The 117,036-nt window shown below is 51.5% G+C and overlaps 4 protein-coding genes and 2 long non-coding RNA genes across 14 annotated transcripts in view; 2 read left to right on the forward strand and 4 right to left on the reverse strand.

Annotated features, from left to right (window-relative positions):
• The window catches only part of Baiap2l2 (BAR/IMD domain containing adaptor protein 2 like 2), an 11,389-nt gene extending 7,367 nt beyond the window's left edge, over positions 1 to 4,022 (reverse strand). The window contains exons 1-7 of the mRNA XM_090328718.1: positions 3,922 to 4,022; positions 2,945 to 3,020; positions 2,531 to 2,617; positions 2,136 to 2,197; positions 1,290 to 1,361; positions 1,047 to 1,163; positions 772 to 918 (exon numbers count right to left, since the gene is read on the reverse strand). Of these exons, the coding sequence (XP_090184844.1) occupies positions 772 to 918; positions 1,047 to 1,163; positions 1,290 to 1,361; positions 2,136 to 2,197; positions 2,531 to 2,617; positions 2,945 to 3,020; positions 3,922 to 3,972 (612 nt within the window). The 5' untranslated portion in view covers positions 3,973 to 4,022. The remainder of the gene's footprint in view (positions 1 to 771; positions 919 to 1,046; positions 1,164 to 1,289; positions 1,362 to 2,135; positions 2,198 to 2,530; positions 2,618 to 2,944; positions 3,021 to 3,921) is intronic.
• Positions 4,023 to 5,474: 1,452 nt separating this feature from the next.
• Pla2g6 (phospholipase A2 group VI) lies at positions 5,475 to 36,943 on the reverse strand. 6 transcript variants are annotated; one of them, XM_090328688.1, is made up of 17 exons: positions 36,861 to 36,943; positions 26,262 to 26,512; positions 24,797 to 25,012; positions 24,232 to 24,415; positions 22,120 to 22,307; positions 20,639 to 20,735; positions 19,563 to 19,745; positions 17,049 to 17,157; positions 15,819 to 15,977; positions 14,359 to 14,437; positions 12,381 to 12,544; positions 10,707 to 10,857; positions 7,838 to 7,974; positions 7,440 to 7,594; positions 6,569 to 6,736; positions 6,096 to 6,169; positions 5,475 to 6,020 (listed from the first exon to the last, which is right to left on the reverse strand). In XM_090328688.1, exons 2-17 carry the CDS (start codon positions 26,468 to 26,470, stop codon positions 5,876 to 5,878), a joined length of 2,418 nt encoding a protein of 805 aa, XP_090184814.1. In that variant the 5' UTR covers positions 26,471 to 26,512; positions 36,861 to 36,943; the 3' UTR covers positions 5,475 to 5,875. The 6 variants fall into 6 exon arrangements, with proteins under 6 accessions (XP_090184814.1, XP_090184813.1, XP_090184815.1 ...); XM_090328687.1 differs by lacking the exon at positions 36,861 to 36,943 and adding an exon at positions 36,739 to 36,821 and having other exon boundaries at positions 26,262 to 26,508; XM_090328689.1 differs by lacking the exon at positions 36,861 to 36,943 and adding an exon at positions 36,438 to 36,455.
• Positions 36,944 to 37,166: 223 nt separating this feature from the next.
• LOC150067545 (uncharacterized) lies at positions 37,167 to 40,116 on the forward strand. The gene is made up of 3 exons (XR_016534630.1): positions 37,167 to 37,200; positions 38,022 to 38,192; positions 39,957 to 40,116. It is a non-coding gene; the product is annotated as an uncharacterized LOC150067545 (long non-coding RNA).
• On the reverse strand, positions 37,992 to 47,738 carry LOC150067546 (uncharacterized). Its single transcript, XR_016534629.1, has 2 exons — positions 47,627 to 47,738; positions 37,992 to 38,169 (listed from the first exon to the last, which is right to left on the reverse strand). It is a non-coding gene; the product is annotated as an uncharacterized LOC150067546 (long non-coding RNA).
• Positions 47,739 to 47,897: 159 nt separating this feature from the next.
• On the forward strand, positions 47,898 to 59,564 carry Maff (MAF bZIP transcription factor F). 2 transcript variants are annotated; one of them, XR_016534631.1, is made up of 4 exons: positions 47,898 to 48,182; positions 57,593 to 57,657; positions 57,904 to 58,492; positions 59,419 to 59,564. XR_016534631.1 is itself a non-coding variant. In XM_090328697.1 (3 exons), the coding sequence occupies exons 2-3, from the start codon at positions 57,622 to 57,624 to the stop codon at positions 58,336 to 58,338; spliced, it is 471 nt and encodes a 156-aa protein (XP_090184823.1). In that variant the 5' UTR covers positions 47,898 to 48,182; positions 57,593 to 57,621; the 3' UTR covers positions 58,339 to 58,577. The 2 variants fall into 2 exon arrangements, 1 of the variants encoding a protein (XP_090184823.1); XM_090328697.1 differs by lacking the exon at positions 59,419 to 59,564 and having other exon boundaries at positions 57,904 to 58,577.
• Positions 59,565 to 60,822: 1,258 nt separating this feature from the next.
• On the reverse strand, positions 60,823 to 107,848 carry Tmem184b (transmembrane protein 184B). Of its 3 annotated transcripts, XM_090328696.1 has the most exons (10): positions 107,756 to 107,848; positions 82,907 to 83,155; positions 82,222 to 82,387; positions 70,135 to 70,225; positions 69,688 to 69,763; positions 67,060 to 67,151; positions 66,305 to 66,474; positions 65,702 to 65,896; positions 63,806 to 63,826; positions 60,823 to 63,081 (listed from the first exon to the last, which is right to left on the reverse strand). In XM_090328696.1, the coding sequence occupies exons 2-10, from the start codon at positions 83,096 to 83,098 to the stop codon at positions 62,840 to 62,842; spliced, it is 1,245 nt and encodes a 414-aa protein (XP_090184822.1). In that variant the 5' UTR covers positions 83,099 to 83,155; positions 107,756 to 107,848; the 3' UTR covers positions 60,823 to 62,839. The 3 variants fall into 3 exon arrangements, with proteins under 3 accessions (XP_090184822.1, XP_090184819.1, XP_090184820.1); XM_090328693.1 differs by lacking the exons at positions 63,806 to 63,826; positions 107,756 to 107,848 and having other exon boundaries at positions 82,907 to 83,151; XM_090328694.1 differs by lacking the exons at positions 60,823 to 63,081; positions 63,806 to 63,826; positions 107,756 to 107,848 and adding an exon at positions 65,063 to 65,534 and having other exon boundaries at positions 82,907 to 83,151.
• Between the last annotated feature and the right edge of the window lie 9,188 nt (positions 107,849 to 117,036).

The raw sequence follows: 117,036 nt of genomic DNA on the forward strand, positions 1-117,036 counted from the left end.
CTTTCCTTCCTTCCTTCCTTTCCCCCCTCTTTCTTTCCTTCCTTCCCTCTCTCCCTCTCCCCTTTCTTTCTTTCTGTCTTCTTTCTGCCAGTTCTATGGTTTTAAGCTCAGGGCCTGTACACTGTCCTTGGGCTTTCTCAAGGCTAGTACTCTACGACTTGAGCCACTGTCTCTACCACTTGAGCCACAGTGCCACTTCCAGCATGTTCCTTGAATACGGTACTGAGGAGTTGAACCCAGGGTTTTGAGCATGCTAGGTACACTCTACCACTAGACCACACTCCCGGCCCTAGGCTTTCTCTAGACATATAGTAGTCACAAGTCACATAAAGGGTAATATTTACAAGGACGGTATAATAGTTATGAACCCCAAAGCACCAAGCAATACAGCAAGTGAATACAGAAAGCAAAACCAGTAGAAATCCAATGAGAGAATCTGACTGACTCAGCCAATAAAGCAAGAACATCAAGATTTTCAATAAGGTGCTAAAAAAAAACTCCATGGCTAATAACTGAACAATCTTATCCATTGATAAACATGTAAATAGTGAGTATATGTATGTATTCAGGAATTTTAAAAAAATAATTCATTCATGAATGAATGAATACGTGAATTAGTGGATACAGACAAAGCCAAAAGAACGAATGAATACCTGGGAATGCAAATAAGCATAGTGAATCAGATCGATTGTGTGAAGAGGGAAGAGGAAGAGGAATCTGTGCCCGGGCAGGGCCCGGCTCCCTGCTCTCCCTTCCCCTGCCCCAGCTCACCCGGCTGAAGAACTGCAGCAGGGTGTTGGAGAGTACCAGGTGCTTCTCAGCCAGGAAGCGATACCTGCGCTTCTCCTCCAGCTCGGCTGACCGCTGGCTCTCCGACACAAACGCCTGCATCTGGGCGTGCAGCCGGTTCACGCTCTCCTGTGGGGAGAGGTTGGGGCTGGGTATGGCGGGGACTGGAGTGGGAGGGATACTGGCTGGCTGACCTCAACCACCCCAGAGGCCCCCCCCCCATCCCACCTCAGTTGCCTCCCACCTCAGTCCCACACCTTCATCTCCCTCGCATTCTTGTCCCTGTTGCGTTCCAGGCGCCACAGCTCAGACATGCACTTCTCCAGGTTGGCCGCTCGGTGGCGGTACTCGATCTCGTAGTGCTGGCGGCTGTCCTGGGGTAAGGTGGGATACAGAGGCCCACATATCAGAAGGCTCTGGACATGGTTCCAGGGTTCCGAGCATAGGGCAGGGGACCAGGGATAACCTAGGGCTGTGGAGCACCTTGGTTGGCCCCTCACCTTGATGTACTGCATGTCCAGCTTCGTGTTCTTCTCCATGTGCTGCAGCAGGTCTCCATGGAAAGTCTGCACCTGGGCCGAGGGCAGATCAGGGTTGATCAGGTGTTCCCAGCCCCTAGCATCCTTCGCTTGGCCAACCCCCGACAGAGAGCCTCCTGCCTCTGCCTCCCACATGGCTGGGATGAACCTCTATGCCCCTAAAGCTGCTCACCCAGCCTCCTTCCTGCTCTGTCTCCACCCCTTGAGCCCCACATCTGGCTGCTCTCTCCACCCCGACCTGCCTCCTACGTGGATCACGGCTGCAGCCCTGGTCTGGTCCTAATACAGACCCAGGTAGTGACAACTCGGTGAGTCCTGGGCAAACGCTGGCTGGCGTGATCTTTCTGGAAGACTCTTTCACAGCTGACCCCAGTAAGCAGCACATCTTGTTGGGTGTCTCCTCATCCGATCCCCTTTGAGACCCTCCCTGCTGCCATCCCTCTCCAGCCATGCCTTCCTCCCCTAGGATCACTGACCCCTGTAGGCTGGATCAGGGACCCCTGTGGGCCAGCAGAGGCCTGGGCCAGGTCTGGACAGGAAGGAGGGTGGTGGAAGCCCCCATCTTGCCCCCTCTCTCACCTTATTCCCACCCCTCCTCTTCTTCTCCACCTTGCAGCTCAGAGCCCTTCCAGGCTCTGCAGCTACAGAGTGAGGATGTTCTGCCTTTCAGATTGGCAAGGTCAGATCTACTCTGCTTGTTCTAGCCAAGGTGTCTGTGTGTGCGTGTGTGTGTGTGTGTGTGTGTGTTAAAGGTGCTTTCACTCTATCCCCTTCAGGACAGATAGGTAAACTGAGGCTGGCACTCACCACCACTTCCAGGTCTGAGTTCAAATGCCGTTGGGTGTCGGACATTTGCACCAGGATCTCACCTGGAGGAAGAAGCTTCAGTGTGAGGAGCCACGCCCGAACTCTGCCCGCCAGAAGCCGGGAGGAACAAAGTCCGGGGACTTCCCATGTGTTCCCCGGTGCCCCGGGCGCCAGGCACAGCCCGTGGCTCTTCAGGGAGCGGGGGAGGGGCTGTGGGTGTTGGGCTGCAGCCTGAGTTGGGGTACAGAGCTTCTGAGAGGGGCAGCGTGTATCAGGAGCCCCCTCTGAGCCTTAGAATGTGAACAAATGGAGGGGCAGGGCTGAGAGGGTGAGAGCTTCAGGAGAATTGCCCCCAGCCCCCAGGTCAGGGGCTTGAAGTAGAGGGGGTGCCTCACCCAGAATCTGGGAGGTAGAGCTCTGTAGGGCTTGCTCCCCGATTTTCTGGATGGCACTGAAGTACACCTCGGCTGCCTCGGACAGAGCTGCAGGGAGAGAGGAGGCTCAGCCTCTAACCTGAACCTCCCAGCCTCCCCATCCCACAAGGCTCCTCTTTTGGTCTGGAGGGAAGGTGCCAGGGACAGGATGTCCTGCCCTGGTGCTGTGGACAGCTGTGGCATTGGTCAGTCAGGACGGGCACAGGGTGTACTCAGGGACAGACGTGGGGGCAGGGCACGGGTATGAGGTGAGAGCTGAGAGCTGGGGGCTGTGTTGAAGCTGGCGGGAGCAGGGCTGCGGTGGAGCCCAGCGCAGGTGTAGGGTGCAGTTATGGGCTGGAGGGCTGGGGGCTGCTCGCCAAGGGGAGCACTCACCGTGGAAGGCCCGCAGGTAGTTATTACCCAGGTACACCAGGTTCTCCAGGGCGGGGTTGAACTGTTCCATGATGCTCTGCGCCCAGGGGTGGGGAGGCCGGCCATGGCAGGGGCAGAAGGGAAGGAGTGGTGGTGGTACCCAGCCCCAGTGAGACGTGGGAGCCTCCTGAGGGCTCTGCCCCACCCCTAGAGAAACTAGCGTCCTAAGTCTCTGCTGCAGAGGCCTCTGGGACCATCTTGTGGGCCCCCTATCCAGCCAGCAACTGTTCCCACACCTGCTCTGGCCCTGGGTGTGGCACAGGGCTGCCCTGGGCCCAGCTCTGCCCAGGCTGGAGCCACAAGGCTTTCCATGGCCTCCTCAGGGCTGTGGGCAGATCTTACCCATTTCAAAGAAGACACCCCCTCCCCGGCTGGGATCCAGGATGGTCACCTCGGGCCACTCAGGGTCATGGTCAGCTAGAAATGGGTGCTGGTGACAGAACCTTAGACTTAAGACTTGGCACTGGGCCTCGATTCAAATCCCAGTAGCACCTCTTCCTCCCTGGATGACCTTGAGCACAGGGTTCAAGCTCTCAGTTTTCTCATCTACCCCACAGCGTGGCTGCGTTCTGTCTCACAAGGAAGGGTGTCATGAGGCTTGGTGGGAGAGGGCCTTGCCCACAGGAGGTACTTAATAAATGTATCTATGGAGACTTGCAACAGCCCTGCTAGAGGTGAGGCAGGAAATGAGAGGTGGAAGTGAAGGGAGAGGCCCCGGGCCCACATCCTTTCCAGGGGGGCTTCGTAGACGTTATGCTCTGCCGTGCTGGTCTCTAAGCCACAATCACCCTGGCTGCCCCATCCAGGCCTGCCTTGCTCCCAGGAATGTGTGCACCAGAGCCCATAGTTCAGTCTCCCCCACCCCTGACCCCTTCCCGTGGCCCCGGCTTGCTGGCCCTCTGGTCTTGGCCGGGCCCGGCTAAGACTCCCATGCTCACCTTGTAGATGGCCATGGTGGATCTGTAGAACTGGTCCATCTCGGGGGCCATGGGAGGCTAAGGCCAGCACTGAGGAGGCAGCGGCCAGCCAGGGAGCCAGGGGAGCAGGTAGCTGCGAGTGTGTGCAGCAGCCCGGGCCTGGCCTGGAAGGAGGCAGCTGCTTAATTATTCACCAGGAGGGATGTCAACGCGATCTGGGGCGTAACCAGACCCTGCTGGGGAAGGCCCATGACGCAGGCAGCTCGGGTGACTGTCTTTCAATTATTTACCCCTCTCCACAGAGGCTGGTGGGCATTCGTGACCGGGCCACTCTGCCAGGGCACCTCCTCTTCCAGTACCTGGGGGACCCTGTCCTGCTGTACGCCTCTCCAGGACACCTTGTCCCCCAGGCTGCAGGACTTCCATGCTCTTCTGGGGGGGGTTCCCATCAAGAGGTGACCCCACGTGGGACACATGGCAGGCCCCTGCTGGGGTTGGAGCCCTGGGGTAGGGAAGGGCTCACCACAGAGTTCCCACCCTAGTCCACTGAGAGGAGCCATGGACAGGGCAGAGCATGGCCCTGTCCCTCTGCTCCCATGAGGACAGAGCATGGTCCTGTCCCTCCATTCCACGAGGATGGAGCGTGGCCCTGTCCCTCCACTCCACGAGGACAGAACGTGACCCTGTCCCTCCGCTCCCACGAGGGCAGAGCGTGGCCCTGACCCTCCGCTCCCACGAGGGCAGAGCGTGGCCCTGTCCCTCCGCTCCCACGAGGGCAGAGCGTGGCCCTGTCCCTCCGCTCCCACGAGGGCAGAGCGTGGCCCTGTCCCTCCGCTCCCACGAGGGCAGAGCGTGGCCCTGTCTCTCTGCTCCCATGAGGGCAGAGCGTGGTCCTGTCCCTCCTGTCCCTCCACTCCACAAGGACAGAGCGTGGCCCTGTCCCTCCGCTCCACGAGGACAAAGCGTGGTCCTGTCCCTCCACTCCACGAGGGGCACATGTGGCCCTCTCCCTCTGTTTTCACGAGGGCAGAGCATGGCCCTGTCCCTCTGCTTCCACGAGGGCAGCTCCACGAGGACCAGAGCGTGGCCCTGTCCCTCTGTCCCTCCACTCCACGAGGGGCACATGTGGACCTGACCCTCCGCTCCCACGAGGGCAGAGCGTGGCCGACCCTCCACTCCCACGAGGACAGCTCCACTAGGACAGAGCGTGGCCCTGTCCCTCTGCTCCCACGAGGACAGAGCATGGCTTCACTCCACGAGGACAGAGCGTGGCCCTGACCCTCCACTCCACAAGGGGCACATGTGGCCCTCTCCCTCCATTCCCATGAGGGCAGAGCGTGGCCCTGACCCTCTGCTCCATGAGGACAGAGCCCCACTTTCCTCTGGACTTGCTTGGGGCGAGTGGGCCTGGCAGCCTCCTCTGGCCATCCTCCAGCTGTCCCAGGTAGACTGTCCCCAGGAATGGGGACTCTGGGGACACCAGGAGACATTGGAAGATGCCAGGGGTAGAGGACAGGGAGCTGGAGTTGTAGGGGTATCCACATCATAAAGCAGGCAGCACAGGGGCACCTGAGTCAGAATAATTTAATTCACAGTTTGGGGGCAGCTCCTCCTGTTCTCACGGAGCCTCTGCAGGGAAGTGAACTCACAGGCGTGACCTCTGGGAGCCGGGCAGCTCTAGGGGAGGGGGTGCCGGGCTGTGCTGAGGGCGAAGTTGAATGGGACACCCTACTCCTGGAGCCTGGGTTTCCATAAGTGAGGGGCAGTGACTCCCCATTTTGCTGCCCTGGCCCCGGGGAAGGGGGTAGACGTGGTGGGTGGTATTCATGGAGGCTCCCACGCTCCAGGCCAGGGCAGGGCTCCCCTAGTCTTGGTCCCTTGGACAGGTCAAGGAAGGGGCCGTGGGGGCCTGAAGTGACAAGGCAGGGGGGCTGGCCTCCGATGGAGCTGCCGGCCTGGCTGTGTGGGCCCAGGCTCAGGGAGCGAGCAGCAGCTGCACCAGCTTCTGGAACTGCTCCCGGTGCTCATAGATGTACACCTCCGTCTCCCACAGGGCATTCACCAGCACGGCGTCGCTGACCTCGTCCAGCATGATGTCCATCCCCAGCTGGGGGTTCAATCTGTGTGCACCAGGGAGCCAGGCTCACCAGGGGTCGGCCTGGGGGTCAAGGGGCCCCACCAGGCCTGAGCCTCACCTGAAGTACTGGATGCCGACCATCTCACACCAGGCGCGGGCCCGGTCCACAGCCCGCCCGTCCGGATCTGTGCACTGGTGAGAAGCAGCCTCCGTGAGCCCTGCCCTGGCCCTGTCCCCGCTGGGCTCCACCCACCATCAAGGAGACTCTGGGCCTCAGGGATACCCCACTGCACACAGCTCACGGGAGTGAGTGGCCTTGGGGGCAGTGCAGAGTGGCCACCTCCATGCTGTGGCTTTAGTCTACCTACACCTGGCTCTGGCAAGAGACACACAGGCAAAGACGGTGTGAAAGAACCCTCCAAGGGCATTGTTGAAGGACAGGCCCAGCCCAGAGACTCCATAGTGGGAACTTTTCCACAGCTGGCCAAGGAGGCTGGAAAAAGCCCCACTGTCACCCATGGGGCAGAGGGGATGGAGGCCTTTGCCAGGACAGGACCTGAGGGACACAGCCTGGGGGAGGCCCCAACTCACACAGTCCACTACCATCTTGCCCAGTTCCTTGGCCCCAAAAACCGTCTTGGCCAGTTCCCAGGGGTTGCTGGGACGGAAGACATCCACACAGGTTACCGGCACCTGCGGGGACCTCCCTGTCCCCAGGGAGACAACGATGGACAGTTTCTTCACCTTGCTTTCCTGGCCCTGTGGTGAGCAAGAAAGGGTCAGAGGGGACCTCCCACAGGGGACACAGGGAGAGGCAGAATGAACCTCACACAGGGACACAGGGAGATCACAGGGAACTTCCCACAGGGATTCAGGTAGAGGTCATGGGGAACACGGGGCCCCCCACAGAGGGGACCCCCTATGGGGGCAGAGTCTGAGAGTTCAAGGCAGGCACTGAGGAAGGGACATGGCCATAGGTGGATGTGGCAGTACATCTGAGTGCGCATTCTTGCAGCACCTGGGCACCACAGGCCTGTAGGACCAGCTGGGAGCGCTCCTGCCAGCACTCAGGGTGAGGACAGCGGGGCTGGGGGAGGTGGCTCTGGCTCTCTAGCCATGTTTAGGGGTTTTTTTTGTCTTCTTTTTTGGTACTAGGGATTGAACCCAGGACTTGCTAGGCAACTGAGCTACATCCCAGTACCACGACGAGAGCTCAGCAAAGCAGCCAGCCCTCCCCAGGTCCTGTGAGCCCTGCACACAGAGCCACCAGCATCCAGGCTTTGTAGAGGGAATAGCCCTGACTACAGTCTGTCCATGAGATGTGTGTCCTGGCTGTCCACTGGCAGAGGGTTTGCACTGGGCCTCAGGCAGCCGTGGCTGGCAGGAGGGCCACTAGCCTTCCCGGTGTAGGGAGTATCTACCCTGTGTGGCCATGCCCAGTCTGTGCCCACGTGGCTCTCACCTTGCGGATCAGGTCCTGGTTGAACTCATGGATCTCGGTCATGGCGTCCAGCGTGGGGTTGTTGGCCAGCAGCCCGCCGTCCAGGAAGCGGCCATTGGGCCGGAAGTAGGTGGGGGCTGCCCCACTGCTCCGCGCCGCCCGCCATACCAGCTGTTCTAGGGGGAGGGGGAGGGGTCCAGCTTGGCACAAGAGCTGGTACAGGCCTGTGCCCTTCAGATCTCAGGGTGACCCTATGTGTGGAGTGCAGGGGCAGGTGCCCCACATTGCAATGGAAGGTGGGGCCCTCCAAGGCCCAGGAGCCCCAGCAGTGCCCGTCCTCAGTGGATCAGGACGGAGCAGAGGGAGGAGTCTGAGGGCACCCATCACTCCAGCATGTCAGCATTAAGCGTGGTGTAAACCTGAGGGGTGTGTCGGAGGCTTGAGGTTAACGTTCTGGCTGAATCGAGGCTCCCGAACAGCCTCTGGAGCCTCGTAGTTCCGGAAGAGGTGGAGCTCCGCGGGCTGCCTGTCCGACAGGGTCCCAGTCAGCATCACTCTGCGGAGAACACGGGCGGAGCTGAGCCGGTCACCTGGCCTCTTCCTCCCCGCCACCTGGCAGAGCTGCCACCACACAGGGAGTTCAAGTTTCTCCAGACAGTCTTTGGCACCAGGAGAGTTGGCCAGGGCGGTGATTTAGCCCAAAGCACCCACATTTCCCACAGGTTTATCCCTACGCTCAATAACGTACTTGGGAGAAATTGTCCTGAGAAGCAGTCACATGTGTTCAAGACAGGCTGTCAAAGCAGGAGTGACAGCTGCCATTTCTTAAGTAAACGGCGGAGTCGGAAGTGCTGGTAATCCCTGTAATGCCTGTAATCCTGGCTCTCCAAAAGCAGAGGCAGGAAGACTGACAAGTTTAGGCAAGCCTGGGCTGTTAGAGTGAGATCCTGTCTCAAAAACAACCCAAACATGGGCCAGGAGTTTGGCCTACTGGTAGAGTACTTGCCTAGCATGCATGAAGACATGGGTTCAATTCCTCAGTACCACCTACATAGAAAAAGCTGGAAGTGGTGCTGTGGCTCAAGTGGTAGAGCAATAGCCTTGAAAAATCCCAGAATAGTGCCCAGGCCCTGAGTTCAAGCTTCAGGACTGGCACAGAAGAAAAAAAAAAAAGAACTAGGAAGAAATCACCCTTTCCTAGCCCCTAGAGACTAGAAGGAAAACTGGAAGACAAACCTCAGAGAAAGTTGACTACATTTGCTCTCATGCAGATGGAGTCAAGATTCACATTGGTAGCCGGGCACCAGTGCCTTACACCTATAATCCTACCTAATCAGGAGGCTGAGATCTGAAGATGGAGGTTCAAAGCCAGCCTGGGCATTAAAGTCCATGAGACTCTTATCTCTAACAAACCACCAGAAAACCAGAAGTGGCACTGTGGCTCAAGTGGTAGAGCACTGACCTTGAGTTGAAGAACTTGGGGACAGTGCCCAGGTCCAGAGTTCAAGCCCCACAACTGACCAAAAAAAAAAAAAAAAATTCACATCATCTGGGAGTAAGGTAAGGTCCTACACATCCAGAGAGAAATTTAGTGGAAGTGGCCTAGCTGTCAGTGTCCAGTCATTGAACAGGTCACAGTGTCTGGAGCAAGGAAACCCATTGGCCTTCACAGAATCTGCATGTATTATTTTTCAACACTAAGGAGCAGCACCTAGTTAAAAATAACAAAAAGTACACATACAATGAAATAAGCCACTATGAGGGAGAACTAGCTCAAACCACAGAAACAGTACAACATACCTACAGAGCCTTTTGCTATCAGAGGCAGCTATCACATGATTAAAAAGCTACACTCATAATGTTTAACGCTATCAAGCTCAACCCTGATAATATCTTAAGGGGATAAGAGTCTATAAATGCTGACACATGCATGGAACAGGAGGATCACAGTCCAACACTAGCCCAGGCAAGAGTCTAAGACGCTATCTGAAAAGCAAACTAAAATAAAAAAGGACTGGGGGCATGGTTCAACTGGTAGAGTACTTTCCTAGCAAGCATGAGGCCCTGTGGTTAAACCTCAGAGCCACCAAAACGGGGTATAGGGGACTATGAAAAATGACCAGCCAGCTGCAATGGCTTACGCCTGTAATCCCAGTCACTCAGGAGGCTGAGAACTGAGAATTGTGGTTCAAAGCCAGCCCGGGCACTAAAGAAAGAACGTGAGACTCTTATCTCCAATTAACCACTAGAAAATGGGAAGTGGTGCTGTGCCTTAAGGGGTAGGGTGGTAGCCTTGAACTGAAGAGCTTAGGGACAGTACCCAGGCCTAGAGTTCAAGCCCCATGACCCTCAAAAAAAAAAAAAAGTGTGAAGCCAACCCACGTGGGAAAGTCTGTGAGACTCATCTCCAGAAAACCAGACGTGGAATTGTGGCTCAAAGTAGTAGAGTGCTAGCCTTCAGTATAAAAGCTCAGGGACAGCCCCCGGCCCTGAGTTCAAGCCTCACAACCACTACCGCCACAAACAATAAAAATGAACTAAAATATCTGAAGAAGAACCAGAGTACTTTTTGAGCTTCAAAATACGTATACATACAATAGACTAAAAAACTTGATGGATGTGTTAAGTGAAAAATTACATAAAACTAAAGATGGAATTCATGAGTTAGAAAATTAGTAAAAAGAGCTGGGTGAGGTGGCTCACGCCTGTAATCCTAGCTACTCAGGAGGCTGACATTTGAGGATCATGGTTCAAAGCCAGCCTGGGCACCAAAGTCTGTAAGAGTCTTATCTCCCATCAACAACCAGAAAACAGGAAGTGGGGCTATGGCTCAAAAGGTAGAGCGATAGCCTTGAGTTGAAAATCTGAGGAACAGCGCCCAAGCCCAGATTTCAAGCCCCAAGACAAACCAAAAAACCCCAATGTTAGAACACATGATATCTGACGTGTCTAGGGAATTAGCAGACACACTGCACAGGCCCAGGAAGGAGGTGTGGAGGGCAATGCCAACTGGCTGGGGGCAGCGTCAGGTCAGTGCTCGGCAGGGTACTGACTGCGGCTACCGCTGTGCTGGGTAGATGACTCTAGGACCTCTTGTCAGTGCGCAAGGCTAAGACCCAAGGATTGACATCTGCTAGAAATCTGGTCCTGCCCATGGGAGAGGATACTCCACAAGTCCTTACCAGTACCCAGCTATCCTCCTCTATGCCTGGGCCCACAGGCTGAGCTCAGGAAGGGGGTCACCCGAGTAGATGCACCTGTGGGGAGGAGCTGGCAGAAGGGGCTTACTTGGGTTTCTTGACGTCTGTCATCTTGGTGTGCTCTCCAAATTCTCGCTTCAGGAACTCCTCCAGGGGCCCCGACTCATAGGGCCTTGAGCCCCGGAACACCTCATCCTTCATGCGGAAGTACACACCACGCATGTAGGCCATGGACTTGCCTGGGAATGGGGAATGAGGAGGGAGAGACCTGAGGACTGCCAGCACTGTCCAGGAAGAGGGTCTGCACAGGCCAGCCATAGGGAGCAGGACCCGGCCCCAGCAAGTAGCAGAGGATATGCCAGCGGGCTAATTGCACTCAAACTTCCAGGACCCTCCTAGTAACTTGCACACATACACCAAGCCCCTCAGCAGCCCCAAGGCTCTGCACCTGATCTGACCTGGTGTTCACAACTTCACAATGTTTCCTTAAAGGGTCCTAGCTGTATACAAAAGCTAGATCCACACTGGCTGTCACAGACAAGATACAGCAACCTGTCCTCTGAGCCTGCAGGTGATGAGACAACTTATCTACCTCCTGAGGTAAGTCCCCAAGCCAGGGCTGCAAAGTAGGCAGTGAAAAGTAGCCAAAGACTTCATAACCCCTTCCAAAGTGCCCAGGAGAGCCATGGCTCACACCTGTAATCCTTGTTTTTTCCTTGCCAGTCCTGGGCCTTGAACTCAGGGCCCGGGCACTGTCCCTGAGTTTTCTCAAGGCTAAACCTCTACCAATGTAGCCACAGCGCCACTTCTAGCTTTTTCTATGTAGGTGGTACTGAGGTTGATCAAGCCCAGGTCTTCTTGCATGCTAGGTAAGCACTCTACCACTAGGCTAAACTCCCAGCCCATGAAATCCTAACTACTTAAAAGGCTGCAATCTGAGGATTGCAGGTCAGCGCCAGCCCAAGAAGAAAAGTTTATGGGACTCTTATTTCTAATTAACCACCAAAAAGCTAGACTGGAGGTGTGGTTTAATTAATAGAGCACTTTGAACAAAAAACTAGTCAAGTTCAAACCCCAACTGGTGCGTGCGCGCGCGTGTGTGCATGTGCACACAGCACCCAGGAGTCTAGACTTGGAGATGGCCCCTGAGGAGGGAGGTTCAAGAAGGTGCTCTGGCCAGCCTCCAGGGTTTGGTCACCAGGCTGGAGGCTTCGAAGCCCCTGGAGAGCATGGATCTACCCTGCTGCCTGCACTGGGCAAGGCTGACCTGAGTGCCCAGCTCCACTTCACAACAGAGATGCCATTTGGGGAGCAAGTGATGCCTCTCTGGGCAACAAACCAAGTGCCCATTACCTCTGGTAGGCTGCATGAAAGGAGATGGGTGGACAGCTACTGTGTGCCCAGTGGGTGTCTAGCGGACTGCTATGGCGTGAGTAAACTATAGGGCTTGGCCAACCTTTCCTGTCCAGGGCTCTGGAGTTGTGACTCGGGGCTCCCTCGATGGAACAGGTGGTGAGCTCTGCAGTGCTGCCTGGAGTGGGGAGGGGACGAGGCCCCAGACACACGGACATCCCCTGCAACCTGGAACCCCAACACTGGAAGTACCCCATGATGGACCAAGGCCTTACCCTACACCCCCACCCCAACTGCATGCAAAGCTCTGCAGAGGCACTTGTCCTCCTCAAGGTCTGACCACACTCTGACCACCACCGCCACACCCCCCTCCCCCCCCCCCCCCCCCCGGGCCAGGGGCTATGCTCACTGTGCAGAATGGCCAGGGCCAGGATGCCACCTGTGCTCGTCCCTGCCACCCAATCAAAGAGGTCTTTGGTGGACATGCCGGAGGCCTTCTCGATGGCGATGAGGAGTTGGATGATGACCAGGCCTTTCACACCCCCTCCGTCCAGGCAGAGCAGGTGGTCTTGGCTGCAGTGAGGACAGCAGGGGGAGCCGAGGAGCACATGGTGGCTCAGTACCCCACCCCCCCAGCTCATGTCCCTCAGCATCTATACTGTGTGGACATCAACAAAGATGGCCAGGCCTGGGTGGGGTCAGCGAGCTAATGGAGAGTAGGTGGAATGAAGGGAAAAGGTAGGAGAGTAGGGCAGGAACTCCCAGAGGGTATTAGCACAGCTTGGGTCCGTTCCAGGCCTGCCCCAAAGCAGATATGGGGCAAAGTCTGTTAGAAGGAAAACAGTGGGGGATGGGGACAGGGCTTTTTATCTGGGAGAGAAGGGCGGGGATGGATGGAAGGCCTGTGCGAAGGAACATAAGCATGACCTGGCTCTGTGCTGTCCTCCTGCCCACCTGTTTGTGGAGCAATGAAGGCCAGAAGTGAGGAGGCTGGCATAAAATCACATGACTGGCTCTAAGTCACATCCTCCAGCCCAGTCCCCGGGGCACCTGCCCTCTCTGATCAGGCTGGAGGGGCCGCCCTCATTGTCCACTCTGTTCTTCTTTCTGGTCCCTTCTCATCTTTCCCTTCAGCTTGACTTGTCTACACGAGGCCTCCCCCAAAGTCAGCAGCCCCTGGGGCACAGCTGCCCCCTCCCCCTGTGGTCAGAGCTATCTTGAACAATAGCCCTTGGCTCTTCTGCTTCTCTCTGCTCTCACCTCTGGACTAGATGCTCCACCAGCCATGGCCTGACTCTGCTCTCACAGCACTGCTGTCCAGGGACACAGGAGAGCAGGTGAAGGAGGCCTGTGTGCCACCTCCAGGGCCTCTAGAGCAGGTGCCCACTCACTCAGCAAGCCTGGGGCAGCTGCACTGCCACCACATGCCTGAGAGCCTGGGCCCACAAGGCAGAGAAACAGGACTCCCATGGAGGTGGGCTCGCAGAAGAGAGGCCACCCTGAGAGGCTTACAGTCCCCCATGGGGAGGCCTCTGGGGTCTCCTGACTCTCACCTTACCCCATCTTCAGGAAGAGCTCATCCTCCCTCAGGTGCATCTAGCTTACTAGAGCTCTGGACAGGAATGTGTATAACATGCGTGCAAACGCATGCTTCTCTGCACTGGAACACATATACAGGAGGCAGGGCAGTAGGGGGAAGGGCCACAGTGCCCTGGAGGGGCTTGTGCATCTCTAGGACAAAAGTAACAGGGTTGCCGTGGAAATGAGAAGGAGGTGCCAAGCTGGGAATATGTCTTAGTGGTAGAGCGCCTGCCAAGCATGCATGCAGCCCTGGGTCCAATTCCTCAGTACCACATAACAGAAAAGGCCGGAAATGGTGCTGTGACTCAAGTGGTAGAGTGCTATCCTTGAGCAAACAAAGCTCAGGGACAATGCCCAAGCCCTGAGTTCAAAACCCAGGACTGGCAACAACATCAACAAAGAAAAAAAAAAAGGAAAAAGAAAAGCAAGCAAACAAGCAAAGGAAAAAAAAAAAAAAGGATGCCCTGAGGTGTTGTCTACACCTTGCGGCAGGAACATCAGAGCCCTGCCACCAGGCTGTCTGCCGCTGGGAGCAGTGGCCGTCTCTGAAGATGCAGGCTGGCAGTGACATGCACCAGGACACAGGCGGCAATGTCCTAAGACTTCTGTGGCTTACTGTGTCGGCCTGAACTGCCCAACAAGAATGATTCTGCCATCACAAGCCCCACAGACTGGGGCTGTTACAGACCACAGAAAAGAGGAAAGCTGCCTTACTAGGCAGGGCAGGACAAGTGGGAAGCCTGCCCAGCCACGGAGGGAGGCTTCCATATCGGCCTGGCTCTGTTCCTGGTCCTGGCTCCACTTACGTCCGCTTCTCATCCCTCATGGAGCTCAAGATGAATGCTGGCTTCCGGGCCCGGGAGATGGGCAAGAGGTCCTGCAGCTCTGCGGGGCACAGGGCAGGGCACGCTGGGGCCAGCAGGTCCTGACCACATCCCACATGTCCCTAGAGCATGAGTGGAGCTGTGCCCCAGCCCCTGTTATCTCTCTGTGGCTCTGCCCTGACACTCTGCCTCCTGCCCCAGAGCCCATAGGCCTGCCGGGAGTGAGCCCAGCCCAGCTCCCCAGCACACAGCCTCCTCCTGAAAATTTCTGCCTCACATGCTCCCTTGCCCAGAGGACTCAGCGCACAAGCACAGCTTGGCGCAGGGCTGGGCTGTTCTCAGCTCCTCAGGGGCATCACAACTACTGCTACCAATGAACTACCAAGCCTCAAACGTGCTTTGTGACCCATGGGAAGGGCTCAGTGAGGAAAATACAGAGGGCCCAACTCCATGAATGAAGGGGACAGCCCCCTATCCTTTGTCATGGTCCCAGGTCTGAAAACCTCCTTGTGGGTTCAGTTCCACCCGCCATCCTCTCCATCCCACCATCATCCTAACAAGCAGTGCAGCCCCCATGCCTGCTCCAGCATGCCCGGCATGTGACTGACAGCCCACCCACCACAGTGCAAGGAGCTAGACGCAGCACAGCAGGCAGGCAGGCAGGCAGGCAGGCAGGAGTAAGGCAGTGTCAGCGAGAGGCTAGCCAGGAGGGGCAGTGCTGAGTGGGGGGAGGGAAGGTGAATGTGCCTGGTGGTACAACTGAGGAAAGGAGGAGAAGGGACCAGGGCTGAGGCTTGTGGGCAGGGCTGGGCTCAGCAGCTTTTCTAGGCCCAGGCATTACCCTTCTGCCGCCACGCCCCAGGCCCACTGTCCAGCCTGGCTTGGGAAACTGCCTGCCTGTAAAATGGAGAGCGAAAGATGGGGCGCTGGGGGAGCTCCTGGGGACACAGTGGGGAAGGCAGCTGCTGGGCTGGCCTTCCAGAGCTTCAGGCCCTGCTGGGTGGCCCTGGTGGAGGGCCGAGATCTGCCTCCACCACTGCTAGCAGGTCTGCCTACCAACGATTGGTTCCTGGCTGCCTTCAGGGTAGAGGCTCCACTCCTCAACAGCCTAGACCAAAGCAGGGTCCTGTCTCCTCTGGGGCTGTCTCCAAGGGCAACAAGGCATACAGGGAAAATGCTGGTTGCTGACAGGACCAGCAGGGGGCACACCAGGGCTGGCCCGGGACAGACTCAAGGTAACACAAGTAATGCCTGGTCTGAGACTGAGTCCGGAGCACCTTCTTGGGGACTCCAGCCAGGGTCCGCCAGGGCGTGGCTGTCCACATTGGCTAACAGCTCTTGACCTTCCTCCCTTCAACGCCTCCCATCTTGGGGCCTAATTCTTTCTCTCCAGTGGGAGTGGCTGGGGCAGAAGTGAGGGGCAGGGGAGGGCAGTCTCCTACCTAGGTTGTTTAGGCTGATCGCTGGGGGCTGGGCTCTCTCCTGGGAGGAGGGAGGTGATGCTGCAGAGCCCTGAGCCGAGGGGACCTCTGAGAGGCCCGGGGCGTGGTATTCGGCCCCCACGGTTTTCAGCAGGCTCAAGAGTGCCTTCCTGGTGACCACTTGTCGTGGTGTGGGAAGGAGAAATGGCAACAAGGAAGTAAGGCCCCTCCCTCCACACAGGAGCCCTGTCCCACTGCCCGGCCACCTGACTGTACAGAGGGCCACGCTGTGGGGTGTGCTGATCAGGGTGTTAGGCTCCATGTGTCTCCTGGCACTGGGGAAAGGGTGTCAGGGTGGACTATAGGGTAGGGCAAGAGGAAGACAGGGTCACCTGCCCCATTATTCTACCCTTCTAATCTAGTCAAGGAAGACAGGGCAGCCATCTTCATGGTGAGCAGTTCTCAAAACCTCAAGTGATATCTCTTTTCAGAGCTTGAAAGGGACAAGCCAGTCTATGCCTTACCTCCCTGAACGCGCCCCATCTAGTCTGAAAGGGACAGGTCAAAACCTACTTGGCAGAAGCAGCAGACTTCCACTTGCCCACCTGTGACCTTTTCCTTTCTGCAGAGACAACTCTGGTCAAGGGCCTGAACGCAATGGGAGCTGACGGCAGGGACAGGGGAGGGTTTAAACTGATAGTGGGTCTGAGTTCTCCAGGGAGAAGGGGCAAGATCACAGGCCAGAGCCCACTTAAGAGTCCTTAAGAGTCCTCCAGAGGGGCTCTGGACAACCTGCCTCCTCTGCTCTACAAGGCTCAATGCTCAGAGGCGTAGTGCATGCATATGTGTGTCTATGCACAGGAAGGCATGCAAAGGCATTCACAGTGCATGCACAAATGTCTGTGAACTTAAGGGCATGCAAAAGTGTGTGCAGGCATGCACTACCCCATCCTGAACATGCGAGGGCCATTCTGCTGCTGCCCATCCTGGCCATGCCTATGGGAGATCTGGGCCCCCAGGGGCTGCATGGGAGAAGACCCAGCTTGACAAGCCCTTGGTGGACCCACCTTGGGGAAGGACACTCCCTCTTGGAGCCCCACATGATCCTGGCCACCCTCAGCAGAGAGCAGTGACAGTCAGCACAGGATTCTGGCGGCTGATGGCTCAGCCGTCTGTCCTCAGAATCTGCCTCTGCTCCTGCCCCTGCCCCTGTCCCTGCCCAACTGTGATCTCTGGTGCCAAAGCACATACGTTTGCTCATCTTGGAGGCTATAAATGCAGGCGTCTCCCCGAAGTCATTTGGGATGTCCACCTCTGCTCCAAACACGATGAGGGCCTTGACCAAGTCTAAGTTGTCATTCTGTTGGGGATGGAGGAGAGGATATCAGGTGACAGCTCAGGGAACACATCAAATAATGGGGGAGGGATCTCATGAGCATGGAGACATCAAGGTCCCTGGCTCCATGACCAAGGAATCTGGCATTCCATAGCCTGCCGTTTCATGACTCATGTCCTGACCAATAAGCTTCAGAGCCCAGGTAGAAAATCAAGGATCACCAAGCTCCTCTAGAAGCTCCTAGATGCTTCCAGGAGCCCTGGGACACTGAGGAGCTGGCTGCTGGCAGCTCTCAGCGAAAGTCCATCCAGTCCAGGAAAACTGAGCACTTGCTGAGCAAGCAAGCAGAGTAAGAATGTGAGGACCTGAATTCAGACCCCCATATCAACAGAAAAAAGAGGAAAAAACCCACTACTACTCTTTGCCCAAGGTTTCAACTAACTGCAAAGATTTTAAGAAACTCGTATATTGTCATGATAGGCTTGATATCTTCAAATTTAAGAAGTTTTGGGCTGGGACTTTGGCCTAGTGGTAAGGTGCTTGCCTAGCATGCATGAAGACCCAGGTTCGATTCCTCGGTACCACATACATAGAAAAAAAGCCAGGAGTGATGCTGTGGCTCAAGTGGTAGAGCTCTAGCCTTGAGAAAGTCCAAGGACAGTGCTCAGGACTGGCCAAAAAAAAAAGGTTTTTGTTGTTTTTTTCCTCAAGGCTAGCACTCTATCACTTAAGTAACAGGCTCCACTTCTGGCTTATTAGTGCTTAATTGCAGATAAGAGTCTCATGTACTGTCCTGCCTAAGCTGGCTCTGAATTTTAGTCCTTAGATCTCAACCGTCTGAGAAGCTAGGATTAGAGAGGCATGAGTCACCAGTACCTGGCTTAAATTTAATATAATAAGGTGCTGACATGAGGAAGAACAAAGTGGCTAGCTGAGCTATCCAGGAGGCTGGGATCTGAGAATTACAGTTCAAAGCCAGCCTAGGAAGATAAAACTGTGAGACTATTGTGTCTAAATAACCAGCCAAAAGCCAGAAGTAGAGTTATGGCTCAAGTGATAGAGTATTAACCTTGAGTAAAAAAGCCCAACAAGAATGTGAGGCTCTGAGGTCAAGCCCTAATACCAGCATACACACACACACACACACACACACACACACACACACACACACACACACACAAAAAAAAAAAACCCTGAACAAGACAAAAAGTTGGCTGGAAGTGTGGTCTAGTGATAAGAGTGCTTACCTAGGCTGAGAGTTTGGCCTAGTGGTTTAAGACCTTGCCTAGCATGCATGAAGACCCGGGTTCGATTCCTCGGTACCACATACATAGGAAAAAAAGCCGGAAGTGGTGCTGAGGCTCAAGTGGTAGAGCTCTAGCCTTGAGAAAATCTAAGGACAGTGCTCAGGCCCTGAGCTCAAGCCCAGGACTGGCAAAAAAAAAAAAGAGTGCTTACCTAGCATGCAAGAAGCCCTGGGTTCAATTCCTCAGTACCACATACACAGAAAAAGCTGGAAGTAGTGCTGTGGCTCAAGTGGTAGAACACTAGCTTTGAGAAAGCTCAAGGACAGTGCCTACCTAGGCCCTGAGTTCAAGCCCAGGATTGGGGGAAAAAAAGTCTCTGGATTATTCAAAAATTTTAGAAATACCCATGGACTGACTGGACCAAAGTTTGAGAACTGACCATTGAAGGGTCCGCTTAAGGCCAGCAATATCCAGCCTTCATTCCAGTGTCAGAATCCTGGGGAGCAATGTCTGCTACAGTTAGGACCTTGGGTGGGAATAACACGCTTCAATCCATCCTAACACATCTTTTAGTCTTGGGGGGTCTTAACATCCTCTCTGATACTTTCTAATCAATGTTTGTCATGTAGCGTTACCCCCAAAACACACACCATACTCATGTGCTCGATATAGTGGGCCCCTGGACTTGATATGTTTAACATATCTGCCAGGGCTCCATTCCATGATAAACCAGCAGATGGCCCAGTGCACCAGGGCACCTGCTGAGTAAGGGGCCTTATAGTTCCCGAAGGAAATGAGATGAGTCAAGGTAGCTGCCCCAGCCTCTACCAGATGGCCTCCCCCAGCCAGGCTCTGGTGTCCCACGCTGGTGAGTGCCACCTGAGATTACCAGGTACCACCATTATTCCCCATCTTCTGGATTGGGGAAAACAAGGCTGCTAGATGATGTGCCTTGACATGTCTGAAGCCCCTCTCTGCTCTCTCACACATTCAAGTGGCAAACGGGCCAGGGGCACAGAGATGAAGACAGTACCAGAGACCTCCCTTTGTGCTGCGGAGGATAGAGAAGACTTCCTAGGGAGGAGGCAGGGTCTGGACTGAGCCTTGGAAGGGAAGAAGGAAAAGGGGAGAGCTGGGGTGAGGCCCACGGCAGCCTGGGAAAGGGAGACAGAGGCGACTCACCGACATGGCCAGGTGCAGTGGGGTGTTGCCGTTCTCGCCTCGGGCACCTGCGTTGGCCCCATAGGTCAGCAGCACCATGACGCAGTCGAAGCGGTTGCGCATCACAGCCACGTGCAGAGCTGTGTTCCCCGAAGCGCTGGTGCTCTCCACCTCACAGCCCCGCTTCAGCAGCATGCGGGCCATCTGGGGACCAGCCAGGCCTGGTCAGCAGGCCGCTCAGGGAACAGTCACGGCCCACGCGCCTGGGCTATCACTTCCTCCTTTAGTGGCCGGAAGCTGTGAGGCCTCTAGAAAGTTCTCACCATGGGAGAGGAGCCTGGGGCAGGGCTCAGTGCTGGAGTGTCCCTGGACCCTGGTTCCCCACACCCTCAGCATCTCAAGAACTAGGGGACAAATAGCTGAAAGACGATGTTCTGAACTTCTAGTCCTTTCTAGAAAGGCAACCCCATCCATCTCTGTGGGGCTCCCTGGGCCCTGTCCCACAAGCACGCCATTCCTTGTGACCCGCCCTGGGGCCATGCTCAGGGATCACATTTCAAGGGCCTTGGCAACTCCATCCCTGCTCCCCAACAGCCTTCCAACCACAGGACTGTGAGAGACACAGCTGAGCCTCTCCTCCCTCTACGGAAGCCTGGGCAGGACTCAGCTTCCTCGACACTTGGCTTCTTCATGAAGTAAGGGGCATCTAGCTCACAGCAGGGAGGTGGTGGCCATGATGAGGAAGCATAAACAAAGGGCCTAGCACTCAGACATGTCCCACAGAGGCATCTAGACTCTTCCTTCCAGATTCGAGCCACAGAACAGCCAAGATAGACCAGTCAAGATACGGAGCACTGGTGCAGAATCTTCTCATGTGCTACCTTGCTGTGTCAAAACACCTCTAACCAGCCAGCAAGGCAGGAGAGCAATGCCAGCCTCTCAACTCCTCTCCTCAGGCTCTTGCGCCCATCAGCCCACTAACAGACCTGCCCTCAGGGCAGCCATCAGAGTCCTCTGAAGAAAGAGCCTCTGCCTGCAGGCACCATGGAGGCAGCTCTGGGCTGGCTCTGACCCTCCTACCCACAGACTCCGCCTACCTCAGCATTCTTGGCCCAGTGGAGGGGGCTGGCTCCATAGCGAGGGTCTTTGCTGTGGATCTGGTTGCTGTCCATGCTGATTATCATTTCAGCACACCTGAGGGAAGGATGGGAGGGGGAGAAGGAAAGGAAGGAGAGGAAGGAAAGAAGCGGGGGAGATGGGCTGGGCCAGAGTTTCTAATCCCAAGTTCTATAACTCCCGACTGTCAGGGAGTTTACCTGCAAACAAAGTTGTAACCAAACCTACTAGTTCTGGAAGAGCATACCAAAGCTAAGGCTATGGGTGTGTGTGTGTGTGGGGGGGGAATATACTGAACTAAAAAGCTGCTGAAGGGGGCTGGGAATGTGCCCTAGTAGGTAGAGTACTTGCCTAGCATGCACAAAGCCCTAGGTTTGATTCCTCAATATCACTTACACAGAAAAAGCCAGAAGTGGTACTGTGGCTCAAATGGTAGAGCATTAGCCTTGAGCCAAAAAAAGCTCAAGGGGGCCGGGAGTTTGGCCTAGTGGTAGAATGTTTGGCTAGCATGCATGAAGACCCAGGTTCCATTCCTCAGTACCACATACATAGAAAAAGCTGGAAGTAGTACTGTGGCTCAAGTGGTAGAGATATGGCCTTGAGAAAGCCCAAGGACAGCATTCAGGCCCTGAGTTCAAGCCCCAGGACTGGCAAAAGAAAAAAGCTGCTGCACAGCAAAAGAAACAATCAACAGAAGAGAAATACAATCTATATATTGGGGACAAACATTTTACAAAGCAAGATAACGATATGATGTCAGATTGCCAATATTGAGCGGCTGGAGCAGGATGCTGACAAGTTGTAGGTAAGCCTGGGCTATAAATAGTAAGACCCTGTTTCAAAAACAAAACCAAGCTGCACACCAGTGTCTCATACCTGTAATCCTAGCTACTCAGGAGGCCAAGATCTAAGGATTGAAGTGTGAAGCTAGCCAGAAGGAGAGAAAAGTCTTTGAGACTCTCATCTCTAATTAGCCACCCCTAAAAACAGCTGGAAGTGGAGCTAGTTCAAATGGTACTGTGCTAGCCTTCAGGAAAAAACAAAACAGGGACAGCATGGAGGCTCTAAGTATAAGTCCCAGGAGCAGTAAAAAAAAAAAAAAAAAAAAAAAAAGCCAGAACATTCATTCAAAGATGGCATACAAATGGACAACACACACAAATCAAGGCATTCACCATGACAACATGACTTGTGATCAGAGCCAGCCACACCTGGGCTTAGGCTCAGTCCTGCAAAGCCCTCCTGGACCAACTACCTAAGCATCCCCTGAACCCTGAGTGCCCTCCGTCTCAGCTCATCTGTCTGATCATCTGTGCCCTTCATCACATGAACACAAACCCAGACAGAAAGCTTTAGCCCGGTCGACTTTGAGATCCCCATCTACCCAGAACTCTTTGTGAGCACAACGGTAGGTGCCAGGCCTGCCCCGGGGCTGGAGGGGGTGGGGCAGGTGGAGGCTCACCCCTTCTGGGAGAACTTCATGGCTGTGTGGATCGGGTAGCCGCCTGGCCCCATCACATTGCAGCGGGCGTTGCACAGCAGCAGCACGCGGACCATCTCCTGCTTCCCCATCTGGCAGGCCAGGTGCAGCGGGGTCAGCCCCTGGTTATTCACCTGGTTCAGGCCGGAGGAGGCATTCTTGCCTAAGAGCTAACAAAGCAACATAAAATGGTATGGTGGGTGGGAGCCCAGCTAAAGAGGGAACCCCTCTCTAGCTCATTAAGCCACTTGCTCTGGGGACCAAAGGGGAAAGCTGGACTCCGTGTGCATGCTGACAAGGAGGCTGACAAAAACAACAAACCAGGTGCCAGCGGCTGATGCCTATAATCCTAGCTACTCAAGAGGCTGAGCTTTGGCTGGGTGTGGTGGCTCACGCCTGTAATCCTAGCTACTCAGGAGGCTGAGTCTGAGGATCAAGGTTCAAAGCCAGCCCAGGCAATACAGAACATGAGATGCTTATGTCCAATTAATCACTAGAAAACATGAAATGGGACTGTGGCTCAAGAGGTAGGGTGGTAGCCCTGAGCTGAAGAGCTCAGGGACAGCACCCAGGCCCAGAGTTCAAGCCCCATGACCCACAAAAAAAAAAAAAAAAAAAAAAAAGGAGGCTAAATTTGGAAGCCAACCTGGGCAGGAAAGTCTGTAAGCCCTTCCTTACATACATACACACAGACACATACATGTGCATACACAATTTACACTTATGTTTTGATGTTTTGGTTAGTTGAAACAGTCACTGAGTAGAAGGTAGGAATCCCTTTTCTAGAATAACCTAATGGGCAGGTAAAGAGAACCTTTGAAAGGACCTGCTCATTCTATACCACAAAGCATATCCTGATAATCTGCATTTCCTTTCAATCTAGTAAATACATGAAGTAGCTTTTGTTTTTCCTTTTTTACTTTCTTTCTATTTTTTTTTTATGGGGGTCATGGGGCTTGAACTCATCCGGGGCACTGTCCCTAAGCTCTACAGCTCAAGGCTATCGCCCTACCCTTGAGCCAAGCCTCACTTCCTGTTTTCTAATGGCTAATTAAAGATAAAAGTCTCAGGTCCTTTTGTGCTGAGGCTGGCTTTGAACCTTGATCCTCAGATTTCAGACTCCTGAGTAGCTAGAATTGAGCCACCATGCCCAGCTTGCCTTTTTTTTTTTGGCCACTCCTGGAGTTTGAACTCAGGGCCTATGCAAGGTCCTTGGACTTCTTCAAAGCTAGTGCCCTACCACTTGAGCCATAGTACTACTTTTGGCTTTTTTCTGTGTCTGTGGTACCTCGGAGTCCAACCCAGGGCTTTGTGCATGCTAGGTAAGCACTCTACCACTAGGCTATGCACCTGACCCTGAAGTAGCTTTTTAATAGCATCATTTCAGCTACTACTACTACTACTACTTCTACTACTACTATTATTATTATTATTAGTTGTTGGTTGTGGGGCTTGAACTTGGGCATGGGCCCTGTCCCTGAGCTCTTCAGCTCAAGGCCATCACTCTACCACTTGAGGCTAAGCGTCGCTTCCAATTTTCTGGTGGTTAATTGGAGATGAGTCTCATGGGCTTTCGTGCTCAGGCTGGCTTTGAACTGTGATCCTCAGATCTTGGCCTCCTGAGTAGCTAGGATTACAAGCGTGAACCACCAGCGCCTGGCTATACTATTATTTTTAATTCCTTGTCCCAGAAATAAAAAATTAACAGGAACATTCTTGGCATCAGGGCCCACAGAAGCCAGTGGGCGTTGGTTTGATTTGGTGAGTTCCTGTCAGCTAGGTAGGAGTCCCACAGTGCTGAGAGCCCCACATCTACCCAGGCAGGAGCTAGCTGCTGTCCATGAAGCTCAGCCTAGGGCCTGGTGAGGGTGGTGCTGGCTCACTGGTGCCCAGGGGAGCTGAACTATGCTGATGGTTTTTGAGCTGCCCGAGGTTAGTCTGCTGAGCTGAAGAACACTGGCTGTCGGAGCAGAAGCCAATGACATGGCCCCAAATAGGGGTCAAGAGGGAAAAGCGGGGAAGTACAACCTCCAGGGAGGAACCTAGGCTTCCATGATCAATGGGGGACAAGGAAAGGAGCCCTGTACTGCTCACCTGGAGCACCTGGGAGTTGTCACCCTGCACGGCGTAATGGAAGGCTGTCTCCCCCTTGTTGTCTGTGACGTCCATCTGGGCATGGCAGTACTGCACCAGCTCCACCAGGATCTCCCCATTCCCCTTGCGGCAGGCCAGATGCAGGGGGGTGCAGCCCTCCTCATTCTCTGTGCTGTTGGCACAGCTGTGGCACAGGGGCAGGGTGATCAGGGTGGACAGGCAGGAAACCCAAGTGCATGCTGGGAGATTCCCACCTCATGGCATGGCTGCGTCATGGCTCATTTGGACCAGAGCTCAGCCCCACACCACACAGGGACACAGAAATCTCACCCACTCAGCCTCTCTAGGCTCCAATAGCCTTCTCCACTGTGCCCACCATGATGACTCTGGCAAGGGACACGCCTGCTGGAGCAAGATCACTGGGCGTCCGGGAGAAATGCACACACACATGCACATACATGGTCCAGGTGGCCAGGCTGCATGTGTGCACACACATGTGGCCCAGCTGGTCAGGCTGCACATGGGTACCACACGCACACAGAGCGCAGATGGCTGGTCTGCCTACCTGATGATGCGGCTGTGATGGAAACACTCTCGGATGCCCAGCTCCACTGCCAGGTGGGCGGCTGACCAGCTGGGGTGGTTGCGGATGAGGTCGGTCAGGTGCTGCAGGACCTCCACCTGCAGGACTTGCGAGGAGCTCTCATAGAAGGGAGGCAGCTGGGATGAGTACTGCTGGAAGTTCACCTGAGCATCAGCCTCTGACTCCAGCTGGAAGAGCCTGGACAGAAGAGGACACCAAGCTTAACCCCATGGGCTCTCAGCCCACAGTCCAGCATAGTCACGAGCCTTGGATTCCCCCAGAACAGGACACAGCAGTGTCCCAGGCTGCAGCCTGCCTCTCCTCCTTCAATACACAGCCTATGTGGAGTTTACCTTGAGTTCTCTGTGTTTGAAAAGTTTCTCTTTCTCTTTTCCTCCCTTTCCCTGCCTCCGCCCTCCTTCACTTCATCTCCTTTTCTCCCTCTCTCTCTTTCCCTGATCTCATGTTATCTAACCAAATCCCTGCCATTTCCCTTTCCTAATTGGACTGTTACACTGGGAGCTGCAGCTTCAAGTCTTCAGCCTTTTATACATGGTCAGAATCAAACAAGGTCAAGTTGGTGCTAGTGGTCACTCGTATAATCCTAGCAACTCAGGAGACCTGGTTCTGAGGGTCAGGGTTCAAAGCTAGCCTTGGCAGAAAAGTCTATAAGACTTTTTATATTCAATTAATCACCAAAAAGCCAGAAATGGAGGTGTAATTCAAGTGGTAGAGGATTACCCTTGAGTAGAAAAAGCTCAGGAACAGCACCCAGGTCCTGAGTTCAAGCCCCAGGACTAGTACATGCACATGCGCTCATACACACATACACACAGAGACCATTCTGTAGGGTCAGCGAGGCCTGAGCCTCCAGAAACACTAATAGTGCCCAGGACATGGCCAGTGTGTGGGTGGCAGGGAGGAAGAGGGTAAGATATAGACCCACCTCAATGCCCACCTACCCAGATCCCTCAGCCTTCACTGGATGGCTTGGCTACACAACCTCTCCCCTTCTCCAAACAGCCCTGCAGCTGGCCCAGGCCCTCAGCCCTGGCCTAGCCTCCTGCCATGTCCTGCTGGCATGCCTGGACAGGGACAGCTCTGCAACCCTGTGAGGACAGTCACAGGTCACCCTGCAGGGCCCTGCCAGTCTCCCCCAACCTTCCATCTGCCTGGGTCAACATCCAAGTAGGAAACACCGCAGGCTGTGCACCCCAAGTCCTCCCACCACTATCCTCACCTCTAGTGAGCTACTGGGGAGCCAAAGAACAGAGATATGCATATGTGTGTCCATATGTATACATGTGTCTGTGCCTCTGTGTGTCTATGCATTTCCATGTGTGTATGATGTGTCTGCGTGTATGTCTATGTATTTACATATATATGTCCATGTGTATGGTGTACGTGTCTCTATGTGTGCTGTGTGTGATGGCTGACCACCACCCACCGGAAGCCACTCTGTGAGTTCTTGGGGCTGATCAGGATGCAGTCCCAAGTGCGATTGGGCACATTCTGGAACAGGATCAGCTGCCCTTCCTCCCGGAGGCGCTCACTCAGGGTGTAATCGACGATGGCCACCTCCTTCACGCGGTATGGGTTGGAGAACAAGTTGGTGACGCTGCTGAGGGTATTCACCAGGCGGCCGAAGAACTGCATCCTCTGTGGGGCAGGGGGTGGGGGCCCCACTGCCACACCTGTCTGCAAGAGAGTGGGGTCTTGGGTGAGCTGGGCGGGTCTCCTATGCCCACCTCCTCGGGGCAGCCAGGTCCTGTGGGTACCTCTACAATATCCTTCGTTCTGGGCCTTCAGGGAGCTGAAAAAGGAGGGAAGGAGGGAAAGAAGGAGGAAGGCAGGAAGGGGGGGAAGGAGGAAGGGCAGGCAAGGACCTTTAGTGTGAGGTGAGAAGTCTGAGGAAAAGTTCCCCAGTGCTGAGAGCCTGGGCTTGCCTGTGCCCTGTCACAGTGTCCCTGTCAGAGCAGACACAGGTCTTATGGGTGCACCAGAGACAGCAGTAATAAACACACACCATGGTGCTAAGGCCCTGGCAGGTGGACAGCTTCTAGCCACACCAAACAGTGACACGAGTCACTCCAGTTCCACCAGACACTAATGACACCCTCTAGGGAAAAGGGACAGCAAGCAACTGTTTCCCACTGACTCTGAGAATCGTGGCATGTGACCATTGTGGGGGGCAGGATGTTAAGGCCTCTGGGGTGGGGGACAGTCCACACTAACTGAGCGCAGCTGTGCTCAGTTTCTGCTCTGTGTGTGTGTGTGTGTGTGTGTGTGTGTGTGTGTGTGTGTGCGCGCGCGCGCAAGCGTGCGCACAGGCACACACAAGCTCCTGGCAAGCTCCTGCCCCTGAGCTACATCCCAGCCCCCAAACTATCTTATTAGCTCCTGACTCCTAAAGGCACAGCCACAAATTCTGGGGCCAAACAGATGCTACAATGCCACCTGCTGAAGGGGCAGCAGAGCTGAGGGCGCCGATGTCTTTAATGGACACCACTTTACCACTTCTAGAGGTTTGGCCTTGGAGGGAAGGGAGATTAAAAACAGAAACAAAAACAAAACCTAGGAGACTACAGTGAGAACTCTGCTCAGGGGAGGAGTGTGAAAGTGTGGTGTGAACAGATCTCACAAATACAGATTTGCCAGGATACAAACTACATGGATTCAGTAGCCTGTGCTCGCCTGCCTGCCTGCCTGCCTGCCTGCCGTGTGTATCTGCATGGCAAGCGCACTCAGCCGCGCTGCACGGCTGCACTACCTCCCAGGAGATACTCACAACAACACTGCACCATCCTCCAGAGACACTTAACAACACTGCATGCCCTGCCTACCTTCCCAGTCATTGCTTAGCAGCACTGGGTACACTACCCTTCCAGGAGTTACTTAGTAGGTGGCTCGCTATCATGGTACTTGTACAGCGTTCAAGCAGCCGCTGTATAACCTAATCACAGCCTCAAAACAGTGTTAACTAGAGGAGTAACACTGACAGTGTGAATGGGAAAAGAGGAGGCCTAAGTGCTGAATGCAGTGTGTGCTTGCAGGTGTCCACTGAGAAGAAACTACTCAGATTATGTGGAAACACATCCCCCCACCCCATAAAGTGCCGAGCTCAGCATTTTATGTGAATTTTACATGAATTCTCACAGAACTGCAGGAGGCAAGGTGTGCTGGGAGCACAATGCAGACCTGAGGCCAGACCAAATTCAAATCCTCGCTCACCATTTACTAGCTATGTGACCTCAGGCAAGTGACTTAACCTACTTGTGTCTCAGTTCCTAACCTGTAACACTGCGACCAAAATAGCGCCTCAAAGTAGCACCCAGCCAGTGGCAGATGGTCAGGAAACACCAGCCAGCTTTACCACCATTTCCTGTCAAGGAAATGGGGGCTTAGAGAACCTCGACAGCACAGCTCTGAAGCTTTGGGAAATCCTTCCTTTTCTGATTGGCTAGAGATGAGGTGCATGGTGTGACAGGACGAGGCGCTCAGGGCTCTGGGGACAAGGAAGGGATGGAAGGTGCTCAGGAGCACAGGGTTAGGGAGGAGACTCAAAGGCAGGCTCCAGTGGCCTCACTGGACCCAGAGGCGATCCTCCAGTGAAGGGGTCACCCTTTGCATCGAGGCGCTCGCATGACACCGTGATGTAGGAAGCCCCAGGCACAGGCCCACTGCAGACCCAGACAGCAGCTATGGTGTTAGGAGGGGAAGCAAAGGCACAAACACCTTCCGGCCACATCCAGCAACTCACAGCACAGCCAAGCAGGAAGGTGGCCAGCCAGGAGAGCAGGCACAGGCCTTCTCCTCCTCTCCTGTCATCCCTCTCCATCCTGCCAGCCCAGGGAACATCTTAAAGTGGCCCTTTCCTTCCAAGGGCCTCTCCTCTGACCTTCACATGACCTTCACCTGTTCTCACAGCCATCTGTACTGCTCCTGGCCTGGGAACACAACCAGTTCCCAGGAAGCCATGTGCCACCCCCTCCCCCAAGACCTTCCACAGTGACAGTGGTGACAGCAATTCCTCATCTACGCCACATCCCTCCAGATAACAATGACACTTCCCTAGATGAAGCTGGGGGTTTGGAACCCCTCAGAGCCCAGTCTGCTTTTTTTTTTTTTTTTTGCCAGTCCTGGGCTTGATCTCAGGGCCTGAGCACTGTCCTTGGACTTTCTCAAGGCTAGAGCTCTACCACTTGAGCCTCAGCACCACTTCCGGCTTTTTTCTATGTATGTGATACCGAGGAATCGAACCCGGGTCTTCATGCATGCTAGGCAAGCACTTTAACCACTAGGCCAAACTCCCGGCCCCCCAGTCTGCTTTTCTGTTTGGAGGAAGATCTGGTGTCTGTAGGGGCTCAGGCTCTCCTGGGGGGCTGAGGGCAGGAAGAACGCTAGCATTCCCACTTCCCCACTTGACAGACTGAGGCCAGAGGGGCCTCAACATGAGGTTCCAAAGGGCAAATTAAAGTGGGGCACATTCCCAGCTACTTGGAAGGAGACTCGGAGGGCTGAAGGTTAAGATCAACCCTGGAAAAAGTGAGACCCCATTTCAATCAACAAGCCAGGCGTAGTGGTACAGGCCTGTGGTTCCATCCATGAGGGAGCCATGGTTAGGAGGAACACAGCTCAGGATGCTACTGGGTAAGACACGATCCAAAAAGGGACCAAGCAAAAAGGGCTGGAGGCACGGTTCCAATTGGTAAGAGTGCCTCCCTAGCAAGCACAAGGCTCTGGAATCAAACCCCAGTATTGAAAATTAAATGTTGACATCTACCAACAAAGAAAAATAAACAAAAGCCCCTTGTAAGTGAGAGGGAGACTTGGATAGGAGCAAACCTGAGCCATGTTCCCTAGAAGGGGCTGCTGGCATCGTGGCCCTCCCAGGAGGACAGGGAGGATATGGGGACACAGGAGAATGTCCGCTGGGAGCAGGGATGCAGAGCAGAGAGCACTGAGGGGAGAGGTACTGGCAGAGGCAGAGCCTGTGCCAGCAGAGAGCCCGCTTGCCTGTGTGGGCAGGAAGCAGAGAAGGGCATCTGTCTCGTATGCAGTCTTGAGGGTTCTGGTGGGCAGGGAGGGGCTGACCCTCTCCAGAGGTCCCTCCTCCACCAGGAAGGGAGCTGTGCCCTGTCCTCCCAGGCCTGTGGGACCAGAGTGGACTCCCCACTCCTGGAGCCTCTGCTCACATCCTCCAGGCCCACTATCCCCCCATTTCTGTACCAGGCTGGGCAGGCCAGGCCCTCTCCCAGTCTACCAGTGGCCCTCAGCCCCTGGGAAGCCACAGGGTACCAGTGCTATGGGCATTGGGCCATGGGCCAAACACAGAAAAGGGTGCTTCAACACAGCAGCTGCCCCCCTCTCATCCTCCCGCTCATTTGAGGGGCAACCTCCTCCCTAGGCCCTCCAGTGGTCTTAGCTCCCATGCTAACTGCCCATCCACCCTCCTGGGGTGACCCTTGCCCCCGCTGGGCATAAGACCTCAGAGCTGCTGGCAAACCACTCTCCAGTTGCCTCCACGAGTTCATTTCATGGACATCAGACACTCAGCCCCTCTGAGCTCACCCCTTACCCAGCAGAGGAAAGCCTCAGGCCTGGCTTCCTCCTTGGCAGCCAGTGGCAGAGAGACAGGCAGCCACCAGGGGCACGTGCCAGGGGTGAGGCCAGAGCAGACCTCACTGTTGGCCACGTGGAGCTCCAGAGCCATGCATGGACACACAGTGGTGCCCACAATGGCAAGTGAGTCTCAGGCGCCCCACGGCTCCGCTTATGACGGGACAGCAGCAATTGTCCCTAGCAGTGCAACACTGATACCCAGATAGCCAACACTTCCTGCCGCTCCCTCACAACTGTGGGCTAAGGAGACAGCACCACACTGTGCTGGGAACACAGCGTGTCCCCACTTCCTTCCTGGAGCCCTGGTGCAGTCACATGCTGGCCGCTCCCCCTCACATGGCCACGGCCACTGCTGGAGGACAGCATGGGACCCCACCTCTGTCATCTGATATTGGTCTCCCACTCACAGCCACAGCACAGTGGGCCAGGCACAATCCTTGCATTTCCCAGCATAGGAGGGCAACGAGGCCCGGAGCCTGGAAGTGGGGTGTCTTGCCTGCCATGTCAATCACACAAGCAAAGTCCTTACACATAGCATGTGCTCAGTAAGTGTGAGGGAAGGAAGGGGATCAAGTCACATGCCGTGCCTGCCTCTCACTCCAGCTTCCCCAGCCTCTGCACCCCCCTGCAAGTCGTCCTCCATGTGCTTCTCTAGGCCACTCCAGTTAACCTACACATAGCACCCACTGCCTCCTCCATGTCTCCTCTAGGCCACTCCAGTCACCCTACATACAGTACCCCGCTACCTCCACCCTACGCTGGCCACCTGGGGCATTGCTGGAGCCCTGTGTCCTCCCACACCTTCCCCGCACCATGGGAGACTGAAGCCTAAGCAGACTGGGTAAATGCCAGGATCTAAGCCGAGGCAGCTGGGAGCTGGAGCAGTGTTCTGTGCTCAGACTGGACTTTCAATCGTGGGATACCCAAATCCAGGACCTCTTCCACAACCACACCATGGTTCACAGGAACTTGTGCAAGACAACCTTGTACCTGAGCACTGGAGGACAAAATGCCCAGGAGGGCTCCTGAGGACTCAGCCAAGCTGCAAAAGGCCGCCAGAGGGCTCCTGCACTACTGGCATGGAACCCAGTGGCCTGTTGTATGACTCAGTCCGCAAATATTTACCAAGCACCAACCTTGGCAGGCACTGCTCTTCTAACTACCAAGGACAAAACCCCTGCCATCTAGAGCTTAGGCTGAAGACAAGACTGTAAGTAACACAAAAAAAGAAGGCAGAACATATCCATAGGCTGTAGATGTCAAGTAAAGAGGAGGCATGGGAAGTATGGAGACTGAAGTGTATGGAGACTGAAGTTTTCGGGTGCCCAGGGAAGCCCTCACCAAGAACCATCAGGAAGGGAGAGTGAAGCCTATTGTTTACCTAGTTGAAGAGCTTTCTAAGCACAGGGAAGAGCAAGTACAAAGAACCTAGGGCTAGACTAAGCCAGTGAATCCAGAAACAGCATGGAAGCCAGTGAGATCAGACCTTGTGCAGTGAGAAAAGCCACTGCAGGGCTTGGAACAAAGGAGCGACATTTGAACAGACAGCCCTGGCTGGTGTGGTAAGGAAAACAGGCAGCAAGAATAAACTCACAGCTGAGTGAAGCAGCTCATGCCTGAAATCCCAGCTACTCAGGAGGAGGACGGTAGTCCAAGGCCAGTCCAAATAAAAGGTATGAGGCCCTATCTGAAGAATGAACTTTAAAGCACAAAGGGCCAGGAATATGATTCATGTAGTACTTGCCTAACAAGCACAAGTTCCTGAGTTAAAACCCCAAAATTTCCAGGTTCAAGGGTTCAAGTTTGCAATCCTTGCTACTTCAGAGGCAAAAACAGGGCAATCATGGTTTGTCATCCTGGGAAAAGTCCATGGGACTCCATTTCAACCAGCTGCTGGGCACAATATAAAAAGGAGCTGGAAGGGCTGGGAGTTTGGCCTAGTGGTGGAGTGCTTGCCTAGCATGCATGAAGACCCGGGTTCGATTCCTCGGTATCACATACATAGAAGAAAGCCAGAAGTGGTGCTGAGGCTCAAGTGGTAGAGCTCTAGCCTTGAGAAAGTCCAAGGACAGTGCCCAAGCCCTGAGCTCAAGGCCAGGACTGGCAAAAAAAAAAAAAAAAAAGGAGCTGGAAATGTGACTCAAGTGGCAGAACACTGGTTTAGGCCCTGAATTCAAATCCTGGTACCAACAAATATAGTAACAACCTTGCAGTTTTGGTCTGAGCAAAGAATAAAAGAATGAAAAAAAGAATACTGTCATTTCTGAAAATGGGAACAAGAGTGGGATGGTCAGATTATCCAAAAAGAACTGTACTCTTGTCAGGCACAGTGGCTCACACCTATAATCTTAGCTACTCAGAAGACTGAGGATCATGGTTCAAGGCCAGCCTGGCACCACAGAACCTGAGACTCTTATCTCCAATTAACCTCTAGAAAATGGGAAGTAGGCCTGGAATTTGGCCAAGTGGTAGAGTGCTTGCCTAGCATGCACAAAGACCTGGATTTGATTCCTTGGTTCCACATACATAGAAAAAAGCCAGAAGTGGTGCTGAGGCTCAAGTGGTAGAGCTCTAGCCTTGAGAAGGTCCAAGGACAGTGCTCAGGCCCTGAGCTCAAGCACAGGACTGGCAAAAAGAAAGAAAGAGGGGCTAGGAGTTTGGCCTAGTGGTTAAAGTGCTTGCCTAGCATGCATGAAGACCGGGGTTCGATTCCTCGGTACCACATACATAGAAAAAAGCCGGAAGTGGTGCTGAGGCTCAAGTGGTAGAGCTCTAGCCTTGAGAAAGTCCAAGGACAGTGCTCAGGCCCTGAGCTCAAGCCCAGGACTGGCAAAAAAAAAAAAAAAATCGAATCATTAGCCAGGCACGGTGGCTTACGCCTGTAATCCTAGCTACTCAAGAGGCTGAGATCTGAGGATCAAGGTTCAAAGCCAGTCTGGGCACAAAAGAACCTAAGACTCTTATTTGTAATTAACCTCTAGAAAATAGGAAGTGGGGCTTGGCTCAAGGGTAGGGCAGTAGCCTTGAGCTGAAGAGCTCAGGGACAGCACTCAGGCCAAGTTCAAGCCCTATGACCCACACTAGTGCACAGCCTTAGCTCAGTGGCAGAATGTTTGCCTAGCAAGCATAGGGCCCTGGGTTTGATCTCTATGATCAAATCCCTGGGACTGCAAATAACTAAAAGACCATCTAAGAACTGAATGAGATCACCAGCAAATGTGGCTGGACCAAAGACAGCAGCATTTAAGGTGCAACCCTGTAAAATCCACTACGAAAGTTACAGACAGACCCTGCCCTCCCAGGGAGACACCCTCTATAAAAACAGACCCAGAGCAGGTGCATGGCTCATGCATGTGCACATGTGCGCATGCACACAGAGTACACAGGTACCTCCTTTCTGTACTGCACTGTGATGTCATTCTGCTAAATGAAAAGAAAACCCCTTTCCAAGAAACTGTCATCTCACAAGATAGTAACCCAGAGTGGAGAGAAACAAACTCCTGAACATGGAGAAACCTAAGTGTGGCAGGATTGTCACACAAGCTCCAGTGCCTATCCCACTGTACAGCACAGATGATATAAATGGCTCATAAGCGAAAGACAAACATTAAGCCAAGGTCTGTTAGCTCATGCCTGTAATCCTAGCTATTCAAGATGCTGAGATCTAAGATTGAGGTTCAAAGCCAGCCTGGGCAGGAAAGTCTATAAGACTCTTTTTTTTTTTTTTTTTTTTTTTTTTTGCCAGTCCTGGGCTTGAGCACAGGGCCTGAGCACTGTCCTTGGACTTTCTCAAGGCTAGAGCTCTACCACTTGAGCCTCAGCACCACTTCCGGCTTTTTTCTAGGTATGTGGTACTGAGGAATCGAACCCGGGTCTTCATACATGCTAGGCAAGCACTTTAACCACTAGGCCAAACTCCCGGCCCCTCTATAAGACTCTTATCTCCAATTAACTACCAGAAAACTAGAAGTGGTAGAGCACTAGCCTGGCACAAAAGAGCTCAGGGACACGGCCTAGACCCTGGGTTCAGCTCCATGACTACCACCACCACCCACAACAACAAAAGTCAAAAAGGAGAAAATGTCTCCAGATGAAAGGAATATCCCACACTGCTATGAGATCAACTGAGCACAGCAGGTATGGAGAAAATCAAGTCCTAATTGTGAGCTCAGAAAAAAATATGGCTTAGAAAAGAATATGGCTTAGTGGTAGAATGCTTGCTTAGCATGCATAAAACCCTGGGTTCAATTCCTCAGTACCACATACACAGAAAAATCCAGAAATGGAACTGTGGTTCAGGTGGTAGAGTCCTAGCCTTGAGCACAGAGACGCTGAGGATAGAACCCAGGCCCTTATTTCAGGCTGCAGAATTGGGGGGGGGGGGTGGACAACAACCTGAAAATCCTCAGTCAAGTTTCAAACCTTTAAACTCAAAACCCTCTACACCATTTGCCTCCAACCACATCAGGTGAACCTCAGGTAATTACTTCACTTGTCCTCTCTTCCTCCTGTTAAAGGGGACAGCACTGGCGATGTCAAGGGTAACCAAGAACTAGAGCCAACTAATATTTGGTCAATGAAAAATGAATGAGCAGCATAAACAACTGATTCAAAACAGCCTGACAGGCACTGGTGGCTCACACCTGCGCCCTTAGCTACTTGGGAAGCTGAGATCAGGATGATCTCTGATATGGGCCCAGAGGACTAAAAAAAAAAAAAAAGGGTAAACCAGGCACCAGGGCCTCATGTCTGTAATCCTAACTACTTGGGAGGCTGAGATCTGAAGATTATAGCTTAAAACAAGACGGGGCAGAAAAGTCCATGGGACTCTTATCTTCAATAAATCAGCAAAAAGCAAGAGATAGATCTTGAATTCAAGTAGTAAAGTGCAAGCCTGAGTAAAAGAGCCAAGCAAGAAAGCATGTAAGGGCCTGAGTGCAAGCCCCAGTATTAGCACACACACAAAAAAAGATGACTAATAAAAATATTAAAAAATAACAAAAACTTTTTTTTTGGGTGGGTCATGGGGCTTGAACTCGGCCTGCTGTCCCTGAGCTTTTCAGCTCAAGGCTACTGACCTACCCTCGAGGTTAACTGGAGATAAGAGCTCTGTGATGCCGGGGCTGGCTTTGAACGGTGATCCTCAGATCTCAGCCTCCTGAATAGCTAGGATTATAGCCATGAGCCACTGCGCCCAGTTACAAAACAACAAATCTTAAAAAATAAAAACATAGGGGGTGGGGGGAGGGAAACAGGGGCGAAAACATGAGAAGGGGCAGCAATGATTGTTAAGTAATACACTTTCTATCTGGTGAATATAATGTAACCCTTTTATTAATTACAATAAAAATGTATTTAAATAAAACATAAAAGAGCCTACCAGGATCAGTGGTTTATTCCATTGGGGGGGGGGGGGGAAGGTGAGATTCTATTTCAAAAATAATGTTTTAAAAAGGCTGGAGGTAGAGCACCTGCCCAGCAAGCTTGGAAGCCTTGAAATGTGAACACCAGTACTGTCCAAAAAAAACAAAAAAAAAAGAACCTGATGCCTGACTTACGATTTAATTAACAAGTCAAAGGAATGAAACAAGATCTTCCTCGCATCCTGTGCCCCCTTCCCTTTCCATTGCCCGTGACTTCACAGCCAAGCCCGGCAGGCGTGCAGCTCTGTGTGTGGTCACCAAGGTTTAACCTTGTCCATTTTCTCCACTCAATCTCAAGGCACCAGAGGAGGAAACTGAGACCTGGACACAAAACAGCCTCCGAACTCCAGGAACATTCTAAGGCCGAGACCACAATCAACACAGCTCCGGCAGGAGGGTGGCGCTTCAAGGCTGCCAAGCTAGGCTCACGAGCCCGACATCCCTGGCTGGGACGAGGGGAGGGGAGGGAAACCCAGGCGCTCAGGGGAAGGGATGGCCTTTGCCTGGGGAGCAGCACCGGCAGCCCTGCCTCCTCCTCCGTGCCCCCCACTCGCGCCCGGGGCCAGTCGTGCGGTTACCGGGTCACTCGCTGGGCTCGTCGCCAGGGCCCAGGCCGTCTGCGGGAACGGAGGGGACCGGGCTGGGGGCCGGGGCCTCCGGGCTGGGGCCACACCGCCGCACGGCGGGTCGGCGGCCCGGGAGGGCCCGGGACGCGGGCGGAGCGGCGGGCCCCGCGCGAAGGGCCGCCTTAGGCAGCTGGGGGCCGCACGCACCGGGCTGGGGCCTGGCGGGGGACACAGCGGTCACGGAGTGGGAGTTGGGGACGCTGGGGGAGAGGTCACAGGGCAGGAGCAGGGACACACAGGGGTCACGGAGGACCTGCCTCAGAGCCGGAGACACCCGCAAGGTACACAGAAGGGCCGCGGCACGGACATCCGGGTCGTAGGGAACCGAAGTTTGGGAAGGCCACCCAGGCCCCGCCCCCCTCCGCCGTCACTCACCGCGGCTTGCTCAGCCCTTCCACTTCCTCCTCCTTCCGCAAACAAATGCAAGCCCAGCCACGTGAGGGGCCAGCTGCCGCTCTCCGCCAATCATCAGTGTCCATGCTTCAGCCCGCCACGGTGGCCCCGCCCTCACTCACGTGCTCGGCGCACGTGGATCCCCCGAGGCAGGGTTCCGCCATCTTGGATAACTGCCCAATGGAAAGGGCTTTCCGTCTCCGAGGGCGGGGCCAGGAGATCGACAGGAACCAATCGCCGGCGGCCATGGGACGCCATGTCCGCGTGGGGCGGAAGTTCCTTGTGACTGTTGGCAGACATGTTGGTGAAGGGCAGGCGTCTGGTATGGTGCTCTCTGCTCTCCTAAAACCGCCTTCATGACAGCTCATGAAGATAACAATAAAGCCAACAAAGGCAGAGTGCAAACAGGGAGAAACCTGCTTCCTTTTGTTGCAGATACTTTGAAGCTAGGCTTGCCGGGTGTGTCCAAATTTAAAAAAAAGGCCTCCATTTCTATTTGAATTTCAGATAAATATCCAGATTTTTTTTTTTTTTTTTTTTGCCAGTCCTGGGCTTGAGCTCAGGGCCTGAACACTGTCCTTGGACTTTCTCAAGGCTAGAGCTCCACCACTTGAGCCTCAGCACCATTTCTGGCTTTTTTCTATGTATGTGGTGCTGAGGAATCGAACCCAGTCTTCCTGCAGGCTAGGCAGGCACTCTACCACTAGGCCAAACTCCCAGCCCCAAGCCAGCACAGTTTTCACCTAAGTAAAATAGTGCTAAAATACTCTTGGCCAGCTGGGCACCAGTGGCTCAGGCCTGTAATCCCAGCTACTCAGGAGGCTGAGATCTGAGGATCATAGTTCAAAGCCAACCCGGGTACTAAAGCACATGAGACTCTTAACTCCAGTTAACCACTAGAAAACCAGAAGTGGCACTATGGCTCCAGGGGTAGAGTGTTAGTCTTGAACTGAAGTCAGGGACAACACCCAAGCCCGGAGTTCAAGCCCTGTGACTCCACGAAAAAAAAACTCATCACTGGCAATCCTATTGAAAGATATGTTTGAGAAGTTTTAGTAGTGTTATGGGGTCTGGATGAGCGAATAATGAGGCCACTTGAAGAGGCCACTCCAGTCACATGGATATAAAATATGTTTTATTGAGGGAGAAATGGCTGATGCATGAGGATGACACCCAAGGTCAAGATCTCCAAGGCGGTGCAAAGCTGTCTCTGTGGGCTCCTTTTAACTTTGAAAACCACAGAAATTTCCCCTCTGGCAAAATTAGAGTATTTTGCTTATTTCTTGGAAACCTGGAAAACAAGGAAGAAAACAGGTAAGAGACTACCCAGTAGCACAGTAGGAGTTGCCTCCTGGTGGGAGGGGGTGTTAACAGGTGCCAGAGGGACAAAACAGTGGGATTAATGCAAAACAAGTTTGCCTTCAAGCACACAGTAGGAGTTGCTTCCTGGGGGTGGGGGGGGTGCTTCAGGTGTGAGCAGGGCAAAACAAGTTTGACAACTATAACTACAGGCCAGGTTGCATGAAATCATAGAACAGTACAACAATACAGACTTTTTCCGGTAAAGGAAATGGCTCCTTACCTTCTGAAAAATACCTAGTTATATACAGCCAGCAGCTCACAAATGTGGATCATACAGAGCAAAACAGATTCATAACGAGTACAAGTTCAATCAAGTTTAACAAGTATGGCTACAGAGCTTAATGGTAGGGGGTAGCTGGAAAACTTTTAGCTTCAATCAATAAAATGATATTGGCATTACAAATAATATTGCAATACTAAAAATGGGACAAATTAAAGCAATAACTTGTTTACACCATTTCAGTAGAAACTTGAACAAATGAATTCTGAACCTGAGATGGTACAGTAATACAACTAAGTTCCAGTGCCTGTCTAGAGTGGGATTTTGATATGTGACAGATGACTAATGCTGATGATGTGTGCTGGAGCAAGGCCAGGAGATGAGATTTTAGTCACATGGTTGCCTCTGACAGAGCAAGACCCTTCTCTCCAGCTCACCAGATCTAGTTGACCTTTACTTTCCCTAAGGATTTTGCACCCAGGCCTGGATGCATGTGTCACACTGCTATCTGTCCAAGTAAGATGCTAGTGTCATTCTAGTCAATCCAATAGCTTCCAGACTAAAGGCAACCAATGGAGACTATCCTGAGAGGCTTACGTACAGATCTAGAGTGGAGCCACATATCATACACTTGTGATCCCAGGCCTCAGGAGGCTGAGGCAGCATGACTGTCTCCAAAATAATACTAATGAAGAAATAAAGAAGGAAGGAAGGAAAAGAGCACGAGTGACTTACACCTGTAATCCTAACTACTCTGTGATCTGAAGATCATGGTTCAAAGCCAGCCTGGGCAGGAAAGTCTGTGAGACTCTTATCTCCAGTTAACCACCAAGAAACCAGAAGTAGAGCTGTGAGCGAAAAAGCTCAGGGACAATGCCCAGGCTCAGAGTTCAAGCCCCAGTACCTGCAATACACACACACACACACACACACACACACACACACATGCATGCACATGCATATACACATGCACAAGGGTCTCAGGTCAGCCAGGCGTGGTGACTCTTCTAATCCTAGTTACTCAGGAGGTTAAGATCTGAGGATCAAGGTTCAAAGGAACCCCAGGCACAAAAGGACCTGAAACTCTTATCTTCAATTAACCTCTTGGAAACCAGAAGTGGGGCTTGACTCAATGGTAGGTCGGTAGCCTTGAGCTGAAGAGCTCAGGGATAGCACCCAGGTTGACCTCCAGCCCCATGACCCACCAAAAAAAAAAAAAAAAAAAAGTCTCAGATCGTTTTGTGCCTCGGCTGGCTTTGAACCTCAATCCTCAGATCTCAGCCTCCCGAGTAGCTAGGACTACAGGCATGAGCCACCACGCCTAGCTGCTATGTGTTGTTTTTGAGAAAAAGTCTAACTTTTCCCAGACAGGCCTTAAACTCTATCCTTCTACCTCCACCTTTGGAGTAGCTGTGTACAGTTGCACAGTTGAATCGTCCTGACACCTGCTGTTTGATATGCCAATCCTGAAATATTTCTATCCTACTCACTTACAGGAGAAATGTTTACCAACTCCTGTCCTTCAATTTGACTTTGACCAACTATGTGCATCTGATCATATAAAATGACATTTATGGAAATGAACACCAGGAAATGAAAACAAGATGTTTTTTTTTTTTCCTTTGCTGTTTTCCTTTTCTATTTCTTTTCTAATGGAGGGACAAAAGGTCAATAAATGCAGCAGTGATACTCACTGGACACTGTGTTGAAAATGAACTATACAACTTGTGTGTGGGGAAGGGAGGGAAAACCTGGGAGAGAGTGAGGGAAGAGGTGACATTGTCCAAAAAGAAGTGTATTTGTGGCCAGGAGTTTGGCCTAGTGGTAGAGTGCTTGCCTAGCAGGTATGAAGAAGCCCTGGGTTCCATTCCTTGGTACAACTTACATAGAAAAAGCTGGAAGTGGTGCTGTGACTCAAGTGATGGAGCGCCAGCCTTGAGAAAGCCCAAGGACAGTGCTCAGGCCCTGAGTTCAACCCCCAGGACAGGCAAAATAATAAATAAAATAAATGTATTTGTTACCTGACCTATATAACTGTAACCCCTCTGTATATCACCTTTATAATGACAATTTAACATTTTTGGTTTTGAAGGTTGAATCGTTTTCCAGCTAACTTTCCAGTAAGAACTTTCCAGGTGGGAGAACCACAAGAGGAAAGGTCAGCATCACCAGACCGCCTGGATGGTTTGGGGAAGTGCAAGGGACTGAGGATGGCTGGAAACTTCCATGTGAGCGGTGAACAGGCCTCAGAGGCCAGCCAGGATGAAGACCTTGGTGCGTAGGCAGCAGGAGCTTTGGCAGGGTGACAAGGCAGGAAGCAATGTGGAAAAGTCTCTCTGCTGTTTGGGAGGGGTTACTGCAAGGCACAGAGCTGAAGAGGAAGCTATATGGGATTAGACCCATTAGGTGGCTTCTGAGGGCCGAGGGGCAGGACCCTGCCCAGGAAGGAAGTAAATGCAGGTGACTTCCTGCTGAGGCAGCAGCCACATGCCTTCTGATCCCTGGGGAAAAGCCAGCCTGGCCAGGAAAGGTGGGACTTCCTGTTGTCCTCTCCCCCACCCCTTGTCTCCCAAGCTGAAGGACTCCATTCAGCTGGCTATGGGACCAGAGCCTGCAGAGGCCTGGGCAGAACCTGTGTCCTAAGAGGCAAGTGGGCAAATGAGATAGAGGTGGGGCATATGAGCAGTGGTCAGGCAGTGTCTGTTTCTCAGGATGGGGTTGTCCAGCAGTTTCTGGGGTCAGAGTGTACAAGCCTTCATCCTGTGTTACTCAGCTGAACCCTGGTGTAAAAGTACCCAAGACAAACAGGAAAGGTTTATTTGAGCCAGGAACATGGTGGCTCACACCTGTAATCCTAGCTACTCAAGAGGCTGAGACCTGAGGATGGAGGTCCAAAGCCAGCCCAGGCAGGAAAATCCATGAGACTCATCTTTAACCAGCAAAGAGTCAGAAGTGGAAGTGTGGCACAAGTTAAGTCATAAGGTCTAGCCTTGAGTGAAAAAGCTCAGGGGCAGCACCCAGGCCCTGAGTTTAAGCCCCAGCTACCAGCACAAAAAGAAAAGAAAAGAAATAATAATAATAATACTAATAATGGAAGCGAAGATAAGTAAGGATGAAGAAAAGACAGAGGAGCAGGGAGTGTGGTGACACACCAGCAATCCCAGCCCTCAGTAGTGGCAGTGAGGCAGGAGGATTAAGAGTCTGAGACCATCTGGGTTCACAGGGAGACTCAGCCTAAGAAAGAAAGGAAGAGGGGCAGTGAGGGGGAGAAATGGATAGAGGAAGGGGAAGGGAAGAGAAAGAAAAAATCAAACAAAAAATCAGGAAGAGGGTCAGGAGTTTGGCCTAGTGGTAGAATGCTTGCTTAGCATGCACTAAGACCCAGGTTCGATTCCTTAGTACCATATACATAGAGAAGCCGGAAGTGGTGCTCTGGCTTAAGTTGTAGAACATTTACCTTGAGGAAAAATCCCAAGGACAGTGCTCAGGCCCTGAGTTCAAACCTCAGGACTGGAAAAAAAAAAAGCAGGAAGAGAGTAATAAGCCTGGCCTCTTGATTGTGACTGCAATCCAACTTAAACTAGTGTAGGATATAAGCACAGGACTAGAAAATAGAGAATCTTCTAGAATCTTCCAAGGACCCAGCCAAACAGTAGAGGGCACCAGAGCAGACCCTAAGCAGCCCTCCTTGGCTGCTTGAACACATAGTACACATAGCTACAGGCAGGAAGAACAGAGCTCTCACTAAGGAAGATGGATGGGGTCTCCTTCCTCTGCCCGTGTGTGCCCACCTTCCACTCCATCGGCTCTGACCAGAACCTGGGAACAACAACTAATCCCGAGGGGACAGCGGGCTTTGATGGCCCCATTGCAGCTGAGCATGGACAGAACACTGTGTGTGTGTGTGTGTGTGTGTGTGTGTGGTGCTGGGAGTTGGATGAGAGGGCAGGAGGAACAAGTTCTCTAAGTTACACCATGGAGCTGCCAAAATCACGGTAAACACAAATTTTCTACATTCCATCCTGGTGGTCCCCCAAATGGCCCAGGTCTTCCTGTGACGCAGGAAAACAAACCGTGAAATGAATAAGTGATCAGAAAGCAAAGGACCTTCTAGAACACAAGTAATATCATCTGCTTTCCTCCCACCTCCACCTGCCTGGTCTCCTCTCTTGAGTCTAGGTCAAAACACAAGGTCAACTCATCCATCTATCTACCCACCCACCCACCCATCTATCCATCTACCCATCCCTCCCTCCCTCCATCCATCCATCCATCCATCAACCATCCATCCATTCCCTATACTTCTGTATGCTCACCCAGCCCAGGGCCCTGGGAATGCAGTATAGTTAGTGACCTGGGTGTTCTGGACAGTAGCTGGAAGCAGTGACATCTAAGCTGGGGACCAAGGACAACCCCACCTGGGAGGATGTGAATGGAGGAGGTAGAGGATGGAGAGCTCCTAGCTCAGAGTGGCTGCTGCAGGCAGAGGGCAAATCCAAAAGACCTCTGGGTCAGTAGGGAGCCATGGAAGGTTTTGAGCATGGTGGCCTGGTTTCTCTCTGGGAGAAGATGGTATCAGCACACTGGTAGAGACACCAGAGGGTGAGGCAGCAAAGGTGGCCATTAGGACAATATTGAATTGCACAGCTAGGACAATTGGGCACATACAAGACAGACTGGGTGTCTTAGACACCTCAGGTGGCACCTGGAACTGAGACTGGGACCGCATGTCCTAGGGAGAAAAGAGACGGGCAGAGGCTGAGCTCTGGGCCTCACGATGAATGCAGAGGTGGAGAGGGACCAGGCAGGGCAGGTCAAGGGGAGCCAGAGACCCAGAAACTAAGGGGTTTTGAAAAACCCCTAGCAATCCTAGATGCTCCCTCAAGGCTGAGAGCCAAAGATGGAGTTTTAAAGCCAGCCCGGGCAGGAAAGTCGGGAGATTCTTATCTCCAATTAGCCACCAAAAAGCTGGAAATGGATCCATGGCTCAAGTGGTAGAGTACCAGCCTTGAATAAAACTGCTAAGAGACAGTACCCAGTCCTTGAATTCAAGCCCCAGGACTGGCAAAAAGAGAAAAAAAAAACACTGGCTTGGTCCTGCACTCTCAGTCTTCAGGGGAAATTGAAGCCAGGCAAGAGGACTGTTCCCAATCCAGTGGTCAGCTAGGACTTGTCTGAGCATCTGAGCCCAGACTTGGATCTGGCCTGTCCATGCTACTGGGCACTTGTCACAGAGCTGGGGTCCCATGGGGAGGTAGCTGAGCCCTGCTACGTGGTCTGACACCCCCATCCCACCCCACCCCACACAGGCAGGTGAACCAGTGGGGCTGTGCGGGCAGAGGGCAGGGCCCTCTCTAGAAACTGGAAACAAGGAGCCTCCCTCTTGGTGGGAGGGAGGTCTCTGGGCATGGTGAGGCCATCCCTTGTTGTGACTAAAGCCACTCACCCACCCAACAAGCAGGTTTTTTGGAAGGAGTGTCACTCACACCTCTCTGTCTAATCCAATATTATTGATCTTTTATTATGTTAAGCACAGTGCCAATGGCTTGTAGGCTGCACTCATGCACTGCTGCACGTGTTGGGCAACAGGTGCTATGGGAAAATCTGCAGAGCGGAGAGAGAGAGGGGCTGAGCGCTGGGCTAGGAGCCACACTGAGGGTGAACGTGGGAGTCTCTCCGTTTTAAATCTTTGGTGGTGGTACAGGGTTTGAACTCAGGCCCTTAGCACACTTGATGCTCTACCACTGGGCCACATCCTCCAGGCAGCACGTTTTTGTTTTGTCCTGGGGCTTGAACTCAGGGCCTGGGTACTGCCTTTGAGCTTTCCTCAAGGCTAGTTCTCTACCACTTGAACCACAGCACCACTTCCAGCTTTTTCTGTATATGTGGTACTGAGGAATCAGACACAGGGTTTTGTGCATGCTGGGCAAGTACTGTACCACTAGGCCAAACTTCTGGCTAAACTTTTTTTTTTTTTTTTTTTTTTGTGGGTCATGGTGGTTGGCCTGGGAGCTGTCCTTGCTGTCCTTGAGCTCTTCAGCTCAAGGCTACCTCCCTGCCCTTGAGCCAAGCCCCACTTCCTATTTTCTAGAGGTTTATTGGAGATAAGAGTCTCAGGTCCTTTAGTGCCCAGGCCTGGCTTTGAACCTTGATCCTCAGATCTCAGCCTCCTGAGTAGCTAGGATTACAGGCGTGAGCCACTGAGCCCGGCTAACCAAGCATATATATTTTTTTATCATGATATGATTTTAGATTTAAAGAAAAATTACAAGATTAGTCATTTCTTGCGTGTGTGTCTTTGAACTCAGGTCCTTGCACTCTTGCTTGGCTTTTTCATTCAAGGCTGGTAGTCTACCACTTAAGCCACAACTCCACTTCTGACTGTTTACGGGTTAATTGGAAATAAGAGTTTCATGGGTTTTCCTGACTAGGCTGGCTTGGAACTATGAACCTCAGATCTTAGCCTCCTGAGTAGCTAGGATTACAGGTGTGAGCCACCAGCACCCAGACTGACCTCAGCTCTTGAGAAGGCTGCAAATGGGGCTGGAGAAGGCAGACAATTCAACTGTAGTTTCTAGAATGGAGAATTCTGGAGAACTTTAGTACACCAAGAAGTACCTTGCATAGATAGCTCTCTTAGCTCTGCAAGGAGAGGGCAGTATGCAATTGGTTTGAGTGCTAGAGAAAACTGGCTCAACATTTGATCGCCTGCAACATGAGTGAGCCCTTGAATACCAAAATCCAGGCCTTTACTGGCTTGCTCCTAACATCTTCAGTATGGTGGCAGACTAAAGTTTGAGGCCAACATGGGCAGCAAAGTCCACAAAACTCCAACTCCAAATAACCAGCAAAAAACAGGGCTGGAGATGTGGCTGAAGTGATAGAGCACCAGTCAAGCAAGTAAGCAGAACAAGAAAGAGGCCCTGAGTTCAAACTCTAGCCTGGCTTTCCTCCCCAGGCTTTGGGGAGGAAAGGGCTAGCTGTAGCAATGGCAGATGGACCAAAACCCAGAGGACTGAAAGCCTGCCAGGAGCACTGAAATCAAATTACCCCGCAGAAGGGAAGAAGCCTTTCTGTCCAGTGCGTGCACAGAAGAAAAAGATCTGCAGAAGCAATGGTGCTGGGGTGACGCTGCTTCAGGCAACAAGAATAGCCAGAGTGAACTGCAGCCTTTCCCATCGTGCTGTCAAAGCCACTTTGTTTTTAGGGTGAGACTCTCCCCAGCCACTGTGTCCATCCATGTTCCCCTAGTTGGAGCACACCCCCAAGTATCTGGATCTGAATCAGTCTGATGTGAGCTGAATATAGCAACACCTGTTTATGACCCACAGTCATAAAGCTAGTAGTAAGCGAATACATAAATACTGCATAGGCATTCGAGGGTGACAAGAATAAATATCAAGGGTCAAGACTCAGGAAAGGGCTGTCAGCAGCAGTGACCTCTGAGCCAACTTAAAACTTAAGAAAGAGACCAGGAGATCCAGGCAAAAAATGGCTCACTCCACTACTCAGGAGTTTGAGACCTGGAGGACTGGAGTTCAAAGCCAGCCTGGGCAAAAAAAAGTCCATGAGATTCTATCTCCAAAAGAGAGGGCGGGGAACCTGGATGAGGGAGGGAGTGGGGGAAGAGACAAGGGGGGGGGGAAATTTTCAAGAAGTAATGTACCCACTACCTGAGGAATGTAACTGTAACGTCTATATCACCCGGTCAATAAAATACAATTGAAAAAAAGCAACGAAACTGGATGAGAAGCATGGCTCAAGTGATGGAGCATCAGTCATGTAAGCAAGCTGAGTAAGCTTAAGACCCTGAGGTCAAGCCCTAGTACCAGCTCCCACACCCATCCCACTCCCCCAAAAGAAGCCAGGTGAATGACTAGAAGAGTAAGCAAGGTGGGCACGGTGGCTCATGCCAGTAATCCTAGCTACTCAGGAGCCGAGATCTGAGGATCTCAATTCGAAGCCAGCTGGAGCAGGAAACTCCATGAGGCTCAATTCCAATAAACTACTCAAAAGAGCTGGAAATGGCCCTGTGGCTCAAGTGGTGGACTGCTCCCCTTGAGCAAAAGAAACTCAAGGACAGCACTCATGGCCAGAATTCAGGCATCAAGACTGGCAAAAAGGAGGAGGAGGAAGAGGAGGAGGAGGAGGAGGAGGAATAGAGGAGGAGGAGGAGGAAGAGGGAGAAGAAGAGAAGAGGAGGAAGAAGACAATGACGACCACAACGATGACGAGTAGAAGATGAAGGGTAGAAGAGTAAACAGCACACCGAGGGTGATAAGGGGAGAGGGGAAGAAGCCAAATGAAGCCAAGTGGCCAAGAGGAGATGCAGAGCTTACAGACAATACATAGAAATATAGGCAAAGGGAAAGGGAAGCAACAGAGTGTTGACCATAAGGAAGTGTATTAAACAACTTTGTGTGTGTGTGTGTGTCTCAGTGTTGGGGCTTGATCTTAGGACCTGGACACTGTCCTTGAGAGCTTCTGTGCTTAAGGTTAGTACTCTACCACTTGAGTCACAGCGCCACCCCTGGCTTTTCGGTGGCTCAGGAAAGAATCTCCTGGACTTCCCTGCCTAGGCTGACTTCAAATGTTGATCCTCAGATCCCAGCCTCTTGAGTAGCTAGCTAGGATTGCATGTATGAACCATGGGCACCTGGCTACAATCTGTTTTGTTTTGTTTTTTACCTTTCTGGTTGTGGGGCTTGAACTCTGGGTCTGAGCGTTGTCCCTGAGCTCTTCAGCTCAAGGCTAACCACCCTAACCCCTTGAGCTACAGCCCCACTTCCTGTTTTCTGGTGGTTAATTGGAGAGAAGAATCTCGTGTCCTTTTGGTGCCTGGACTGGCTTTGAACCTCAGTCCTCAGATCTCAGCCTCCTGAGTAGCTAGGATCACAGGCGTCAGCCACCGGGCCTAGGCTGGTCTGAGACCCCTGGGCTCAGCCTTCCAAGAAGTTGCTAATCATGGGGTCTTTGTTTTAGTAAGGGCATTGGCTGGGGCATAAAGAAAGCTTTAGAAGCCAGTGGAGCCGGGGGTGGGGCTGGAAGAAGGCAGAGGAAGAAAGGGAAGGGGCTCTGGGTCCGGAGGTGTGAGGGCAGCAGAGATAGGGGTGCAGAGGAGGGGCTGGATCTGGGCTGCTGTTTCCAGGCCGCACCGGACACTCACGGAGGCGCCGCTGGAGCGGGGAGAAGCCGTTTAAAATCACGGGACTGGGTGATATCACCCGGACGGAGGCTGGAGGAGGAAAGGACACGAGGCCCACGGCGTCGACAGCAACGTGAAGCAAAGGACCACGTCCACGCAGCCCCCTGGCGCCGTCACGTGAGCGCACGCCGCGTCCGCGGGGCCGGGGGCGGGGCGTCGAGGGGCGGGGCCTCGGCGGGGGCGGGGCCTCCGCGGGGGCGGGACTCATAAACCCCCGCGGCCGTTGGGGGCCCGAGAAGGGGGGGCGGTGGCCGGGGCGGTGACGTCAACGCATGACTGGGTTTTTATGAATGAAAGGAATCCTGTGCGTGAGTAATTCCGGGAAGCTCGCTTTACAACTCGCGCGACTCCGGCCCCTCGCCGCCCGCCCCATAACAAAATTCTGGCGCGACGCTCCCCGAACCCCGCGGTTCGGACACGAAGAGAGACCGAGCAGGGCTGCGGGGCTGGAACAGCCGCGGGAACAGCCTCGAGACCGCGCGTGCGAGGGGCGCCGGGCCTAGCGGGCCGAGAGCGGGTGAGGAGCAGGGCTGGGTCGGGGACGGGGACCTGGAGGGAGCCGGGGACGGGGACCGGGGACGGGGACGGGCAGACCCCCCCCCCCCCCGCATAGGCAGGGTTTCCGCTCCCCGGGGTCCGGGACCGCTCTGTCGGCGATCCGGGCCGCTGGCAGGTTGGGGGACGGGGAGAGCCGATCGGGGAGCCCGGATGGGAGGTGGAGATGGACTTTGCTGGAGCTCGGGGCTGGCGGAGCGGGGCCGTCCGCTCCCGGCCGGCGGGGCGAGGGCGGGGTGCGCCCTACGTGACTCGGTGAGAACAGTCCCTGGACCGGCGCCCGCGGGCTGTGCGTGCGCGGTTTGTTTACGTCCGAGGGCGGCGGGCATGCGTGTGATCCAGGCGGGCGTCGGGGCCCCTGCCGGGGTGTGCGGGCAGGCGAGCGTGACGTATCCCGGGTGCGTGTGTCCCCTCCCCCGTGGACGTGCTCGTGCGTCCGCAGGGCCCCGAGCTCGGGAGGCCGCGCGCGGCCCGTGGTCTCGCTGGTCTGGAGGTCTAGCCGCCACCCCCTCCCCAGCGGGGACCGCCCGGCTCTTGATCTGTCTGGAGTTTCCCAGCGCAGGAGCCGTGTGACCCCTGGGCTTGTCCCCACCCAAAGCCAACGCCTGCAGCCACCGAGTGGGGTAGAAGTATTAAAAAAAAAAATCCCACCCCGCCTGGATGGAGGGGAGGGAGCCCCCTTCACCCGATGTCCCCCGTGATCTGGTGACAAGATGGACTCGGTCCAGGTCTTCATCATTGGAGTTTCCTACTCCAGAGAAGAGTTCCTTAGCGGGGAAGTTCTCAGAGCTGACCGTGCTCTCGATCTCAGGAGAAAAAGGAAGAGCCAGGAAATTCCCCCGTCCCCCACTACCACCGCAAGAGGAAGGATCCCAGCGCCTCTGCAGGCGCACCTGCCCAGTGGTGACTAGGTGGGGCTGGTTGCCACCCGCCTGGGAGTTTCAGTTCACAGGGGGACTAGTTAGACTGGACCTGTCCCAGGTCTGCACGACTCAGGACCCCGGAGTCTGGTGAAGAACTGGGTCAGCTGGCAGCTGTGGACCAGGCAGGGTCAGCAGACAGTAGCAATCTGTGGGCTTCCCACACTGGACAGGGCAGGACAGACCTAATGCCATGTACCTAGGAGCCGTGGAAAGCACTGGCCCGAGATGGGCTGTGGAGGGACCTCACTGTCCAGTCTGGTACTGAATCACAGGAGGGGCGATTGATCTGGCTTGGTTGTCAGTACAGTGATAGGGATTTGACTCTGAGCCTGTGAGTTCTGCTAGTAGGGCAGGTGGTATCCCCAGTGTCCCTTATCTACAGGAGGAAGTAGGCAGCCTTCCAGGTGGCTGGCAAGATGGCAGGTGGAGTGGGAGCCTCTGGGAGCCAGCATACACAGCCTGTTTTCCAAAACTGTGGGAAAGTAGGGCCAAACCCTAGACCAGGAGCCGTGTGTGTGTGTGTGTGTGTGTGTGTGTGTGTGTGTGTATGTGTGTGTGTGTGAAGATGGAGGAGGAGAAGGTTGGCTGCAGGAGCACAGGAACCAGGCAGGCCCATCTACAAACATTGGCAGGAAACATCTCCCAGTAGGGTCAGGGGTCAATAGATGAGGGGAAATGGTCAGCTGGCTCAGTCACACATGGAAAGTTAGCACTGAAAGGCTCAACCTCCTTTTGCATTCCTCCCAGGCCACCATTACCATCCTCTCAGAGGTTGCTTTTTATTTTTTATTTTGGCAGTATTTGAACTCAGAGCCTTGTGTTTGCTAAGCAGGTACTCTGCCATTTGAACCATACCTTCAGCCCTTTTGAATGTTGCTTTTAGCCTTTCGTTGCACTCAGGTCCCTGTGGCAGACCAGGTGCTGGGGATGGGATGGATAACCAGACCCAGAGACATACCTCGGGGAGGTGCCACAGAGCTACATGCCAAGCCCTGGCTGACAAGGATAGCTGGCATGAAGGGGAAGTCAGTCTGGCTTAAAAGTATATGACAGGGGGCCGGGAGTTTGGCCTAGTGGTAGAGTGCTTGCCTAGCATGCACGAAGACCCGGGTTCAACTCCTCGGTACCACATACATAGAAAAAAGCCAGAAATGGTCCTGAGGCTCAAGTGGTAGAGCTCTAGCCTTGAGAAAGTCCAAGGACAGTGCTCAGGCCCTGAGCTCAAGTCCAGGACTGGCAAAAAAAAAAAAAAAAGTATATGACAGGGCTCTAGCTTAATCGGGACAATCATGGAAGGCTCCTCTGGGGAGGTAGTGAGAAGTATGGTAGTTTGGTGAAGCACTTGAGGACTTGAGGACAGGGCTGTGATTCCTTTTTGGACCTTCAAGGCTCGGCACAGAGACTGACATACAGTAAGCCTTGAGTGCTTGGTGACTGAAGAAGTAAGCACAGGCTTGGTGGCATCGAAGATCTTCATGACATGTGTAAAAGAGCTGGAAACAGGGAAGTAGAAAGCCTGGGCACAGGCTGTGGGATTCTTGCAGGAATTCCCCAGAGTGACAGGGACCACACACACACACCCTCTTTGTGGTAGCTGTAATCAGGAAACCCACTGTATGCTGGCTCATTTGTTGTTAGCAAGAGGAGGGTGGACAGGGAGAATGAGGTGGAGGCCCCAGGACTCCTGGGAGCTGGTGGGGAGGCCTGCAGCACAGGGTCTTGAAACAAGCCAAACATGGTTGGGTTTGTGTCAGTAATGATCTCCTGACACTCCTGGGGTTAGAGGTGGAGGCAGACAAGACTAGAGGCCAGTGAGGAGGCGGCTGTGGTTCCATGCAGCCGAAGGAGGAAGTGGTCTCTGGCTTTGCAAATGCAGAAGCAGGATGGTCAGGACTGATAGGAGTGTTTGTGTTCCCATGCCCCTGCCTCCAGAAAGCCTTCCTGATTTCCTTCCCCTTCTCCCCCTTTGCTGGTGGTTTGACAAGTCTGTGTGCCCAGAATCTGACCCTTTTAGCTTAGAGCTTTCATTGCTAGGTGGTACCTGAGGCTCAGGGAGGTGTGGTGTGTTGGGAGTGACATACCTGAAGCCACAGTGTGTATGGTGCCAAAGCCAGGGCTTAGAACCTCAGGCCTTGTTCTCTGCGCTGCTTTGTACCTCCAGCCTTGTTTCCTTCCAGCAGGCAGGGAGGAGGCGTCCCAGCCCACATTAGCTGCCAAAATCTAGGCAAACACATTTTTTCCCTCTGTCCTCACCAAGCAAGAGTGAGTAGCTTGGCCCTGCAGCCAGAATGGAACCCAGGCCAGCAGGAAGGGTGGGGGGGGGCGGGGCAGTGTCTGCAGGACATCTTTGGCATGGACTGAGGGGCCAGGGAAAGGGATACAGAAGGGAGGGACATGCCCCAGGACTGGGCAGCTCCCCCACCACCTGGAGTAAGCTCACCCCTGAGCCTTGAAAGGCCATTAGAAAGCTCTAGCCTAGAGGTTAGCTGTGCAGACCCAGGGGGGCTGGGTGGGGCAGTGGAAGGATTAGGCTTCTTGGCTTGTTTTCAGGAGCCCCGGCTGGAGGCCCAAAAAAGTCCCCTCTCATGCCAGTCCCTCTGTCACAGGCTGGCTGCAAGCAAGGACATTCCTCACTTGTGGACAGAGGGGCCTCCCTGGCTTTCAGGATGCTGCTGGGGGGAGGGGAGAAAAGAGAGGGGAGAGGAGGGAGCTGAGGCCTAGGAGGGAACAGAAGGAAGAGTAGCTCACCAGTCCCACCTCTCAGGCCTCTGGAGAGGTGGAGGACTGAAGCTGAGTCCAGACTCTGGATGCAAACCAGAATTGTGGAGACGGAGGGCCTGTATCTTAGACTGAGGAATAGCCTGTGATTGATTAGTGAGGTCTGTGCCTGGTGGAGGGGTAATATAGGGGGAGCCAGGCACAAGTAATGCCTTACCCTGTCCAGGCTGCTGGGGTGTTATGACCATCCCCGTTTCTTGGGACTGGACTCTGGGCCTGTGCTTGCTAGGCAGGTTCTCTACCACCTGAGCCCTTTTTTGTATTGCTTCTTTTCAGGGCTGGCCTGGCTCTGATCCAACTTGTGTTCCCAGTGTTGCTAGGGAGGAGAGGCATGTGCCACTGTGCCAGCCCTGTGCTTCCCCCATAGCTGGGGGATGGAGTCTTACAAACGTGTATGTATGTGTGTGTGTGTGTCTGTCTGTCTATTCTGTCTGTTTGGGGGCTTGAACCAGGGCCTAGGTGCTGTCTCTGAGCTTTTTTTTTTTTTTTTTTTTTTGCCAGTCTTGGGCCTGAGCTCAGGGCCTGAGCACTGTCCTTGGACTTTCTCAAGGCTAGAGCTCTACCACTTGAGCCTCAGCACCACTTCCAGCTTTTTTCTATGTATGTGGTACCGAGGAATCGAACCCGGGTCTTCATGCATGCTAGGCAAGCACTTTAACCACTAGGCCAAACTCCCAGCCCTCTGAGCTTTTTTTTTTTTAAAGCCTTATCATTCTACCACTTAAGCCACTGCTCCACCTCTGGCTTTTTTTTTTTTTTTTTTTTTTTTGCCAGTCCTGGACTTGAGCTCAGAGCCTGAGCACTGTCCCTGGATTTTCTCAAGGCTAGAGCTCTACCACTTGAGCCTCAGCACCACTTCCAGCTTTTTGCTATGTATGTGGTACCGAGGAATCGAGCCCGGGTCTTCGTGCATGCTAGGCAAGCACTCTACCACTAGGCCAAACTCCCGGTCCCACCTCTGGCTTTTTTGTTAGTCAATTGCAGATAAGTCTTCCAGACTTTCCTGCCTGGGCTAGCTTTGAACCAAGATCCTCAGATCTCAGCTTCCTGAGCCACCAGCATCCAGCCTGAAAACTACTTTTTGCTCAGGCTGGCCTTGAACCACAATCCTTCATCTCCTCTTCCAACCATTGCACCTGGAATTCATCCCCACTTTGCTGACTTATGAGGGACTGGGGTGCTGGATTAGGTACAGCATCTAGTACTCAGAACCCAGCACCCAACAAGCTATCAGTGAACCTCTAGAGCAGAGAAATGCCAGGGGTAAGGAAACAGAGTCCAGAGAGGGCGCTGTGCCTGGGCCGCATGGCCATGCGGCATCTAATTTGGTGTGTCCTCAGTCCCCTGCTCTGCTCCTGTTGGCTGCATGACCTTTGGCCTCTGTTTTGCCTTCTCCAGGTCAGCACTGTCAGGAGGTTTGGGAGATGACAGACAGTATGGTGGGATCAAGATGCAGTCCTGTACCTATATATGTGTTCAGAACTTCTCCCTATTGGCAAAACAGCAGCAACTCAGCTGCTATGTGACTGTAAGCAAGAGCTACCCCTCTCTGGTATCCTCTTTGATAGTGTGAGGAGGCAGATGGCTTCTGGGGGCCTTCCCTAAAGTGACTTCCAGTTGGGAGGTGCTGACCAGTGCTGGCCCAGGGTCTGACCCCTCCTGGACGGATACTGCAGTTGTAATAATTTCAAATTAGTTTATAGCACCTGAAACTGCTAGCGGCAGACACTGATTCCACCCTACAGATGGGAAAGTGGAGGCCCAGGGGAGCAAAAGGACCCAGCCACCGTCACATGGTCTGGAGAAACAGCGGCAGGACTCAGACTCTGGCTTGTCTCCCACGCCAGTGCTACATCCGGGGACCCAAAGTGACTATTTTCTCTCCACTAGGTTGGCTTTGGAGCTTGGTTTGGGCACTGACCAATTGGGTGACCATGTCAAGGAATTTCCCCACCCCCGCCCCCTGCCTGCTGTCTCTCTTGCCCCTGAACTGTGGCCTCACTACTCAGGGCTGACTCAGCTGTCTAGACAGATGGCTGGCAAGGAAATAGACCATTACCTCCCCAGGTGGAGGTCAGGGAGGGCTTCCTGGCATAGGCACCTGTGTCAGGAGAAGGATGAGCAGCAGTAGTGTTAGACAAAGTGAGGGAGGAAAGTGGGGGTGGGAGTGACCCAGAGGGTAGAAAGGCAGGGAGGGCCAGGTAGAAGGAAGGGAAAGGAATTCCCTCCTGGACTCTGCCCTCCTGGCGGGAAGTAGGGAGCCATGGGAGATAGCTCTCTGGCTGGGGAAAGATCCTGCAGTTGGCATGGGGAGGGAGGAATTTAAGGCCCTCCCTGGATGGGTGCTGGGGCAGGTGGCTCTCCAAGGTGGCACTGTAGGGTGTGGTTGGTGAGGGTGGCATGCACGCTTCTGAGGTGGTGAGGGTGGTGTCTTGTGAAATCAGGACAGTTGAGGTTCCTGGATTTGCTGAGACAGGAGCAGGGCAGAGATCCCCCATGAATGGCTAGGTAGAAAGCTCAGGCCTGAGCCCTGCAGTGGATGAGGAGACCCAGGGTCTGCACGTGACATCCAGACCTGAGGGTCCTCACCTGGGACTCTGCTGAAGCTCTGCCAGGGGCCCAAGAAGTTTGCTGTGTTTTGCTGTTTGTTTTAGTCCTATCTTGCAGTACTAGAGTTTGAACTCAGGACCTGGCTGGCACTTGTGAGGTAAATGTTCTACTCTTGAGCCATGCCTCCAGACCCTGTCATTTAGGGCTTTAAAATTTGTTATTTATTGTTATTATAAAGTTGATATACAAGGTTACATAAGTCAGATTAAAAAGCACATTTTCATTTTGGACAGTGTCATCCTTCTCTCATTCTCTCCCACTTTTCCCCTCCTGTCCTCACCCACAAGTTTGTTTTTATTTTTCTTTTTCTCTCTCTCTCTTTTTTTTTTTTTGCCAGTCCTGGGCTTAAGCTCAGGGCCTGAGCACTGTCCTTGGATTTTTCTCAAGGCTAGAACTTTACCACTTGAGCCTCAGCACCACTTCTGGCGTTTTCTAAGTATGTGGTACCGAGGAATTGAAGCCGGGTCTTCGTGCATGCTAGGCAAGCACTCTACCACTAGGCCAAACTCCCGGCCCCCTCTTTTTTTTTTTTTTTTGTTTTTTTTGTTTTGCCAGTCCTGGGCTTGGGCTCAGGGCCTGAGCACTGTCCTTGGACTTTCTCAAGGCTAGCACTCTACCACTTGAGCCTCAGCACCACTTCCAGCTTTTTTCTATGTATGTGGTACCGAGGAATTGAACCCGGGTCTTCGTGCATGCTAGGCAAGCACTCTACCACTAGGCCAAACTCCCGGCCCCTCTCTCTCTCTTTTTTTTTTTTTTTTGCCAGTTCTGGGCTTACGCTCAGGGCCTGAGCACTGTCCTTGGATTTTCTCAAGGCTAGAACTCTACCACTTGAGTCTCAGCACCACTTCCAGCTTTTTTCTATGTACGTGGTACTGAGGAATCAAACCCCGGTCTTTGTGCATGCGAGGCAAGCACTCTACCAGTAGGTCAAACTCCTGGCCCCACTCTTTCTTTTTTGTCCATCATGGGATTTGAATTCTAGGCCTGGGCACTATCCCTGAGCTCTTCAGTTCAAGGTTACTGCCCTACTGCCCTACCCCTTGAGCCACAGCACCATTTCTGGTTTTCTGGTGGTTAAGTGGAGATAAGAGTCTCACAGATTTTTTAGTGCCCAGGCTGGCTTTGAACAGTGACCCTCAGCCTCCTGACTAGCTAGCATTACAGGCGTGAGCCACTGTGCCCAGCTTGGTGCATTTTTATTACTCAATAGTCAGGGTTTGGTAATGCTGGCTCTCCTCGTTGGAGTTTTCTGCAGTGACAAGCTCTCATGCTTTTCGAGTTCATTTTTTACATAGTGTCCAGTGAGTACCACTGCTATATTTGTTCTTCCTTTGTTCCTCCTCCATTTCTATGTGTTGTTTAGTTTTTGAGACAGGATCTTACTATGTAGGCCAAGCAGGCTTTGAACTCACAATTGTCGCAGCCTCTTGAGTGCTGAGGGTACAGGCATGGGGTACCACAGGTTGCTGGTGGCTCTTAAGACATCCCACTCTGTCAGGCGAATCTTTTGAATTGACAATTTCTTGTCTGTTCCTATCCTGTTCTCTGAGCTGCCAGCCCCGACTGTGTGGGTCAGGCAAGACTAGGGAGTTCCCAAGAAGCATTGGACTGTCCCCAGTCCTCAGCCCGAGTCACTTAAAATTCTACTGACACTGGTGCACCTGCCTGTTCAGATAGGCAGCAAGCAATCCTGGGCAACAGCAAGCATGTATGTGAACAGTAATGTGGTGGTGGGATTGAAACTACGGGTACATGAGATTGGAAGAAGGACTGGGCAGACTTCAGGGACAGAGCCAGAGCCAGATGCTTAAAGTCTCAAAATAGTCTTTAGGGATCATTTAATTGGCATTTCTCTTAAGGAGATTGCACATCCTCTGGGATGAGTAAGCCATTCATGTTAATGATCTTTCTCTGGGAATCTGTTCACATCCCTCGCCCTCCTTCCTGTGGAGTCTCTCCTACCTGCCATCACAATGGTTTTGTTATTTCCGGTGGCTCATGCCTGTAATTCTAGCTAATTGAGAAGATGAGAAAAGTCAGAGAATCATCTCCAATTAACCAGCAAAAAAAGCCTGAAACAGTAGCAGCCCAAAGGTTAAAGCATCATCCTTGAGTAAAAAAAGTCAAATGAAAGCCAAGGCCCTGAGTTAAAGCCCCAGTGTTTGTGTGTCTGTGCGTGTGTGAGTGCACAAACAGATTATCCTGAGAACAAGAATGAGGGGCAGAAGGAGTGACCTGTACAAAGGCCCTGAGGAGCAGCAAAGGCAGAGGTCTCTGAGTTCTGGAGGAGGGTGTGGTCAGCAGAGTCTGGGGAGCCATGAGGGTGTTGTGTCAGAGGGGTGAATGCTAGGGCCACTTTGCAGGTTCTGGTGGTGGCTGTGATGACTTGGTTAAGGCCAAGTGACAAGGGATCATGAGAGTCTCCAGATCCACACTCCATAATTTGATTAATAGCCAAAGGCTCTGGGTCACCCAGGGGAAAGGAAGGCAGTGGGGAGGCCACTGGCCTGCCAGAGGCCCGCTAGTGAACTGACCCCTCTCAGAGGTCTGGGTACATGTGGCACCAGGTCTGTGTGCTTTCTAGCCCTCCAGATGTTGCTGTGAGAATTAGAACAGTAAAGAGCAGCAGGTACAGAGCTGTGAGGCTGGAATGGTCATTTCAGGAGGCCACTGTGGCTGGGCACAGTGGTTCATGCTGTAATCCTGACTACTCTACTCAGGAGGCTGGGATGTGAGACTCCCTCTTCTCCAATTAGGCACCAAAAAAAAAAAAAAAAAAAAAAAACCCAAAACCAAAAAACCTGGAAGAGAAGCTGTGACTCAAGTGATAAAAATAAAGCACCATCCTTCCTTAAGTAAACAGCTAAGAGGCAGTCACAGGTCCTGAGTTCAAGCCCCAGTACCAGCACACACACACACACACACAGCCATTATGCTGGACCCTTGTGGGAGGAAATATCCTTAATGCCAAGGTGTAGAAATTTGGATTTTACTGTCGCTGGAGGGGAAAAATAACCAAACGAACCAAAATGAGCCGAGCTCCCTTCTCCTCCTCTAGGTCTGCAGACCCGAAGGCACTGTGCAAACATGTCTGCGGATCCCTTGTCCAGCAAAGCCCTGAAGGTGAGCCGGCTCCCCCGCTCCCCAGGGCTCCCTCCCCGGGTCTGGGCCTCCACACCCCGGCTTCCCCTTTCCTTCCAGCCCAGGCCGGTCCCCTCCCTCCCGCGCTGCCCTGCCTGCTCCCAGGCGCCTTCCCAGAGGGGTCGTCAGGCCGGGGCTGGACGAGCCCCGGGGAGCCTCGGACCCCAGGGCTGCCTTCCCTTTTCCGGATTCCCGGGCCAGCCTCAGTTTCCCCGCGCCCGCCCGCAGGTCAAGCGCGAGCTGAGCGAGAACACGCCGCACCTGTCGGACGAGGCGCTGATGGGGCTGTCGGTGCGCGAGCTGAACCGGAACTTGCGCGGGCTCTCGGCCGAGGAGGTGGCGCGCCTCAAGCAGCGGCGCCGCACGCTCAAGAACCGCGGCTACGCCGCCAGCTGCCGCGTGAAGCGCGTGTGCCAGAAGGAGGAGTTGCAGAAGCAGAAGTCGGAGCTGGAGCGCGAGGTGGACAAGCTGGCGCGCGAGAACGCCGCCATGCGCCTGGAGCTCGACGCGCTGCGCGGCAAGTGCGAGGCGCTGCAGGGCTTCGCGCGCTCGGTGGCCGCGACCCGCGGGCCCGCCACGCTCGTGGCGCCCGCCAGCGTCATCACCATCGTCAAGTCCGCGCCGGGCCCCGCCCCCAGCGCAGACCCCGCCCCCTGCTCCTAGTGCCCGGCCCCGCCCCCTAGAGCCCGCCCCCAGGCCCGCTCTCTTCCCAAGTGCCTCTGCGGTCACACAGCCTCTTTCTGGGCTCTGTCTTCCCCTGTCAAGTCGCCCCCTCCCCGCGCGGACTCATCAGCCCTGGGAAAGGCAATCTGGCTAGGTAGGCGGGCTGTCCGGGGCCATGGTTCCCTCTGGGCTGAGTTCAGCCCTTTCAGATGGGGAGGAATGGGACTTAGAGCCGCTCTGGAGGAACAGGGAAAGAACGTCTCACTTTGGAACTGGCTCTCATTGTGCCAGTCAGTACACCCTCCCTGCCCTCCCAGAACTCGCCCGCGCGCGGTCATGCTGGGAAGCTACACTGGAAGACACCTCCCACACCTGCTTTGGGCCTGGGATGGCTGGCTTTCCAAAGCCATGGCCAGTGGAGCCCAGTGGAGATGGGGAAGCTGTCAGATGGACAGTGCCCAAGGCCACGGATCAGTAATGGAGCTAGAACCCAAAGACGGGTTTTCTCACTGCAGTGCAGCCCTGGATTTCAAGGGGACAGTAGACAGGGACTTGAATAATTGGGGGGTAGAGACCCTTCCTAACCTGGAGACTTTAGAAGGCAAGGGAAGAGAAGCAGAAGGAGAGAGAAGGTGCCACAGAGGGAGGTGAGGGAAGGAGCTGGTTTGGCTCCATCCCAGGGTTCTCCTAAAAGGTAGGGTGCCCTGGACTTGGCCAGCAAAAGAGAAAAGGAACAATGGAGGTGACCATGGTAGCATGCTGGGAGATGGGGTGGGTGCAGACCCTGCAGTTTCCAAAGCTGAGAATGGGGGTCTTTGGGAGTCAGAATCTCCCCAGAACCCTTGAGTACCCACCACAGTGGGGCTGGCACTGCCATTGATTGCCACTCTCTTGGGAAAGCCCAGGCCCTCCCCAATACTGTGTACAAGCTGCCTAGTCCACTGTTTTATTTATTGCACAAATCTAAGTTATTCTTCCCAGCCAGAGCCCAATCCCTGTTCTGAGAAAAGTGTCATGGGCTCTGAGCTGGACTTTATATTTTATATCTGCAAATAAATCACATTTATCTTATATTTACAGAAAGCCAGATGGTGACAACAACAAAGAACTTATTTTTAAAAACTGCCCGGCCCCCAGAAGTTATTTATTTTCTGACTTACAGTGAGCCAGTTATCTATCTTGTGCATTTTGTACTTTCTGAATAAAGTCAGCTCTCTTTCCACAGAGGAGTGTGTCCTGGGTTCTGTTGTATTCTGAATGAGCGACCTGAGATGGACCAGCCAAGATCCTCTCTGGTGGGTGGGAAGCTGAGTCTGCCACTAGCTCTTGCAGCAGGGTGGGTGGAGGGTAGAACAGGGAAACCATCCTGTCCTGGACCCTCCCTAGAGGACAGGGTAACATTCCCTGGGCACTTGTTCAAAGAGTGGGACCCCCAATTCCATTCAGGGAAAAACTCCAGCCGATTGAACATAGTTGCGCCATGTTGTGGAAGGCTCAAAAAGGTAGGGGAAGGAATACTTATTGGTTGGAGCCTGCAGACCTGTCTTAATCCTGAGCCGAGTTCCTTCTCTGCCAAGCCTCCTGGGCTGACCTCCCACACAAGAAGTGGACGTGGTCAGGGGCATCAAGGTTTGAATCTCCCAGTGTGGGTAGCTTTTTGCAGCCTCAGTTTACGCATACAAAAATGAAGGGGCTGTATTTATTTCTTGATGCTAGTCCTGGGCTTGAACTCAGCGTCTAGGTACTGTCCATGAGTTTTTGTTCAAGATTGATGCTCTACCACTTGAGCCATAGCTCCATTTCTAGCATTTTCTTTTTTGGTAGTTTAGGGAAGGTAAGAGTCTCATAGTTTTCTGCCAGGGCTGGCTTCCAACTGCAAACCTTGGATCTCAGCCTCCTTAGTGATTACGATTATAGGCACGAGCCACCAATGCCAGCAAGGTACTATGTTTAAAAAAGAAGAAATGCTCAGGTCAAACAGGCCTAGAGGACCATGCGGGTGGCTGGGTAGAGAGGCATGCCTGGCAGGCTGGAGAAGCATCAGGACTGGATCTGCAGGGCCTTTTCCCTCTCAGGTTTACTCTGCCAGGACCCCGTCCTAAAATGCTGAGCTCAGGCTGGAGGCGTGGGCAGCAAGAGACTCGTGAAATATTTTCCTCCAGGTTGCAAGCTGGCTGGGAATTTCCCCCACCCACTCAACATTCCTGAGCCCTAGGTCAGGGGCTGGCCAGGCCCCAGAAAGGCATGCAAGCTGAGAGCAGGTGCCCAAAGTCCAGTATTCACACCCCCTCCCACCTCTGAGGGCCCCAGGCTGGTCTAATGGGGAACCTAGAACTGGAGTTTGGTCCAAAGCAATGTGAACCATCTCTCCTCACTGCCTCTGCATCATCTACAAGGAGAGGACGGAGAGCCCTGCCCAGCACCACTACACCCTCCCATGAGAAAACAGAAAGGCAGGAAAAGAACCTCACCGGCAGGCAGAAGAAATTTCAATACAATCTATATTATCTCATAGATATACATCTTCCTCACGTCATGTGTTCAATTGTCACACATCCAAAATGTCACAGAGACCAAAATAGAGTGCTTTCTGGTGGAACTCATGGCAGTCATACGACGGGATACAAAACTAGGGACTCTGTCTTCTCATACGTCATACGGTTAATTTTTCAAGTATTTTGTATGTACAAAGAGCTACTCTATTTGGGGGGAAAAAAAGGTAGGTTATGCATCCTAGGAAGGGGGAAGACAGGGGTTCCGGCACAGGTTACTATCCGGCCCCCATGTCCCCAGAGACTACTGACTCACTGCCACTGGACTCCCCCCGGGTCCCTCCATACATGTGGGCAAGCGCCAGGGTGGGAGAAGACCGAGGGAGGCAGAAATCAGCAACACACTTTGGCCTGGAAGAAAGGAGAAACAGACTAGAGAAAGCAAACATGGGAGGAAGCCTGGGCTGCTCCCTGAACTGCAGCATCTGCCAGCTAGCCAGCACCCAGCCCCACCCCATGGGGCCTGGAGCTGCCTCTGGCATGCCACATGCAGGCCTCTGGGCTACAAGGAGGGCAGGACGCTGGGAACATTGCTGGGGTGCCACTGCCCCCATGGACCCTTCCCAGAGACCCCAGGAGCCTGGTTATTCCAGGAAGGACCAAAAGCCGATTTCTAGGGAAAGCCACGGGCAGGGTGTAGCCTCTTCATTCCATCCACTTCTCTAAGCTACTGCAGCTCAAACGCAGGACTCCGCCTGTAGAACATGCAGGGGGCTCTTTCTGACAGTGGCTGGCATAAGCTCCGTCTACCAACGGGCTCTGGCCCTCAAGGAGGCTCCAGGTATATGGGGCAGAAGGGACAATGGGAAGGAACAGGAACCCTCAGCCACTCCTGATTCCTGTCCAACGGCACCTGGCCCAGTGCTGCGGGATCCTGAGTGCCACCAACTATAAGACACCCCCAGGGCATGTCTAGGGAAGCTGAGGGCTGGGAGGGGACTTTCATGTGTGACTAAGGCACAGAAGAGATGGGCTAGGGGCCAGACAAGGCAGAACCCCAGGCCCTGTGTGGAGTCTGGGACCACCCCTCCCACCTCCGCCCCTGCAGCATGGCTATCCCTCCTGGCATCCCTGGGGGCTGGAGTGAAACGTGGAGACTTAGACCTTCCTGGTGCTAACAGGAGGGGGCAGCCCCAGGGAGAGGCTAGGACCACTCTAACCACGGAGGGGGAGTCGGTGACCCCTGAGTGAGGAGCAGCCAGGAAGCCAGGGCTCTGCCCTAGACTCCATCAAGAGCGGAACTCAGGAGATAGGGCAGTGCAGGCTGCTGATCACACTTCACAGGCCAGGAGTTGGGCAGAGTGACCACAGTGTGGACAGCCAGAGTCCAGCGCCTCCTGTTTCGCCAAGCAAAGGGCCTGGAGGACGAGGCCTTCCTAGCAGAGACCCCAGGGTCTGGCTGTGATCCTTGCAGCATGCCAGGCAGTCCTAGATCAGGAGGAGGGGGTCCAGAGTGTCCACACCCCCTCTCCTGCCTGGAGAGAGGCAAATCTAGCATTGGACAAAACGAGGCAAAGAGGGGAGCAGGTGAGGGAGAGCCCAGTCAGTGTATTGCACGGGGTGGGGCAGGGCCCTGGGAGCTCAGCTCTCCCGGCGAGTTGGCTTAGAAGGCTGAGGCCACTGGTTCACGCACAGACATCTGGATGTGCACCTGGCTGGTCCCAGCGTGCCTTAGCCCAGGACAGGCTGCAGATGCGTGGCTTTGAGACCAGCGTCCTCTGGCCTTGGCCCTGTCTGTCTGTGTACATATTCCTGAAGGCCAGGAGAGCCAGGCTGTCCCCCAGGCCGGCAACATCCACCTGCTCCTCTGGAAGTGATATGTGAGGGTTTCTGGTCCAATAAATAAAGGGCAATAGCGAAGCTGCACCAGTCGCCTCCTGGGCTATGAGGCCAGGGGAGGGCACAGCGTCCCCTGGTATGGTGCTGCTCCTTCTCAGCCTGTCCCCTGCCTAGAACTCATCGTCAGAGCTGAGCAGGAGAGTCTTCTCGTTGTCTCGGGCACCGCTGAGGCTGTGTGAACGCGAGAGGCCATGGGCACCACCCCGCCAGGTGGGCCCAGGCTCCAGCGTGGACTGCTGTGTGTACTGCTGGTAGGCGGGTGAGAAGTTGTGGATGGCGTCCTGCACGATGTCGTGTGGGTTCATGGTCTCCTTGAGGCTGCTGCTGATGCTCTTCATGGGGGCGCAGCGGCCTGCAGGGAGGAGTCAGGGGTGGGGTGGATGCCAAGAAAGCAGGAAGGCTGCTCATCCCTTTCCCCTCATTTGGGGACAGAGATCAGGTCTGGGGCATGAGAAGGGGCAGGACAGAACAGTATCCCTGGGGAGTGGAGAGCAGCCAGGGAGCTGGGGGGCTGTGGGGGAGGGGCACGCAGGGGAGCACGGATGGGTGACTAACAGGCTACAATGTACCTGGAATGTCTCCCCACAGCTCCTACCTGAGAAGTACCCACCCCACCTGGGGGGGGGGCAAGGCTGGCCCTCTGAGAGGGGAAGTGCTCCCTGTCCCACTGGGCCTCCTCCAATTCCCTCCAATGACTCATGGCACAAGCTCAGGAAGGCTGAGTGGCCACCAAGCCACGCTGGCGGGGATCCGTTCAACTCTGGACCAAGATGTCTGACTCAGACCCAGGTCTCTGTCCTCTGTTCTCTGCCATGGGAACATTGATATACCCCCTGCTATCTCTTTAAGGGGTGCTGTTGTGCCCCAGAATGGAGCACGGCAGATTACAGAATGAGAGACCAGGGGGGGAAAGCAGGCAAGCTCTCTAAAGAGCCCGTGGCAAGCAGGTGCTCTGGGCTCTCCCACCCCAGGATGCATGTGGGGAGACAGGGACACAGGGGTACATCAGGCATGCTGGTGAGTGACCAGAATGACGTGCAGCACAATGTACAGACAGACAGGAGAGCAGGACCTACCGTAAGGGCCGTATGTTGGCACTGCCCTCGGCCAAACCCGGGGCAAATGTGGGACAAAGGGTGAGAAAAGAAGCCAGAGAGATAGAGAAGATAAGAGACAACTGAGTGAACCACAGAAGCCCATCCCCAGTTTAAGGTGACACCACACATCCTTCAACCCCCTCCCCCAGGCCCTCCCCACTTTGGCTGCCCCTCAAGGCCCATGGGACATCTGTGTGGAGATGACCCCTCCCCTGGTGCTCAGGCTAACAGGGTCTTCCTGACAGGTGGGGTTCCACTTTCACATCAAAGCCAGAACCCCACCCTGACTGGCTATCCAGTCCTCACTACACTCACAGGCAAGGAAACAGGTTCAGAGCTGGGACCAGCTGGACTGGCTTTGCCTAACTTGAGGCTGGGAGATGAGGGCACCTCTGTGGAAGGGTGGCAGGAGTAGGCCAGCGCAGCTTGTCCTGCTAGGCCACACTGTTTCTCCCTTGGCAGCTGTGTCTGGAGGAGTGTATGGAAAGACGGTCCAGAAAGGCAACTGTGAGCCTTCACTAAGCCCCTAAGGTATGGAAATAGTTTTACGCCACAGCTCAGCCTGTCCCTTCAGGTGGCCTGGCTCTAGGCCAAGGGTGACATTCTCGTGGGCACAGGCTCTGCCAGAAAGACCAAGTCCAATGGGCATGGCCTCCACACTGGGTGAGTATTGGTCAGATCTTTCTCCTTAGGGGCCCAGCAGACCAGATGGAGCCTCTGCTGGCAAAGAACAGAACACAGAGCAGGTGTGCAGGAGGACAAAGTGGAGTACATCTCAAAGCCTCTTCTCAGACAGGGCAGGAGGAACAGAGTGAGTCCTGTGGTTGCAGTCCCCACTACCTCTGGGCACTCACTGGGCCCAGCCTGAGAAAGTGAGTTCTGACCCCCAGCCACTTAGAAAGCAGAACTGGGTCAATGGCTGGACAGGAGGCTCCCGCTCCTTAGCCCCTTCTGCAGCTCACTGTGAAGGCCAGTCTGGGTCAATCTCAGCTCCCCCTCCTCCCACGGAAGAGGCTCTCCACCCTCTACATCACCCAATCCCCAGGGAGCTCCTAAACTCACAGTATCTCTCAGAATGAAGATACACAGACACATACACATACATACATGCACGCACGCACGCACGCACTGGAATTGGTGACCTTCAGAACACTAGCGTGTACAGCTTGGGGCTGCTAACCACAACTGTAAGCACTGGTATAAAGAGAAAGCTGTTAAAATCTACTACCACCTGACTGTGCTTCTAACTAGTAAATAGACTTGGTGGTTGGTTTGTTGTGGTTTTGTTATAAGGAACTTTAGAGCTGAACTCAGTACAAGGCCTGAATTCAAATCACAGTACTGCCAAAGTAACTTTACATGCCTGCAGGCCTGTGATCCCAGCAGGGCTGTAAGCTCTAGGGAAATATGGCTAGATAGTAAAGACTGTCTTAAATAACCAGGGGGGGAGGAGAGGAGCAAAGCTTTAGAGACGATGGAATTAAAGGACAAGACAGATCCCATAAACAGTACCGTGTTTGTCTAGTCATTAGTCACTATCCTAAAAATAGAATGACACTTTTTATTTTTTTGAGATGGTCTAAATGTAGCTCGGGCTGGACTCAAACACGACCCAGTGCCTCAGCAGGATTACAGGTGGGCACCCCATGCCTGGCACTTTGGTTGGGACTTTGTATACAGCATCACTGGGTCTCTGCACTGGAACCTGCTGCAAGAGGGGTTCCAGGATTGGATCAGTAGTCTTAGCCCTGCCACTCCTCTGTACTCCAACCTCTGCAGTCCCCTCATATGGCCTAGAGCAGGATGAACCCCTGCAGGATGCTGGCGGGGCTGTGGAGCTCCCTCTGCTGGGGTGGTCCCCAGGAGCCTGCCTACCTTGTGCATCCAGCCTCTTGTCAGCATAGACCTTGTAGGTGAAGGCGTGCCGCAGAGCCAGCGCAGCAAAGAACATCTCCACACAGATGATGAAGTCCTGGTAGCCAGCAGCCACAGTGCCCTCGCCCACCGACACGCGGGCAGAGTGGATCTTGGGGATGGCCCCACATTTCTCCAGAATGGCCAGCAGCATACCTGAACAGAGAAGCACTGTCAGGCCCTAGAGTGGACCTTCCCAGGCCTGCTTCTCCATGAAGCCCCACCCACATGCCTGCAGACCCCAGTGAGGTCAAGAAAGGGCTCAGTGCTCCTGTAGGGTGCGGATGGTGATACAAAGCTGAGAACCGTGGAAAACTCCACTCTCCCAGCCTTTGCCAGCCCTAAAATTGAGACATCCCAATTATGCAGGGTCACCATGAGGTAACCACCAATGCGTCCCTGAGGACTCAATGGCTGAAGTCTCCGTGACCTCAAGGCTGGGGTCCCTCAGGACACTGGCGGCTTGGGGTCCCCAGCCCCAGATCCATGATCAGGAGGCAGAGAAGAGAACAGAGTGTGCAGGGGGAGGCTGAGGGAGCTTGAGGGAGGTACGAAGAGACTGACCTTGCCAGAAAGAGAGAAAGATGACTGACTTGACCATGAAGAACTTCAGGACAGGGCTGTAGGGGCTGAGCAGCTCCCGCGTGGCAAAGTAGAAGAGAAAGAGGGCATAAAGGGCCAGGCTGACGGAGATGTTGTAGATGATGGTTACGTAGAGGTAACCGCTGGTGACACTGTGGAAAGGGTACACTTTGCTTGGGGCCAGTCCTACTGATGGCAGCACACTCCCACCTCCTCCCTGCCCACAGGGCTCACTGGCATGCTCCTCAGCAGGGCACAATGAGCCACTGGAGGTTGGGGACAGGGCTGGGACGTGCACAAGTGGAGTAGGTTCGGGGCTGTGTGCCTGCACACAAAACAGCTCTCTGCCTGTTGCCCCCATGTCTCCTGGCGGGGGACCCTGGCAAGGACGCCAGAGCCATGTGAGGGAGCCACCCTCCATCAGAGGGTGCACAGGCAGTGGTCACAAGCATGGGTCAGGCTGGGGCTACTTTTGCCAACCCTCAAATGCAATGTGCATGGATAATTTACATAGGGGGACTTTCCCTCATCCCCTGCCTTGGAAGGGCTCAGTGGCTTGAGCAGCACCAAGTGCTCACTCCTGGCCTGGCACTGATACCAAGGACAAGGACAGCTGCTGCCCAGGTCAGGCGTGAGCTCTATGAAGCGTGGGAAGGTCACAGCTATGGAGCCTGTGTGGCTGCCCCAGCCCCTGGCGATGCTCCCCCCACACGCCCCAGGGAGGACCCTTAGCTTACTCAAAGTCCCCATCCCGGTACTTGCCAAAGGCCTGGAGGACCACGGTGATGACGGCCATGAGTGGCTTCACCACACAGAACTGCAGGGTGGCCTATTTGGGGAGAGCAAGAGAAGGATGAGAGCCTGTGAAAAGCACTTGATCTGTACCTGTGGCTGGACACCAGGGACAGAAGAGGCCTCAGACTCTTCCCCTCCCCGCCCGGGGACAGCTGTCTCCGGGGGAAGGTAGACATGTGGATGAAACCATGCAGCACTGCCATGTGAGGAGTCAGGACTGGAAGCAAGGGCTCCTGGCAGGCCCACAGGAAGGTTCCAGGAAGAGGAGGCCAGACTCCCGGTGCAGGAAGAAGGAACAGCAACTATAAAGGCCAGGAGGCAGAGGGTGGCCAAGTGCAGGGCTTGAGCACTGAGGAGGGGCTGCAGCGGCCTGGCAGGCTAGGAGACTGCAGCGAGGGTCTGGAGGCCTTGGTGCTGAGGGAGCAGGTGGGGAGGATCTGCCTCCTTCCTCTCATCCACCCGGTCTGGCTCCTCACCTGTGCTCAGTCCTGGGGACAGAGTTTTTACTGGGGGGCTGAGGCAGCCTGCGGAGGCAGCAAGCTAAGGAAAAGGCCAGCTCAAACACACAGGTATGGAGGCCCAAAGGCTCAATTTCAACTGGATGCAACAGATGGGGTGGTCTCCTGGTCTCTGAGTGGCAGCACCTTGGTAAAGTGCTCATCTGCTCTCCATACCACACAGGGTTACTATGGTGGGCACAGAAGAGCCAAAGCAGGGTCTCTCTGGAGCAGGATCTCACTCCAGGCAGTCAGAACCAGCTTCTGTGAACTCACCCAACCTCCAGAGGACACACTCAAGGAGGCTCCACCATTCCTGGAAACTCAAGGGGAGGCCATGTCCTCCCCAAAGCACACAATCCTCAGCCATAAGCTCTTTGTAAGATGAGTAAAGCCAGGCTGAGCTGGTGGGGCTCAGAATGGCACAAGGAATGGAGCAGAAGGGGGCAACCCAGGGAACGTGTTTCTCGCCAGGCCTGTGGGGGAGCTCAGCTGAATGCTAGGTGGCTGCTGCAGGTGAGGCATACTGAACTTCCCTGTACCCTTTGGGGAAAGAACAGAGGTGCGTGGGGGTGGGCTTAGTGGTGTTTTCGGAGAGGCAAGCACTGTCATCACCCCGAGTTACAGACAGGGAACTGAGGCACAGATAAGCTGACTGGCAGATGTGGTATTACAACCTAAGCCAGCAGCCACACCCTGGACAAGACAGACCACAGGTCCCAGACATACTGGACACTGGAATGAATCACACATCAGGGGTGGTGGTGGTGGGGCCACTCCAGACCTCAGCTGGACTGGGCTGGGGTCATTCTACTTTTAGCAACCACACCATTTGACTCAAACTCTGGGCTTTGGCCTGGAGAATGTTCAGGTCTCTCTGGCTCTGAAATGGATGAGTTATGAATGTGTCTACCAAGGGAAAGTGCAAAAAGCCTTTGTTTGTTCTTAGTCCTCTCACTTCCTCTTCCACATTCAAGTTCAACAGCAAAGCATCTGAGCCCACAGGGCTGGGGAATAATTTATAACACAGTGACGCCAGCTCTGGATCATGAGATCAAAACTTTGTGGACAATATAACCATCAAACAAGGCTGTGAGTCACAGCTGGGCCTGGAACTGGGAGCTGAACCACAGTAAACAATGGCTCTTCATGCCCCACCCAAGCTGGGACAGCTTTAACTGCTTCCCCGCGGCTCCATGGCAGATTCTGAAACAGCCCACAGGAAAGATGTGGAAGCAGAGCTGCAATCCTGGACTATCCTGGTAGAGGCTTTGTGGCCTGCTACACTGCAGGCCCTGGTCCCAGGGCCAGCTCTCTGGGGAGCCATAATGGCTCACTCTGTGGGCTTCATTTCCCTTTTCATATTTTGGCCACCCTGCAGGGGTGGGCAGACGCACTGTGGAGGCCAAAGGCAGGTCATGAAGACTGGATGTGTCATTCTCAGATTCTACCTCCCAGAGCGAGCCAGTGGTAGGTTAAATAATTACAGCCATTATCACATCTGTTCTTTATAATCACTCCCAAGATAAAAACCATAACACCCATTTGATAGGAGCACAAACTAAAGCTTCGAGAGGTGAGGTCCATTGTCTGAGGTCAGGCAGTCAGGAAAAGTGGGAAGTCAGACTGACATGGCCAGGTGCCTGTGCCTAGACATTAATGCTACTGCTTCTGGCCAGACACTGGCAGCCAAGGAAATGAGAAGTTCCCTACTGCCAACTGGAAAGGCAGGAGGAGGGCACACATGTTTCCTAGGCCCATTCATTCGATGATTTTAATGCTGAAGCCGTCCTGCCCTCAGCCACAGTGGTGAGTTTTCAAACTGAGACTCTAGAACCCCCACACAATTTATATGATTCTCATAGACTTTGGCCAAATGGCACAGCCCAGAACGTTCAAGACACCCCCAGACATTGCCACTGTCTAAGCACATAGTATTTCCACCATGTCTCCCTAACAGCTTGGGGGTGGCTGCTGAGGGCCTGGGACCTCTACAGGTGGCGATAGGACAGCCTCTGGCAGAGTCCTCTAGCTTCCCAGCCTGATCCTGCTAATCCAAAGTTGGACACATACCTGTTTGCAGAAGCGCAGGAATCCAATTGAGTAGGTCTTGCCCCAGAGGCAGCAGGTGCCATACATACAACTTGACCTGGGAAACACACAGGAGATGGACTGGTAAACTGGGAAAGGCCACCCTCCCTCACACCAGAAAAGTTACAGCACCGAGCTCAGGCCTCTGAGCCTGAAGCCAAGGCCAGGGATAGGTAGAATGCAGGATCTATGTGAACACTAGGCCATAAGGGAACTGGGTCACCTAACTCGGTGGGGGGGTGGGGGGGGAGACAAAAAGAAGGTCAAAGGGAAAAGGAAAAGAATTATCCAGAGCAACTCCACCAACAGTCCAGTGAATGGCCTCACACAGGAAGTGTGGGAAAGACGCAGCAGGTCAGGGTCATAGGCACAGATGGTCTGTGCCCAGCTGACCCAAGTGTGAGGCTCAGAAAAACTTGGTATACTCACTCAATGGCCTTGCCTCTGATCTCCGACATGATGGAGCTCTCTCCCCCGAGGTACTCATAGCACAGACTCAGGAAGTTATAAATGACCAAGGCTGTAAAAAGGATCAGAGAAACCACTCAGCCCAGCACAGTGGACATACCGCTGGTGGGATCCAAACCACAGAAAGTGAAAGAGCCACAGCCACACACAGCACCACGGTGGAGTCTCAGGAAAAGAGGTTCACCATGCACTTAACATCCACTTGCAAGTTGTAAACCAGGCACAGAACAATCATACTGTACAGGCTGGGTAGCCTTCTATGGTGGTAATGCCCCAAAGAAGGGCAGGGGAGTGAGAACTACACATTCAGGATTACACAGAAGGGCTGAGAGCTGTGGCATCTAGGGGCTTGGGAAGGCTGATAGTGTGTTCATTATAGGTCACGATCTTAACCAATACAATGTGCTGGGGTGGTAGGAGAAGTTGTGAGCAAAAACAAAAGCTGCATCCATCTGACAAGCTGTGCTGACGTGTGCCATGAACCCAGCACTATAAACTACAAGGGAACAGGAGAGATGAAAAGAAGCAGTACAAATGTCTAGGCAAGCTCAGCCAGCCTGCTGTGAAGCAGGACACAGTGCACCGTGCATGGCAAAAGTGTGCTGTATGTATCCATAAAGAAAAATTAAGATAGCTGGACACTACTGGCTCCTCGTGTAATCCTACCTACTCAGGATGCTGAGAAGACTGTGGTTCAAAGCCAGCCCAGTCAGAAAAATCCATGAGACTCTTATCTCCAATAACCAGCAAAAAGCCAAAAATGTACCTGTGGCTCAAGTGGTAGAACTCCAGCCTTGAGCAAAAAAAAGCACCCAGGCCCTGAGATCAAGCCCTAATACCTAAAGAAAACAAAAGAAAAAGAAAAATGAAATCATGTCACTTGCAGGAAATGGATGGAATTGAAGGACATTATATTGAATGAGAGAACCCAAGCTCAAAAAGCCAAATATTCACTATTTTTATTCATACTTGGAAACTAGATATAAATGCTATACAAGTGGCTAGGTACAGTAGCTCACTCCTGTAATCCTAGCTACTCAAGAGGCTGAGATCTGTTCAAAGCCAGCATGGGCACTAAAGAACATGAGACTCTTATTTTCCATTAACCACTAGAAAACAGGAAGTGGGACTATGGCTCAAAGAATAGCCTTGAGCTAAAGAGCTCAGGGACAAGTCCCAGGCCCAGAGTTCAAGGCCCAAGACCAAAAAAAAGATATACAAGGGGACTCTGGTGGCTCACGCCTATAATCCTAGCTATTCAGGAGGCTGAAATCTGAGGATCACTGTCCAAAGCCAGCCCCCAGGCTGGGCAATGAAGTCCAAAGTTCATGAAACTCTTACCTCCAATTAACTATCAGAAAACTGGAAGTGGTACTGTGGCTCAAGGGGTAGGGCAGTAACCGTTGAGCTGAAGAGCTCAGGGACAACGCCCAGGCCCAGAGTTCAAGTTCCATGACTGACCTCCCCCCAAATAATACACACACACACACACACACACACACACACACACACACACACGCACACATTCATGAACGTGGCATTTATGAGTATATACTTATATACACAAATAAAATCTGACATTACTTAGGAAGATAAGGAAAAAGGGGAAAAGAAAATGAATGACTTTAATGGGTACCAAGACATGTGAAAGGGTATCAATGTATGTGAATTAATGCACCTTCTATCTGGCAAATATCATGTAACCCTTTTATTAATTACAATAAAAAAAGAAAGAAAAAAATGAATGACTTTAGCCAGGCATGGTGGCTCAAGCCTATAATCCCAGCTACTCAGGAGGCTGAGATCTAAGGATCTCTAAAGTCCTGAACCTAGTCCTGTGAGACTCTTATCTTCAATTAACCACCAGAAAACCAGAAGTGGCATGATGGCTCAAGGAGTAGGCAGTAGCCTTGAGCTGAAGAGCTCAGGAACAACACCCAGGCCCAGAATTCAAGCCCCACAGAAGATAAAAAAGAAAAAAAAAAGTGGGCCAGGAGTTTGGCCTAGTGGTACAGTGCTTGCCTAGCATACACAAAGACCCAGGTTCAAGTCCTCAGTACCATATACACAGGAAAAAGCCGGAAGTGGTGTGCTGAGGCTCAAGTAGTAGAGCTCTAGCCTTGAGAAAGTCCAAGGATAGTGCTCAGGTCCTGAGCTCAAGCCCAGGACTGGCAAGTTAATGATTTTGAGATATTGCAACTATCTATGAAGACAACCTAAAGAATTTCAGTAAAGTCTGTTGAACGGGTGAGAGGAGAGAAACAAGCTGTTTTGCAGGGTGGGAACTTGCAGGAGAGGTTGGGCTTAGCGGGTGAAGGGGGATGAATATGATTGAAGTAGACTCCATATAGGAATAAAAACAATGAAAATTTTTGAAATTGTTTGGGAAGGGAAAGTAAGAAGGGAAACTGGTATATCATGCATATGTGTGAAATGTAACAAATAAAAAGTATGCTGTGAAGGCTGAGGCACAATGCAGCAACAGGTTGGGTGGAGTTTTCCTGCCAGGCAGCTCTACCAAGGCCTGCAGGGTGCCAGCACTGGAGAGGAAGACCATAAGGGAAGTCAGAGGGCGCCACAGAAGGCCATGAAGGGAGAGCAGAGGCAGAGCAGGGCAGAGGCCATGGAAACGAGGAGAGTATCCAACAAAGACAAGAGTCTGGGGGACAAGGAAGCCATTGAAATCCCGCAGCCATCCACGTTTACCTGCCTTGACAAGGCCCATAAAACACCTGCAGAAGTTGGCTGTGACAATCTGAAGTTTATTTACCATACTTTATGCCATTCCCAGTGCACTGTTCCCAAAGAGCTCCCTCTGTCTGTACCCATGGCTCAGAACATGCCTGGCTATCTATGACGGTGCAGATGGCTTGCAGCACAGCTCAGTGCCCCGCTGTACACAGGCCTCCGAGCGTCAGTAACGTGAGCCCTTCTTCCTGGTCATGAGGGTTAAACAAGTACTGGGAGTGCTCAGGCCTCAGTGGCTCCCGGTGTTGGCTTCTCAGCCACCATTCTTAGACCAACATCCCTTGATAGGCCTGAGGCCCCAAGCACTGGCTACCTGGATGAGAATTGGCTCAGGACATCTGGTGACCGAAACTCTCCACCGATCTTTAGTCACTCTTCACTGGTAAAAACTAGGGGGAGGGGGCTTGAGCCAAACCTACATCAGCCTGCTGATAACCTTTGTCCACAGCCACTCAAGGCCAACTGGGCACAGCAATGTGACACGTGGCATTTTCCAAAGAGGGCCACACCTATGATGACACCACTCTACAGGAGGCAAGGGCTCATCCCCTGCCACTGGTTTAGATCAGGTTAGACCTTACCAAGCTTGCCCTGGGCCCAGCCTCATCCCATGAGGAGGAATGGGGGGGAGACTCTAAAAAAAAAAAAAAAAAAAGCCAGGGGCCCGGGAGTTTGGCCTAGCGGTTAAAGTGCTTGACTAGCATGCACAAAGACCCGGGTTCGATTCCTCGGTATCCCACATACACAACCAAGCCGGAAGTGGCAGAGACGAGACACAACCAAAACCGGAAAAAGTGGCAGAGACAAGACTGTGACGGCGACAGAGAGCGAAAGAAGCGAGCTGAGCTGAAGTGAACAGAGCCCAACCGAGTGGTGGCCGGAGCGAGCGGGGCCGGAGCCGAGCCAGAGCCAGCAAGGCCGGAGCGAGCGGGGCCAGAGCGAGAAGGGGCCAAAGCGAGCAGAGCCAGGAGCGAGCGAGAGCTGGCTGGGCCGGAGCGAGCGGGGCCAAGAGCAAGCTGGAGGGAGCCGGGCAGAAGCAAGCTGGGCCGGAGCGAGCGGGGCCGGAGCTACAAAGAGGGCCTAGCCGGGCCGGAGCGAGCAGGGCTGGAGCGAGCGGGGCCAGAAAGAGAAAGGGGCCAAAAAAAAAAAGCCAGGAGCTCGGTGCACAATCACAGCAGAGCCAGACACTGTGCGAGCAAGGCTTCCCCTGTGTCCACATGTGCTGGGGCCAGACACCTCTGAGCAGTGACAAGCTGCCCATCCAGTCCTGTCCAATTCCTGACCCACAGTGTCTATGGCCAAATGAATGGCTGTGTGATAGCTAGGGTGCTTTGATGCTAACTATCCATTTGGCCATGCTAAGTGGAATGGTAACACGCAAAACCACCATTTCCAGGATCTCCTCTCCAGACTGTTCATGCCTGTGTACTGGCATATTCTGGCTTCTTTGTTAACTCCCAGGGCCAGCACTGCAGAGATTTCACCTCTGTTGTCTCCAAGCTCATTTTTTAAACCACAACTGACCTGTCAGATTCTTCCTAGACATGAGGCTCCAGAGAGCAGGGGTGAAGATTCCTGGACTCTGGGCCTCATTGCCTGGCTGTGGCTCACTATTCCATCATTTATGAGATAAGTGACCTCGAAATCTTCATATTTCAGTTTCCTCATCTGTGTCTAGCTCTGTACTAACTCCTATGGGCTGTTCTAAGAGGAGTCCAAGTGTGGGGCCCTGACTGAGGTTCAATGGGCCATCCACAGTGTTTTGTTTATCTCCACTGGGAACCTTGCAGGTAGGACCTGAATCCCATCCCCAGAGGTAGGCAGATGGCCTGTGCCTACTCAATCTACACTGAGGTGGACAGACACAGGTCTAGTTGCTGGGAAAGCTGCTGTGAGGGAGGCCTAGTAAGGGCCAGGCCATGTGGCCTACTCTTTCTTTCCTGTGCAGGAAAGGGGTCTCAACCTGCACATGAGTTCCATGGTCCAGGCAACTCTCCACAGCCAGCAACATCCTTTCATCTACCTCTCAATTCAAGTTTCTTGATCTTTTTAAGACTCTGGGGCCAGTCAGTCTGTAAATACCAATTTTTGGACACTTTCCTTTAAAGAATCATTAGTGAGTCAATAATAGACTCACTGACTCAGAAAAGGGAGATAAGAATCTCTTCGGATGTGACTCAAATGCCCAAACCAGAGCCCACTGACCATCCAGACAAATCCACCCCCGTCCCAGGAAATGACAAAGCCTCACAGAGTACCACCCCAACCTCCAGCAACAGTGCTTAAACTAGGAACCTGTATGCACAAGCCAGACACAACAAGAGATTCAGTGGCCTGCTGTAGGAAGAGCAGAGAAACTGAGCAGGGACCCAGACTAGGAAGTTCAGGGAGCGGCCTAGTTGCTCACTACCCTTCAGAAGCATAGTTCTGGTCCCTGGGGAAACTCCAGGGACACAAAATGACCTTGGTTCTCCCTGGATATCCATTGTAGCCTGTGCACTAGGCTTTATGCTAGCCCTTGGGGACACAGTGACCAAGGAACCCCCGAGATCAGGTCTGCCATTCCGAAGGCAGAGATGTGCTTTCTCTTTCCTCCCCTACTGCTTCCCCTCCTTGTCCCTGTCCCATTCCCCCAGATAATCAGGTACCTAGAACTTTCTGCTCATTCTGGACCCCAAATCTTTTTTTTTTTTTTTTGGCCAGTCCTGGGCTTGAACTCAGAGCCTGAACACTGAACACTGTCCTTGGGCTTTCTCAAGGCTAGTGCTCTACCACCTGAGCCACAGCACCACTTCCACCTTTTCCTATGTATGTGGTACTGAGGGTAGTGAGGGATCAAACCCAGGTCTTCATGCATGCTAGACAAGCACTCTATTACTAGGCCAAACTCTCAGCCAGGACACCAAATCCCAGGATGGAGATGAAACAAGAACTATACTGGAAGCTGAGCACTGACACATGCCTGTAATCCTAGCTATTCAGGAAGCTGAGATCTAAGGGGTCCCGTCTAACCCTGGTGTGGCAACTTCTAAGCCTACGGTTGTCTGAACAGAAAGTTGCAGTCCAAGTCACAGCCTCCCAGCTGAAGACCCAACGAACCTATGACAAAAATGTCTCAGTCCCCAGGCATTGAGGCACAGAGAAGTTCCACTACAAAAGACAATCCAGTCCTTCCTGCCAGCAACAGCATGGTCAGTTCACTCAGTAAGCACTCACCACGCAACTACTGCACCCCTGGGCACTCTAGTCCACTCCAAGTTCACTCTCCCCTCCCCATCCACCCACCCCTGCACTCCTTCAGCACTTACAGCTGGTCTCATGCCCCAGCCCGCTCTGCTATACCAAAACACTCCAGTGATCTCAAAAGACTCCAGCATTCCAGATTCTAAAAACCTAGATAATTAGCCTGGAGAAACGAAATCTGTCCAGCAGATTTCTGTGGACAGACATTTTTTTCTCTAGTCGATACAGACCTCAGAACACCCTCTTGGCCCCTTCTCTGTAGCAGGTGAAACACCAGGCACGGTACCCCTCACCTCTCCCCTTATGCACACGCTCTAAGCTGCTCTAAACCTCAGGATCCTGGCTACCCCGGATGCTATCTCCTTTCCATTGGCTCTGTACTAAGGTCCATCAAACTCTTGTACTTCCTGGCTCTGTCAGAACTGAGCCACAACCAGGCAAGGCATCCTTCTGATAACAAACTGGCCTATGACTTTTGTGGATTTTAATCTGTGGCCCTCAGCTTGTTCACCTGCTGAATTCTCTGCCTAGGATGGCAGCTCGTATTGGGCCAGATGCCAGGAAGTGTAATTTGTCTTTACTCTGAAGTGTGGGCCAGGCACCAGTGGCTCACATCTGGAAGCCTCGCTTCTCAGAAGGCTGCAATTTGAGGATCAGGGTTCAAAATGTTAAATTCAGGTTTGGCTCAAGTGGTAGAGTAACAGCCATTAGGAATAAGCCGAGAATGTAAGACTAGTCAGGCACTGGTGGCGAATGCCTATAATCCTAGCTACTTAGGAGGCCAAAATCTGAGGATTGCGGTTTAAAACCAGCCCAGGAATAAAACTCTTATCCCCAAGTCCATGAGACTCTTATTTCCAATTAACTACCAGGAAACCAGAAGGGGTGCTATGGCTCAAAGTAGAAGAGTGTTAATCTTGAGCAAAAGAGCTCAGGGACAGTACCCAGGCTGAGTTCAAACCTGACTGAATAAATAAAGATGCTTTCAGAATTCACAAGACTCTCCATGTGAGCTCTTTCTCAAGGAGCTTGTGGAAAAGGTGCTCCAACAATAGAGAAAGCAAACCAGGAACAAGGTAGAAATGGCATCTAGGGAATGATGATGTAACCTTGTATAAGAAGCCAACAGTCCCAGGATGGCACTGAGTGACAGTGCCAGGTGACAGCAGAGCATTGAAGGCCCCCAAAGCCAACACTCCAGACTGGAGCAGAAGGGTTGGGGGAATACAAGGCCAGGAATACAGCCAGTACTGACAGACTCACATGTCTTTTCTATCTTTACTGAAAGCAAGACTGCTTATTAAAAAAAAAAAATTGAATTAGCTAGGCACTCAAGCCTATAATCCTAGCTACTCAGGAGGTTGAGATCTAATGATCTAGATTCAAAGCCAGTCCAGGAAGGAAGTTTCTCATCTCCAATTAATTACCAAAAAAGCCAGAAGTGGAGCTGTGGCTCTAGCCTTAGACAAAAGAAGTTCGGGGACTATGCCTAGATCCTAAGTTCAAACCCCAGGACAGTCACCAAAACAAGAATAACAAACAGTCTACTTAAAGTATTCTGTAATAAAGGAATGATGGTTACAAAGAAAACTGAGCAAACCGAAAAATAAGGCAAGTGGTAACCATAGCAATTCAAGAATCTCTATAAGATAAGCACTAGTCCTAGGGCACTATGGGCTCAGCTTTGAACAAATCAGACATCTAAATGTAAGCACTGAGTACACACTGAGGAAAAACAATGATGGTCACACTGAAAAAGGGGGAAAAATATACTCAAGCAGGCATATGTGTATATGCCTCAGGTAAATCCTGTAAATCAGGGGGAGGGATGTGGCTCAGTTGGTAGAGTGATAGCCAATAAGCAAAAGCATCAAGTATCAACAACTTGAAGTTCAGGTCTCTGACAAAAGAGACATATAAATCAAAACCTTCTATAGAAGAAAACTTCATAGCCAGGCGTGGTGGCTCACGCCTGTAATCCTAGCTACTCAGGAGGCTGAGATCTGAGGATCAAGATTCAAAGCCAACCCAGGCACAAAAGGACCTGAGACTCTTATCTCCAATTTACCTCTAGAAAATAGGAAGTGGGGCTTGGCTCCTGGGGTAGGGTGGTTGTTTTGAGCAGAAGAGCTAAGGGACAGCGCCCAGGCCAAGTTCAAGCCCCATGATGACGGAGGAGGAGGAGGAGGAGGAGGAGGAGGAGGAGGAGGAGGAGGAGGAGGGAAGAAGATGACGATTTTATATAAATCCGTATACAGTTGAAAAACCAAGAAATAACAATATTTGTAAGTTATCTTACAAAGAAACAGGAGGGGTTAGAGCAACTTTGTGTTTTAACAGATGCATGTTACTACTTGAATTAAAGTACATTTTAGTGCTTTTCTTAAAAAGCAGGGTTTTTTTTTGGGGGGGGGGGGAGTTCTAAAGTTTGAATTCATGGCCTGGCACTGTCCTTGAGTTTTTTTGCTCAAGGCTAACATTCTACCACTTTGAGCCACAGTACAGCTTCTGGTTCTCTGGTGGTTCATTGGAGATACGAGTCTCATGGACTTTCCTATCCAGGTTGGCTTTGAGCCATGATCCTCAGATCTCAGCCTCCTACAGAATTATGGATGTAAGCCACCATCACCTGGCATTTTTTTTTTTTTTAAGGCTGATGCTTGCCTAGCAAGAAGACCAGGGTTCAATTCCTCAGTACCACATACATAGAAAAAGTTGAAAGTGGTGCTGTGGCTCAAGTGATAGAGCGCTAGCCTTGTAGAAAGCCCAAGGACAGTGTTCAGGCTCTGAGTTTAAGCCCCAGGACTAGAAAAAAAAAAAAAAAACTTACAAAATCCCATTTAACCAATAGCTGTATTCTATAACACACACACACACACATCATCATCATCATCATCATCATCATCATCATCATCACCCTAGCTTCTGGGAAACATAAATAGGCAGATCACAGTCTGGGTACAAACCCAAGCAGGAAGACTTAATCTCAAAAATAGTCCAAAATAGGGCTGGAGGTATGGCTTAATGGTAGAGGGCCAAACAAGCATGAGGCCCTGAGTTCAAACCTCAGTATAAACCAAAACATATATATAATGCCCTGCTCTGGGGGCCCTTCATCCAAGCTGACTGGCAAAGTCCTTAGGCTCCTCTCTAATGTCTCCATAGGTATTGAGGCCTGGAGGAGGAAGGATGAGTGGAATGGAACCTGGAACCAGTCCTGGCAGCCCTTTCAGTTTTATGGGGCAGATGCACGGGATGGGGTGCTAAGACCTGAATGCGCATGCAAACACTAAAAGCGGGGAACTCAGGGAAGCCTGAGCATTGGCGCATCTGCGAGCTTTGTGTAAATGCCCTGGAATGGCCAGGTCAGGATAATCATGTTGCTAGGAGATGGGTTTCACAGTGTGGCACATTTCTAGTGAGGACCTTCCCACGGGTGACAAAGGCTGGCTGGCACAGGCTCACAGAACAGAGAGACTGCCACAGTAGAGGTGTCCACAGACCATCTGCTGCCATTTCTGGAACAAGAGACAAGGGAGATTCCTCTGGCTGGGTCCCTCACCTTCTGCTCAACACCCCATCGCCATGGACCAGCCAAGAAAAGGATACACTTGCCCCTCAAACACACAGGAAAGGCAGGGAAAAAGAGAAGGAAATGGAGTCTTGGGGGGTAATAAAAGCTCAGCTTTTCAGTTGTGAGAGAATTAAGTAGATGGAGGCTAATCCTGGTACTCATTTGAGGGTGGCACCTGCAGAAAAAATGGAGGCTCAGCTACACCCTTCCGAAGTCCAGAGGGCTCTAGGAACTATCTCCAGGAACCTCAAGCCCAGCCAATGCCTAAGCAGGGCCCCATCTGCACCTTAGTACTCTCGGGAGGCATAAGACAGGAGCATCGCCAGGAAAAAAAAGAGGCCCCACCAGGAACAAGGCAGGGCACCGTGAACTATTGAAGTCACTTTTTCCTTTTTTTCAAAACTCCTGGAGTTGACTGGAGTGTAACTCAAAGGAAGAACACATGCCTAGCATATGAAACCCTGGGTTCTAGCAGCAGCAACCAAATTTTTTTTTTTTTTTAAAAAAGACCAGTGCCTACATGTAATTGGGCCACACACTGGATCTGGGATCAGAGCTGAGTCTCCCAGTAAGGCAGAAAGGAACACAGGATGCCAAGAGCATCACCACCTCTGAGGAGACACAGCAGACAAGGATGAGCAGGGTGGGTCCCACACAGGGATGGGGAAGAGGTTTTCAGGTACTGGGGAAACGGCACATGCCAACATGATAGGCTCCCAAAGCCAAGAAACAGTTGGTGTGCTCAGCTGGAAAGGGGGCTGATGTGGTAAGGGCAAAGGTCAGGGTCAGGGAGAGGGGACTTGGAGACACAGGGAGGTGGCAGGAAGGTGCAATGAGATAGTAGGCACCTCAATTTCGTTAATCCTCCGGCATTTCCTGTATCTGGAGTCCCAGATATACACAGGTCCAGCATGGGACAGGGGGTGATTCCAGCTGTTTGGGGTCAGTCGTTATGAACTCTGCCCTCCAGGAAGTCTCCTGTAGACCACTTGCCTATGGCCTGTTTTTGAGCCTCTAGCCTTTCCCTCCATATGCAGGTTTTTCTCACCTAAAACTTTCAATCTCTCGTGCGTGTGTGTCCTGGTCTTGGTCCTGGTCCTGGGGCCAGAACTTAAGGCCTGAGCACTGTCCATGAATGTGTGTGTATATCATGGGGCTTGAACTCTAGGCTGGGCACTGTCCCTGAGCTCTTCAGCATAAGGCTATCTCCTACCCCTGAGCCAAGCCCCACTTCCCATTTTCTAGAACTTGAGATAGAAGTCTCAGGTCCTTGTCCTCTTGTGCCTGGGCTGGCTTTGAACCTTGATCCTCAGATCTCAGCTTCCTGAGTGGCTAGGATTACAGGCATGAGCCACTGCACCTAGCTTGTCCATGAACTTTTCTGCTTAATGCTAACATTCTACCACTTGAGCCACAGCTCTACTTCCAGCTTTTTCAGTGGTTAATTGGAGATGATAGCTTCTCAAGACTTTCCTGCCTAGGCTGGCTTTGAACCTCAATCCTTAGATCTCAGCCTCCTGAGAGGCTAGGATTACAGGTATAAGCCACGGGTGCCTGACCTCACCTGATTTTTATCCTGCAAGACAGTGAATGTCTTTGTTGTAACTTCTCAGAGCGAATCCTCCCTCTCTAGCCACTGTGCTCTGCTCTGGCTGAGGCCAGCTCTACCCATGTCTCCTATGACTTTTTGGCTAGGCAGATTCCTCTCTCCCTGAGGACTAGAAAGTAGCATCACTGTCTCTCTGTGGTGATTACTGAGTGGCCACAGACCTCAGAGAGCAAGGGGGTGAGGATCACCTTGTTCAATTTTATTTTGAATAAGAGGAAGAAAGGTTCATTAGGATGTCATCAGAAGACAAGCAATGGCAGGCAGCTAGGAAAGAGTGTACCAGCTTTTCCTCTTTGCCACCTCCAGTCCAACCCGAAGCTAAAGGTTAGGACAGGAGGTGGCATTTCTTCTTTATACACAGAAAGGAGGCCAGTGAGAGAAGACACAAGTCCCTTAAAAAAGGCCCTTCAAAAGAGTGGAGGCAGGCTTAGCCTTGCCGCCAACTCACCATCGATGGCTCCATAAACCTGGGTTATGGGTTGGGACCTGGGTTAGCTTGGGGGTTCCTATCCACACATGACCACTCTCTCCAAGGGAAGATGTCAGAATGGAGAAATGAGACAGGCGAGTCCCTGCCTCCAGGACTCTGTGAAGGTGTCCTGGGACCCTGTGGCCAAGTGCTCTGTACAAAGAGATGTGGTATACTGGATCACTGGTAACCTATCAGTGTGGGGTGGGTGGAACCCCAAGTGGGCAAGATGTGAGAGGGGCCAGGATTGATTCTCAGGGGTCTGGAGGTTCCTCAGAAGAATCCTGAGGACAAGGACTTGTATGTAGCCCCATACCCTAGGCAGGAAGGTGGAGAGGATACCCCTTTGCCCTGCCTCCCACCAGCTTCCAGGCCCCCTTTATGCTCCCACCTCACTGTCCTCACCCTCATAGCAGTCGCGGACTGTGCCGAAGTATACATAGTACTGGTCGTTGGTGAAGAAGAGCAGGCTGAGCCAGGAGTCGAAGGCATAGATGGGTACAATGAAGAGGATGCGTACGATGTAACGTTGCTCATTGGGGCAGCTGTAGCAGCGCAGGTGCATGTAAATCTGGAGAGAAGGTGAGGGTGAGCCCAGACATTCTGTTGCCACCTTAGTCCCCTGCCCTGGTCCAAGACCCTCTTCCTCCTGCTCTAAATGGGAGGTGGAACAGATAGGAGTCTTAACATTTGACTTTGCTCCTTATTCTCTCTGCAGCTTGAGTCTAGTGACTCTGAGCCTCAAAGTCCTCCCCGGCAAAAGTTAGCCAGACAACTTTCACTCTAAGAGTCAAAGCAAGGGGTTTTACAGGGCTCAAGACATTCACACAAGTGAGACCAAACGAGGGTGCTCCTAGGGCAGGAACACAAAGGCACAATGCCCCTGTGCTTCTGGTTATATAAAATAGTATTTATGAGAAGCAAAGGGGACACATAAAGCTGGCAGGGTGTCACACAAAGAGGCCTGTCAGCTGGCCCTACAGATAGAGCTTTCCTCATTTGGGTACCCGGCCTAGCCTGCCCAAACCACATTGAGTTGCACTGGAAGCTTCTCAGGGTCCTTCTGGAGGCTCACTGCTGAGCCCAGTACCTGGTGGCAGGTGATGAGCAAGGCTGTCCACACGAAGAAGCCAGAGATGGCCTGGGCAGCGGTGGTCATCAGGAACACAGGCTGCTCCATGGCTGTGGGACTGCCCTCGGGGGTCGCAGTAACGCTGGGTGAAGCTGCTGCAGTTGTGGGTGACGCTGGGTCTGGGGCCAGCTCAGCCCCCCTCACTGTCATGGTGCCAGCAGCAGGAGGCTCCCTGAGAGAATTGATTGGAGTGACAGATGGGCTAGCCTGGAGAGAAGTAGTCCTGGTGAGTGGCAGCATCAGCAAGAACTTCCCAGTTCTCAACATCACCTTTAACCACAGACCAGCCCAACCCCAGGCCCACACCAGCGCTAGCCATGGCCCTGCCATGCTCTATCCAGGCCACACAGCAGTCTTGTGACCTTGGTCAGGGCACATCCCTCCTCTGCCAAAACTAATAGGTCCTTGCTCTGCCAGAGTAAGTTGGCGCTGTTATACTAACACATGAAAGTGTGTGGTGGGTCCTCTGTCCTCCGCCTGCTTTTGACAGTCTTGCTATGAAGCCCAGGCTGATTGAAACTTTCAGTCCTTTTGTTTCAGCCTTTGAATGCTGGGATTGCCAGCAAGTACCACCTTGCTTCCGGATTACTACAGTAATTCAAAGAGTTTGGATTTGTTGGGTAATTTTTCCTTAGTTTCCCTAGTAGCTGACACCCATTCCTCACCACCCAGCTATACTAACAGAGGGACTTTACGGCTCTTTCCCAATTTTAGATCATCAAGCTACGACCCCTCCCTGCTGCAGTGCTGGGAACTGAACCCAGGGATTCATCACCCATGTGCATGCTCCATTCCACATCCCAGCCCCGCACTGCTCATTTACAATCTTGGCTCATGAATCTGCCTTCTTGAAAGCCTGCTCCTACTCTCTCCAGACAGACACTGCCAGCCATTTCCTGTGCCCTTTCTTTTCTACGAAACACATCATGTGTTTACCCTCTGGCCTGCTCTGAGGCAAGACTGTCTGGATTCCCAGCTCTCAGCCCAGCTATTTACAATGATCAACTTTGTTATTTGTTAGTTTTCAGTACTTACTTCAAAAGGAAAGTTCGATCCTTCACGGAGAAGCAAAGAATAGCACTGAGAGTGGATATCGACATCAAGGAGAATGAGTGGGAACATGAGTGAAGGCCAGAGAATGTTCTAGAAAATGCACTGGGGTCCCAAGTAGAATTTCCTACTAGTCACTTCAATGACATGAAAAATGTTACTTTTTTTGTGTGCTGGTCCTGAGGCTTGAACTTTCCTTCCCTAGGCTGGCTTTGAATTATGATCTTCAAATCTCACCCTCCAGAGTAGCTAGAATTACAGGTGTGAGCCACTGGCACCTGGCTGAAATCCCAGTTATGGCCCAAAAAAGAGCTGCTGTCTAGTTCTCAAAATTTACAGACAGGGCCAAGGCCAGGCCAGTGGTAGAGCTCACTTCCAGATAACAATGCACTGGATCTAGAAGATCCAATAGGATCTTCTAGAATGCACTCTTTTTTTTTTTTTTTTGGCCAGTCCTAGAACTTGAACTCAGGGCCTGGGAAGTATCCCTGAACTTTTTTTTTTTTTACCTTTTATAATAAAATATTTATTTAAGAGAATAAAATGAAATAATATTACTCTTACATGTTAACCATAAAAATTTTGTTTAATTATAGGGAAACGGGGAGTCAATTTTTCCAGCTATTTAAAAATATTTTATCATGCAAAAATCAGCATAATTTCCTCTAACACAATGCTAATATGTAACTTAAGACCGAGTGTTTTTTTTAATCAATCTTACAGGGTGTCTATTTTGCAAGTTATTAAAAATAATACCTCTAAAGGAACTCTAAATGCAATATTTTAGAAACAATATTTTGAAGTACAGCAGGAAGCAACAGAAACTATTGCTCTCTATACATTTTTGGCCTAACACTGCCATACAGTTACAGAATTATAAAATGAGGACATTTTAGTACCATACAGATCCAGAGGCTGGTTACATTTCTACCACACACACATGGTATTGGCACTAACATGTATGGCATTCAGAATATCCTACTGTGTTAAGCACAGAGCAAAGAGAAGGCCCAGTGGCCATTGGAAAACCAGAACTGAGTCACAAATACAACATACATCTGCATAAGAATCAGATTTATGGGCACTGGTGGCTCAATCTAGCTATTCAGGAGGCTGATGTTGAAGGATCACGGTTCAAAGCCAGCCTTTGAAAGCCAGAAGGAAAGTCCATGAGATCCTGAACTTCTTTTGCTCAAGGCTAGAGCTCTACCACTTGAGCCACAGCATCACCTGTGGTTTTCTAGTGGTTAATTGGAGAAAATAGTCTCACAGACTTTAGTGCCCAGGCTGGCTCTGAATCACACAAGCCACCATGGGGTGAGGAGGGATCTGATTGCCAAAGTGATAAGATCACAAAAATGAAATCTTCATGAACAGGACAGGTGCCCTCATAAAAGAAAGAAGAGCTGACTAGATGCTTTGATGTCCTCATATAATAGGTCCAAGAGAGACCCCTAGCCCTTTCTACCACATGAGGACACAGCAAGACTGCTCCACCAACTATCTCTCAATCAGAGGCTGGGTCTTTGTGATTATAACAAACAGCCCAGTTGACTGCATTGCCTGTGGCAGGAGCTGACAGTTGATGGAGATGTGGTCTGCACACTGTGGAAAAAGCCTGGCTGGAGTTCAGCTCCAACCTCACCAATAGCTATGGGCCTGGCCTGGGTTCAATGAGTTCAACAGGATTTCTGCTGCCTGACCCAGAGCATGGCAAAACCCAAAACACCACCATCTTGATCTGGACTCTGAGTCAGGACAGAGGACCAACCTCTCGTGCCACTTCCAGGATAGTGAGCTGATATCCAGGCCAAAAGGTAGTAATACCTGTGGAAGCTCCCTGTGCTTCCCAGGGTGAAACCAGCTCATGACCTGACCCATCGTCAAGAGACCTACCTCCTTACCTACTGTCAATCACACCACCCACCCTGGTCCTGGCTCCTCTCCCACACCTCTAGCATTCCCTACCTCCACCTATGTCAGTTGGCTCCTGCTGTGGGCTGGTACCCAAGGCAAGTCCTTTCTCCTGTATATAAACAATCCCAGCACATTGACTAAGGGCTAGATCTGGATTAAAAACTCATAAATGGGAAGGTATCTATATTAAGAACCTCAAAAATGGAGAAGGTGTCTATATAAAGACTAGTGGCAAGTTCTGGGAAAGAAGACACAGTGACAAGCCTAATAATAGCTCCAGTAGCACGACTGCAAAGCTGAAAACCAGTGCCAGAAATGTTTCCTTAGCAAGAAGATCTGGATGGTAAAGCATCCTCTTTGTCACCCCAGATTAAACAATAAACATGGAGAATGGGAAATGGCAGAGGAAGGACACATGTTCCTCAAACTTGTTTGCTCAAATAGGATCTCAGATATTTTTCTCACAGCATCATTTAAAAAAAAATTATTGATGTACAGAGGGGTTAGGCTTACACAAGTCAGAATATACTTCTTTTTGAACAATGTCACTCCTTCCCTTGCTCTCTCCCAGTCTCATAGCACCTTTGAAGTACGGTTATCTATCTATATCCTGGATATGACAACAAAGGTGTGGGACTTGGTTCTATAGTCTCCCAAGTTGGCACCCAATTATTTCAGGATTCCTATAATATCTCCCCCTTCCCCACCCACCACACTTAAAGCAATGCCCTGACATGCAGACATGCAGTCCCTGGCCCTCAGGAATCAGGGGTGGGGTCCTTTGAAAGCTGCAAGCTAGCCTTGCTTCCTCAACCTGAACCTGAGCAGCATTAGAGCTGCTAACTGCTGGCACCAGTCTAGGTCCTGCAAACTACTCAGTGCAGTGTTTGGTGGAGGTTGCTAGCACTGTACCACTTGAATTACAGATCCAATTCCATTTTTTTTTGGTCAGTCATGGGGCTTGAACTCTGGGCCTGGGCACTGACTCTGAGCACTTCAGCTCAAGGCTAGTGTTCTACCACCACTTGAGCTACAGCACCACTTCCAGTTTTCTGGTGGTTAACTGGAGATAAGAGGCTCACAGACTTTCCTGCCCAGGCTGGCTCGGAGCCACGATCCTCAGATCTCAACCTCCTGAGTAGCTAGGATTACAGGCATGAGTCACTGGCACCCAGCAAATTCCAATTTTTTTAAATATAATAATTTTGCTGTTAATATTAAGTTGTTATACATAAGAGTTACCATGTCATAAGTCAGGTGATGAGTACATTTCTCTTTTTCTTTTATTTTCCTCCAGTCTCCCCTTCTCATGCCTGCCTACAAGTTACATAGGTCATTTCCCACAGTGTACACTGAACACCACCACCACCAACAACAACAAAACACTTCCAGCTCTTTGGCAGTTGGAAGAATCTAATGAGCTTTCCTGTCTAGGATGAATTTGAATGATCCTCAGATCTCAGCCTCATAGCTGATTGCCTCTTCCTCCAAACTCATAGCCTCATGCTTGCTAGGCAAGGGTTCCACCATTTTTAAGTCAGTCCTTTTTGCTTTAGTTATTTTTGAGATAGGGACCCAGACCCTCATCCTCCTATTTACACCTCCCGCTATAGCTGAGATGATCGACATGCACCATGATACTCAGCTCAAGAACATTTTGCCAAGGAAGAGCTCAGCCCCTCCCACAATTTTCTTGAACCACAGCACCACTTCAGCTTTTTCTGTATATGCGGTACCTTCAAAGTGAACCCAGGGCTTCGCGCATGCTAGGTAAGTACTGTACCACTAAGCCACATTCCCAGCCCTCCCATAATTTTCCTGATTAATCAAATGTCAAGCATCAGCAGAAAGCCCTAGGGTAACACAGTGGGATCACTAGTCTAACAAGCATGTCCTGAGACCTGCAGACTCCTCCTGGCACTGGTGGCTGGGGAGACACACACCCAACCTTCGAAGGTTTCATAGCAAGTATTAACTGGAAATTAACCAAGCCCTCAGAATACCCATCAGTGTCCAGGAGAGAGGGCAGAGGCCCAGAATGTACAATGCCATATGGAAGCAGTGCCACACTGGGCAGTAGATAGTGTGGGAGACAAGTAGCCCAGGCTCCCCAACCAACTGAGGGCCCCAAAACAAAGGCAGATGAGGAGCTGTTATAGAACAAGAGTTGAGAGACTTTGATTGGGTCCTAAAGCCAAAAGCCAACAATTAAAACATGTCCTTGATATAGAAAACAAACAGGAATGTGTGTCAATTTTTTTTAGGTATGACAATCCCTTGGCAGGTATGCAAAAATAAAATTCCTGCCAGGTGAGGGTGGCTCACGCCTGTAATCCTAGTTACTCAGGAGGCTGGGATCTGAGGATCATGGTTCAAAACCAGCCTAGGCACTAAAGAACCTGAGACTCTTATCGCCAATTAACCACTAGAAAAGCTGAGGTACAAAAGGATAGGGTGGTAGCTTTGAGCTGAAGAGCTCAGGGACAAAGCCAGGCTCAGAGTCCAAGCCCCAGGCCCAACAAAAAAAAAAAAAAAAGAAAAGAAAAAGAAAAATTCCTATCTATGTAGGAAGAATAATCTTTTAAAAAACAGAATGTAGCCTAGTGGTAGAGTGCTTGCGTAGCATGCACAAAGCCCTGGGTCTGATTCCTCAGTATTATATACTCAAGTGTCCAAGGACAGTGCCCAGGCCCTGAGTTCAAACCCCAAGACTGGAGAAAAAAATAGTGCTGAAAAAATGGACACCTAAAAACAAAGTACCAAATCCCTTACACCATCTATGAAAATCATTTTGAATTTTAAAATGATTCAAAATATACTATGAGAGATGGAAGCATTGCTAAGTTGGTAAGATGCTAACAAATGAGTGAAACTATCAGGTACTGAGAGCTCAAATCCCAGTCTTGGCTCAACAAAAAGAAAAGGAAACAAAATGTACTGTGGTTTTAATGTTTAAAAAAAAAAGTTAACTTAAGAAGCTTTAGAAGGTTAGGGGCATCTGTGAAATGAAGGGTAGACCAGAGGATTCAGACTCAGCACCAGAAGCATGACCCACTGGAGGGAAACTGATGAGTTAAACTGTGGAAAAGTAAAGGCTTTTGAGTGTGAGATAAACCATAGAGCAGAAGAATACAGGCCAGCCACAGGCCTAGTTAATGACTCCACAGTAAAGGCAGGCCATCCAATCAGAAAATGGGAAAAAGACAAGAACAGCCATTTCATAGAAGAGACTCACAGCAGACAGGCCCCAGGTAGATGGTCAGCATTTATTAACCCAGAGGGAAAGAACTCAAACCATAGCAAGGTATCCACACCGACTACAAGACTAAAAACAGTGACAACATCAAATGCTGGCAAAGATACCTAGAAACTAGATCTCACACTCCTGGTAGGAGGGGAAAGCAGTCCAGCCACTGGAAAAGAGCTAGATGGGTTTTTTGTTTTGTTTTTTTAAATAAAACTAAGCTGGGCATGGTACCTGTAATCCTAGCTACTCCGGAGGCTGAGATCTGAGGATCAAGGTTCAAAGCCAGCCCGGGCACTAAAGGACCTGAGACTCTTACCTCCAATTAACCTCTAGAAAATGGGAAGTAGGGCTTGGCCCAAGGGTAGGGTGGTAGCCTTGAGCTGAAGAGCTCAGGGACAGTGCCCAGGCCCAGGGGTAGAGTGGTAGCCTTGAGTTGAAGAGCTCAGGGACAGCACCTAGGCTAAGTTCAAGCCCCACGACCCACCAAAAAAAAAAAAAAAAAAAAAAAGTTTTTTTAAATAAAATAAATCTAGCATGCAGCAAAGCTTGGAGACACACACCTGTAATCCCAGCACTAGGGAGGCTAAGGCAGGAGGATCACTTAAGTTCCGAGTTCAAAACCACCTAAGCAACATACTGACATCCTGTCTCAAAAAACAAACTTACCACCCAAACATTAAGGTGCACCTAAAAGACAACCCACTAATCACTCTCTCAACTACTTCTATATCTGCACAAAATTCGTATGCTAATGTTTACAACTGCATGTATAACTGCCGAACTTCGGAACAGCGCAAATGTTCTACGACAGGTGAAGAGATGAAGTGCTACCTCTAGAGCACAGCATAAAAGCCAAGCGACTTGATGCAGTCAGCAATTTGGATGGCTTAGTAAGACCAGCCAGTCCCAAAAGGTTACTCACTGTATGGTTCCATTTATAGGACATGCTCAAAATGACAAAGGACAGGAGAGGGAGTGTCTGGCAGAGGACAGAGATATGAGAAGGGGTCTTTCTTCTGGGTGATCGTGAACAGAGAGTGGACCATTGAAACTGAAACACTTATGTCCCACAGGGTCTCAGGGAGTTCTACAGTCCGAGTCTGGGCTTTGATGTTGCTACAGCAGGAACTCGGCATCACTGGTAGCATCTGGAGAAGGGAACACAGGCCCCTTTGTACTATTTTCGTAAGTTCCTGCAAGTATCCAACTATTTCAAAAACAGTTTGAAAGTCTCCAGAATGTACAAATCCACAATGTCATATTTGAGGGTGAAAAATAGCATGGCACCTAGAACTTCCTTTGCCCCCCTCCCTTTTCTCTGTCTCTGTCTCTGTCTCTCTGCCCTGCCCCACTCTCTTCTTGAGATAGGGTCTTACTCTAGCCCAGGCTAGTCTTAAACTCCTGGGTCCTACACTCAAAAGACCCCTCCACCTTCATCCTGAAACTAAAGGCATGTACTGTAGTACCTAGCTTGTGGTTTTCTTTTCAAAGAGGGAGAGAGCAATGCAACAAGACTGTACCGTGAATTAAGTGCTGGTCTCAGTGTAGGGCAGAGACGGACACCCCCATGATGGGCTTTATGAAAAGAATCTTAAAAAAAAAAAAAAGAAACAACTGTCTCAGTAATTAATAACTACTTAATAAATAACAAATCAGGCACCAGGAGTTTAGCCTAGTGGTAGAGTGCTTCCCTAGCATGCCCAAAGATATGAGGTTCGATTCCTCAGTACCACATACACAGATAAAAAGCCAGAAGTGGTGCTGAGGCTCAAGAGGTAGAGCCTTAGCCTTGAGAAAATCCAGGGGACAGTGCTCAGGCCCTGAGCTCAAGCCCAGGACTGGCAAAAACAAATAAATAAATAACAAATCAATATGTAAAAAAAAAGAGGGGCTGGGAGTTTGGCCTAGTGGCAGAATGCTTGCCTAGCATACATGAAGACCTAGGTTCGATTCCTCCGCACTACATACATAGAAAAAAAGCTGAAAGTGGTGCTGCGGCTCAAGTGGTAGAATTCTAGCCTTGAGAAAGTCCAAGGACAGGGCTCAGGCCTTGAGCTCAAGCCCAGGCCTGCAAAAAAAAAAAAAAAATCCTTCAACAATTGAAAGTGTGTGGCCCAAGTGGTAGAGTGCCAGGCTGGTGCAGAAAAAAGCCTAGCAAGAGTGGGAGACCCTGAGTTCAAGCACACGCGCATGTGCATGCGCACTCACACATACATGCACATACACACACACACACACAGATGCACACATGCACAAATTAGCTTCCCAAGAAAATCCTTCAGACAGCGGAACCAAACTTTACACAAAAGCAGATGGAGGCAGGGGTAAGGGAAGTTAGCCAGATTAGCACTTTACTGCCTATTCTACAGAAAAACAATCAGAGTGGTCAAACCCAGTAACCAGGTACTGGGATTCAAGAGTTATGACGTTAACTGAAGCATCAATCCCCAGCATCTCACAAAAATAATACAAACAGTAAAAAGGGAAGAGATATAATTCCATATTTGGCCATTTCTATGACAACTGGCTCACAGGGGCAGCTTCCTAGCGCCTGCTTCAAAAATTTGCAGGCACAGTTACCACGCCCTCCACAGGAAGGGCACACTCACTCATCAGGGAGCTGCTTCTGGGGAGGCTAGTGGCAGGCAGAACACGGGGAGAATGAGTATTCGGTTTATTCCAGAGTTCTGTTACCCAAAAAATACATTAGAGCACTGATTTTTTTTTTTTTTTTGCCAGTTCCAGAACTTAAACTCAGGGCCTGAGCCTGAGCTTCTTTTGCTCAAATCTACCTCTATGCCACTTGAGTTACACTGTTTATGTGGCACTAAGGAATCAAACCCAGGGCTTTATGCATGCTAGGCAGGCACTCTACCACTAAGCCACATCCCCAGACAGAATACTGATTTCTTTTAATGCCAAAGAAGAAAAAAATTTCAAATCTGAAAAACTAAAAAACTTTACATAACAAAATGTTCTCATTTGTTCTAGGGAGGAGCAATTTTTTCATTTGTCCTAGGAGGCCGAGATCTGAGGATCTTGGTTCAAAGGCAGCATAAGAGATTCTTATCTCCAATTAATACAGAAAAAGACAGAAGTGGCATAGTAGCTCAAGTGGTAAAGTACTACTAGCCTTGAGCTAGGGCACAGCACTCAGGCCCAGCCCTTTGTTTAAGCTTCAAGACCAGCAAAAAAAAAAAAGAAGACAGACAGACAGACAGACAAACATACAAAAGCTGCCAGTGGCTAATGCCTATAATCCCAACTACTCAAGAGGCTGAGATCTGAGGATCTCAGTTCAAAGCCAGCCTGGACAGGAAAGTTACAAGACTCTTATCGCCAATTAATTACCCCAAAACCAGAAGTAGAGCTGTGGCTCAAGTGGAAGAGTACTAGCCTTAAGCAAACAGTGTCCAGGCCCTGAGTTCAAGCCCCATGACTAACCAAACAAAAACAAAAAACAGTAGAGCCCCAGCCTTGAGGGAAAAAAGGGGGGGGGGACAGGGCTCAGAATCTAAGTTTAATAAGCCCCAGTACAGGCACATACATATATACAATTAGGACATTTTTAGCTTGTTCTCTGATTTTGCTCATGGAGTAAGTTTTAGCATGTATGTAGTATAATAGTGCCATGCTATGCACAACAAGCAAAGTTTAAAGGCTTTCATTCTCTCTGCCCCTCTCTGTCTTGACTCTTTCCTGAGTGCATCCCATGAGCTTACCCACCAGACTGCAGCTCTTACTTGTCCAGCCTCCTCCCCAGTGGTCACTTGTCAGCAAGGAGGTCGTGCCACATGGTCCCCTACTCACACACTGCGCAGAAGTGGTTAAGAGGCCATGCCACAGTTGGCCCTTTGTCCCAGGCTGAGTCAGGGAAATGAGCTGGAATCTCAGCTCTGTCACCTGAGCTTGGACTGGGAAGATAATGGACTTTGACTTTGGGGAGGAGAGCAGGTATGTACTGTCCTGCCATGGTCACAGCCTTTGGGCCCAATGAGATGTCTACATGTGTACGTAACACGTATTATCTGTGATACATCCTGCTACATATAGTGTGACACCCTCACAGGGCCTTTGACAGCTCCTCAACCAAAAGCAGAGAAAAGCACAGCTAATTGCCCAAGGTGAGATATTTTTAAAGACCATAATTATTTTCACATCAATTCAGGGCAGATTTTTGCCACAAAATTAGTGTGTTGTAACTGAGGAGGGACCTTTGGGATTTCTGTGTGCTCTGGATTCCAGCACAGGAAAGAGGAGGTAGCTGGCAGCCCTCCAGAGCTGTGGGGAACTAATGCCGGTGGAAATGACTTTTACACTTAACTTTCTAACTTGAGTGTCCTCCTCCACACCTCAGGGTCGTTGGCCTTTCTCCCCCGCCTCTATCATCCTCATAGCTCCTGCAGGTATAAACCCACACCTATGTGTCCAGGCCTATGTGCCTAGTATCTTCTTCTCTGCCCTGGTCATCATTGTCAGGTCAATATTATTTTTAATTTTCGGTAGTACTAGGGTTTGAACTCAGGGCCTGTGCCTGCTAGTAAGCATTAAGAAGCCAGAGGGTTTTGTACCTGTAAACTCTGAGCCCGTTTTAAGTTAATTTGCAAATAGGGTCTCCAGCTTATGCCTACGCTGGCCTCAAACCCTGATCCACCTAATTTCTGCCTCCTGAGGATCTGGAATTACAAGTGTGAACTACCATACCTGTGCATTCTTACTTTTGCCTTGTCCTAAACATGCTGGCGGCTCCTAGGTCTATCCACTGTAGCTGGACTCTGATGTGCTTACTCCACAGTGTTACCAGCTGCGAGCATTCCCATGGTACACACTTTCACACCCCTCTAGGCCCAGCACAATGCCCTGCTCACCATGGTGTGAAAGAAGAGAATAACACAACTGAGCAATGGGCACCTGGCCTGGAGCCAAGCTTGCATTCTGAGAAATATCACTGCTAGCACATTCGAGCTCGGGTGAAGGACACTGGTGTTCACCTGGAGAGAGGGAGAGAAGGACAGGAAAGAACAGAAGATGGAGGCTGGGCCATACCCAGCTCTCTTCCCCCTACTAGACTGACCTGGAGGTCAGAGGTCAGGTGCTAGGTGCCCCAGCCTCAGGACCTATGCACAGCATCCCATTTGCTCTGGCTGGAAAAAAGAACAAGTGAATAGACTGACCTGTGTGCTTCCTTCTCACTCTTAGTCTAACACTGTCCACCACCACCCAGACCCGGGACCAGATCACTCCGCTCTCCACAGATCTCAGCCCAACATCCTTACCACCTGCCACCTCTCTGCTGTGCCTGTGCTTTCTTTCCATGGTCTTTGTCACGACTGTGATTGCATTCAGTCATTTCACTCCTGGACCATGGTCAGTTGACAATGCTGTTAAAAGTGAATTTGTTGGGCTGGGAGTTTGGCCTAGTGGTAGTGTGCTTGCCTAGCATGCACGAAGACCCGGGTTCGATTCCTTGGTACCACATACACAGAAAAAATCTGAAAGTGGTGCTGAGGCTCAAGTGGTAGAGCTCTAGCCTTGAAAAAGTCCAAGGACAGTGCTCAGGCCCTGAGCTCATGCCCAGGACTGGCAAAAAAAAAAAAAAATGCTAAACAACTGCTCTGAGGCAAAGGAACAAATGTGTTACCCCTGTCTCTCAGGCAGGTATTGCTGGAACAGTATACCTGTGCTGGGCTGGGCTGGACTGGGCTGGGCTGCCAGGAAGCAGATGCATGGTAAGGGTGCAGGGCAATGCAACTGACCAACAGTGTTACCTATGGCATTCAATGGTCGCCACTAAGTCAATCAGGGTGTCCAGACAGGTGTATGAGTCTCCTGAGAGGAACCTTGGGGTACAGCAGAAAATGGGAAGCCATCAAGGCCAGGCTCACTTCTCAGGGGCTGGGGCTCGTAAGAATTTGGGGAACAGGCCCAAGCACACCAAGCTCACAAAGCAAGCAGGGAATGGTGAGCTCTGAGCGTCCCCTCCACCTTCTCCCTACAAGAAAGCAGAACTAGTATCAGAAGGGGCTGAGAACATATCAGAGGACTGGGAACTGGGAAGGGGATGTTGGGTGAAGTTCAACCGGCCCTGGGCAAGGCCTTAGGAACTATCACAGCAAGCTCAGGAAACAACTCTCCACACAGCTCCCTGCATCCTTTTCCAGGGAAGAGGGCTGGTGGATCCCTCCCTAAATCCACCCTTCTTCCCCACACAAGCCTAAAGCTAGGTGCAGCCTCTGTGGCCTCCTGCCCAGAACTTTTACATTCCAGAGCATCTAAGCATCTTAAGCAGATTCTACTCATTTTAACTTCTTGTGTAAGAGGACACCTCACTGTGGCAACCGGAGATGTCCACAGCCTAGCCCTCAAAGCTGAGAGCGTGAGCATATCCTGACAGGACAAAAGGGACTTTGCCGATGTGCTGACGCTGAGAATATGAGGAGAAAGAGGGGCCACCAAGAGTTTCCAAGTGGCCTGATGTCATCACAGCACTCCTTCAAACATGGAAGGGGAAGGTGATTGTGTGAGGGAGTCAGCGTGATGTGGAAGCATGGAGACAAGAGGAAGACACTCTACTGCTCATTTAGAGGATGGAGGAGGGCTCTACAGGAATGATTACACTTGTAACCCTAGACACACAGGAAGCTGAGATCTGAGGACCAAGATTCGAAGTCAGCCTCGGTAGAAAGTCCTTGAGACTCACATTTCCAATTAACCACCAAAAAGCTGGAAGTGGAGGCCCAAGTAGTAGAGCACCAGCCTTGAGTGGAAAAGGCCAAGTAGGAGCACAAAGCCCTGAGTTCAAGCCCCAATACCAGCACAAAATGAACAAATAGATGATAAAAATAGAAGCTGGAATCTGGGAATGTGGCTTAGTGGTAAAGGGCTTGCCCCAGGACTGGCAAAAAAAAAAACAAAAAACAAGAACAAAAACAAGGCATGCCTTTCTCATCCCTTTCCCCAAATTCTCCCTATTTAAACATTGGGCTTGGTGTTTCATTATTATTGCTTTGTCTCCCAGTCATTTCATCCTCCAGTCAGCCAGGGCTTCAGAAACCCAGCCAGTCCATCTCTGGTGGTTGGCTCACTTTACATGGGTGAGTTTCAGCTCTGAACCCTCCTGCAAGGACAGACCACACACTCAGACTCCTGCTTTGTTTTTGTACTTTCTATCTATGAGCAACTTCCATCTTCACAGAACTAGTACCTGACTTGAGCAGTGTTAATCTGAACTGACCACATGGCTTCCTCTTCAGCTGCCTGCTGCCTCTGGGGGCTGCTCTGCTCCATTAGCTTCTAGGTGGCTGCCTTTAGGGGGAGGCTGGCCCACATCAAAGGCACTGGTGGTGGCCTACAGCTGGGCCCTTTTCCAAAGGGGATTAGAGGAAGAGAGCAGCCAGGCCAGAAGCTGGCAGCTCCCCCAGGCCAGCCCTCTGAAAGGGGACCACAAGCCCTCCCAGCAGGACAGGGGGCCATTCTCCCTCCCACTTCTCTCTAATCAACACAATCTATGTAGGGCCACTCTGGTGAGCCCACGTCTCTTCTCCCAGGACACATTCCCACAAATCTCTCAAGCAGGAAGGAAGAAAAAAAAAAAATTAACCAATCACATACCTATCTGTCACTTGGGGTTGGGGAGATGCAGAAACAAAGGAGAACAGAGGAATTTAAAATCCTTCAGCAGGAGGTCCTTGATCAAGCCTTGAATTACATATTTTCAATACACACCAGTCCAAATTCTAATCACCCCAGCTTTCTCCCAAATTAAGTACAAATGGACCAGTGCTCAGCCTGTTTACCGGGCTTGGGAGCCCCTCTATAAGTGACTGGCACTGAGCATATGGGTACAGAATCCCAAATACTCTACTGCACTATGGGAGCAGAGTATCTGACCTAAGACCCCCACACCTGCCAGGCCCAGGAGACCCTGTCAACATAAAACCCAGCCCAACACTTCTTGGTGAAAAGATCTCAACTTGACCTTCATTCACACTTGATCTTCATTCACACAAACATGTATTGAGCCAGGGATGCAGCAACATAAACATAAACATAAACATAAACACACACACACACACACACACACACACACACTGTACTCACACAGCAATGAGTGAACATGCACCCCACAGACAAGGGCAAGAGAGTTCACAGTAGAAGAGCTAGGCAAGCTCAGAGGCCTGCCTGCCTCCCACAGAAGGGCTACATGAATAGACATATTCAGTCATCGGACACCTCCACACTGTGGGAAAGGACAAATCATCTTACTGACTGTACGGAGGGTGGAAAGCCAGACACCAGAGACTTTGTGCTGTAACCTAGAGGATCAAAACCAGACTAAGGAATCATAGGTGCTGAGTAGCCATTACTTGGAAAGCTAAGTGGCCAGGAGGAGCGCAGGGTAGTGCCGTGTGGCTTCGTCAAGACAGTGATTTACATGGTATGTATAGATATAAAAATCCATAGAGCTATATGTTGTATTTGTGTATTTTTAAATTTCTTTCTTTGCCAGTCCTGGGGCTTGAACTCAGGGCCGGGGCATTGTCCCTGAGCCTCTCTGTGCTTAAAGCTAGAGCTTTACCACTTGAGCCACAGATCACTTCCGGTTTTTTTGTTTTTGTTTTGTTTTGTTTTGTTTGCCAGTCCTGGGCTTGAGCTCAGGGCCTGAGCGCTGTCCTTGGACTTTCTCAAGGCTAGAGCTCTACCACTTGAGCCTCAGCACCACTTCCGGCTTTTTTTATATATGTGGCACTGAGGAATCTTCGTGCATGCTAGGCAAGCACTCTACCACTAGGCCAAACTCCCGGCCCACTTCCAGTTTTTAAGTGGTTAACTGGAGATAAGGGTCTCACAGGGACTTTTCTGCTCGGGCTAGCTTTGAACCATGATCCTAAGATCCTAGTCTCCTGAGTGATTAGGAATACAGACATAAGCTACAGGCAATCAGCTGGCTGATGCTTTTTTTTTGTGGGTAGTGGGACTTGAACTCTGGGCCTGGGTGTTGTCCCTGAGCTCTTCAGCTCAAAGTTACGCCCTACCCCTTGAGTCACAGCGCCACTTCCAGTTTTCTAGTGGTTAATTAGACATAGAGTCTCATAGGGCTGGGAGTTTGGCCTAGTGGTAGAGTGCTTGCCTAACATGCACGAAGACCCGGGGTTCAATTCCTTGGTACCACATACATCAAAAAAGCCAGAAGTGGTGCTGAGGCTCAAGTGGCAGAGTGCTAGCTTTGAGGGAAAAGTGCAAGGACAGTGTTCAGACCCTGAGTTCAAGTCCCAGGACTGGGAAGAAGAAAGTGAGAGAGAGAGAGAGAGACAGAGAAAGAGAGAGAGAGAGAGAGAGAGAGAGAGAGAGAGAGAGAGAGAGAGAGAGAGAGAGAGAGAGAGAGAAGAAAGAGTCTCATTGACTTTTTTAGGGCCCGGGCTGGCTTTGAACTGTGGATCCTCAGCTCTCAGCTTCCTGAATAGGTAGGATTATAGGCATGAGCCACCACACCTGGTTTGGTGCATTTTCATTATGCGGTAGTCAGAGTTTGGTGAGGCTGGCTGGAGGGAATGGTTGGAGTTTTCTGCGGTCGCAACTCTCATGCTTTTCACTTAATTTTTTGAAAAGTCATAGTTCACATTTTGACAGTGAGAAGGGACATAGGAAACTAGGAACAGTTGCTCAAGCCTATGATCCTAACTACTTGAGAGTCAAAGATTGGAAGATCTTGGTTCAAGTCCATGAAACTCATTCTCATTAATGGCTGGACACAGTGGTGGACCTTGCCATCCCAGCCCCAGTGGAAAGTATAAATAGAAGGACTGGGGCTTATGCCTACTCAAGCATAAAGTGAGACTGACCCTATCTTAAAAATAACCAACACAAGAAGAGTGGTTCAAGATAGAGTATCTGCTTGGCAAGCAAGAAGCTCTGAGTACTACCCAAAACAAAACAAAACCAGAAAGAAGGTATACAGGCAAGTCAGGAATGGTAATGTGTGCCTATAGGTCTAGCTATCAGAACTGAGGCATGAGGATCACTTGAGCTCGGGAACTCAGAGCCAGAGTGGGCAGCACAGTGAGACCTTGTCTCCTGGGGGGAAGGGGGGTGGAGGGGGAAGTACAGCTGCAACTAATCACCTGGCACCAGCGCCCCCTAGAGGCATCACAGCTCCCAGCTTCTTTCAGTGCCAGATGCCCCCTATACACACATAAGTACAGTCCCTTCAGTTTTACAGTGTGGTATCCAGACAACTCCCTCTACCTACCTCTTTCACCCCACAATTTACATTTGCTACTGTTCTGTCTCAACATATGGATTTTCTGTTTCTTTTTTTTTTTTTTTTTTTTGCCAGTCCTGGGCTTGAGCTCAGGGCCTGAGCACTGTCCTTGGACTTTTTTCTCAAGGCTAGAGCTCTACCACTTGAGCCTCAGCACCACTTCTGGCTTTTTTCTGTGTATGTGGTACCGAGGAATTGAACCCGGGTCTTCATGCATGCTAGGCAAGCACTTTAACCACTAGGCCAAACTCCCGGCCCTCTGTTTCATTTTTTTTATGACTGCATAGTATTCTGTGTTTAGGACAAGCAGCTATTATTTTTGTGTGACTCCTTGCACGTGAACCAAACACATGGCCACCCAAGCATCGCTTTTCAAGAGGGCATTTGTGGAGGATCGGGTGGTCTCTCAAAGGAATCTAAATGTCCTTCCAGTGAAGGCAATTGAGGGTAGGCAATGATCAAAATGATGTTTCCTCCAATCTCCCCAAATCAGGACCTTTTCCTGGAAAGTGTGGATGAAAGGGTCTCTGTCCTGAACAGTGTGGGAGGAATGTTTGAGAGAACAAATACCATCAGCTTGCCCATGGTCCCTGCTAAAGCTCTGCTCCTTGAGTCCCTTTTTTACTTAGTCACTCTGCAGGTACTGTTAGAGAAGTTCTTCTAACTGCTGCACAGCTCACCAGGTCACTCTTACAAAACGAGACATACTGTCCTGGCAATCTTACATTTACAGGCCCTGCTCCTTTAAATCTCATTAAGAAAACTGTGTAAAGATGACTTGCTACACTACTAGAGAGGGACCCCAAGTTCCCTGGGAGGTTCACTGGCCTTGGTGCTCACCTGCTATGACCCAGGTCCCTGTGTTTCCAGGTGCACTCTCCCAAAAGCACTCTCCCTATTTCTTCTCACCTCTCTACCTATCACGCTCTACTGTACACAAAGCCTGAGTTCAAATGTTCCTCAGCCTACCCAAGCAGGGCAGACTTCTGTCTCCTGCCCCCATCCTCCGTTTTGACCTGTATTCTTAATGATACACTTTGCAGCAATCCAGTATGCTGAGCTCTCCAGTGGATGGGTGCAAACTGTGTGTGGAGGCCAGTGCTATGGCCATCAGAGAAAGAAATGCCAGAAAACTTGGCTGCTACCTTCCCCATGATCTTAGGCAATTCAGAGTCTTAGCTCCTCTTTCTACAGAATAATAGCAATAATTATTAGTCTTCCGAGGTTCATAGGCAATGATAGAATTAAATGAAAGCACATGTGTGAAATGTGCAAAGCCCTGCACCAATTACAATGAAAATAAAATTAAGATTATTAGCTGCTAATATTAAGATGAACATAATCTCACACATCCCTGCCAACATCTGTCCCTGTGCTTTATAGGCCCTTAAATTGATACTGAAGGACCACATACTCATTAATCACTCTGCAAAGTGAAGGGCATGGTGATAAAATGTGGTAAGACCAAGAGGCTCTGTCAGCCGGTAATAGCTATAGTGCCACCATGGTGCTGGTAATTTTTCTTTGAGCTTTTCTATAAATAATGACTCAGAGGACTTAGGAAAAGCTCACCCAGCAGATCGAGGAGAGGAGGTCTAGGCTCTTGTCAGCAGGACAGGGCCTACCTAGATGTAGCCTGTCCACAGGAGTTACAGCAGAAAATAAAGGTACGGTACCTCATGGGCGGAAGGTGTGGCTATCTTTTCAGGGTGACAAAATGTGGTAACTTCTCACTCTTACCCTCCCTTGGAGAGCAGCCATCTTGAGACCCACCATGATTCCAGGAAGGGAGCAAAGGTCCTTAGGAAGATCACTGGATAGGTTTCAGGTTGGGAGAGAGGCAACATACAGAGTGTACACCTACTTCTGTGCATCCTTCCTTCCTGCTCAGCCTCCAAACCACACCAGGCTGGCCTTAAAGTCACGATCTTCCTACTTCAGCCTTCCGAATGCTTAGCATGGATCACTATACCGAGCAGGGACTCAACAACTCCTGGGAACCAACCTGAGCCTTGCAGCATCAGGAGGCAACGGAGAGGGAGAAATCTTTGTTGAGAGGCGAAGCTCAGATAGGACCACGAGTAATTCACTCCAGGTCATCACCTGAATGACTCTTGGTCCAGTATTTACACTACACTGCTGACCAGGATCCAGGATGGGGACGTCACCTTTCCTGCCGAGAACTTGAAACTAAGTACTATGGCTCTGTTTTAGACAGATGATCTGGCCTCTGTCTCTTGAGTAGCTGGGATTACAGTCATGAACCATCATATCTGGCCAACTTTCTTGGGGCGTTTTTGTTTTTGTTTTGTTTGGCACTGGTCCTAGGGCTTGAACGCAAGAGGTCGTGGACACTGTCCCTGGGCATTTGCACTCAAGGCTAGTATTCTATCACTTGGAGCCACAGCGTAATTTCTTGCTTTTTTGTAGTTAATTGGAGAGAAGAATCTCTTGATCTTTCCTGCCTTGATGACTTTGAACCATAATCATCAGATCTCAGCCTTCTGAGAGGGAAGCCAAGCATGAGCCACCAATACTTGGCTTTAAAAAAAAAAAAGAATCTTACTAAGTAGCCCAGGCTGGCCTAGAATTCATGATCTTCCCGCCTTAGTCTTCCTTCCCCCACTGCAGTGATTACAGACCTGTGCTAGCACAATCAGTTTTATCCTAATCCTTTCTGTATTTCAAATTTACTGTAGACAACAAGTATATCTACAGTGTACTTGTTCCTCAAAGTTGCCAAAACTGAGAAGAACAGTCAATTGCTTACTATGTCAATACTTCATAGTGTGTCACATCTGAAGACATAGCAGAGTTGGAAGTGACGCAGATCAGGCACAAAGGTTTTCTGGGTGGGATCTTCCCCCTTTAGTTTCCGCCCCACAAGAGAAGGAAAGGAGGTGTCTGCTGGGCTTCCTGCCTCCTTTCAGGCCTGAAAACTCCCATACCCTCCACAGGCACCAGTCCTTGGGGAAGACTCAAGCCTAGTCTTGGACACTGCTGGACCCCAATAAAATAACCTCAGTCCTAATAAACAATCTTGATCTCAGCACCTCCTATTCCAAGAATAATTCCAGCATTATCTCAAGTGGCAATGCCATTAACCCATCCACTGTCCATCTGTTCAGTCCATGCCAGCATCATTTGACGCAAGGCTTCATGCCAGACACTGAGCCATCACTGACTGAAGACTGGAAAAGCTGCCCACTGGAATCCACGTGCAGGCTTTCTAGGTTGTGCCCAACCACAGAGTTTCAGCAGTGACATGTGAGTGAACGCTGCCTGGGCATCCAGTCTAATTCCAGCTTTTCAATTCCCTCCAGGACTGTAGAAAAGCAGTTTCAGGAATAGAGGCTGTTAAGGATTCCAGTCTTGTTATACAGAATGCTTAGTGCTAGGAAACCTCCATCACATCCCCTACAGAGAGGAGAGGGAAACATGAATGTCCATCCAGATCTCCCTCGACTCCTTCCCTTTCTGGTCCCTCACAAAGAGATCCCAGAGCTGGGACTGTGGCTTAGTGGTAGAGTGCTTGCCTAGCATGCATGAAGCCCTGGGTTTGATTCCTCAGTACCACATACATAGAAAAGGCCAGAAGTGGTGCTGTGCTCAAGTGACAGAGGGCTAGCCTTGAGCCAAAAGAAGCTCAGGAACAGTGTTCAAGCCCTGAGTTCAAGCATCAGGTCTGGAAAAGAAGGAGAAAGAGAGAGGAAGACAGGGAGAGATCCCACTTGATTGCATTTGTTTCTGGCTCATTAGGTGCTGAGTCTTAAGAGCATACAATTTTACAAACCCACTTTCTTTACTTTTTCACATGGTGACATCTTTTTTTTTTTTTTTTTTTCCAGTCCTGGGCTTGGGCTCAGAGTTTGAGCACTGTCCCTGGGTTTTCTCAAGGCTAGGGCTCTACCACTTGAGCCACAGCACCACTTCTGGCTTTTTGCTACATATGTGGTACCGAGGAATCGAACCCGGGTCTTATGCAGCTCTCTACACACTGCCTGGCACACAAGACCAACATCTCTTTCCTGAATAAATAAATGCACCTATAAGGTAAGAGGAAACACCGGTATCTATTGCCAGATACCACACTGGGCTACAAGCAGATATGCAGTCACCAGAGCCCCAGCTTCACTACTAGAATCTCCACTTTAGCCATGTGTCAACGGCTCACATCTATAATCCTAGCTACTCAAGAGGCTGAGATCTGAGGATCCTGGTTCAAAGCCAGCCCAGGCAGGAAATGGAACTGTGGTTAATAGAGGGCCAAAAAAAAAAAAACCCACTAAAGACAGGACCTTGCTCTGAGTTCAAGCTCTAGGACCTACACATATACACATACATACATATTCTCATTCGCTCTCTCGCTCTCTCTCTGAGATTAGGAATTAGAATGGGACAAGCAATTTGCCCAAGGAAAGGTTTGAAGCTTATCTCCAGTTCTCACTCCAGGTGATTGCTCAGCTCATTAAACCCTCTCCATCCTGGTCCCAGTGACCTTGTTTGACCTGTGCTCAAATCCTCAACCACCTATGCCAAGGCATCCAGGTCAGAATTCCCCCTCTCACATCCTAGCCCATCACCCCAGCCCCTTCCTCCTGGGCTAAGCTTCAGCAGTATTCTGCAAAGACCCCACAGCCATCAACATTGCAAGGAGGGATAGCCTGATTCCTCACTCTGGTGAGACAAGCAAGTTGTATAAAATGCCAGTGATCAGAGCAGCAGCGGAGAGCACAGCAAGCAAGACCATAGTGAGCTCACAGCAGCCAAAGCTAGCTTGCCTGGCTCTGAATTCGGTTCTGACCCCTACTCCCCTCAGCTTGTATTTATAGAGCTGAGGGCTTGGTGAGGGGCAGGAGCAGATGGGAACCACGGATCTCAAAGGCATCCCCCATCAGAGTACATGAGAAGTCAGCGATGACCAAGAGACTTGAGAGAATGAAATTCTAGAGCAGTGGAGGCCAGTCTTAGCAGTAGAAGAGGCCAGTTACAGAGCAGACACAATGACCAGGGAGGGTCCTGGGGCCTAACCTGGGACATAAAGCCTTCAGATCAGAAGCTCAGGAAGAAGAGAAAGAAGGGACAGCAAAAACTACAAAGATTCAGGACCAGTGGGGAGCAAACAGGAAGGAGGCAGGTCATCATGGAAGCACCGCAGGAGTTAAGGAAGCAGAAACAGGAAGTCGACTCTGCCATATAACACACAGCTGAGTGTGTCTTCAAGGGATCCTATAAACCAGGCTCAAGTTTAAACTTTTTTTTTTTTTGCCAGTCTTGGAATTTGAATTCAGACCCTGGGCACTGTCCCTGAGCTTCTTTTCATTAAGACTAATAGTTAGCACTCTATCTACCACTTGAGCCATATCACCACATCTGGCCTTTTCTGTGGTAGTAAGGAATCGATGAAGGCCTTGGTCCATGCTAAGCAAGCACTCACTCTACCACTAAGCCACATTCCCAGCCCTCAAGTTTAAACTCTTTAGTGGATCTTTCAAAGGTCTTCCCAACTTGGCCCATGGAAGCCCCATTTGAGAGACAGGCATTTCAGGACTGCACATTGGTCTGGGGTTCCCAGAAGGCCCTCCCCTCTTCCTTTGCCAATCCAGCAGCCCTAGTCTTTCAGGCCAAAGGAGACTTCTGGCACAGCCCAGGTCAGTGAGGGATGAGCAAGGTCTGAGGCCAGCTCAGCTTGGATATGGACAGTGATGGAGGATGAGAGCACTTTGAACTGTGCCTGGTACACAGTAAATGCTCAATAAACAAGCTGTTGTTCCCATTGTACTCGGGGCCCCTTCAGACCCCCCTGTTTCCAATACAAGTAGAGCACTGTCTTACCCATATTTGTTACAGATTGGGCTCCCTCAGCAACCACAGCCTTTTTTTTTTTTTTTGCCAGTCTTGGGCTTGAGCTCAGGGCCTGAGCACTGTTCTTGGACTTTCTCAAGGCTAGAGCTCTACCACTTGAGCTTCAGCACCACCTCCAGCTTTTTTCTATGTATGTGGTACCGAGGAATCGAACCCAGATATTCGTGCATGCTAGGCAAGCACTCTACCACTAGGCCAAACTCCCGGCCCCAACCACAGCCTTTTAAGAGGGCAAAACCCACATTTCTAGCCTATCTTCTAGAAGTTCAACAGTGCTTGGCACACAGTAGCTATTTAGTAAGTGCTTGCTACCTGCAACAGCCTTGGCCAAAGATCTTGGGGCAGACTCCACAGAGCTCCCAGGGCCCAGCTGCAAGCCTCCTGGAACACACACACCAAATCCCCAGTCTCATTCACTGCTACAGGTTTTCAAAACAATAAAGGGCTGTACCCTGCCTTGCCAAGGCTGTTTCTACTCCAGGGAATGTACTGAGAGAAATGAGCACAGCAGGGACTGGAAATAGCACTGAGCCCCTCTCTGGGAGAGGGCTGGGCAGGCCAGCCAACAAACAGGAGCAAAACTCTCAAAGACAAGAGTGGGAGCAGACTGGGGATGTAGCTCAGTGACAGAGAGCTTGACCAGCATGTGCAAAGCCCTCTGTTTGAACATCAGAAGAAAAAGAGGCAGAGATTGGAAGAAAACAACTTCCAAACAGCTCAAGCTCACAGAACTCAGCCAATCCTAAGGAACTGGGACAATTGGGTCACTGGCAAGAATCTGGCCTGGAAGCTCTCTGCCATTAGGCTGAGAGGGTTTTAAAGGGCTCCTTATAGCATCCCCACCACCATATCCAGAATCCCCAGGACTGCACAAAGTCATCTAAACTGCCTTTGGTGGGAAGGGGGAGAGGGAGGTTAGTGCCTTCGGTATCCCCCAGTGGTCACAGGGGCCTCCAAACAGATTGAGATCACTCTCTGTTCTCCCAGCAGACTAGGAGCCTTCAGTCCAGCTCAGCATCAGACCTCTGCACCCCTAGTTGTTTCTACCCCAGGGAACACAAGGAGCACAAGGAGAGAAAATAGCACAGTAAGAACTGGAAATAGCATGAAGCCTGATCCCTGAATAGTGGGAGACTCTATATATTACAAGGTAAGCTCTGGCTTCAGTATAAGTGCATCTGGGCTTGCTGGTGTCATGGACAAGCAAGTCATGAATTTCTTCTGGGTCTCAGTTGTACTCTTCCCCACACAGGCAGAATAACAATTCCTAACTCACACAGCTGCTGCTGTTGCTGACTGGGAAAACAGACTTGGAAAGCAAAAGGCCTTAGAGGAATGTCAGTCAGCCTTAGGTGAGTGTCTTTCCTGCCAATGCATCTTACGTTCTCCCCAGCCTGAACCCTCTCATCCCTTTCTCCTGTGTTTTTCATCGGTGTCATTACTGAGAGGTCTTCGATGCTTAGGGCATCACATGTTTGTGTCCAAGTGGGCACAGGCCTGGCTTCTGATCCTCTTACCCCACCCCACTGTCCCACAAGTCCTTTCAACAAGACATTCAGATGTGCAGAGGCCGAAAACCCACCAAGCACAGCTGTCAACACATCTGAGAAGGGGCGCTGAGTGTGTGGTTAGTCATGGAAGCCATCCTTCTGAGACCTGCGCCTCCAGGGCAGGATCAGGTGAGGGAGGCAGTGGGCCTGGCTGATGGCAGCACCCCTGGCTCCAGGCACAGATTGCTACTTCTTTTCTTACATAAAGCACCCGCAGCCAGATAAATAATGCCTAGCCTTCACCTCACACAAAGGTAACAAGCATGCAAACACCTGCTTGGCTCCACTGCCCAAGTGCAGAGGGAAGGAAGGAGGGAAGAAGGGGTGTGGGGAGTGGCTGGCTCATCAAATGCCCCCCTCCAAGATATAGACTGGGAAACCAAGCCCATTCCCCAGAATGGCTACCTGGCCAAAAGCCCGGGGCCACCTGGTGCAAGGTAGACAGATCCATGTCAGGCGCCCCGGGGCCTGCCTGGGGGTAAAAGTCACGACTCACAGGCCGGCACCCCCACCGGCCACGGGTCCCCCGCGACCCCGCTCCCAACACGCACACCCAGGCGCCCGGCTCGCGCCTTGCCCATCGCGCAACGCCAAGGCCTCCCCGCCGGCCCCCGCTCGGCCCCGCACACCCCCGGCCCGGCCCCCGCTCGGCCCCGCTCGGGCGCCCCCGACGCCAGGTCCGGATACACGGCCAGCGCGGCCCCGCCACGTTGGCGCGAAAGGGGAGCGGGCACACCCACGGCCCGCCCGCGCCCCGCCGCTCGAGGACGGCCACGCGCCCGCCCCGGCCCGGACACGCCAGGCCCCCCGGTGCCCGCCCCGCCGGGGACACGCGGCCGACCTCCCCGCCGGCGCCCCCACCCCAGCCCCCGCCGCGGGGCGCTCCGGGCGAGGCGGCAAGCAGCCCGGCAGGTTACCTCAGGAGCCCATCGCAGAGGCGCCCGCGGGCGTCGCGCGGCGGCCGGGTCCTGCGGGCGGGGCGGGAAGCGCCGCCGCCGGGTGTCGCCGCCGCCGCCACTGCCGCCGCCACCGCCGCCGCCGCCGCCGCCGCCGGCGCGTCAGGAGCCCAGCCGAGTGCCCGCTCCGCGCGCATGCGCGCCGGGAGCGCCGCCGGGGAGGGCGGGGCTGAGCGCGCGGCTGAGATCACGCCCTGGGTTTTAAAGGGGCCGCGCGGAGAAACCCGGACCGCGGCGTGCAGGGGAGGGGCGGCCCGTTCGAACCTAGCTCCGCCGAGCCAGGCCGGCTCCCCCGGCCCAAGCTGTGCCTCCTGCCGTAGAGCCTCCTTGGACTGGAGGACTGGGCTGTGGGCAGACTGGTGGCGAAGGCTTCTCGAGCTTTATCCCGAATTGCTGTCATTGGAGCCTTTGGAAGGAGAAACAAAACAAAGGACGCGAGTGGAGTTGGGGAATGAAGAAGCACGGAGGGCAATGCACAGTTCCCAAGGTGAAACTGCAAAGCCCTGAAACAGGGATATGGAAGCTGCTTTTTCTGGAAACCACTGACTCCCCACCGGGGCCTGCGAACGTCCAGGGAGGGACTGAAAGCCGGAGGACTGCCTGGCACACCAGCCTCCAGGGGGTCTGGGTCCTCTGCTCAAGCCATGCTCTTCTGCAGTCTCTTGAGATCCAGGAAGCACAGGACTGATGGATACACGTCCTGTGACAGGTGTGGAAACCAGCCCGGCCACCCCACAAAGACGTCATCATTTCAGCAAGGCCCCAGCTGACCAGTCCTGAGAACAAGCAGCCTTCCCTGCTCTGACCACTTCCATCCACACCTGTGACTCTGTTTCCAGGAAGCACAGGACTGATGGATAAATGTCCTGTGACAGGTGTGGAAACCAGCCATGCCACACCACAAAGACGACATCATTTCAGCAAGGCCCCAGCTGACCAGCCCTGAGAACAAGCAGCCTTCCCTGCTCTGACCACTTCCATCCACACCTGTGACTCTGTGTCCAGGAAGCACAGGACTGATGGATACATGTCCTGTGACAGGTGTGGAAACCAGCCCTGCCAGACCACAAAGACTTCATTTCAGCAAGGCCCCAGCTGACCAGTCCTGAGAACAAGCAGCCTTCCCTGCTCTGACCACTTCTATCCACACCTGTGACTTGGCTGCACACATCTGTCTCAATTCTTTCTCTATCCACCTGACACCTAAATCCCAAGAGGATTGGGTCTCTGGCCTTTGTTCTAGGCCCACGTGGAAATCAGAGGATTCTTTAACACCCAAGTCAGAGGTAGAGTGTGTGCCTGGCATACTCAGGAAAGCACCCTAGCTTGGAACACCAGTACTTTAAGCAAACCGCAATACTAGACTCAAAACCTTCCATCGGCTTCTAATTTCGTTCTAAATAAAAGCCAAAGTCCTTACAAGTCTGCCTGACACGTTGATCGGACAGTCTTAGATCTGACATGTCTCACCTCATCTCCTACCCTTCTTTTCCTTCATGCTGGCATCCTGCTGTCCCTAGAATAGGCTAAATACAGTCAAACTGGGCAACAGTGGCTCAAGTCTGTAATCCTAGCTACTCTGGAGGCTGAGATGTAAGGATCCCAGTTCAAAGCCATCCATGGCAGGAAAGTCTACAAAACTCTTTTCTCCACCAAAAAGCTGGGAGTAGAGGTGTTGGCTCAAGTGGTAGAGCACCAGCCTTGACTAAGGGGCAGTTCTAAAACATACATGTTTTCCCAAAACACGTATGTATGTATGTATGTATTTGTATGTATGTATTACATATTATATATTTAAAGCCCTTCCAAAGTCTGGGCACTATCCCCAAGTTTTTATGCTCAAGGTTAGCACTCTACCACTTGAGCCACATCACTTTCATCTCTTTGGTGGTTAATTAAAGATAAGAATCTCATGTAGTCTGGCAAGGTGGCTCATGCCTGTAATCCTAGCTACTCAGGAGGCTGGGATCTGAGGATCATGGTTCAAAGCTAGCCCAGGCACTAAAAACCATGAGGCTCTTATCTCCAATTAATCACTAGAAAATGAGAAGTGGGGCTATGGATCAAGGGTAAAGGGTAGGGCAATAGCCTTGAGCTAAAGAGCTCAGGGACAGTGGCCTGGCCCTGAGTTCAAGCTCGATGACCCTCCCACACGCACCAAAAAAATCCCATGGGCTTTTCCGTGCAAGCTGGCTTTGAACTAGGATCCTCAGATCCTGGCTTTAATTTCTAACACATAATTTGCCAGTCTTTCTATTTGGCTTTTTGTAACACATAAATTCTGTGAGGATGAAGGTTTTTGTCTGCTTTGGTTTGTAATGTAACCCCAGTATTTAACATAGGGGCTGCTGGCATAAGGAACCTGGCCAGAAAGTGTTGGTCACAGAAACAAATGTAGCCAAAGTCCTAACCCAGGCCTGAAATCCCTCAGGGCTGGGAAACAGTCAATTACTGGGTGATTAGTTGAGACTTCTAAGTTCTCTAGGCCTGTCCCTTACCCCTCCAGGGCAAGGTCCTTGTCTCAACTGTCTATCTACAGTGTTCAAACAGCAGACACATCCAGATAGCTACTGGCTCCTCAGGTCAAACCATACCACTTTCAACTTCTTAGACAAGCTACTGGGAGGCACTGTAGGTTCTCTATTACAGGGCCCCAGGCTGGCAGGGGCAGAGGCAGGTGGTGGGTATTTTTAGGCATGAGTTGCCAGAAAGGGACTCAAAGAGAGAAAGTCACTTGGCCTGGTGACATGGCAGGTTAGCAGGTGGCACTGGAAAGCCCAGCTGGTTGCTCTTTATTAAGAGTTAAAAGCCTCCCAAAGTGAGGAAGGATAAGTAAAGGAGGGAAAAAGAATGACAGAGGAGGAATCATTTAGGAATTAATTCATAGTATGGCTGGACCCCTGTGACTCACACCTATAATCCTAGCTATTCGGGAGTCTAGGATCTGAGGATTGAAGTTTGAAGCCAGAGGACAGGAAAGTGCTCTCAAGAACCAGCATATGTGATGGGTCCCCACATCACTGCTTCCCAGAGTAAGTAAGGAGACTGACTTAAGCAGGCTCCTCCTGAGCCTCAGTTTCCCCATCAGTAAGTAAGGAGACTGACTTAAGCAGGCTTGTCCTGCTAGATGTGTAGGAATGTGGCAGAAAGGCATTTGGGCTGACAGTGACACAGCTGCTTCAGCACGGTGACTGCAGAGGTCTCAACACATCCTACTGGGATTAGCCCCTGTGACAGACTGAAACTGAATTTAAACAGCTAAACAAAGGATGAGAATTTATGGGCTCATTCAAAGACAGATTTTTTTTCAGTATGTACTAAATATAGTATTATATTTTATTAAGTAGTTGTACAGCCTGTAATCCTAGATACCCAAGAAGCTGAGATCTGAGGTCCTTGGTTCAAAGCCAGCCCAGGCACAAAAGTCTGTGATTATTATCTCCAATTGACCACCAGAAAACAGGAACTGGAAGTGGCACTGTGGCTCCAAGTAGTAGAACACTAGCCTTGAATGAAAAAGCTCAGGGGCAGTGCTCAGGCCCTGAATGCAAGCTCTACAACTGATGGGAGGGGGGGTGTCATTCAGAATAATTCATAAAGGATAGCTCAATCATGCAAATATGTGTGTGTATAAATTATTTTAATGATTCTAAACATGTAGGAAATTTCTGAGTCAGGAAGATGGATGCTGTATTAGTCAGATTTTTCATGGCTATGACAAATACCTGAGAGTAACAACAAACAACTTAAAAGAGGAAAGGTTTGTTTTGGCTCAGCCATGGTGGCTTGGCCTGCAACAAGAATGTAGGGTGCCATAGAGCAGAAATGCCACCTCAGGGCTTTGGGTAAGCAAAGAGGCAGACAGGAAAGGGGCCAGGGATAAGGTGCACCCTTCAAGGACACATCCCCAGTGAACAATACCCCCTTTCCCCCCACTCCCTCACTCTACACCACGCTCCACCTCCTGGTTTCTGACACTACCCAACATCTTCAAATTAGGAATCTATCAACCAGGTGTGGTCCACACATTTATAATCCCAGCACTTAAGAGGTTGGGACAGGAGGTTCACAAGTTCACCCTCGTCTACATAGAGAATTCCAACTCACTGACCAGCCAACCAAATAAACAAGGATTCATCATTAGGTCAGGGTCCTCACAATCCAATCACCTCTTACTTGGCTCTACCAGCTAGGACCAGGCTTTCAGCACGTGAGCCTTTCAAGGGACACATTCAGCTTATAAACAGATGGTCCCACAAACAGGACCAAAATGATGAGATCTTTTTTGATGGCCCTGAACCTGAAGCAAAGAGGCTGTTATCAGTGAGACCATCCCAGCTTCATCCTCACAACTATGCTTTGCTTATTTTGGTGTCAGTAGTGAGATTTGAACTCAGGGCCTCGAGTTCTCACCTGGGGTTTTTACTCCAAGGATAGCACTCTACCATTTCAGCTATCACTTCACTTACGGTTTTTGTTTCTTTTCTAATTGCGCCAATAATGTCTTGAACTTTCCTGCCTGGGTGGGCTTTGAAGTGCAATCCTCAGATCTCAGCCTTCTAAGTAGCTAGGATGACAAGGCAATGCGCACAGCAAGCAGCAGTAACTGCTATTTGACAGATGAGGAAACTGAGGCACAGAGGAGCACAGAGCTTGGCCAAGCTTCCCAGGCCCTCCCTGCTGGAATGAGGATATTCAGGACATGGTGATGGCTGGAAGGTGCCAGCTGGAGCATTGTGCACACACACACACACACACACACACACACACACACGAGTCCTCCAGTGCAGGACAGAAATCTCCCTTCAGACTTCTACAGCCAATCCAGATACATGAGAAAACCTTCACCAGCCCGTGAGGCTGGCAGGCTCCTTAGAATCACCATCAATGTATTTCAGATTATTTATAAAATCTCAGGTTGTATAACAAGCCAGCCAAGAGCACAGCCATCAGGAGAAGGGGTCAGGGGGAGAAAAGATGACTAGTCCTGTTGGGTTTTTGTTGTTGTTGGTTTACTTGTTGTTTTGTTTTGCTTGGGGGTACCTGTTCTAGGGCTTGAACTCAGTGCATTGCCCTATGGGTTTGTGCTCAAGGCTTGCCCTCTACCACTTGAACCACAAGTCACAAGCCTCAAGGACTTTTCTGGCTGGGCTGGCTTTAACCGCGACCCTCAGATTTCAGCCTTGTGAGTAGGTACAATTACAGGAGCGATCATCGCTCCCTGGCTCAGTCCAGCTTTCAGGTTTTCAACAGGAGAATTTAATGGGAGGGAGGAGAAGGGGCCAGGGCAGGGGGAAGCCAGAGACCTGGGTCTCCTGGGTCTAAAGCTGTAGAAACTTGTCAGGCTCCCTGCATCCCTGGGTAAACCTGGATGCTGGGACTTCAAAGGGAGGGGTGGAGCACACCTGAATCACTGGTGCTTTGAAGATTGTGGATGAAAGGCCTTGGGAGATATAATTAGGGGAGAAGCATTCCCCAGAGGGCAGGGAGGGGCCCAGGCTGCTGTCTGCTGGTATCTAAGGTGGGGTCTCCAGTGAGGCCCCTTCAAGGGATGGTGCTCCTCCTAGAAGCCCCAAGGCTGAGCCTTCTGCTCACCCCAGCAGTCAATCTGGCTGCATCCATTGTGCCATCTCCTCCCAGCCTGGAGAAAGCCCTGGGATGTGCAGCCTCAAAACCTCAAAACCGGGCTTAGTTACCAAGCACAATCTTATGTGGAATAGAAGGACCCCAAGATGCTGGTGGTACCTCAAGGCTGGAGTGGGAAAAAAAAAAAAAAAAGGCCAGCAGAAGGAGGAAGGAAGAGGAGGTGTCTCCATGGCAACGTTTATCCCCCCCCCAGCCCACTCCTCCCTCCCAGCCTGCACTTAGGCAAGGAAGAGGGGCTGGCCCCAGAGAAGAAAGCTTTTCCAAAGAGCCTTAGCTGTTGAAGAGGAACGAGTGAGGGGTGGTAGTGTGGAATGAGCTGGCTCTGTGGAGTGGTCTCTGCAGTCGGTTTCATGCACACTGGGAAAGAAGACCCTCAGGAGGGAGCTGGTTAATGACACAAGGAGAATAGGAGAATATGAGCCAGGCACGGTGGCTCATACCTGTAATCCTAGCTACTTAGGAGGTGCAGATCTGAAGATCCCAGCGCAAAGCCTTTCCCGAAAGGAAAATCTGTAAAACTCTTGTCTCTAAGTAACCAACAAAAAGCCACAAATGGAGCTATGGCTTAAGCACAGTGGCATAGAACACCAGACTTGAACATAAAAGCTGAGCAAGAATGAGAGGCCTGAGTTCAAGTACCACCACCCCAAAATAAAAAATCTTTATGGGAACTGCCCACTGAGATCTCCTTTTTTCTTTCCTTTTTCTTTCTTTCTTTCTTTCTTTTCTTTCCTTTTTCTTTCTTTCTTTCTTTCTTTCTTTCTTTCTTTCTTTCTTTCTTTCTTTCTTTCTTTCTTTCGGTCAATCGTGGGACTTGAACTGTGGGCCTGGGACCTGTCCTTGAGCTCTTCAGCTCAAGGCTACTACCTTCCCCCTTGAGCCTTAGCCCCAAGTCTCAAGGACTTTCATACCCAGGCTGGCTTTGAACCATGATCCTCAGATCTCAGTCTCCTGAGTAGCTAGGATTACAGGCGTGAGCCACCAATACCCAGCAAAAAGATCTTCTTTTCTTGCCAGCCTATTGGCCACTATCCCCAGTGCTCCACCCCTCCTCCCCCTCTGAACAGGCCCCTCCGTGGATTTAGGCTGAGAATGCCTCTCCATCTTCTCACTTTCTCTCAAGCTTTCTGCCCTGCCCTATACCTCCAGAATAGTACCCCTAAAGGTCCCCGACTCCTCTCTAGAACTGCGAACCTCCTATCATCCACTACCATAACTCCTAGTCCTTCCCCTGGCCTGCTTTCTCCTTACTCTGGACTCCCTGCCCACTGTCCCCAGCTTCACTCTCCTCTTCACACTCCCTCCAGGAATCCTCACCTCACTTGCTGGTGAAGGCAGCTACAGCCCAACTAAGGGATACTGAAGTGGCCAGGCTGTGGGACACGCTGGCTCCTATGGTACAGATGAGAAAACCAGGCCTCAAGAAGGAGGAACTCGGAGTGGTAAGTGTGGCTAAGTGCTTGCCTAGCATGCATGAAACCCTGGGTTCAATTCTTCAGGACCACACAAACAGAGTCAGGAAGTGGGGCTGTGGCTCAGTGGCAGGCCAGAGCTCTACCACTTGAGCCACAGCACCAATTGCAGCTTTTTTCTATGTATGTCACACTGAGGAATTGAACCTGAGTTTTTGTGCATGCTAGGCAAGATCTCTACCACTAGGCCAAACTCCTGTTCCAAGAACATGAGACTCTTATCTCCAATTAAGCACTAGAAAACAGGAAGTGGGGCTGTGGCTCAGGGGTAAGGTGGTAGGTAGCCTTGAGCTGAAGAGCTCAGGGACAATGCCCAGGCCCAGAGTTCAAGCCCCAAGACCCCCCCACACACAAAAGAGCATAATGCCTTGAGTTCAAATCCTAGCGCTGGCATTAAAAAAAATAGTAAAAGAAGCTAGGTGCGGTGTCTCACATCTGTAAACCCAGCTACTCAGGAGGCTGAGATCTGAGGATCAAGGTTCAAAGCCAGCCCAGGCACAAAAGGACCTGAGACTCTTATCTCCAATTAACTTCTAGAAAACACAAAGTGGAGCTTGGCTCAGGGGGGTAGGGGAGTAGCCTTGAGCTGAAGAGCTCGGGACAGCACCCAGGACCAGAGTTCAAGTCCCATGACTGCCCCCCCCCAAAAAAAAGTAAAAGAGGGCCAGGAGTGTAGCCTAGAGGTAGAGTGCTTGCTCAGCATGCACGAAAACCTGGGGTTCAATTCCTGGGTACCACATACATAGAAAAAAAAAAACAGAAGTGGTGCTGAGGCTCAAGAGGTAGAGCTCTAGCCTTGAGAAAGTCCGAGGACAGTGCTCAGGCCCTGAGCTCAAGTCCAGGACTGGCAAAAAAAAAAAAAGAAAGAAAGAAAGAGAGAGAGAAAGAAAGAAAGAGCTGGAAGTGGTGCTGTAGCTCAAGTGGCAGGGTGCTAGCCTTGAACAAAAACTGTCCAAGGACAATGCCCAGGCCCTGAGTTTGAGCCCCATATCTATCTATCTATCTATCTATCTATCTATCTATCTATCTATCTATCTATCTATATCTATCTATCTATATCTATCTATCTATCTATCTATCTATCTATATATATATATATATATATATATATATAGAGAGAGAGAGAGAGAGAGAGAGAGGAGAGGAGAAATAGTAAAAGAAAAGCGTGGTCTGCTTGCAAGTAGGGAGTGGGGTGACTTCCTGTTTGGAATCTAGTGCTGTCTCGATGGATTGCCCACCCCCGCTTCACCTCCATGCTTGGATCTCCCTGAATCTATCTCACCACATCCCACATCTCTGGGCCTTTGCACATGCAGTTTCCTCTGCTGGGAATGTCTTTCTCCACTTTATCTCCAGCAAACACCACCTCACATTTCAAGGCTCAGGTCAAATGTCTTTGAAACACACCTTCCATGACACCAGATACTGGCCCTTGTCCCCAGGTGTCACAAGGCAGCTCATAGTGCATTCTAGATTGCGATGAACCATTTGCTAGTCTCCTGTACTCAAGAGCTTGTGGGTTTCTGGAAGCCAAGACACACACCTGTATGTAAGAAAAGAGAAGTGAGGGACTGGGAATGTGGCTTACTGGCAGAGTGCTAGCCTAGCATGCATGAAGCCCTGGGTTCGATTCCTTAGTACCACATAAACAGAAAAGACCAGAAGTGGCACCGGGGGTCAAGTGATAGTGTGCTAGCCTTGAGCAAAAGAAGCTCAGGGAAAGTGCCCAGGCTCTGAGTTCAAGCCCCAGGACTGGCAAAAAAAAAAAAAAGAAAAAAGAAAAATTAGAGATCACAGCTCACGTCACAGCACTGTCATGAGCAAAGGAACTGCATGGCATAAACTAGCCCTCCCTGAGCTCTCCCTGTGTCCATCCATCTGCACATAGCAGCTGGCTCTTGGAAGGCATCTTCACCCCCTTTTGCACAAGCGAAAACAGAGACCCAGTAACCAAGGTCAGAGAACACACTCTGGTGTCAACTCCATCCTGTGTCTCTGGCACCCTGCTCCACCTAGCACCTGGTAACACTCCTGGACAGTGGGTTTGCTGCTTGGCTGAAAATGACTCACTGGTGGCATGGCTGCCTTCTCAGGACCTGGCAAACTTTCCTGGTCATAGTTTGA

This window comes from Megascapheus bottae, chromosome 2 (genome assembly GCF_031878675.1).
Source record: "Megascapheus bottae isolate mThoBot1 chromosome 2, mThoBot2.hap1, whole genome shotgun sequence".
NCBI lineage: Eukaryota > Metazoa > Chordata > Mammalia > Rodentia > Geomyidae > Megascapheus > Megascapheus bottae.

What these genes read in the sequence shown, in the direction of transcription:
- Pla2g6 (XM_090328688.1), bottom strand. Translation starts at nt 26,470, where the DNA reads ATGCAGTTCTTCGGCCGCCTGGTGAATACCCTCAGCAGCGTCACCAAC. An exon ending in GATCAGCCTAAACAACCTAG is followed by an intron (nt 14,438 to 15,818) that starts GTAGGAGACTGC and finishes TGTGCCCCGCAG; the next exon opens with AGCTGCAGGACCTCTTGCCC. An exon ending in ATGAGGGATGAGAAGCGGAC is followed by an intron (nt 12,545 to 14,358) that starts GTAAGTGGAGCC and finishes TCCTCACTGCAG; the next exon opens with CCAAGACCACCTGCTCTGCC.
- Tmem184b (XM_090328696.1), bottom strand. Translation starts at nt 83,098, where the DNA reads ATGACAGTGAGGGGGGCTGAGCTGGCCCCAGACCCAGCGTCACCCACA. An exon ending in TCCTGCGCTTCTGCAAACAG is followed by an intron (nt 67,152 to 69,687) that starts GTATGTGTCCAA and finishes CTCCCCAAATAG; the next exon opens with GCCACCCTGCAGTTCTGTGT. An exon ending in CAAGAGGCTGGATGCACAAG is followed by an intron (nt 63,827 to 65,701) that starts GTAGGCAGGCTC and finishes GGCCGAGGGCAG; the next exon opens with TGCCAACATACGGCCCTTAC.
- Maff (XM_090328697.1), top strand. Translation starts at nt 57,622, where the DNA reads ATGTCTGCGGATCCCTTGTCCAGCAAAGCCCTGAAG. An exon ending in TGTCCAGCAAAGCCCTGAAG is followed by an intron (nt 57,658 to 57,903) that starts GTGAGCCGGCTC and finishes GCCCGCCCGCAG; the next exon opens with GTCAAGCGCGAGCTGAGCGA.